This window comes from Bubalus kerabau, chromosome 6, assembly GCF_029407905.1.
Source record: "Bubalus kerabau isolate K-KA32 ecotype Philippines breed swamp buffalo chromosome 6, PCC_UOA_SB_1v2, whole genome shotgun sequence".
Lineage (NCBI taxonomy): Eukaryota > Metazoa > Chordata > Mammalia > Artiodactyla > Bovidae > Bubalus > Bubalus kerabau.
Window position 1 is genome coordinate 48,263,483 of NC_073629.1, and position 144,179 is coordinate 48,407,661.

Here is a 144,179-nt window from a genome sequence, read left to right on the forward strand (position 1 = left end):
AGCCCCTTATATCTTACACCTGTGTCCAAAGATCCAAAGTCAAATCAGCTGTAATTTTTGACTGACACTCCTTTCTTAAGACCTGCAATGTGTGCATGCATGAATGTGTGTGTGTGTGTGCGTGCGTGCGTGTGTGTGTGTAAAAGCACTTGGAAATATGCCATGGCTCACTAGAAAAAGATGAAAATCCTTTTTTTAACCTAAATATTAGTATTATACTCCCTTTTAGTGGGTTCACCATTTATGTTTGTAGTCTTTTTTCATTTTTAATGTTTCTTTTCTAATTGTGAAAATAGTACGTATGTGGAGTGGAAAATCCATAGCCTATAGGAAAAGACAAAGAAGAAAATTAAAATAATTAGCATTCCTACTATTCACTTACTTAGATTTTAAATTTCCCATGAAAAAATCTACAAGATATTTTTTAAATGAAAAAAAAAAACCTTTTGATTCATTTAGAACTCTTCTTTTAAAAATTTAACTTTATATGATAAAGTAAACAAATGTTAATGGTAACAATTCAACAAGCACTGGTGAAATATACGGTGCCACACTTCCAACAATCCTCCTCTGGGCTCATTTGGCCAATATTTCTGTGGCTCAACTGGTAAAGAATCCACATGCAATGTGGGAGACCTGGGTTTGATCCCTGGGTTGGGAAGATACCCTGGAGAAGAAAAAGGCTACCCAGTTTAGTATTCTGGCCTGGAGAATTCCATGGACGTATAGTCCATGGGGTTGCAAAGAGTTGAACACAACTGAGCGACTTTCACTTTCACTTTCTTCTCCTCTGAGTAAGGATTTCACAGGATTAAGGGAGAGTGCCTCCAGACGACTCATGCAATATGCTCTGGGGAGCCAGGGGCACAGATTCTCTGCCCCAGAGGTTCATCTCCAAGGCTTCACCTTTTCCCTGGTTATTCCAAGGGTGAGCTATACTGCAGTTGGGTACACCTTTGTATCTACAGGATATCCCAGGGGCAACTGAATATAGATGACATAAAGATGCAGTTTAACGTTAAGTGAATAGGGTGGGCAGCATGAGGGGGACTAGAGTAGAACTCAGCAGATTCTGAAAAAGATATATTTGAATCTGACCTTATAGGTAATTAAGAAGATATGATCAAAGAAGGAGACTAGAACATGTCTCAATAGCTGTGTTAGCCTGATTTAAAATCCTCAAAGATTTCATATATGGTATATTGGCCTACATGTGTAATTGTGCTCCTAGAGCTGTAAACATTGGGGACAGCCCTGATGGCAATAAAGAACATGTTTAGTAGGGTTTCTTGCAAGAAAGCAGTGGTAGTTTAGTTCTCAGGACTTCCATGTTTCTCCATGGAAAATAAAAGCAACAAGAGACAGTACAAAAATAGCAACAAACTCTATTTTTCACTGAAACTAGAGAACAGAAAAACATTTGTAATCTTCCAAGGGGCAGGTTGCTCTAGAGAACACTGAGACCGAATGGTGAGAAGGTGTGGGCAGGCTGAGGGGCTGAGCGGATATAGATCTTAGAAACATGCAGAACGCATACACTGCTAAAAGGGAAGAGCACCAACCTGAGCAGGAGCTGTTGGGAGCTGGACTGAAGTCTTACGGGAACCAAATGGTGGGAGAGACAAAATGAGAAGTGAAGAAAATGCCTGGTGGGACCCAAAGGTAGATCTTGGAATCTACCAAAAAAAAAAAAAAATAGTATGTAAATAAGTGAACCAATAAAAGTACCCTGAAGGTGTGGAGAAGTGCAGCAGCTGGTGAATGAAAACAGGCAAATGTAAGCTGAATAAATCCTTCTGAATTAAATTAGGTTCTAGAAGAAAGATAGCACATTTTAAGGAAAATACGGTATTTATTTCTGTAGTAACAAAAGTGCTGTTGGCCTATACTGTTTTGAAAGATACATTGCCCCTACTCACTCTTCCAAGTAACTCTTGCTTTTATTAATAACAAGTCCAAAAAAATTCAACTCATTGATTGTGAGTATCAAGAAAAGAATAAGTGCAGCATACATACAAAGACACCACAAAAAATACTACTAAACATAAGCAAAACTATTCTACAAATGAAGAAATTTCAGTGGAAAAATATCTGCAAGGCAGATAAAAATTATAACCTAACATTAAAACAATCCTGAAGCAATTACTCTTATAAAAGAAAACCACAAAACAGAAATGTAAGAAATTATGAAAGTGTTGCTTAGGCCAAAGCTGTCAAAAATAGGAGAAAGTAAACCAGTTACTAGCAGAACTCAGGCAGAAAATGGATAAAATCAAAGTATTTCAGAAATGAAGATTAATTATTAGCACTTAGGAGAACAGACACTACAGAGAGTAAAAGACAGGATAGAAGCTCGAAAAGCAAATGAAGTGAAACAAAAATGAAGAAAGAATTTTTTTTAAATCATAGAGAAAAAAGAGAACTATAGAAGACAAAGAAGATTCAATTTATGCGTTGTTGTATTTCCCTCCAAAGAAAACTATACAATAAAACAAAAAAATTAAATATAATTTAAGAAACCTTTCCTGAAATGGAAGAAGACTTGTGTCGACATGATGAAAGAGCATCAAGAAAACTGACTCCAAATGATCAAAAAATTACACTTATTCTTGTTAAGTAGGGTGTATAATCTTAGTATCCAAGGTGATTTCTGGCTAATAAGCATAACAGAAAAAGAACGAAATTTATAATGTTAAAGAGGACAATGAAATTTTGATGACATATGCTTAAAAATGGCAGCACCTATAACAAAGTAGAGGCTTCCCTGGTGGCTCAGTGGTAAAGAATCCACCTTCAATGCAGGAGATACTGGTTCGATCCTTGGTTGGGGAAGATCCCCTGGAGAAGGAAATGCAACCCACTCCAGTATTCCTGCCTGGGAAATCCCATGGACAGAGAAGCCTGGCAGGTTACAGTCCAAGGGGTTGCAGAAGAGTCAGACACGACAGCAAAGCAAATAACAAAGGAGACTTTGCAGAAATTCATGGAGAAACAGAAAGATACAAGTTGTCAGAAGCTTCAGTTTACCACTTTTGGTCCAAAACAGATCTATTGAACTACCTGTGGTGGATTCATTTTGATATTTGGCAAAACTAATACAATTATGTAAAGTTTAAAAAATAAAATAAAATTAAAAAAAATAAAAATAAAAATAAGTAAGGAGAGAGAGGACCCAAACAACATAATAAACAAGGTAGAAAATTTTTTTTATGTAATTGAGAATTTTATGTTATTACCAGAGCATAATCATTCTATGGGGCTTTCCTGCTGGCTCAGGGTAAAGAATCCACCTGCAATGCAGTAGTCACAGGAGATGCCGGTTCAATCCCTAGGTCAGGAAGATCCCCTGAAAAGGAAAGGGCAACCCACTCCAATATTCTTGCCTGGAGAATCCTATGGATAGAGGAGCCTGCCAGGCTACGGTCCATAGGGTCAAAAAGAGTCTGACATGACCGAAGCGACTGAGCATGCATGCATGCAATCATTCTACCCTTGCTAAAACTCTTCTCTGACATCATTACATACTCCCATTATTGTTAACGGGGGGACCATAGAACCACTTCCATCAAAGTGAAGAACGTGATATGCCTCTCAACCACTCCAACACCCCTATTATTTAATATATGAGAAGTTTTCAGTAGTAAAATTTAAAAATTAGTTATTGAATTTAGTTATAAACATATATATATATATGTATATACAACCACAGGGTGGAAAATATCTTAAAACACTAAACCTTCATTAATAATAGGAAAGATACAAAATAACTATGAAAAATTTAACTAGAAAATGTAGACAATCTATATGAGGAAAACTGTAAAACTCACTTGATAAACACACAATGTAAACTTTTAAGTTTAAACCTCATGAATCCATTGCCAACTTACCATGTATTTATAGTGGTAATTTTCTGTTTCAGTTGACTGGACCACAGGGTCCACACATTATTCTGGGTGTGTCTATGAGACTATTTCTGGGTGAGATTAACCTCTGAATATTAATAGGTATACTTTTCCTTTTCTCCTTTTTCTTTCACTTCTTTTCTTAGCCATTTGTAAGAATAGGAAAAGGAGTACGTCAAGGCTGTATATTGTCATCCTGCTTATTTAACTTATATGCAGAGTACATCATGAGAAATGCTGGGCTGGAAGAAGCACAAGCTGGAATCAAAATTGCCGGGAGAAATATCCATAACCTCAGATATGCAGATGACACCACCCTTATGGCAGGAAGTGAAGAGGAACTAAAAAGCCTCTTGATGAAAGTGAAAGAGGAGAGTGAAAAGTTGGCTTAAAGCTCAACATTCAGAAAACTAAGATCATGGCATCTGGTCCCATCACTCCATGGGAAATAGATGGGGAAACAGTGGAAACAGTGTCAAACTTTATTTTGGGGGGCTCCAAAATCACTGCAGATGGTGATTGCAGCCGTGAAATTAAAGGACGCTTACTCCTTGGAAGGAAAGTTATGACCAACCTAGACAGCATATTCAAAAGCAGAGACATTACTTTGCCAACAAAGGTCCATCTAGTCAAGGCTATGGTTTTTCCAGTAGTCATGTATGGATGTGAGAGTTGGACTGTGAAGAAAGCTGAGTGCCAAAGAACTGATGCTTTTGAACTGTGGTATTGGAGAAGACTCTTGAGAGTCTTGGACTGCAGTCCCTTGGACTGCAAGGAGATACAACCAGTCCATCCTAAAGGAGATCACTCCTGGGTGTTCATTGGAAGGACTGATGCTGAAGCTGAAGCTCCAATACTTTGGCCACCTTATGCGAAGAACTGACTCATTGGAAAAGTCCCTGATGCTAGGAAAGATTGAGGGAGGGAGCAGAAGGAGATGACAGAGGATGAGATGGTTGGATGGCAACACCAACTCAATGGACATGAGTTTGAGCAAGCTCCAGGAGTTGGTGATGGACAGGGAAGTCTGGCATGCTGCACTCCACTGAGTCACAAAGAGTTGGACATGACTGAGAAACTGCCTTTGTACTCAAACTGAAACATTGCTCCTCTTGGTCTCAAGCCTACCATTTTTTGAACTGGAACTTACACCATCAGCTCTCCTGGTTATCAGGCCTTGGGACTTGGACTAAAACTACACATCAGCACTTTTGGGTCTCCAGTTCACCAACTGTTGATTTTGAGACTTCTTATCCTCTATAATCACATGAGCCAATTTCTTATAATAAATTTCTTCACATATATATTTCTTCATATATATATTTGTCATTGGATGCATAGTGTATGTCTGCTCAGTCGTGCCCAACTCTTTGCAACCCCATGGACTGTAGCCCACCAGGCTCCTCTGTCCATAGAATTTTTCAGGCAAGAACACTGGAGTGGGTTGCCATATCCTTCGCTAGGGGATCTTTCTGACTCAGGGATCAAACCCACATCTTCTGTAGCTCCTGCTTTGGCATGCAGGTTCTTTACTACTAAGCCACTGGGGAAAATCTTCATATATATATATATATATCCTGTTAATTCTGTTTCTTTGAAAAACACTAATAAAATAGTCAAAATAAAATAAAGTGCTAAAAATAACCTTTTAGTACAATCAAAGTTTATCAGGGTATTATTTCTTCTGAGGTGTATTTGTAAATGTCAAATTCTAGGTATTCATGGTTTCAAAAACTTTCTATTTTACTATTATGCAAAAGGTCAGTAAGTAGAGACATTAATGTGCCCAAGTAGACTAGAGTGGATAACAGCTTCTTAGTCCCAGGAATGCTACTAACTGTTTCTTGAAGAGTTGCTGAATTTGAAGTGAAAATTTATTCCAAAATGGTACTATCTTCTACACTTCATTCCTTGATCCTACATGTCAGCTTATGAAATCTATTTTCAATCAATTAAAAAAGCACACATATGACTGCAAATATCACTGATTCACCAAATAATTACTTAGTGTTACTAGATAACAAGCACTCTGATAGGGACTAGATATATTTTGGTCAATTATGCATAGTCTTCTATAGAATCTAATGGAAGAAATAGAAAGAAACAAAGAGCAACAAAATAAATAAATAAACATATAATTACACATTAGGGGAACAAGGCAGATCCACAGATAAAGAATGGATGGAAGACTGATAAAGATACAACCACCAAGATGTCTCTGAAAATATGATATTAAGCCAAAAGCTAAAGATACATTAGAACATTAAAACATCAGTGTAAGTGTAGTTTTAGAGTAAAAATATAATAATAATAATAAAAATTTAAATAAAAGACAAAAAAAAATAAGTAGAAGAAACACCACGTGATGGGTTTTGAAATAAGAAAGAAACTAACTTGCTTGAGAAAATGTCAGGAATTAGTGAATCTAGACTATGGAGGTTGAGGGAATACTATGTAAAATAAGCTTGGGGATCTGAGTAAGAGGTTGACTGGCAAAGAAGCCACATTCATGTGCCTGGACTTAAGACAAGGTGCAAAGAGAGATTTTATATTGTCAGAGAGTGTCATGCTAGAACTATGTTTCACAAAATACTATTTCTGTGCCTGTGTACAGAATCATTTAGGAATGGGAATGGCTGTGTGTCATGTGTATGGAGGTATTGTAGTAATTGGGTTTAAAATCTTGATAACTTGGACTAGAGTGTGGCAGTGATGATAGAGAGAAGTCGATCACCTTGATATACATTTAGGATAAACAGATGATTGGACTTAATGATTAGCTAGATGAAGAAGAAGAGAGACAGAGAGGAATTATGAGTATCTTCCAGGTTTCATAAGAAACTGGGTAGATGATGGTACCAAAGGAAAGGAAGTTGGAAGAAGGTTTTTAGAGGAAAATAAAAACTGCCTCTTGGATCTATTTGTGTGAAATGATCCTGAAATATCTATGACAGAGTGGAAAACAAAGGTATATAAGTTAGAAGGTGAGGGGAAGGTTAGGACTAGAAGTACATATGTAGGCATTGTTGACCTGAAAATGGTATTTTAAGCCACAATGATGGAGAAGGTCATTTTATGGAAACATGAGACTTGGGGCTTAGATTAGAATATTGAGGAAATTTAATACTTAGAAATATGATATTCAAAGGAGATGCAAAGGAGACTTGGGAGGAACATGTAGAGAAGCAGGGGGAAACTGAGAAAATATGAAACCGTATAAGCCAAAAACACAATTTTGGGAGAAAAATGGTCAATTATTAACTATTCTAATGTTGATTTTGCAATACATAAGTTGTTAGTGACCAACTAGGTAGTGAGAGTGAATGTCAGTTTCAAGTAATTTGCAAAGTGAACATGAAGTATAAAGGTGAGGGTGCTATAATATATACACACATTTATTTTATGGAGTTTCATAGAGAAATATAAGAATGATATGGTAGCTAGAAGGAGATGTGGATTGATACAGAGCTGTTTAATTTTAGTTTTTAGGATAATAATACTTGATTAGGTGCATATACTGGTGGGAATAATTCAGTAGAGGAATGACAAAAGCATTGAAATTCCTGTGAAGATGAGAAGAAAGACAGGCCTTTGATTAAAAGGGGACACACTCAATTAAAAGAGGGACAGAGACAATAGGAATCATGGACAGAGGAATTCAGATTTTGTAGTAGAAAGCTCCTATTAATCTCAATAAAATGCTAGATGAGCAGAAAGAGAGTAGGAGGTAGTACCCTCAAACACTAGATGCTGGTTGAGAAGAGTCTTCAAAGAGATGTAGGTGGGCACACGGGAGGAAAAATGGGTAGAGTGAAGAGGGCAGACAGAAGGGTGTTCCCAATGAAGAACAGTCTGTTGACCAAATGACCAAGTCACAGAACAAGGTAACAGCCTGGTACATTCTATTGAATATATGCAATAGATTAATGTACCTGGAGCAAAGGATGAAAGGGCTAAGATGGAGGGCCTTGGATGAAATGAAATGCTTATGAGTTTGAACAGTGTTCAATAGGTAACATGGAGCCACTGAAAGCTATAAACAGTCAAAAGAAGAATGTTACTCAGACCACAATGCCGATAATGCATTTGAGAGATGTGAAACCAATGACAAAGAGATGACTGCAGCGGCCCAGGTAAGGGAGGCTGATATCCTGAGCTAAGGCATTAACAGCAGGAATAGAGGGGAAATCACAGATTAGGAAGATATTAGACAGTTTTATTAGACAGGGCCTCATTATCAAATAGTGATGATTATATAGGGAGACAGTGGGAGGAGGTGAAAATTAAGGGCATAATCCCAGTGAGCAGCTACAGTTAAAGTGCAGTAGAAAAGAAACAGCAAGGGATGTGGGAGAAGACACTGTAGAAATAGAGTTGTCACAGAGTCAAAGTAAGTGAGAATTTTAAGGAAGAAAGATTATATCGAAGGCGCACACACACACACACACAGGACCATACGACATGAAACAGAAAACTATCCATTGGAACCATCACTTGCAAAATGAAAACAAATGACGAGAAGCTTTTAAATACTGTGCAAAGAGAGAAACTCTGCAGTTGGTAATAAGGAATTCTAAAGAGTAAATAAAAATCAGTTTTAAGGGATTCATCATTACAAATTTATTTATCAAATAAAGTGAATATAAATGGCATCTGTAATAGTTTATGTTAGGAAATAGACAATTATGATAACTTTCTTCAATTCATTCACTAACTTCCCAAACTCTATTTTCTTCTCAAGGTCATAAATTCTTCAAACATAATTTCTCCATACCACAGGGATTTTCAGGACCATAGCCTTCAAGATTAAGAGGGAAATACTGTATCTGAGAACAGGTTTTGCCATCAGTTAGCCACCAAATTCTCCCTAGGCTTTTGTTTCCTCATCTGTAAAATAAAGTGTTTGTATTCAGTGTCCTACAGGGTCTCTTCTATGGTGAGATATCTATACATTTGTGAATGTGGCCATTATCTCTGAAATATTCCGGCGACTTGTGATGCTTTCGACAAGACTCAACCTGATAGGTTTGCAAACCACAGCCTGTCTGCCCACTGATTGTTTACTTAAAATAAGTTTCCTCTCCCTTTGTGTCCCAGTTTCCATTTTGTGAAAACAGACACGTTTGCAGAATCAAAGCCCAGAACTATAGAAACTGAACAGGCAAGGTGCTGTGTGCAAACTTAACACTTAGTATTTCTTGTATAGATGAATATATAGAGATAAATACTCAGAAGTTATTAGCTCAGTATACCAGAGGCTACTAGAACCCCTTTTATAATACCTGTGACCATCTACCTCTTTTTAAAGATCTCCAGACATGAGAAACTCCTGGTCTTGCAGGGTGCCAATGAGTCCTTATGGCTGACACAGAGTGGTGTTAGTACTTCTGGTAATGAAACAAGTTCCATTTAGCCAGGGCAATGCCAGACAGCAGTGTCAAAGGTACAAACGGCAGGAAGTACCAGCCTATGAAGCTGAAGTTCAGTAGGGCTGAGGTGCTTCGAGGGACACAAACAGAAGGAAGAGTATTCAAACTGATGCTGCCATAATGTAAAGCTTCACTGGGGACTATCTTGGGAATTTTGTAGGAAAAAAGAAATCCTTATTCTTAACACAACATTAACTCTGCTTCCATGGTGGTTTGCTGTTCCTGAAGACCTTAACTCCTTAGCCATATAGGAGAAACTGTTCATTTTTTTACACAACTCTTTAGGGTTTTCCAAAGAATGACCTAAAAATCACCTTTATAATAATAGCTTTGGTCATAGGTCATGGGATACTGCCCACCATTAACATGCCAGACCTTTAATAATCTGAAGATATCAGTTACATAATATTTCAGGCACCAAAATATGCTTTTGAGTATATGAACCCTTACATACTCTCTACTCAGCTTAAGAAACAAACATTACAGATTAAAATAAAAAATTTTGTACCCCTTGAGCTGTCATTTTTTTCTCGCCAATGTAATGAATGGGCTTCCCTAGTGACTCAGTGGTAAAGAAGCTGCATGCCCATGGGTTTGATCCCTGAGTCAGGAGGATTCCCTGGAGAAGGAAATGGCAGCCCACTCCAGTATTTCTTGCCTGGAGAATCCTATGGACAGAGGAAGCTGGCGGGCCACAATCCACGGGGTCACAAGAGTCAAACATGACTTACTGACCAAACAACAACAATGACATAATAAATCTGAAACTTGCCTGTATTATTCTCAAGTATATTTTATATTTTTACTACACACAGATGATTCCATAAAAGGTATGTTTCACATTTTTAGGAGTTGGGATTAAAATGCACACACTATTAAATGTAAAATAGGTAACCAACAAGGTGTATAGCACAGAATTATACTCAATATCTCATAATAGAGAGTGTAAAATCAGAATATATTTATATATAAGTATATACATGTATAACATAATCACTTTGTTGTACACTTGAAACTAAAACATTGTAAATCAATTATATTTCAATAAAAGTTTTAAAAAATTAAAATAAAAATTCTGATACTTCAGAAAAACATTTTTTGTTTTAAATTTTATATACATGATATTATACCATACCTCTAATTCTGAAACTGTACTTTTAACACTTTTCTTTTGACACTCATCCATGTAACTCAAGTGTTTTCTTTGTATAACTGGGGTAGCCCAATGTATAAATGTACAACAATGTATTCATTATTTCCCTAGATACTTAGATTGATGAACTGCTGTCCTTGAAAGTGGAAACCTTCAATTGCCTGAATATTCCTGAACCCCAGTGGATGTTTGTGCCATTAGTAATAGATCTCATCTGCTGCCTCTAAGAAATGTAAAGATTGTTTAGTGAATAGCCTAGTAAGAGGAAGAGGCATTTTGATTTTTCCTTACTTTCCCAGGTGGAAGAATTCAGGGGACGTGGTGAAATGTAATTACAACTCCCTTTAATCTTATTTAAGGGAGCAATGTTTCTCTCTAATTTACACACATAAATTAGAGCAAAGAAGCAAGTACTTCAAAGAAGGAGGGGAAATTTAACTAAGCGTTTGGCAGAAATTGTTTGTTCTACCTCAGGGCTGCTGTGGAAAGGTCAGCTATTGGGATCATTAAGAGCAACAGGCCCAATGCTTTCATCACATTGTCACATGGCATTTCTCATAGATGCCCTATAACAGCCACCCAACTTTGTGCTTTGTAAAACTAACTGTGTAAACATATAGTTTTATACATGTATGCACTTGTTTATGTATGCTTGCACATATGTGATTGGAAAAATAGGTATCAAAAAGTAGACAGAAAAAACTCTAAATGCTAGGAAGGATTGAGGGCAGGAGGAGAAGGGATAAGATAGTTGGATGGCATTATTGACACAATGGGCATGAGTTTGGGCAAACTCCAGGAGATAGTGAAGGACAGGGAAAGCTGGTGTGCTGCAGTCCATGGGGGTCTCAACTTAGCACAACTTAGCGACTGAACAACAATTAGCTCTTGGTATTGAAATTATGGGTGGTCTCCTGGGTGGGATAGTTCACTACGTGCAGTACTGATTCAACATCCTCTCTGCTAGCATTAAACTGGACTCCGGAGACACCCTGGCAGCTAAACACTCATGGACTTGCCCTACCAGAACTTTCTAAATGCTGTACTCTAAACATGAATTAATTTTGAAATAAGACAAGTTAACATTTTTTAAGAATCTATCAGATGTGCTATTGGAATTAAGCTATGAATGGAAAGAGATAATTTGTTTTAATTATAGCTATTTCACTGACAAGATAAAATTGCATTATTTAAGATGCTACTAATATGGTTAAGTAAATTCTTTTCCTGAGATCATGGTAGCCATTTAAAAAGAGAAAATGGAGTGTAGGAAGTGCCAAATAGATTTGTGTCTGCATCTTCTATATGGGAATGGGAGTAGGTTGGAGATGGAGGTAAACTGAGCAGAGCTCATGAAATCAGCCAGTTGGACCCAGGTCACCATAGCCTATCCTGCTTGTACTCTCCATATAGGTGGTCACAGTATCCAAACTCATATCTGTCAGGTCTTTTTTACTCTTACCATCGTTCTCCTTGCTCTGTTTCCTCTGCCCTCCAAGTTCCATTACAACCACCTATGGGAATACCAGACCACCTGACCTGCCTCTTGAGAAACCTATATGCAGGTCAGGAAGCAACAGTTAGAACTGGACATGGAACAACAGACTGGTTCCAAATAGGAAAAGGAGTACGTCAAGGCTCTCTATTATCACCCTGCTTATTTAGCTTCTATGCAGAGTACATCATGAGAAACACTGGACTGGAAGAAGCACAAGCTGGAATCAAGATTGCTGGGAGAAATCTCAGTAACCTCAGATATGCAGATGACACCACCCGTATGGCAGAAAGTGAAGAGGAACTAAAAAGCCTCTTGATGAAAGTGAAAGAGGAGAGTGAAACAGTTGGCTTAAAGCTCAACATTCAGAAAACGAAGATCATGGCATCCGGTCCCATCACTTCATGGGAAATAGATGGGGAAACAGTGAAAACAGTGGCTGACTTTACTTTTGGGGGTCCAAAATCACTGCAGATGGTGATTGCAGCCATGAAATTAAAAGAAGGTTACTCCTTAGAAGAAAAGTTATGACCAACCTAAACAGTATATTAAAAGGAAAGACATTACTTAACCAACAAAGGTCCGTTTAGTGAAGGCTATGGTTTTTCCAGTGGTCCTATATGGATGTGAGAGTTGGACTGTAAAGAAAGCTGAGCACCAAGGAATTGATGCTTTTGAACTGTGGTGTTGGAGAAGACTTTTGAGAGTACCTTGAACTGCATGGAGATCCAACCAGTCCATTCTGAAGGAGATCAGCCCTGGGATTTCTTTGGAAGGAATGATGCTAAAGCTGAAACTCCAGTACTTTGGTCACCTCATTCGAAGAGTTGACTCATTGGAAAAGACTCTGATGCTGGGAGGGATTGGGGTCAGGAGGAGAAGGGGAGGACAGAGGATGAGATGGCTGGATGGCATCACTGACTCGATGGATGTGAGGCTGAGTGAACTCGGGGAGGTGGTGATGGACAGGGAGGCCTGGCGTGCTGCGATTCATGGGGTCACAAAGAGTCGGACACGACTGAGCGACTGATCTGATCTGATCTAAATCTGGGAGAATTTAGTCCTGCTGAGGTAGCACAGAGGTAAAGAATCCTCCTGCCAATACAGGAGACACAAAAGACATGTGTTTGATCCCTGAGTCAGGAACATCCCCCGGAGTAGGAAATGGCAACCTGCTGCAGTGTTCTTGTCTGGAAAATTCCATGGACAGAGGAGCCTGGTGAGCTATGTCCATGGAGTTGCAAAGAGTCCGTCATGACTGAACAACTAAACACACACACACACACACAGTCCCATTGAAATTAGTAAACTTGACTAGGGAATATAGGCCTACAGAAGATTCATATTTAAGGTAATTAGTTTTGAAAAGAAAGATTTACATTATTAGTAAAAAGATATTCTGAATTCATGTCTAAGCCTCAGGTGTCTCATCAGGGGTAATGATTAATAGTTAATAAACAGATCTGTAATAGTTCATGCAGCTACTCTATTCCAAAAAGCATAGAGGAGTACACCCCAAGGTAAAAGCAATACTGCCCCATAAATAACTTCATCACTCACATTCACACTTTGGATATCACTCTAGGTGATGACAATGATAAGGATAATTTGTCACTCATTTGGTAAGTCATGTCCAACTCTTTGTGACCCCATGAAATACACCATGCTAGGCTTCCCTGTTTACCATCTCCTGGAGCTTGCTCAAACCCATGTCCATTGAGTTGGTGATGCCATCCAACCATCTCGTCCTCTGTCATCCTCTTCTCCTCTTGTCCTCAATCCTTCCCAGCATCAAAGTCTTTTCCAGTGAGTTGTCTCTTTGCATCAGGTAGCCAAAGTATTGGAGCTTCATCTTCAACTTCAGTCCTTCCAATGAATATTCATTGGATATATAAAGGATTGGTTTCCTTTAGGATTGACTGGTTTGATCTCCTTGTTGTCCATGGGATTTTCCAGGCAACAATACTGGAGTGGGTTTCCATTTCCTACTCAAGGGGATCCTCCTGACCCAGGGATTGAACCCACGTCTCCTGTGTCTCTTGCATTGCAGGCACATTCTTTACCCACTAAGCCGTCAGGGAAGTCTGAGATAGGATCAATCCTAATCTGAGAGGTCAGATAAGCCAGAGTGGGTTGTTTCTCCCCATGTTCGCTTCCTAGATCATTTTGGTGACAAATATTGGAAGTTGCCAGAGGTGAGCACGGACCATGAAACTCTCATTATGAAGGCATTCACTATGGATGGCAGCCACTACTCTGGAGAAGGGATAACTTTCTTAAAAGGGAACATAGATCCGTTTACATACTACCCTTGGGTAAGCTAAAAGCTTCTGGCTAGCCTCTTTCTTGGTAGACCTCAGAAATTTCAGATAATAAAGGGAAAAAAAAATTCTTGTGCAACATGGTAGTTCAATTCTATAGATAACATTTCATGATATCCAGTTATGACAGACAAGAAGAAAGACCACACTCTGTAGGAAGTGAAAACATCTCCACATGCATACTCTTGAGACTGCTGTTGTTTAGTCATTAAGTTGTGTCTGACTCTTTTGCAACTGCATGCACTATAGCCCTGCCAGGCTCCTCTACCCATGGGATTTTCCAGGCAAGAATACTGTAATGGATTGTCATTTCCTTCTCTTGAGGATCTTTCCGACCCATGGATCAAACCAGTGTTTCCTGCCTTGGCAGGCGGGTTCTTTACCACTGAGCCACTAGGGAAGCCCATCATTGAGACTCTTTTACTACAAATGTTGTTATAAATGTCACAAATGGCATCCATGGGCTTACAGGCTGATCTACACAGCTGAATGAAAGTTCCAACAAAATCATCTATTTTTGCCTAAGTACCTTCGTGGTACCCTTTGGGGTTTTGTTCTAACTGAATCCAAAAGGAGTCTAGCACATGTGCTGATGAGTCATTTTACATAAATATGTCTCCAAGCTTATTGACAGAAGAGGATGAGGCTTGACATAGAGGATCTGACATCCTTGGGAGAGAGTTTCCTGATTTTTTGTTATTGGTATTGATAATCATTTGTGCCTCATTGGCTGCCTCCAGAGGTGACTCACAATTCAAAGGAAATAAGCCAAATGCCAAGAACTGAGAAACAGGGATAGAAACTCGTTTACTCGAATCTTGAGGTGCAGCTTTTGCAATTGAGTCTCCTACAGCAGCCATACGTAGTATGATGGTTTCCACCAAGCACTACTTTTTCCTCGTGCTTGGAGCATGAGGTGGGCAGGATTCTTTATTTCACACATCATGTTTGGCTGCCTCTGTGATTCTGCAAAGACAGATGTCTTTGGAAAGTTAATGAATGAGGAATGTGCTGGTGGGCTGTTTCCTGTAGGGGAAGGTGGTGGAGTTATTGAAAGTTCGACTCCTGTGTCTGAGGCTGGTTACACTGAGCGGCTTCACACATGGTTCCTGCCACTGGTTTCCTTTTCATTGCGTGGTACTGACAGGTTATGATAGCAGAGCCATTTATCTTAAGTTAATAAATCAGAAGGAGCTTTTTTTTTTCCCCCTTAAAGGCTGTCTGTGATGCCTCATGTAGCAGTTTTGGGAAGCTCAAATCAAATCCTGATTTGAGCTTATGAGGAAAATTATTTATTCAAGTTGCTAATTAAGAAAGAAAAGGAATATCCTTAGTTTGACTGTTCTGTTGCAACCAGGGACATCTCATAATAACAAGCTACCTGGGCTGTTCCATCTGCAGCAATTCAGCCTACAAGCCCAGCACTGTCTAACACTTTTCCTTTCCTTGTATTTTTGATACAGCAATATCTCATCTGAATGGGAAGTGCTTTGTGCTAATTGTCTGCCACTGAGGTTAGTCAGAAAACTGACAAATATAGCCAAATAAAGAGATAAAGCCAGGGCTTGCTTTCATTCTTTAAAAAATATATTCTTCTTATTCTCGCTACTATTAGTTTTAAAAGATTACTACAATTTCTAGTTTAGTGAACTGGTATGAAGAGAAATGGACTTCCCAGGTGGTGCTAGTGGTAAAGAACCTGCTTGCCAATGCTTAGGAACCGTGGGTTTGATCCCTGGGTCAGGAAGATCCCCTGGAGGATAGTATGGCAACCCACTCCAGTATTGTTGCCTGGAGAATCCCACCGACAGAGGAGCCTGGCAGGCTGTGATCCATAGGGTCACAAAGAAGCAGACGCAACTGAAACAACTTAGCATGCACACATGCATGAAGAGAAACACCTGATAGAAGGAGTGCACTCTTCCTCCACAAGTTTTGATGCTTTTAAGAGGAATTTCTGTGCATGCATATCACACCTTTCACTTTCTTTACTTGAAGCTCATTCCACAATTATTTTTAACTAAGCACAATGCTGAGATTGTGCACACTTCCAGGAAAGAGGGGCTGCAGAAATCACTGCCATGATAAAAATGAAAGTATTGTAGCAAGTTCCCACAGTGAGGCTGCTATCCTGTGATGCAAATGTCTCTGGCAGAGCTTGGGAAAGACTAAGGACTGGATTGGAGGCAAGAAGTGAAAGAAAATGCTTTAGCCATTGAGAGATATTCCTAAAACTGGCTTCCTTTAGCAACAGAGCAAATCACAGCTGGGCTGTCTACCACTTCTATTTCAGCAACTAACTTCATTGTAATGAGAATAATAGTCTAATTAAAGGGACACAGAGAGTTAGGCCCTTTTCGTGGTCCCAGAGGCCAGTGAGACACTGTCTCAGGGTGTCAGAAAATAGGGCAGGGCAGTTGTACTAAAGGTTATATGTTTTGCAGCTTCTTTCAATCTAGATTGTCTTTTCCTTTCAGTGAAACTTCGTATTTATAAAGAACTCTGGGCTTGCTTCTGGCAGGCACTTGCTGTCAGAGTTTTCCAAAGTAGGTGAGAAGTGATCAAAATGGAAGAGGATCTATTTTGACTGCGGTCCATGTAGACTTCCAAGAGCCCCCAAAACTGATGATTAAGATAATTACAATGTGATGAAATGTCAGGAAAACTTATTACCTAAGCAAAAGTTGGACAAGATTTGTTGTCTCTTGCTCTTCCTTATCCTTTGCCTCCCCCTCTCCCTCCCCCTTTTTTGAATGGTTTTTAATATTAAATTCAAATGACTTTGATTAAGATACTACAAGAAAGGTCTTTATGAATCCTATTTTCAAGTAATTATTACCAAGAAAAGACAAATGTATTGATAAACAATCTTTATAGCTCTTTTGCATTTTAAAGACTTCTGCTTTTGCAAGCTTTCAACAGAAGAGAGTAAAGGCAATGATGAAGGGCCTCCACTAGGTGCTAGGTGCTTTCACAGGCGGTCCTCATGGAACTCATGAGGCGGGTGTTATTATGTTTGATTTTATTAAAAGAGAAAGACACTCTGGGAGACTAATTCGAACCCAGATCTAAATCCTGAATTCCCACTCCTTCTAAAACATGTCTTACTCCATAAGTGTGTGTAAATACTTTTTTCACTAATATTTAAGAAATTACAGTGATGTGAGTAAAAGGTTATGAAGCCCTTTTTACTGGTTGGGGACCACAGCACAGAGACTCAAACTAAAACAAGTTAGGGCAGGCCTCTGAAGGCAGAGGAACTTGAGGGACTCCTGGTCCTCCCTCACTGCAGTCAGTTCCTATGTCAGTAATTACCTTCCCTCCCTCATGCCAGATCTACAAAAACATGTCCTTCAAGAGCCAAGTGGCTGCTCTTCTCGGAAAAAAGTGTTGACCTTTATAAGGTAGAATCTGATGCCCCTTATCTAGACTCTTGAGACTTCGCATGGGGCTTTCCAGGTGGTACTAATGATGAGCCCACCTGCCAATGTAGGAGACATAAGAGACATGGGTTAGATCCCTGGGTTGGGAGAATCATGGGAGAGGGCATGGCAGCCCACTCCAGTATTCTTGCCTGGGAAATCCCATGGACAGAGGAGCCTGGCAGGGTACAATCCATAGGGTCACAAAGAGTTAGACATGACTGAAGTGGGACATAACTGAAGTAGGACGTGACTGAAGTGACTTAGTACACACACGGGGCACTATTACCCACGTGTAATTATTAGTTTTCTTATTTGAACTCTCTGCCAGCAATCTGTGAGTTTGCCCTATGAGGACAGTCATTTGCCATGTCTTGTTTCTTTTCTGTTTCAGGTCATAGGATTCACACATTGAAAGTCTCTCCCAGATGTGTAATGAGAGTTGACATTTACTGATCTCTTACCATGTTCCAGACAATATTTTTGTACTTTGGATGATCCAACTTTTTAAACCTCATGTTAATGAGCAGAGCTTCTATTAAGTCCAGTTTTTAGGTCAGGGTTTGGGCTTCCCTGGTGGCTCAGATGGTAAAAAATCTGTCTGCAATATAGGAGACCGGGGTTCCATCCTTGGGTTGGGATGGAGGAGGGCATGGCAACCCATTCCAGTATTCTTGACTGAAGAATCCCTATGAACAGAGGAGCCTGGCAGGCTCCAGTGCATGGAATTGCAAAGAGTGGAGAAGGCAATGGCACCCCACTCCAGTACTTTTGCCTAGAAAATCCCATGGACAGAGGAGCCTGAGGGGCTGCAGTCCATGGGGTCGCTAGAGTCAGACACGACTGAGCGACTTCACTTTCACTATTCACTTTCATGCATTGGAGGAGGAAATGGCAACCCACTCCAGTGTTCTTGCCTGGAGAGTCCCAGGGACGGGGGAGCCTGGTGGGCTGCCGTCTATGGGGTCGCACAGAGTCGGACACGACTGAAGCAACTTAGCAGCAGCAGTACATGACTGAGTGACTAAGCACAGCATTGAAGTATCGGAAGTATATTGATTGCTCAAGTTCACATATCGAGAAGGGTGGAGGTTTAAACCCATGCATTCTGACACCAGAGTACATGATCTTAACCACTGATCTAGATTAGGATGTTTTTCACAGCAGTTCAAGGAAGTTTGCGAAATGAATAAGAGAAAGGAAACTTAGAATAAACCTTTCAAAAAAATGTAGGCCCTAACAAAGTCAAATGAGAACACTGGGGATATAATATATAAGAACCTTCACTTCATGAGCCTAAATAATATCAAATAAACTCTCACAGCTAATAAGTGTCCCAGTGCAGACCAGAAGCCTCGCCTGCCTACGCCCTCACAGCAAATTATGAAGAACACATCAAAGGGGGCTTACATTGTACATAACTCTTCATTATCTTTTCCTGATTATAGTAAGCCTTCAGTTTTATGCTTCTAACTGGCTATAGATATTTTTGAAAGACAGGTCTGGGAGCTTTCATTGGACATTTCCCTGATCCCAGAAGAGGCTCACTTATTATTAGTTCAGTGACTCAGACTTCACTGATTCCTTTTCTGTCTGGGGATGCTGAAGTTTCATTATTGTCTGTGCTTTCCCAGATGTCAGAACCCAGTTTTTCATAGGCCCAGATGTCTTTGCTGCATGATTCACTCTGCTCACCAGAGCCACCAACAATGAGGCTACAGGCAGAAGAGGAGGTAAAGGTTGGCATGGATTCTTGAAGTGGCCAAATTTAATTCTTCTTTTCTATGTATACAGCATGACAATATACCAGATACCAAAGGATGCAAAAAAAAAGTAAAATAGCACTTCCTTTGCTCTCAGTTTCAGTTCAGTCTCTCAGTTGTGTCCGACTCCCTGCGACCCCATAAACTGCAGCATGCCAGGCCTCTCCGTCCATCAACAACTCCTGGCGTCCACCCAAACCCATGTCCATTGAGTCGGTGATGCCATCCAACCATTTCATCTTCTGTCGTCCCCTTTTCCTCCTGCCCTTAATCTTTTCCCACATCAAGGTCTTTTCAAATGAGTCAGATCTTCGCATCAAGTGGCCAAAGTATTAGAGTTTCAGCTTCAGCATCAGTCCTTCCTTCCAATGAACACCCAGGGTTGATCTCCTTTAGGATGGACTGGTTAGATCTCCTTGCTGTCCAAGGGACTCTCAAGAGTCTTCTCCAACACCACAGTTCAAAAGCATCAATTCTTCGGCACTCAGCTTTCTTCACAGTCCAACTCTCACATCTATACATGACCACTGGAAAAACCATAGCCTTGACTAGACAGACCTTTCTTGAGAAAGTAATGTCTGTGATTTTTAATATGCTGTCTATGTTGGTCATAACTTTCTTTCCAAGGAGTAAGCGTCTCTTAATTTCATGGCTGCAGTCATCATCTGCAGTGATTTTGGAGCCCAGAAAAATAAAGTCTGACACTGTTTCCCATCTATTTGCCATGAAGTGATGGGACTACATGCCATGATCTTAGTTTTCTGAATGTTGAGCTTTAAGCCAACTTCTTCACTCTCCTCTTTCACTTTCATCAAGAGGGTCTTTAGTTCTTCTTCACTTTCTGCCATAAGGGTGGTGTCATCTGCATATCTGAGGTTATTGATATTTCTCCCAGCAATCTTGATTCCAGCTTGTGCTTCATCCAGCCCAGCGTTTCTCATGATGTATTCTGCATAGAAATTAAATAAGCAGGGTGACAATATACAGCCTTGACGTACTCCTTTTCCTATTTTGAACCATTCTGTTGTTCCATGTCCAGTTCTAACTGTTGCTTCCTGACCCGCATACAGGTTTCTCAAGAGGCAGATCAGGTGGTCTGGTATTCCCATCTCTTTCAGAATTTTTCAGTTTATTGTGATCCACACAGTCAAAGGCTTTGGCACAGTCAATAAAACAGAAATAGATGTTTTTCTGGAACTCTTGCTTTTTTGATGATCCAGCAGATGTTGGCAATTTGATCTCTGGTCCCTCTGCCTTTTCTAAAACCAGCTTGAACATCTGGAAGTTCACAGTTCACATATTGCTGAAGCCTGGCTTGGAGAATGTTAAGCATCACTTTACTAGCGTGTGAGATGAGTGCAATAACTTATAATTTAAGGGAGAGGGAAATAGTTGGCTATGATACTCTGCTATTTTACAAGGCTATATCATACTGCTGCTGCTGCTGCTAAGTCGCTTCAGTTGTGTCCGACTCAGTGCGACCCTATAGACAGCAGCCCACCAGGCTCCGCTGTCCCTGGGACTCTCCAGGCAAGAACACTGGAGTGGGTTGCCATCTCCTTCTCCAATGCATGAAAGTGAAAAGGGAAAGTGAAGTCGCTCAGTCATGTCCGACTCAACGATCCCATGAACTGCAGCCTATCAGGCTCCTCCGTCCATGGGATTTTCCAGGCAAGAGTACTGGAGTGGGTTGCCATTGCCTTCTCCGATATCATACACTTTCTCATAAATAATATAAACAAAGTTATTTTGAGGGGAGCTGGATTGGGTGTGTATTACTTTAAGATAATAAAATAGAAGGCAGTTGAAGTAAGAATAAAAGCAATAAAAGAATAAAAATCATTATTAATGTTTGGGCTTTCCTGGTGGCACAGATGATAAAGAATCTTCCTGCAGTACAGGAGATCTGGGTTCTATCTCTGGGTAAGGAAAATCCCCTGGAGAAGGAAATAGCAACCCACTCCAGTATTCTTGCCTGGAAAATCCCATGGATGGAGGAGCCTGGCAGGCTACAGTCCATGGGGTCGCAAAGAGTCGGACATGACTGAGCGACTTCACTTCACTTATTAATGTACGTGGAATACAAATGAATGGCATGTGTCACAGAGGCCTGGAGAACTTCATGTAAAAATCTTTAAATCTGTACATTTTAGAGCTACTTTAACCCTTCATTTTACATTTTGAAGAACTTTAGTAACTAATTACTATGATGGAGCACATTTTAATTGTTTGATTTGATTTATATATCAAGCACTCAGTTCACTGCAATTGAGTATATTAATACGTTCACATACACATCCATTCATTTTACAATATTAAGTGCTGAGTTTGAACCAGGTGCTATTATACACAGTAGGGATTAAATACCATATCTTTGCCTCATGAGGTTGACAGTCAAGTAGGAAACAGATACAACTCATTAAGCAAATGAATAAATAAATTGATTTTAAATTGCAAAATGTGCGATGAAGGAAACAAGGAGGCATGATAGAGAAACAAAGGCAACTACATAAATGAATGAAAAAACAAAAGGACATCTTCCTGATTAGATTTCAAGGGAACTATCAATATATCTTCACACTACTAGTGAACCAAATATACCTTTTGGTCTAACAGAGGTTGGTTGGTTGTTAAAAGTAATAGTCAACTAACAGAGAAGGTCACCATAATAAAGATAACTCGTGGAAGAAAAGAATACATTTAAAATTATATCAAACTTTTAATTAGGACTATAATTTTATTACTAAAACTTTGATAGTCAAATTTTTCAGAATTTGAAATTACCATGCAAGAACAGTCATTTTTAAGAACTATCAGCTGCTAAATTATGTGCATCATCACTACGCTGCCCATATGTGACACGAAAATGTGCTTTTTTCAATTACTAATGCCAGTAGACTTTTTGTGTCCAGTAGAAAGAAATTCAGAAGCATGTTTTTCAGTCATCTCTCTCCTAGAAGAAATTTTGTGCCTTAGATTTTATAGCTTGGGGAACTTTCAAAAATTCTTCTTTTTCAACTACTGAACATGGTTAGCAGTCTAGAGCAGTGGTTCTTATACTCTGGAGCACTCTTGGATCATTAGAGGGCTCCTAATCATACCCTCTGTGGGCTCTGGACCCACAGCTGATCCTGACCTGCTGGTTCAGGGACCACACTTTGAGAACCACTAGACCAGAACACTCTATTTGACAAAATTCAAATCTCATATTTAACTTCCATAGACTCCAAAATTACAAGTAATTTTCTTAAATTTGTCTGGCAATGTCGGTTGATCTGAAGCTTGGTTAGTAAAAATAAAATGTGTGGAATACTTTCTTATTTCCTTCATGTCATTTTCTTTATTTTGTTTGTATCAAATACTTATGCTAGGTACTATTGAAATGATGGGAAATTTTCCTCCTCATGAACATTTTGAGGTAGAAAAATTGACATACTCAAAATCATGAAAAACTCAAAATAGGAATTTTTTTTGAAAGAAATCCTGGCATAAATAGAACTATATAGCTAAATACTAAATATGGTACTCAAGTACAATTTTGTCTAATGCTTTCAATACTACTATGTCAAACAACTTTATAAGGATTAAAATTATGATTTATTCAAATCTTAATTATTCTGTCTTTTATTATTTATATTTTGTAAACATGAATTATCTCAAAAAAAGGATATGTTCCAAAGTTATCTATCCAATACTTAATTACTACTCATGTGCATGCATGCATGCTAAGTCATTTCAGTTGTGCCTAACTCTTTGCAACCCTTTGGACCATAGCCCACTAGGCTCCTCTGCCCATGGGATTCTCTACGCAAGAATACTGGAGTGGGTCGCCATGCCCTCCTCCAGGGGATCTTCCTGACCAAGGGAAGGAACCCAAGTCACTTGCTTCTCCTGCATTGACAGGAGGGCTCTTTACCATTACTGCCACCTGGGAAGCCCATTAGTATTCATAAGAACCATCAATTTCTCTATTTGATTATTTGAAAACACCAAATAATTATTTTTTAATAAAATCAGTTACTTTCACAATAATAATTACTCATAGCAGCACATTGCTTTGGCAAAAATTAATACATTTTTATCCAATACTTGATTCTTAAGAGTGTCATACATGTTATATTAAGAAAACTAAAAGCCTTTGGCACCTAACTTTCATCAGTGTGTGTCATGGATATTATATGACTATTAAGATTTGGGTGAAAGTTTATTCCATGACTGGAATTTTGAATAGATCAGGACCTTGGATTTGCTTAATTTAAGCCAATTAAGTTGCTTGGGAGAAGCAATAGACATTAACAAACCAAGGAAAGAGAATTATATCAAGGAGGCCAAATAGACCATATGAAGATAAAACACAGGTAGAAATACAAATCAAGAAGAAATAAAAGTATAGAACACAATTGCTGTTTCCTGAATCTGAATATTCCTCCCTATATGTGTTTCAAAAGAAGTGGACCAGGACAAACACACCAGGAAAAATTATGTTTCTGAAGAAGTAAGCTTTCAGCACTTAAAATTTACTTCCCATTGTGCCTTCCTGAAGATCTGTGGGCTCCTGGCAATCATCTATTCTAAGTATCAGACATTAAAGTGAAGATACTTTGCAGAAAACCTCAGTTATCAAAAAATTAAGCCTGCTTGAGCAGTGAGTGATATTTTTTTCCCTTCAGTGAAGATTTCCTGGCTCCTTGAGTATACAAGTAGCTTTTAGTTAACAGCCAGGAGAGGGTTAACCAATAATTATACCAACCCATATGGACCAGCAATTTGGCCACCCTCCCTGCACTGATTTCCTGCCTCCTCCAATTATCCAGCCTCCCACACCACACCTGGTAGTCAAGGTCCTGTCTCCGCAGTGCAGGACGCTGGTATGGATGCCCTAAAATACACCTGTTGCCAGCAGATTCCTGCAGGTTAATTTCCACTGCCAGAGAAATTGCTCTAAATTGCATTGACTTTCAATGGGCTCCCACTGGCAAACACCTGGAGGCAATCGTCTGCAGATGACTGCCCAGAGACCCAGGTGTGTTTTGGAGGCTGCCTTGCCCCAGTTCATCCTGAGGAGATGTCTTGGTGCTCAGAGTGCAAAACAACTACCCCAGGTTAATAAGTCGCAAAGATATTAACATCCAAAAAGGCTCACAAAGAAAATGAAGGCTAAAGACAACAACCTCTGTCAGCCAGAGCAGTGAAAACTTGCTCAAGAGAGAAGCAGTAAGTGGGAGGTTTCATTCTAACAACCATCCCTGAGCCTCTTAGCAGCCCCTCCCCTTGATGGAAGCAAGATTTCCAACACCAGCATTCCATATGGTAACTGTCTTTTCTCAATATTACTTGCTAATGAGTTGAGTATCTACTTGTACACGCTTAAAGTTATTTTTCTTTCTTCTTTTTTCCCCATCTGCATACAGTTTCTGAATCATCTGATTTTATGAAGAAAGATTCTAACAAAATGTAGATGAAAGATAAAATCCCTAAATGCATTTGAATACCACTAAACTTTTTAAGAACATATTTATTATTATTAAATTAAAACATGCAATTCTTGTATTTATAATACAGTCCATGGAATTCTCCAGGCCAGAATACTGGAGTGGGTAGCCTTTCCCTTCTCCAGGGGAAATCTTCCTGACCCAGGGATTGAACCCAGGTCTCCCACATTGCAGGCAGATTCTTTACCAGTTGAGCCACAAGGAAAGCCCAAGGATATTGGAGTGGGTAGCCTATCCCTTCTCCACGGGATCTTCCCGACCCAGGAATCAAACTGGTACCTCCTGCATTGCAGGTGGATTCTTTAACAACTGAGCTAGGAGGGAAGCCCCTTCTCTAAATTGGGCACAGAGAATTAGACTGTCTGCTGGAAATGACAACACAAATGAAATTTAGATTCAACTCATTTTAAAGGTTGTCTTGTACACTGGCTATCATATTTTGTGTCCAGTGATGGTCACAATTGGTATTAGGATTTCAGCCAAAAATTGCTTCCTCTGAGTATGTAAGGGAAAAGCTGTCTAAAATTAATAATAGGCCTAATGATAATAACTTGGAGAAGGAAATGGCAACCCACTCCAGTATTCTTGCCTGGAGAATCCCATGGATGGAGGAGCTTGGTGGGCTACAGTCCATAGGTCGCAATGAGTCGGACATGACTGAGCAACTTCACTTTCACCTTCAATGATAATAACTATCTTTCACTGAGTGACATGCACCATTATAAAGCTTTTGCAGATAATCACTTTCAGGTAGGAAGTACTATCTCCAGTGTCAGGGCAAATTTGATGGCAATATAAATTTGGGAAGGAGAAGGGTAAGGAGCTTTTGAACTGCAAGATTGTTAAGCCACTCTGATATTTGCTTTCTGGAAATGAGCTGGAAAGACTACCTGCTGCCTCTTGACAGAGCTGTTTCAACAAAGTCTTCAGCATCCATAAGCTTTGATTTCCATCTAGTCCCAGGTGCTTCTCTGCTAATTTTCTGTTTTAACTGCTTTGATGTGGTTGGGCTTTCTTAAACCACTATCTTTTGCCTTGGTCGTGATGCTGTAGCAAAAAGTTCCAAGATGCTGAGTGGAGATGAATCGCTGACTTCAAATTCAATTATTTGCCTAGTTGATGACAGGCAGCTGTGTAACATCAGGGAATGACTGGAGAAATTCAAGGCCACCAGCCCAAACCAGGAACTGTTATCAGTAGCGTGGTCTCATCTGCCAGTCAGTGTCCTAGCTTGGCCTCTGCTTTATGGGGAGTACGTTATCTCAGCTCTTTTTCACTTCCATTTTCATGTTATAGACCTTTAATTTCACTCTGTCTCTGGGAGCCAAGGGTAGGACAGAGAGAGAAATCAAAAGGCAAAATATGGATCATAACTAGGCAGAACCAATTTAAGACAGTCTTTACATAGTTTAATTTTTCAGAGGAGCTAAATTTATTGGAACCACTGTTATTGTGATATTAGTTAACACAGAGTTTATTCATCTCTATTCCATTTCCCTATGGAACACAATGTTGTGTCTAATAGTTGGGCACATTTTGGTTGTATTTGGAAAGGGGAGAAAAATCCGTAACTTTGAAGAGACACTGGTCCTATCTTTGACCTTTCTTTAGGTATGTTAAACATCTGATCTAAGCCTGGAGATTGAATTGACTGCATCAAGCCAGGTAACAGACGCTACGGAAGCACAAGTACCATTGTTGCTGCATGAGCATTCAAGTATCAACAGTACAAAGCTCACTCTATATTCATATCACATCCATTATCATATGCTTGTTATATGGTGCCAGGACAAAGAAACACGAACTGAACACCTTCTCAAGGACTGAGCACGAGTAAGAATGGTTACTAAGCTTTGTTATTGAAAAATAAAATCAGTGATTGTTTATCCTTTTAATAAAGATTTAATGACTATTTATAATGGCCAGGGTCTGTGCTAGGGGCTTGGGAGTCTGTTGTAAACAGGACAGAACTAGTTCCTAACTTCAGGGAGTTTACCGTGAAAGACACGAATAAAGGGAATGGTTTCCTGTGACTACTAAGTACACCGATGTGGCTGATAAATCAAGTTGCAATTTTTGTTATTTCTGTAATTCAATTATGAAAACAAACCAGCTTTATAAAACTGTTTTTAAATTTTTTAAATTTTTATTTAAAAAAGAAAACTATTTCTATTGCTTGTTAAGGATTTAATAACAAGGGGAATAGACGAAGTTCACTTTGACAAGCTGAATAATTGAAGACTTCTGGGGTACTACAAATGGGTCATGTAAGAATCAAGGAATCATAGGAAGCTATAGTTATTCATGTGGATCCTCACGCAGGAGACCCAAAGTCAGAGGCCAGAGACAAATTTGAGTGTATATTGAGCTTGGAAAAAACTTGAATAATGATATATGAAGATCATTATTACAGGCTAAGTGTAGGATGTAAGCTTTGGAAAGCCTGAGAGAGAAACTAAGTTTCAAGAGGGAAATAGGTACTTTATCTTCTGTTCTACTCTCCCGAAGGTATCTATTTTACTCAGTAATAATTGATACTATGTTTTTAAGTTTAAAAAAATCTTAAAATATATTTATATATTTTAATATATATTATAATTTTTTTTTTACTATATCTTGTTTAATAGTTTAAGTTAGGGTAAAAGGTTAAGCTGCTACCACAAGACCTAAAAAAGAAAGTGACTTAAGAACAAGTCTTAAGTTGCTTGTTGTCTCTCCCCAGTAGGCTGAGGTGAGTGCTCCATATTGGAGGGTAGCTGTGTAGTCATTCATGAACTCTGGCTGACAGCATCGTTGCCATTAAAAAAGTGCATGGCTGCCATGTTTGTTCTTGTCATCACTGTTCCAGCTGGCAGGAAGGGCAAGGGGTCGAAGTTCAGGGCCAGAGAGAGAAATGAGGCAAGAAGCATTTTCACATCAGCTGTGTTCACATCCTGTTGGCAGTTCAGTCCCCTGGCCACCCACATAGGAAAAGGGGTACTGGGAAATGTAATCCCTCTTCAGGCACCCAAGTGCCCGGGCATGATCTGTTTGCTATAGAAGACACAAGGCATAAAATATGGTAGAAAACTAAGAACCTCCACAGTTACAGGGAATCAAATTATGAAGAAGTATTTAATTTCAAGCTTAACTTTATAAATTTTTCCAGCCAAATATAGCACCTATAAGTGAAAAATACAAATTTGGACTCTCACATTTTAGGATGATCAAAGCTTCTACTTTCTCTCTTTTCCCAGATCTTTTAGACTTAGCTTAGAAAGTGGTAAAGAGAAATAAAGATGGATAGAAAGACAACTGGGGGAAACCAAGCTATTTCACTACCCAGTGTTTTGTCAGAGGTTTGGCTGGAAATCCAAGGAGAGAGCCTGGGTTTTTTGCTTCAAGGTCTATTGTTGCTTCCTATATTCTCAGCCTTACCAAACAAGCATGTGGTCCATTTTGTTTTACTCTTCTTTGATCTAAATTCTGTTGCCTGTAATAAAAGTCATCTTTCATTGACTTGCATATAATTAATGGCTAAGAATCAAAACTAGACTTATGGCAAGAACTAAAAAGTAAGAAATTTGAGAATAACAATTATACTTACACTTCCATAGTGCCAATCAGTAACTTGGGTTTACTTGATTTATTGAACAAGAATATATAAGTCTAGAAAATGTATTTTTCTATGATATAATACATTGCCTCCTTTCTACTTTAAAGAAAGTTTGCATGTTTAATCATCTGGGGGAAGTATTGTGGAAAATATTTGCTAAGTAGTCTGTCTTTGCGGAGAAGGCAATGACACCCCACTCCAGTACTCGTGCCTGGAAAATCCCACAGACAGAGGGCCTGGTGGGCTGTAGTCCATGGGGTGGCTAAGAGTCAGACATGACTGAAGCGACTTAGCAGCAGCATAAAATGTATTTTAATTCCTCAAATCTTTTGTGTCCTGGCAGGAATCCAGGGTTAGGCCGTACTTTTTTTCTATGCTTTATCACTAACTGAACCTGCCTTTCTGTCAATCCCTTGTTTGTTTCCAGAGAAGTAAGATGTGATTGGACTTAGAGACAAAGTGCCCTCCTGCTGAAAATTCAGCTTTCTCCTTCCAGATCCTGTTAACTTTCATCCGTACTCAACAAAGAATTTACTTTTAGGTTTCACATAGCTTTGATTTAAAGTGAGAGTAGCATTTTTTCCACTTAATGTTTTAAATGAAAATTAAGAGGTAAGGTGATAAGGGAAATGTGAGTATGTTCAACACTTGATAACAATTACTGTGAATGATGAACAGTCAAAAACTGTGAAAAAAAATAGTATAAAAATGTGCATGTTTAATGTGCGTGGGGGCTCGATTGCTCTGTTGTGTCCAGTTTGGGCCCATGTGGACAGTGGCCTGCTGGGCTCCTCTGTCCATGGGATTCTCCAGGCAGGAATGCTGCAGTGGGTTGATAATGCTGGGGGATCTTCCTGACCCAGGGGTTGAAACCATGTCTCTTGCATTGGCAGGCAGATTCTTTGCCACTGAACCACCTTTTACTTTTCACCTAGGAAACCCTGGTACATACTTAATATAGCCAATTGAAGCAAATATATATTTTTTTTATCATTTTCTTCTTTTTTAAAATTTAAGTAGGCTGAAAAGAGCCAGAAGCCTATTTATTTAACAAAGAATTCTGGAACAATGTGCTTTTCAATGTTTTTTTCTTTCTAATGTTATTAAAACTATTATGCTATAAAAAATAGAGTAATAACTTTTTAAAATCAGAGTTATCTTGTATATTTAGCAACCTCTGATGATAACCTGGAAATGCACACATAACAAAACAAATGGAAAAGATCAAAATTGCATATGTCAAGTATTCACGCTGAGCAAGTAAGCATTCCAAATAAGAGCTTGTGGGAATTACAGAGATTCATTCCTTCCTGTGTCTTTTTGGTGTTCTACTTTATTTCCTTCTTATTCTGACATTTGACTCTCTGAGGCTACTCAGTAAGAATGACTCTGATAATGACTTTTCTGAGTTTCCCCACTGTCCACTTTATCTTGCATTATATGTTCATAAATGATTGAAAAGTTTCCAAAGAGACCTGTTCCTTAAGAAACAACCTGAATTTTAAAAGGACTTTTCAGTTAACCAAAACCAGCTGGACTGTTACTAATTCTCAGGAGAAGAAAAGTCAGTTTGAGGCTCAGCCAGCAGTAGGGCACCAGGCTACAGTACACTCAAAAGCAGAAGATGTACAAATCCTAGAAATGCAATTAGCAATGTAGAATTGAACAAAAATACAGCGTTGGGAACAGCAGGGTTATTCTGCCTCCATGATAGCATTCAGATGTCAGTAGAGGGAGAAGAGCCCTATCTGACTGTCCATCTCTGGAACACTCTGGTGAAAACAAGAAGACGCTGTCTTAGTGGAATTTTCAGGTCTCTGAGCCCTGGAGAAGGAAATGGCAGCCCACTGCAGTATTCTTGCCTTGGGAATCCCATAGACAGAGGAGCCTGATGGGCTACAGCCCTTGGTGTTGCAAAGAGTCCGACGCAACTGAGCAGGCAAGCACACACTGGGCCTTTGAGAGACAGAGCTGGAAATACTTTGGGAATATTGGTCTAGCAAAAGTAGTGATAGGGAGAAATTGAAAAACTAACTGCCCTAATTTTCTTTGATGGGGAAGAGATTGATGGTACCTGTTCTTTGCTACAGGGCACTGGCCTAGGGTGTCTCCCACTTTTCAATGATCAAGTCATAATGTCAATTTTATAAAAACTTTCCACTTTCCATTCCTCATGTTTTCAAGCTGCAGTTAATCATTCATTCTCTGTAGTCCAACTGCACTTTTTTCTTTTTTAAAAAATGCTTAACAGGTTGTTGTTTAGTTGTGTCTGACACTTTTGCTACCCCATGAATTGTATCCTGCCAGGCTCCTCTGTCCATGAGATTTCCCAGGCATGAATACTGAAGTGGGTTGCCATTTCCTTCTCCAGGATATCTTCCCAACCCAGGGATAGAACTTGAGTCGCTGGCATTGGCAGGCAGATTCTTTACCACTGAGCCACCAGGGAAGCTCACTTAACATGTACTGCCTCTACTATAGTTAATTATGTATATATCTATGCCAGCAGTTAGCAAACTTTCCTGTAAAGGGCCAGATAATAAATATTTTAGGTCTTGCAGGTGTATGGTCTTTGTTATAATTACTCAACTCTACTTTGTAACACAAAAGCAGCCATGGAAAATACACAAGCAAGTAATTGAGGCTCTGACTCAATAAAAGTTTATTTATGAAAACAGGTAGTGAGTCAGATTTGGCCCATGAGCGATTGTTGATCACTGGCCTATGCCAATAGTCTGTAAACTCATTGAAGGCTTTATTATTCTTTGTAAATCATATCAGGTTTGATAACAATGATTAAAAACCTGGTATTTTAACAGTTGGGTTAAAATATCAGCTGTTTATCTTTGGGACCCTGGGCAAATAATTTTACTGCTCTGAGCCTCAGTTTCAAATTATGAAAAACTATGATAATAATGAAACCTGCTTCACAGACTTATTAGGGTCAAGTGAAATAATTCTTTTAACACACTGATACATGTTAAATGCTCAGTAAATGTTAGCCATTAATATCTTTTACAGCACCATGCTCAATAGACAGATATTTGTTAAATAAATTCACAGTGAGATATTAAATTCATGTTTCAAGTTTATCTGTAATGGATCAATGTTATTTGAAGATACTGAATGTTAAAAAATACTTATTGAAATATGTTAATAAAAGGCATACTTATAAATATAAATATCTATAGTAATTTAAATTGTCTATTATCATCTTGAATAGCAAAAGCTGTTTTTGAAAAGATGTAGAATACAGATATGAAGGGGGAGATAGGAGGCAGGAAAAGCCAGTGCTTAATTTCATGGGAGTAAACAAAATCAATTCTGGAAATTTATCATTTTTTAAAAAATTGAAATACCAATAAGTTAATCTAATCAGAAGTAATAAATATGATTTTTAAAGAACAAATCAATGCCAGAATTTTTGATTATTTAATAAAGTTAAAAGATTAGTAGATGAGTAGGTCTAACAAATCAATTTCTATATTTATTTTAATAAAAATGTTGATATTTAGTTATAATTGTTATTTATATTCAGCATTACATCTCACCAAATTAATAAAAATTGGTATACACAAAAGCTTGCTACATAAAAGGGAAACAGGATGAGAACATTCAAATCACATTCAGTGAAGAAGATTTGGGATTTTTAAATGAGAATCGTTCCCATTTTCCATTATACACACACACATTCATGTCTGTAAAGTAAGTTAGTAAAATATATATGGCATCCAACCTTAAGAAGTACTGGTGATGATTCATCTCCCTTTTTTTACCTCCCTATACACTCTCCACTCGCTCTGCTCTGCTGTATAACCAGGATGTCAGCCTCTTGTGGATGGCTTCCTCCGGGCTCCCGTGCCTGCTGGCCTCTGGTTTATGGGACCACTGAGAGTGGGGATGCCAGCAGGAAGTCAAAAAGTGCTTGGAAGAAAGAGAGGCTAGAGCATTTCCTTTTCAGTGCATCTCTGGTGGATCTTAGCCACCACCCCCACAGCTACTGGATCCTATGCTAGAGTCCCAAGGCACCCCCTCCAGGCCTCTGCTCTTACTGGGCACCCATCATGCTCTCCCCTACCCCTTTACCCCAGACTTAAGGATGCCATCAGCTTTCTGCTGCTGCCAGTCCCTTGGTACCTCAACATTCCTTGCTTCTTCCCTTACACTGCCCACACCTCTGTAAGTAGTCCTTTTTTTTTTTTTTTTTTTTTTAACCAACATCTCCTAGCTCTGACCAATACAAAAAAGACCTCCTAAGGATACAGGACTTCCCTGGTGCCTCAGATGGTAATGTCTGTCTACAGTGCGAGAGACCTGGGTTTGATCCCTGGGTTGGAAAGATCCCCTGGAGAAGGAAATGGCAATCCACTCCAGGATTATTGCCTGGAAAATCCCATGGACAGAGGAGCCTGGTAGGCTACAGTCCATAGGGTTGCAAAGAGTCAGAAACTACTGAGCAACTTCACTATTGTCTATAAGGATAACAGTATTTTAGCTAAAGCAAAATTTAGAGAAAGGTAAGAAGGTAATAAACATTAATAAATGCATTTCAAGTTAATATGTTGCAAAATGTTCACTTGGGGAAATAATTTAACTGGAAACAAAACAAAAACCCTAGAAAGTAATAGTAACAACTGTTTGAATGTATATCTGGTAAATATGAGGTTGCAGGGTTTGCATAAGGAGAAAGAATCATTATTATGCATGAGCTGATAATACATAAAGGCAATTTCTATCCTTCGCCCTCAGGCATATCCTAATCAGCTCAGTTCAGTTCAGTCGCTCAATCGTGTTCGACTCTTTGCGACTCCATGAATCGCAGCACGCCGGGCCTCCCTGTCCATCACCAACTCCCGGAGTTCACCCAGACTCACGTCCATCAAGTCAGTGATGCCATCCAGCCATCTCATCCTCTGTCGTTCCCTTCTCCTCCTGCCTCCAATCCCTCCCAGCATCAGAGTCTTTTCCAATGAGTCAACTCTTTGCATGAGATGGCCAAAGTACTGGAGTTTCAGCTTTAGCATCATTCCTTCCAAAGACATCCCAGGGCTGATCTCCTTCAGAATGGACTGGTTGGATCTCCTTGCAGTCCAAGGGACTCTCAAGAGTCTTCTCCAGCACCACAGTTCAAAAGCATCAATTCTTCAGTGCTCAGCCTTCTTCACAGTCCAACTCTCACATCCATACATGACCACTGGAAAAACCATAGCCTTGACTAGACGGACCTTTGTTGGCAAAGAAATGTCTCTGCTTTTGAATCAGCTCAAGTGAAAGTGAAAATCGTTCAGTCCTGTCCCACTCTTTGCCACCCCATGGACAATACAGTCCATGGAATTCTTCAGGCCAGAATACTGGAGGGGTAGCCTTTCCCTTCTCCAAGGGATCTTTCCAACCCAGGGATTGAACCAAGGTCTCCCACATTGCTGGCAGATTCTTTACCAGCTGAGCCACTAGGGAAGCCCAAGAATACTGGAGTGGGTAGCCTATCCTGTTTCCAGCGGACCTTCCTGACCCAGGAATTGAACTGGGGTCTCCTGCATTGCAGGCGGATTCTTTACCAGCTGAGCTACCAGGGGAGCCCAAGGATCTTAATTAGCTCAAGGCTCTTAATAAATTTCTTTCTGTCCTTGGACAAGATCCCAACTTTCCACCAAAACCTGGCCCCTCCTGCTGACCAAACCAAGTCTCCTGACTCTGTCACTATCTCTGGCTTTTATTTCCACCATGGGATTACACAACCTGTTTTATTTAGGGTGTCCCTAGTCTCAGACAGTAAAGCGTCTGTCTACAATGTGAGAGACCTGGGTTCGATCCCTGGGTTGGGAAGATTCCCTGGAGAAAGAAATGGCAACCCACTCCAGTACTCTTGCCTTGAAAATCCCATGGACGGAGGAGCTTGGTGCAGGCTACTATCCATGGGGTCGCAAAGAGTCGGGCACGACTGAGCGACTTCACTTTCACTTTCTAGTCTTACCAACACCGTCTATTTTCCTCTGTGCTCTGAAGCTACTGGACTGTCCTGCCCACTGCGCAGCCCCCAGCTCCAGAACTCTAACCTTGCCAGCATGCATGATGTCCCCCATATATACACACAACTGACTCACCCAGAAAGGAATTTCAAATAACTCATTTTAAGACATGTATTCAAAAGTATGAGCACAAATGTTCTTCTTGTTTCTCAGAGGGAGAAGTCATAAATCAAAGGGTTTCAGGGAGCAAACCTAAAATAGAAACCGTATCTTCTCGATGACTTACTTCCCTAGATTACATCTGTTAGAGCTGAAGTTCCTCAAATTCTTTGCCTTGTGTAGTTCTACAATAATTTTGAAAAAACTATGGACCCTCTTGTCCATTTTAAGCCGCCATCTCAAATTTTTCATCATAAGTTTGAAATAAGTTCATTTCTTGTGAATAGTGAGAATTCACTATAACTGGAATAAATGTTTCTTAATATAATTCAATAAAATATATATTAACTATCTCATTAAATAGAGCTCACCAAGTCTGACAGAAATCTCATAAAATTTTATCTGTTTTATTCAATGTATTGTCAAATAAAGACAAATCCAGACTTATGAAAGGACAGAACATTTGAAAACACTATTGCAACAGCAAGAACTTTCAGAATGCAAGATGACAAGCATCTATAGAGTCAGGCAAAAGAGGGCTTTCTTCACAGAAAGGTGTAAACAAGGCTGAAAAGAACTTGAATTAGATAAGTGATCAGGGAATGCTGCTCTTTGTGGTCAGTTTTGGGAGTGGAGGGTCATTAAAAGAAACCATTCCTTATTCTGATATTGGCTCAGGCTGAGGGTGGGTCAATGTTCAAGGTCAAGTGAGAAGGGGAAAAGTTGAACTACAAAGTTGGGACAGGTCAGGTGAACAAGAATTTTGTTCTGATTTTTCAGTGGAGATTAAAAGTTCAGCTAGTCATTTATGAGGCGAAGAATGGAAATTTGAAGGGTCTGTATCTGGCACTTGTTAGGAAAACAAGGAGATTATCCATATTACTTATCTCAGTCGTATTAGAAAGAGTGGTTCTTTGCAGTAAGCCCTTTCCCAGAATACAAAGGAAGGGGGAGGTTTCTTTAACTGCAGCTGATTTCCAGAATTACAGAGCTCAGGTAAAGTTCAACGTTTTCTATAAAACATTCCTATTGTATTAATAAGAGTAAATGTCACTAACCTATACTGTTCCATATATTCTGAATTCAGAGTGTCCCCAAATGGGCCAATACATCCTTAGGAAAATCCAGGCAGTGCTATGTGTTTAAGGTTCTTTGAGTTGTATTGAAGGGGTGTAGCCAGTTTTTCCTATCTGGTGTTTCCATATGTCTCACTGGAGCTCTGGGTGGTTTCATTCTCCATGACAGTTCACCACAGTATGATTTAGAATGGATCCAGCCTCTGCCTTCCTTCTATGAAGTGGGAGAACTACGTAAAGCTCTTCTTGCCCAGAGTAGCCCAGGAGAGTCTTTGCATAACTGTCTGTTAGTGTAATTAACATGATTCTAATCTACCAATGGTTTCTGCCAGGAAAATTTAGCTGATATTTTTGTTAGTATGCATTAAATGTCAAAAGTGTCAGTTAATGCAATAGACAATAATAAATATCTTCCCTATTACTTGGTCTTCTTTCTTCTTATGGGTCACTGGAGCTGTATGTGCCCAATTGCTCAGTCATAATTAACTGAGATTCCTCTGTCCATGGAATTTTCCAGAGAGGAATACTGTAGCAGGTTGCCATTTCCTTCTCCAGGAGATCTTCCCTACCCGGGGCTTGAACCTTCATCCCCTGCATCTCCTTCACTGGCAGGCAGATTCTTTACCACTAGCACCACCTGGGAAATCCGAGTGTAAATGGATATTACAATGAAAAATCCTCTCTGTTAGCCTTAGCAAGACCTTAGAAGACAGCTATGAGTAGTCTTAGGAAATCTAAACCTATATATTCATTGTAGTAGGCAACGGACAAAGGCCCATCTAGTCAAAGCTATGGTTTTTCCAGTAGTCATGTATGGATGTGAGAGTTGAACTATAAAGAAAGCTGCATGCCAAAGAATTGATGCTTTTAAACTGTGGTGTTGAAAAAGACTCTTGAGAGTTCCTTGGACTGCAAGGAGATCCAACCAGTCAATCCTAAAGGAAATCAGTCCTGAATATTCATTGGAAGGACTGATGCTGAAGCTGAAACTCCAATACTTTGGCCACGTGAAGCAAGAATTGACTTATTGGAAAAGACCCTGATGATGGGAAAGATTGAAGACAGGAGGAGAAGGGGACAACAGAGGAGGAGATGGTTGTATGGCATCACCGACTTGATGGACATGAGTTTGAGTAAGCTCCGGGTGTTGGTGATGGACAGGGAAGCGTGGCATGCTGCAGTCCATGGACTCACAAAGAGTCAGACACGACTGAGTGACTGAACTGAACTGAGACAATAGAAACAGGAGAGGAAGGGTTAGTGATGTACATTTCTACCTAGCTAGTTGAATTTTTTATTGGTTATCTTATCTAACAGTCAACATTCCCCTTTGGAAGTACAGAATATTCTGTCCATTTTTGAATGAGAAAATTCAGGGTCAGGTCAATAAAATTATTATTATTTAATAATAAATAAGTTATTCAATTTGCTTATGGTGTAACCAAGCAGTTCCCTACAAGCTTTCACATTGTAGATCGCCACCCATGTCCTTTGTCTGCCTTTTGTCTGCAGAAAAACTTCAGTCAAAGAATAAACTTAATCAGAGAAGTGAGAAAAGGCCAAGAAGAAAAAAGTCAAGCAAGACAAAATAATAATACTTTAGCCATTAAACAAAGGACCTTTGGTTCTTCCTTAAGGTCTATAGATAATATTGAGTTATGTTCTTTGAGCTGTTTTGCAGATACTGAAATCCCCACCAGGTGGAATAAGTTAACTATATGCTACCCACAAGCACATAGCCTGCAGACACATTGGAACCAGAAAGTTGATGATGCTGACTCCCAATTACTTCACCACCTACAAATCAAAAGAATGTCCATGAGCCAATCATACCCTTGGACACTATACGACTCCCTATAGCCTCCTCCAGGGCGGGACACACACTCTTGAGGACATTAGTCCATGGCAGATCCCTTTGCCTGGCAAAGCAATAAAGTTATTTCTTTGTACTTCACCCACAATTCTGTCTCTGAGACTTAATCCTGCACTGGTATACAGAAGCTGAACTTTGGCAACAATGGTTGCAAGAGTCAATGGAAGAACCAAGACTCCGATCTGGTCTCCGATCAGACCCCAAATTACCACAAATTCTGTCCCCAGTCTTTTACATCAGGCTTTCTCTTTTAAAACATTGCTAAATTTAGAAGCAAAAGACCTCAATAGGATCTGGTTCTGCCATTGTCCTATGTATCATTCAGTACAAGTCCATGAGACTCTCTGATATTTGGCTTTCCTTGTCATAAGATGGAAAGAGTATTATACAACTTATATAGGATTGAGAAGGCAAAATGAGATAAAGTATATAAAAATACCTTGAAAACTCTACAAATGTTAGATATTGTAACAAATCATGGGTATTTTCTAAGTTCAACGATGTTAACCACATCTGATTTCCGAAATATTTATGTAAGGAAGATTTCCAAGTGTCTCCTCTATATATACACAAAACAAATTTTATTTGCCTTTGCTTAAAAAAAAAAAGCAGTCAAAAACAGCTGCATTTAAAAAACCATTTAATGTACAACCATCTGATTTATACAATTTACCAGGAAATCATCCAATTTATATAAAGTAAGTACATTATTGAAAGCAAAAATAATTGGTTTTCTCTATATCCAACCTAAGACACAGTGAAATAGTGTTTCATTCCATATGCCCTATTTTTGGAATAAATAGACAGATTGGAAAATGCTCAAAGAATGATGGTGGCCTGAGAGACTGATTCAAGAGGAGAGAATAACAGGGTTAAATGTGCACAGATGGTTTGGGCAAAGACTACCAGAAGGACAAGATAACTGCCTACTGATATCTGATGATGTAAACATCTAAACAGAAGTGAAATTATTAGGCAAGTTACAAGTTAATATGACTATGAGTAATAGGGTGAAATTTTAAAAAGAAAAAAAAAAAAGGAAATTCAAGATAAATTTCATGAAAAAAAAAAAAATCCTGGCAGTGAAATCCATTAGCTTGTGGAAGTATCTCTTTTAACAAAATTTGAAGTACAACCCCTTGAAATATTTAAAACAAGGGAGAAAATAAACTTAGAAACTTATTATAAGAAAAACAGACAAAACTGAGAAGGAAGACTTGATGACTTAAATCATTTTAAGTCCTATCCCTTATGGTCACATTTGGTGCTTTTAATGGTCAAATCCAGAATTTTAAAAGTTTGTATTTTATTAAGGAATGATTTTTTTAATATATCAAGCTGCCTCCAACTGTCACTCTTACTTACAACACTTTGTTCCAATGGTTTTATTGATGTTGGACTAAAGAAATCCTTTATGAATCAAATGCTAACATAATTTCAAAGTGCAGGCATTCCAATGTCCAAGTTACTTTAAAAAGTGTATTCTAAAGAAGAAATATAAAATAGTGGTATTTAAATTTTAGTATATTTTAAACTATTTTTAGGCACAGTCTCTATTTCGCAACAGAAAGAACAAAATAATTTTAAGAACATACTGTTCTGTTACAGTGCAAGAATTTTTTATGTTTGTTTGTTGTGTTCAAACTTTTGTAACTAAAAAAAAAAAAAAAAAAAAACTCTTACAGCTTAGTGAGCTAAATTTGCAGTCAACACAATTAAATTAAATCCGACTTTATCATCCCTCTCTGATCTTTGACTTTTTTTCTCTTATAAATAATGAGTTACATTTAGCTAGCCCTGAAGTAGCTGCAAATAAGAAAAATAATGTTGCCTCTGAGAATGACACTTTAAAACCAGCATACTCTAAGAGCAAAAACCCACATGGCATCTAAAGACTAGCTTATTTAATGCTGAATATTGGGCTTCCCTGGGGACTCAGTGGTAAAAAATCCACCTGCCAATGTAGGAGATACGCGTTCAGTCCCCAGGCTGAGAAGATGCCCTGGAGAAAGGAACAGGTACACACCGCAGTATTCTCGCCTGGGAAATCCAGTGACAGAGGAACCTGTTGGGCTAGAGTCTATGGGGTCACAAAAGAGTCAGACACCAGTTAGAAACTAAACAACAATAACAATTCTGAGTATTTCTAGCAGTAGATATATAAAACTGATTATCAAATACTTAATTATGACAAATTCAGCAAAATAAGGATAGGCTGAAGGGGCTCTTGCATTTTTGCATTGTCACACCTAATTTGATCTCCATCCATAAGTGAGGAGAAAAATATCTTTCAGTGATCACTGGAGAAGTGCCCAGCATCAATCCCACCACTCACTGCCCTTATCTCTAAACCTTAAATTCCAGCATACAGAGGGCCTCTTGACCCTTTCCCTCCCCACTACATGGCTACATACACACTTCAAATCTTCATCATTCCCATTCACTTTTCTCCTAGCCCTTGGAGCTGTTATCGTCTCTTCATCGTAAGCATCAAAATTTGATACATGCACAAGTATTTTCAAATTGATACAATGTTGAGGTATTTCTTTTCTTTCTAATATAGGTATGAATCTTGAAAATAATTCCACTTCAGATTCTCATGTTACATGAGACAGGAAAAGAGAGTAGAAAGAACATTTAAAATCAAGCTATGTAGAAATAAATAAATAAATCTCTTTTTTTTTTTCCAGTTGAAGAAGAAGAAATAGTGAAGCCTGGAACATATGCACCATTGTTTGGAGGAAAATATTTTGAAGTTTTCAGATGTCCCACAGGATACTGAGCTTCAGTTATGAGTAAGTATACCTGTGGCTGATTCATGTTGATATATGCAAAAACCATCACAATATTGTAAAGTAATTACCCTCTAATTAAAATGAATAAGTTAATTTAAAAAATAAAAATTACAGAAGAAAAAGCTCGGCTTCTTGAGCAACCAGGGACAAGATGGATTGAGGAAAGAGAGAGCAACATTGCCAAGAGCTGAAACTCAGATTGGCATAAATGACCACTGAGGGATTTCTTAAGGACAAGAAGACCCCATAATCAATCTAAAGTTGTGTGTGTTGCTGAAATGTAAGTCCTCTCTCTTTCCCAAAATATTCATTATATTTTGCTCTACACAAAACGGCCTTAGAGTGCTTACTTTTGTTTGCATTTATTTTTATTTTTTCTGAGGGGTGGTAATTGTTTAATTATCTTTATCTTGTTAGACTGTAATTATGGATATTTTGTGGATAAAAAGACAAAGGGGTTGAATTCTATGTCAGTTTCAATACAGAACAGTGACAGCTCAGATGAGTGGTGGATAATTACAGACAACCAGTTAAGCAGAGTTTGAAGGACAATGTAAGCTACTCTATCCTCCCTGAAATCTTAATAAAGAATGACAGAAAAATAGGCTTAGAAGAGCCCTATCTTAGTCCATATGTGCTAAATAACACAAGACTGTTTAGCTTATTAACAGCAGAAATTTATTTCTCATAGTTCTGGATCTAGGGAAGTGCAAGACCAGGATGCAAGCCTGGTCATGTGAGGGTCACACATTGTATCCCCATATAATGGAAGGGATTAGATAGTTCTCCAGGGCACCTTTTGTAAGGGCACTAATCCCATCATAAGAGCTCCACCCTCATGCTCTAATCACCTCCCAAAGGCCCCAACTCCTGACACCATCACCTTGGGCATTAGGATTTCAACACACGAATTTGAGAGAGACATAGAGTTAGATCATAGTAAGCCCTATTTTACCATATGTCACCCAAATTGTTCAAGTGGCTTACCTAGGATTTCCTAGCACAGTTAAGGTTTGCTGATTCTCATAACTTTCCTCCATTTAAAAGAAGCTCATTTCAAACTGCAAATGAGTCCATTGCAGCCTCTGGAGTACAGCTACCTGCATAGGGCTCTTGGGTATTTGAAATTTTGGCTTAAAGTGCTGTTGGGGACCCAGAACCAAGACAAAGCCCAAGGATCTTGGAAAACTTCCTTCCTTCCACCCCTGAGCCATGGCAACCACAGATCTACAAACTACAAACAATTTAAATTACCATGGCCTGAGGTGCCTGGTTTACTACCCTTGCTGCTTAACTTCACACTGTTCCCTTTAACGGCAAGCATGTGGTAGGGACCTCTTAAGTGAGAAATGGACACCAAGAGAAGACTGACTCTTCCCTATGCCCTTGCTGCTCTGATCCCAGTCTTGCTTTTCCTTCTAACCCTTGGAAAACATGACCACTTCCATCAAACAATGTGGGTACTATGGCCTTGCACTAGACTCCTGGTGAGGCTTAGATTTAGTTGATGAATGCCAAATTGATTATTTTTTAAAATTAGGGGGATTTTTTTATCTTGGACTTATTTCTCATTTAATGCATAGAGCTGCTCTGAGAAAATATTTATTGTGAAGAACTCGAGTGCTTACTATGTGATATTTTTGGCCTCTCCCAGGGCTAGGAAGGCAAGAGCAGGACTCCTGAAGTTGGAGGTCCATGGTAGGCGACAGTTTTGTCTCTGGGATCAATGAGTTCCAGAACTAAGGACGCGTTTGTTTCCCACATCAAGGGCAAGTGCTGCGGGTGTGCAGGACTAAAATCCTACAAAGGCTGTTACTCTCAGGCACTCCTGCTGCCTGCTCCTGTATATTGAGCCTTAAAGGAATACAGAAACAAGCTAAACACATTTTATTGTGTAGAATTTCCACCAAGCTCCTGAGACTTGAGAAAGAGAGTAAATAACATTTTCCTTCTTTATTATGTTGGCTGCCTCTTATGAACTACCTCGTAGAATATGAGGCAAGTATACAATCAAGTTCCAAGTAAATAACATCATTAATTCAAATGGAATAAAGTGTGAAACATGACCCAATCCAAACTATTATATATATATATATATATATTTAAAAATTAGAATGATCTCATGTGAAAGTGACAGGAATGTGCTATAATTTAGAAATAGATGAATCATCCAGTGTTCCCAGGATAACATTTTTATGTACTGATGAAATCTATGTAATATATCATGTTAAGAAAAATAAACCTCTGCCCATAAAATACTTTTATTAGAGTTTACCGAGTTGAGCAGAAATGGCAGCTAATGTTTGGAGTGCCTATTAAAGTGCAGGTTATTTGTCTGATAGTGATTATCGAGCATATTATTAAAAATGTGCTTTCACAAAATGTTAACAATTCTCACTGTATACAGATCCACACAGAAAATAAAACTTTTAACTTGAGATTAAATACCTGGTAAAATATTTATTGTTGCACAATGTATTGTTAACTGTGTTGACTACTCTTCAGAAAGGTGCTACATAAAACGAAAAATTAACCACTGTAGGATAGAAAATAGTTTAAAGTTCCGAAGCAAGTTCCTGTGCATACAAAACAGCTTTGTCCTGGGCAATGTAATGTGGAAACATTTCAGTGAAGAAGACACCATAGTCAGATACCTGACAGCAAAACAAAACCAAGACTGGTACTGGAATTGCTAAATTAAGGAGCTGCATGCAAACGCAGGCTGGTCTGAATGAACAGTGTCTGAAGGATGCAGGGCTTGTGGAGATAATGAAATTTCACTGCTATTATAACTGTATCTCAGCAATCAGAGCACAAGTTGGCTGCTGTGGAGTTGTGAAATTCAAGAGAGATAATAAACTTCCAGATTAAAATTTCATTTCATATTTTGAGAATTAAAAAAAAAAAATGATTGCCTCCCTCACTCCATGCTTTAGAAACCCTCTGTTGAAATCACCCTAGGGTCTGAAATGCGAGTGTATGGTGGATTACATTTTTAGTGTTAATCAGAGCACTTCACTCAAACAGTAATCTCGGAATTCTTTCTCCTCATTGATTTTGCTTCTTTCTCCCTTTAAAACTCTGTGTTAGCAGACTTCCTTTTAGACTTTTGAGAAATGACAATTTTTCTCTTGTGTGTTCTGGAAATGATTTTCCCCCCAAAAAAACAGCTACCTCACTTTGCTGTCTGCCTGAAGCACTTAAATAGGAGCCAAAAGTACCGAATTTTCATCCCTCTGCTACTGAAGTAGCCTAAGACATTGAAATGAGTTAGAACCCAAGCAGGAAGGAAATCTTCCTGTCCAGAAATTGCCTAGTTTGGCTGTGCTCTCCTGTGAGGGCTTAATTAAGTTGTTAAATCCATTTTCTGAGTTTCTGAAAGAGCACAGTACTTGCTGGCACTAGCCCAGGTAATTTCTTTTCTTGACTTTTAAACCAAGTTTGAAACTAAGGTTTGCAAAAGGTCTTTGTGGTGAACCTCATTCTCATAGATGCCTCTCAGTATGTAAATCCCATCACATGTGAGCCTACTACTAATTAGACACTACTAGTTAGATACTACTACCTGCTGAATTGAGAACATTCCAAAACTGTAGACTGTCCAGTCTCTTAGAGGAACTGAAAGGATGACTACTGTGGATGAAAAACGTCATCTACCATTCAAGTTATTAGCCACTGCAACTGCCCCCAACTTTGCATCGTGAGGGGATTCAGGATGGAGAAAAACAGGATACTTGTCTGAGTTATTTAATGTGCATAGCAAAGGAATGATTCCAATAAGCCCAGAGTCTTCCATCTTCCCATATGTAGCAAAGTGATGCTAAATTCATTCAGTTGAGATGTCTGGTTTTCTTTAATTAGCAGTAATCTTTTGATATTTCAATTACTTGATTATTTCAAAAACTCCTAAGCATCCTGACCCCTCCCTTAGCTCTTCAGAGAAGTCCCTCAGAGCTATCTGAGAGGCTGCTTCCCAGGCTTAAGTCCTCAACAAGTCTACCAAATAAAACATAATTCTCAATTTTTTGGTTGTGCATTTTTTTTCAGTCAACACTACCCTATGTATCTGGAGAAGGAAATGGCAACCCACTCCAGTATTTTTGCCTGAAAAATCCCATAGACAGAGGAGCCTGGCAGGTTACAGTCCATGGGCTCACAAAGAGTTGGACATGACTAAGCAACTAAGAACATGCACGCACACACACACACACACACACACACACACACACACACAACCTATATTATCTTCTTAGTTCAAAAGATATCTTTTTTTTTTTTTTTACTGTAAAGATCATACACAGTCATGATAAAGACTTCTTTTAAAAAGCATTCTCTCAGTGCCTATTTCTTGGAGTCAATTACATATAGACTGGACTTTGAGCTGCTTGAGTGCAGGGAACATATTTTAATTTATTTATACTGAATATGCCTGGTAAATAATAAACACTCAATACATATTTGTTGAAAGAACAAAGAATGAATGGGTGAGTGTACATTGCTACCTTCTTCTACATGCTCTAAATTAGTGTTGTGGTTGAGAATAGTATCTTGGGAGTGTGACATTGTAAGGCAGGGGGATTAGAATAAACAGGAGCTCATATCTCCTTTTGAAGAAAAACTTAAAGAATTTGCATTGTCCTGGAAATGAGATCAAGAGACTTTACTATTAATGCATCTGAACAAGTTTATTTTTGAAACATGAAAGAACTTGTAAAAAGTATGATTCTAAGTGGTGGTCAAATTTCATGTCTTGCCAAATGTGTATCATCTTTAGCCATCAGTGTATTGCCTTCCAGTGGGGACTAATCCTCATCCTTATAAAGATGTCAGCCCAAATGACATGGTTCGACTTAAGTTTATTTGTCAACAGGCAAATTTCCTACAGACTGTATACACACACACACACACACACACACACACACATATATATACACATATATGTATTTTCAACCAACACATAACCAGTAACTTCTTTTCACTCAAAACTACAACAAATAGAATTGAGGCCCTGGAGGGAACTTCCTACATTTTAGACTTTTCAGAATCCTAGAAAGAATATTCTGTTTCTCTTTAAAACAAAAGCAAACATAAAAGAGCCTAGCAGTGGGAAATTATTTCCTCGACTCACTGCTGCCATAGACTTTCCTAAAATGCCAGTAAGGTGGTAGGCGCTGGGAGAGGGCATCAGAGGGCAGACAGACTGAAACCAAAATCACAGAAAACTAACCAATCTAAATACATGGACCACATTTTTGTCTAACTCAATGAAACTAAGCCATGTCGTGTAGGGCCACCCGAGAAGCACAGGTCATGGTAGAGAGTTCTGACAAAATACAGTCCACTGGAGAAGGGAATGGCAAACCACTTCAGTATCCCTGCCTTGAGAACCCCATGAAAAGTATGAAAAGGCAAAAAGATAGAACACTTAAAGATGAACTCCCCAGGTCGGTAGGTACCCATTATGCTACTGGAAGTCAGTGGAGAAATAACTCCAGAAAGAACAAAGAGGTGGAGTCAAATAAAAACAGCACGCAGTTGTGGATGTGACTGGTGATAGTAGCAAGGTCTGATGCTGTAAAGAGCAATATTGCATAGGAACCTGGAATGTTAGGTTCATGAATCAAGGCAAATTGGAAGTGGTCAAACAGGAGATGGTAAGAGTGAACATTGACATTTTCGGAATCAGCTAACTAAAATGGACTAGAATGGGTGAATTTAACTTAGATGACCATTATATATACTACTGTGGGCAGGAATCCCTTAGAAGAAATGGAGTAGCCATCATGGTCAACAAGAGTCCAAAATGCAGTACTTGGATGCAATCACAAACATGACAGAATGATCTCTCTCCCTTTCCAAAGCAAACCATTCAATATCACTGTAATCCAAGTCTATGCCCAAACCAGTAATGCTGAAGAAGCTGAAGATGAATGGTTCAATGAAGACCTACAAGACCTTCTAGAATTAACACCCCAAAAAGATGTCCTTTTCATTATAGGGGACTGGAATGCAAAAGTAGGAAGTCAAGAAACACCTGGAGTAACAGGCAAAATTGGCCTTGGAGTACAGAATGAAGGAGGGCAAAGGCTAACAGAGTTTTGCCAAGAGAATGCACTGGTCATAGCAAACACCCTCTTCCAACAACACAAGAGAAGACTCTACACATGGACGTCACCAGATGGCCAACACCAAAATCAGATTGATTATATTCTTTGCAGCCAAAGATGGAGAAACTCTATAGAGTCAGCAAAAACAGGACTGGGAGCTGACTGTGGCTCAGATCATGAACTCCTTATTGCCAAATTCAGACTTAAATTGATGAAAATAGGGAAAACCACTAGACCATTCAGGTATGACCTAAATCAAATCCCTTACAATTATACAGTGGAAGTGAGTAATAAATTCAAGGGATTAGATCTGATAGACAGAGTGACTAAAGAACTATGGACAGAAGTTCATGACATTGTAGAGGAGGCAGGGATCAAGATAATCCCCCAAGAAAATGAAATGCAAAAAGGGAAAATGGTTGTCTGAGAAGGCCTTACAAATAGCTATGAAAAGAAGAGAAGCCAAAAACAAAGGATAAAAGGAAAGATATACCCATTTGAATGCAGAGTTCCAAAGAATGTCAAGGAGAGATAAGAAACCCTTCCTCAGTGATCAAAGCAAAGAAACAGGGGAAAACAATAGAATGAGAAAGACTAGAGAGGTCTTCAAAAAAAATTAGAGATACCAAGGGAACATTTCATGCAAAGATGGGCTCAACAATGGACAGAAATGGTATGGACCTAACATAAGCAGAAGAGATTAAGAGGTGGCAAGAATACACAGGAAAACCATACAAAAAAAACCTTCATGACCCAGATAATCACTATGGTGATCACTCACCTAGAGCCAGACATCCTGAAATGGGAAGTCACATGGGTCTTAGGAAGCATCACTATGAACAAAGCTAGTGGAGGTGATGGAATTCCAGTTGAGCTCTTTCAAATTCTAAAAGATGATGCAGTGAAAGCGCTGCACTCAATATTCCAGCAAATTTGGAAAACTCAGCATTGGCCACAGGACTGGAAAAGGTCAGTTTTCATTTAAAACCCTAAGAAAAGCAATGCCAAAGAATGTTCAAACTACCACACAATTGCACTCATCTCACACACTAGTAAAGTAATGCTCAAAATTCTCCAAGTCAGGCTTCAGCAATTCATGAACCATGAATTTCCAGATGTTCAAGCTGGTTTTAGAAAAGACAGAGGAATCAGAGATCAAATTGCTGACATCCGTTGGATCATCGTAAAAGCAAAAGAGTTCCAGAAAAACATCAATTTCTGCTTTATTGACTATGCCAAATCCTTTGACTGTGTGGATCACAGTAAACTGTGAAAAATTCTTAAAGAAATGGGAATACCAGACCACCTGACCTGCCTCTTCAGAAATCTGTATGCAGGTTAGGAAGCAACAGTTAGAACTGGACATGGGACAACAGATTGGTTCCAAATAGGAAAAGGAGTATGTCAAGGCTGTATATTGTCACCCTGCTTATTTAACTTATATGCAAAGTACATCATGAGAAACACTGGGCTAGAAGAAGCACAAGCTGGAATCAAGATTGCCGGGAGAAATATCAATAACCTCAGATATGCAGATGACATCACCCTAATGGCAGAAAGTGAAGAAGAACTAAAGAGCCTCTTGATGAAAGTGAAAGAAGAGACTGAAAAAGTTGGCTTAAAGCTCAACATTCAGAAAACTAAGATCATGGCATCTGGTCCCATCACTTCATGGGAAATAGATGGTGAAACATTGGAAACAGTGGCTGATTTTATTTTTGGGTCTCCTAAATCACTGAAGATGATGGCTGCAGCCATGAAGTTAAAAGACATTTACTCTTTGGAAGTGAAGTACTCTTTGGAAGTACTCATTGGAACTGAACTCTTTACTCTTTGGAAGGAAAGTTATGACCAACCTAGACAGCATATTAAAAAACAGAGACATTACTTTGCCAACAAAGGTCCTTCTAGTCAAGGCTATGATTTTTCCAGTGGTCATGTATGGATGTGAGAGCTGGACTCTAAAGAAAGCTGAGCACCAAAGAATTGATGCTTTTGAACTGTTTTGTTGGAGAAGACTCTTGGGAGTTCCTTGTATGCAAGAAGATCCAGCCAGTACATCCTCAAGGAGATCAGTCCTGAGTGTTCATTAGAAGGACTGATGCTGAAGCTGAAACTCCAATACTTTGGCCACCCGATGTGAAGAACTGACTCATTGGAAAAGACTCTGATGCTGGGAAAGATTGAATTAGGAGGAGAAGGGGACAACAGAGGAGGAGATTGTTGGATGACATCACGGATTCAATGGACATGAGTTTGTGTAATCTCCGGGAGTTGGTGATGGATAGGGAGGCCTGGCGTGCTGTGGTCCATGGGGTCACAAAGAGTTAGACATGACTGAGCAACTGAACTGAACTGAACTGAACTGAAGAAAATCTCAATAAATGAAGAAACCAAACTCAAATCTGGCCTCTTAATGAGTCTGTAAAATATGATGACAAGCTTTCTGATATAATACCTTACATCGAGATAGTGTTGCTATTATGTCCCATGAAGCATCTGCTAAATGCTATTATAAGCCACAGATATAGAAACTTAAGCATAAAGTAAAAAAAGAAAAAAATAAGATAAGGAGCTAGGTTACTATTTTGTTGTATGACCAATTAATGTTTTCTACTTATTGAAAAAGGTCACAGAAATTCACTGCTTTCGTTCAATTATAAAAATTTGTTTTATAAAGTCTATAGTACAAAGAAAAATATATTCACATGTTCCCTGTTGTAAAAAAGGGGACTTGTGCGAGATTCACTTTTCATGTCTGATTATTGTCTATGATCTTACAAATTCACTTAAAAATCAACCGTAGTCCCATTCCAAACAAATGAGTTACCTACGATACCAGGGTCCAGTCTTGTCCTCAGAGCAGTGTAAATGTGTAGTATATTTTTGTTGTTGTACTAAATCTACAACAAATTGTTCAAAAATAAAAAGATAAACTATAGTCCCAGCGCTTTAGAATGCACTATTGCTTTTAAGAAGAAAAGTAGTTAGAGACCAATGCACATCTTACACCATCAGATCGCCTTTTTTGCAAATATCATAGTGTAACAAGGAGGATGCAAAATAGCTTGTGGAACTGAGTTTGAAGCTTCTGCTTCTGCAATCGTCTTTAATCATGTAGAAAAATAATGTTAAAAATGTCCTTCTAATATTGAGTAACAGCTGTGCTACACATTCTGCTAGTCCTAGCAATTCATAAATTAAAATAACTGGCAATTTTGCACTAAATTTATGTCAGCCAATGCATGGTCAATGTAGGATAGGATGTTAAATCATAAACATTAGAGAAGTTTTCCTAAACAAAAGACCAGCCCCATTAGTTTTAGTGGTTTCAGTAAATGGTTAAATAAACCATCCAGTATATTCTAAGAGATTGTATTTTTTCTACTTAAAAAAGTCTGAACAGATTAGCCTTAATTCACAATTGAAATTCTCCTTACTGCTGGGTGATAGTCAGAGGGCAACCATATATCTCAAAATTAGACAAGCTCCTGCATATCCCAGATGCAATGCCACAGAGGGACTGCTTTTAAAAGGCTGCTATACATGAAGGCAGCCACTGATTTGTGTGTTTACTTCTAAATTTGTGGTGTTTCCTAAAAGTAATGTGCTCTATTGTGTTCAATCTGCACCTACTCTGCTAGCATATATTCCTACAGGAAGGGCCAGTGCCCTTCCCACTCTGTGTGTGTGCTTATTTAACCATTTATTTAAATCACTAAAATTAATGGGGCTGGTCTTTTGTTTAGGAAAGCTTTTCTGATGTTTATGATTTAACATCCTATCTTACATTGACTAGGCATTGGCTGACATACATTTAGTGCAAAATTAGATTAGAACTGTGAAAGAAGCTATTTCAAAGGTTTATACATACAGATGGTCCAATTTGGTGAAAGGAAAGAAATAAATAAATGAGTGTGTGGAGCATGAAGAGAAAACTGTGGTAGAACACAGAAGAAATGACCTGCTTTGCAAAGACAAATCCTTGACAAAGAACCATCTACCGAACAAATTCTGATTATCCAAAAATCAAATCCCCCCCCCACCAAAAAAAATAAGCAGTAAAGAAAGCAGTCTTTAGTGATTCTGGTTTAAATGACACATTAAATTCAAGCAGGAAAGAGTTTAGGCTGATTTCAGACTTCTTCAAAGCTACATGCACTGTCAGAAGAAAAGGAGCTATTTCTACAAGATTCTCAGGGATCATGTGGCTCAAAACATTCCACCCAGACAAGATACAAGTCAAGAGAAACAGCAACCCGAAATATTCTCAAACATGCTTCTGGATCTCTTCTACAAAGAAAAACAAAATCAGACTCCCATATTCTCTGTACAGATCTGATGAATACTTCATATGAAAACTACTCAAAACTCAAGAGTTAAATCCCTCAAAATGGAGAAGCTACTGCAAAATAACTGGAAAGGAAACTATCTGAATAAAACCAAGATTATTTCCTGCAGTGGCTGTGGTTAAAAACGTAAGGTAAATGTAAGCTGAATAACAAAATCATAATACACAACTTTAATAGATATTAAATCTATATGGCTATTAAAAATTAAGAAGCCATTTAATTTTATACTTTCTATAAAATACAGCAAGTATAAAGTGCTAATATCTTCATCTCTCACAGCAGAGATTGTTACTGATGAAGGCTAAAACATGTTATTAAAATGGCAACTTATATGCAATGTTTTTCACAAGTTTTTAGGATTAGAGGGCTCTCTGTTATGAAACAGTATCTTTGGGGTAAAGAAATATTCTGTTGGAGTTCAAAAATCCTTTTATTTCTTAGAAAATTCTTCTTTGTTAAATGAAATAATTGTTTTATTTTAAAAAATTGTTGTTTAGTTGCTAACTTGTGTCCAACTCTTTGCGGCCCTATGGATTGTAGCCCTCCAGGCTTCTCTGCCCATGGTATTTCTGAGGCAAAAATGCTGGAGTGGGCAGTCATTTCCTTCTCCAACAGATCTTCTTGACCCAGGGACTGAACTCATGTCTCCTGCACTGGCAGATGGATTCTTTACCACTGACCCCCCAGGGAAGCCTGTTTAAAATAGTAGTAATAATGTTGCTTCAAAAAGTTTTTCTCTTTATTTATTTGCCTACCTGACCACTGAACCATCCAACCTTATAGCAATAGCTTATGGAGTTGTTGACTAAGGATAATGCCTGTCATAGAGAAAGATGGAATTAGAAATAGTTTATTCTCTATATTTTTCTAATAGTTTTTTATAATAAATATATATATATATATATAATTTTCATTCAGCAATATAATTATTCCCATGGAAACAAAAGGAAGAAACAAGTAAAAAAAAAAAAAAAGAAGAAGAAGAAGAAAGCCATTCAAGAGCCCCTAAATATCAAAGTCCCTTTCTCTTTACAGCCCAAGATGACTTAACTGGTCATTGTCTACTTAAGCTGCAGGACAGAGATCATCTTAATGTACTTTCTTCATTTGGGTATCATATTTTGAATTTAAATAATTTGCTTTTAAATTTGTAAATTAATATTTTTAAAAGTTTTATTGTAGTAAGACATAAGAATTAAAGCCATGTAATTCTTTGTCTCGCCTCACCTCAAGTTTTAGTCCCTAGAGCGATTCCTCTTAACTTTTGTCATTGGTATTTCCCTTTTTATTCCATATCCCCCCATTCTTACTTTGCAGTTTTAGAAATGTCTGTTTGTTTACCTTAATAATAGATGAGAAATTAGTTCATAGAGACTACTCCCTAATTTTACTAATTTACCAACAACCCAAATAGTTTTTATCATCATTATTAGTTTCACAGCAACATAGAATTTATTTCTACTTCATTTCCCTGGAAGTTTAATCATACAATTAATTTTTAATTTAAGGTTTTATATTTTCTCTTTCTAAAATGTCCATTTTACTTCCTTTTGTAAATTCAGCTTCTCTGTTCAAATTCTGCATCTCTGTCCCTTGTCATGTATTCTTCTATCATATTTGTGATACCTATTCAGTGTTCCTGTCTACTAATTCTAACGTCTGAGTCTATTTCTCTGACCACTTTTTCTATTGATTAGTGTCTACTTTATCTTCTATATCTCTTATTTATTATACTCTAGACATATATTTTAAAGAGGCTTATAAACTGAAGAAAATGTTTGCCAGATGGGAATTTAGTAACTTGGTAACTGGTGTAAGAAAATGATCATTTCAATCTGAAGGTAGCTGACCTAGTTTGGGACTAGATTGCAACTTTAGTTAATTTCAATTTACCTCTTATTTCACATATCTACTGGGTGAGATTTTCCCTGGATATGTTGCAATCTCTTCCTTCTCGCAAGATCTAAGAACTGTGAGACTACAGAGAGCTCTTTTTGCTTTCTAGCCAGAACTCTTGTCTTCCATGCTGTCACTGCCAAACATTCAACAAAAGTCCTGCTGGGGGAGGGAATCAGCAAGCAGAGAGAATGAGCTTTGTATTTAGGAGCTCTGTAGATCTAAAATGTCAGCCAACAATATTATTAAATCTCTTGCATCTCCTTATCCCAGAAAGGTGCTTTTGCCTTTGTCAGGCTTAATTTTCAACTTGCCTATACCTGGACTTTCAGACCATCCAGAGAGGAAAATCACCTGGTCCTTAGAAATGTCTTGTTGTCAAGATACAGTTCCTTTAGACTTCTTTAAGTCTTCTGTTCTCTAAAAGTGTTAAAAGGGAGACAATTTTTTATTTTATTTTAATTATTTCCATTTATTATTTTCTAGGTGATTTTCCTTGACCATATTTTCTTTTTTTCAAACTCGTGTGCTTTCTTGTTTGTTTGTTATTTCTTCCTTTTCCAGTAAGGCTTTTCTCATTTTATTAAGGAAATATTTTCCAAATCTCTCTCGGAACACTAATTAGATTATCTTCTATCCTTCAAAATATGTCTTTTCCTATGGGAAGGATTTTTCTTGCTCCTTTTAAAAAAATATTTGAGCTTTTATCTTTTACAGTGAGAATTTTCCCTGATGTCTAGAGAGGCTTATTCTCCATTTTATTAAGGGACTACAATAAATCTGACTATGAACTCTGTAGAGGACTTGGCAGACTTTAATATGACTGGGTAAAAAGCTGACAGTTGAGTTTTCAGATTCCTAAATAACAGAATATGCATCATTTAACTCTGGGGTGTTATCTCTCCCATTGACTATCTTAGTTCCCCTCCCCCTCCACAAAGATGATTTAGCTTATTTGAAGAGAAGCACTTGATTGCTTTCTACCATTGCACCTTTCTCCATGTGGGCTCAATTCCTTTCTGCCAGGCAATCTGTGGGCAGACATAGGAGAGCAGTAGAGAGGCCAACTATTTCTTCTACAGACATCCATTTCTACTTTTTGTAGACATATCTCCAACTTCCAAGCCCTACTGAGTTTCCGAAGATAAAATTTGTTTAATCCTTGGTTGTAAATTTTCTAAAGTATCCTTGACTTTATTCTTTTCATTTCTGCCTTATTGGTTACCAGTCCCCAATGTTTCCATGTTGTTGTTTGTGTATGTGTGTCTGTTTGCGCATGTGTCTGTGTGTGTGTAAGTGATGTGTTTCCAGAAAGAAAAGTTCTATAGAGCAACTACAATGATACATACTTCCATCATCCCTACTTTGGGAGAATAAATGCCTTTATATGTCCATTTTGTTTTATTTGAAGTCATGTTAGCAGAGAGAAAGAAGAGAAACAGATATTCACTCTGCTGCCTTGAAAGAGATGTGTTTTTTTAATTTCTTTTTATTAAACAATAAAATTAGATTGCATTGGTATAGTTTCATCTTAGCTGTAATCAGATACTTCTCTTCCTAGAAGAGTAAGAAGAAAGGGTCATTCAGAGACTATTTAACTAAAGAAGAACCTACAGAATATAAAAACAATTTCATCCACTTCTTATAGCTTTGGGAAACAAAATCAGATTTGCTTGAATGGTGCCTTGTCTTTCCATTTCTTTTAAAATATTTTAATGCACTGGACATGAAAAATCTTAAATGTACTTTATGAAAAGTTTTCAAGAAACACTTAGATGGAGGAGAATTGTTACCATAAGTCAAGTACATATACATTCCTACAACTAAAATTAAAACTATATCAAAAAGCTAGAGACCATCAGACAGAGGATGGTAAATTATCCAGTGACAAGCTGATTCTGCTGAGATGGAAGCATGGAAGAGAAAAACAAAAATTGTTAGTAAATGGAACCTTCTAATTCCCATCCTGATTGTGCACTTTTACTATGTGATTACCACTCAATCTTTCCAGTTTTATGTGAGAATCTTTCTTACTGGCATTAAAAAACAAAGAATATGCATTATCTCAAAAACCAAGAAGTCCATGAGTAGGAAGTCTTCACACTTGGTGAATCCTCCAGGTCATTAATGGCTTTAAGAACCCAGATTGTTTCCAATCTTTCTCAGAGTATGAGCTTATCTATTCCTAAGGGGACAAGCTCCTGTCATCACATGCAGATAGGACAATGGCAAGTAGAAGGTGAGCTATTTCTTATGTAACACATTTGGTCTTCTAACTGAGATTTTCAACCTTTATGAAGAACTAAAGAGCCTCTTGATGTGGTGTTGGAGAAAACTCTTGAGAGTCCCTTGGACTGCAAGGATATCTAACCAGTCCATCCTAAAGGAAATCAGTCCTGAAGGACTGGATTTGGAAGGACTGATACTGAAGCTGAAACTCCAATATTTTGGTCACCTGATGCAAAAAGCTGACTCATGTGAAAAGACCCTGATGCTGGGAAAGATTGAGGGCAGGAGAAGGGGATGACAGAGGACAATATGGTTGGATGGCATCATCAACTCAGTGGACATGGGTTTGGGTGGACTCCGGGAGTTGGTGATGGACAGGGAGGCCTGGCATGCTGCAGTTCATGGGGTCACAAAGAGTTGGACACGACCAAGCAACTGAGCTGAACTGAACTGAAGAGAAATGGAAAGGATAGTGTATGAGTGAAAAGATAAGACACAAACAACCCTGTTTTCATATGCATATGGGAAGGTACCATCTGGTGGGCTGCTGTCCATGGGGTCGCACAGAGTCGGACACGACTGAAGCGATTTAGCATGCATGCATGCATTGGAGAAGGAAATGGCAACCCACTCCAGTATTCTTGCCTGGAGAATCCCAGGGACAGAGGAGCCTGGTGGGCTGCCATCTATGGGATCGCACAGAATCGGACACGACTGAAGCAACTTAGCAGCAGCAGCAGCATGTACCATCTGATGTGAAGAACTTACTCATTGGAAAAGACCCTGATGCTGGGAAAGATTGAAGGCAGGAGAAGGGGACTCTGTTGAGAGAATGAGATGGTTGGATGCATCACCAACTCCATGGACATGAGTTTGGGCAAGCTCCAGGTGTTGGTGATAGACAGGGGAGCCTGGTGTGCTGCAGTTCATGGTGTCGCAAAGAGTCGGACATGACTGAGTGGCTGAACTGAACTGAACTGAGCAAAAAGAAAAGAATATTCTTTTTTTCTTTAGGCATAAAATAGCCACTGGGGCATTGAGAACTGTAGAGAGGTCTCCACCACTTTGTCTCTTTCATTGCCTAAAACATCAGCAATGGCAGCTTCTAGGGGTAAGGGTAGGGTTAGCAGGGCCAGTGGAAAACACTACATAGCAAATAAAGCTAGTGTGTAAACACTTGAGCAAGAGCGAATAATCTTCACATTATCACTGTAACAGAAGCATTGAAGATGGACAACACTAGAGCTGTTGGGGAAGGGAGGTAAATGGCAGATGTCACAACAAAAGTTGCTGGCTCACTTTTGAGTAGATGTTAAGTCTTGTCTCAAGATTTATTTGTGGGAGCTGACATGTGAATTAAAAATGAAATAGAGGTCACACCCATCTTTGAGATTAGGGTATCTCCTGTGTCTTCTATCTCCTAGGTGAGGCTTTTTTCTTCTCCCTTTTGTGAAGTTTTTTCTATAAACTTTTACATTGACTATGTATCATAATGAATGTTTAATCCAGTTTTCACTTGATTTGTTGTATTATTATGTATTTTGTGGTTTTAGTTTTCAAGTAGGAAGTTTTAAGTAATGAGGGATTAAGGTAGTCGGAGATGAGAACATAAACAATCCCAGGGAAAGTGTTAGTTGCTCTGTCGTGTCTATCTCTTTGCAACCCAACTTGCGGGTAAAACATAAAGCAGATAGAATTCAAAATGAGAGAGAATGAATTTCCAGATTAGGGTAATCTATCTTCTCTGGAAATGCCCTTCATGAGAAGGATAGGGCCTCAATAGCCATGTCCATGATACTTGGCCCTGTAGTCTTTGGTCTGTTGTGTTGGTCATTCAATCATGTCTGGCCCTTTGTGATCCCATGGACTGTAGCCCACCAGCCTCCTCTATACATGGAATTCTCCAGGCAAGGATACTGGAGTGGATTGCAATTCCCTTTTCCAAGGCATCTTCCTGATCCAGTGGTCAAACCCAGGACTCCTGAATTGCAGGCAGATTCTTTACTGTCTGAGCCATCAGGGAGGTATTATAATTAACCAAAGATGAACTATTCAGATCCTCTCTGTGGCCTATTTGAAACATGAATATAGAGACAGGGAATCTGAAAGTCACTGGAGCTGAGTCATATTAATGGCAGTGCCTAGTGACAGACTGGGAGAAGGCAATGCCACCCCACTCCAGTACTCTTGCCTGGAAAATCCCATGGACAGAGGAGCCTGGTAGGCTGCAGTCCGTGGGGTTGCTAGGAGTCGGACACGACTGACCGACTTCACTTTCACTTTTCACTTTCATGCATTGGAGAAGGAAATGGCAACCCACTCCAGTGTTCTTGCCTGGAGAATCCCAGGGATGGGGGAGCCTGCTGGGCTGCCATCTCTGGGGTCGCACAGAGTCAGAGACGACTGAAGCGACTTAGCAGCAGCAGCAGCAGCTAGTGACAGACTAAGCATCTGCTTAGGGTACCAGCAAAGCAGAGGTAGTGAAAAATTGGGGGAAAATGTGATGTTTCACATCAAAGTCAATCAAAACATTAGACATTTAAAATCTTTATATTTTCAAAAATCAAGATAATAGCCAAAAAAACCCTGACAATTTTACTGAGCTTCTTTAACTCTTGCATAGATAGAGCTCTATCTATTACCTATTTTTCAGAGTTTAAGTCCCTACGGTCACCTTGATCCCACCCTTTCCTGATGTGATACTGTCCCCTTTTTCCTTTGGTTCTCTGAGTTCAACTATATCCTTCCTCAAATCCAATTTCTTGACGGTTCTAGAGTGCCGTTATTTAAGCTACAAGATTGAAAGTGAGGAAGCATAAATGTCTTACACTGGTTCAGTGTCCTACAGTTTACAAAATGCTTTCATGTCACTATTTTATTCTTTCAAGAATCCAAGGAGATACAGATATTATTAATTTTGTTATACAGATAAATAAATGAATACTTAAAATAGCAATAATCATGTGCCCAATAAGCTTCAAAACCCATGATAGAAAACTAGTTCCACATTCCCTTTGTCAAGTCAAACCAGCTAGCTTGGAAAATTTATTGAAAGTAAAGAATATATATATCCTGGAGATCAATTCAGATGAAGCTAAAAATCTAGTATTTTAAATCAATTACTGAGTCCATTTCTGTTGTTTGCAACCAAAACAATTTAAGTAAAATTAAGTAAAATAATACCAAATAGATCTAATAACAGTAAACTTTCATCTAAAATTTATTACCATGTTAATAAAATTAATAAAATAATAAAATTAAGTAAAATAATACCAAATAGATCTAATAACGGTAAACTTTCATCTAAAATTTATTACCATGTTTATCAACTACAGATATTATATAAAATGATGCGAATACAATACTTCAGTAATGCTAAATTTACATAAACTGTGGTATTGGAACCAACAAGCCCAGTTTGTGTTTGCTTCTGTCTCAGAAGGTTTTGATAGAGTGATGAAAAATACCCTGAGAGGTATATGTTTATATTTCTGTAAATACTCTTCAGGGGTGTGTATATGTGTGTGTGTGTGTGTATATATATATATATATATATATATATATATATAAAATTGGTGATAAGGATGGGCCTTTGTACTCTCCAATTAATGTAATGCAAAGGCTATTGATCCAAACAGCAGACATAATGCATAAAATATTTGCTGATTTTTATTCATTTTATTTTGACAAATGCTCTACTGTTTTATTTTTGTCCATGTTTACGTCACAAACTATTCAATGTTTCTCCATTCTCTCCCAGTATTGCACTATTACCACAAACTTATGAGCTAAAGTTGAGTATTTTAATTGGAGGATAAGAGTGAAGTAGGCAACTTTGGATGAAAATAAGAAGTATAGAGAATCAATAACACATTTGATCATATCTATTGTATACAAGGAAATATAAGCAGCCCTTCCAAAAGGTAAAAATAATATGTGTGTTGAGCTATTTGCCTTTCTCTGACTCTGGGATGCCTCATTTAATCTTCATAGCCCCATTTGCAAGAATTGAATATCACAGATTTTTTAATATCATCCAAACCACAATAAGGTGGAAACACACCACAAATAATCCTAAATAACTGTTGCCTTTCTCTTTCTTCTTATGAAACATCTTTCTGCTGTTAATAATGCAAACTGCTCCTGATTTATAGTTTCAGATGCTTTACGTAATACCAATAACTTCAGGGTCAGTAGTGCCTGCCAAGCATAGCCTTGTTAATCAGTCAAAATGATTTCATGTGTTTTCTTAGATGCATCAGAAAGAGCAAAGGATTTATAGGGGATATCATTTTATGTGCCACTGTGGTGTACAATATTGTCACCATGTGTTAGAACTAGCAATGGTCTTCATTGATTTTAATCAAAGTCATAACCATATCATTCTCCCTGCCCCCCACACACATAAAGATAAAAGAAATCTGAAGGCATTTTATATGGTGACTTAAAATACTTTTAGTCATTATCAATTTCATAGCCAACCAAGATAAAATGCCACTTCTCACAGATCATATGTCTTTCTCACTAAAATTCGAACCAGAAACACTGACTGCTATTGAAATGAGAACATTTTAAAGGTGGAGGGGTTCTTATAAATAACCACTGCTGAAGAGACTTATTTGCCTCATTTTTCCAGGAGTATTTTGTTTGTGTAATTTTATTCAACAAAGAGTTTACGTTTTACGTGGTGATTCATTCACATATCAGAAATGCAATAAAAATCTCATAGCCAAGAAGATAGACTTATAGCAAAGGAGCAAAGGAAAGATAAGCCGAAATTGAAACATGTCAGAGTAGATCAAAGGCCCCTCCATCACCCTTCCAGTGAATCGGATTCACTCCTCCAATAGGGTTGCTTTAGAAACCCATCTACAACTGTCTCAGTATGAAAAGAAGACATTCATTCATTTATTTAACCAATCAATCATGTGTTTTTTCACTCAACATTTAGCCAGCAAACATACACAGAATCACATCTACATGCCAGGCATGGTTCTATAGGAAGATGCCAGAGGCTTCTATTTTAAGGTTTTCACAACCTACCAAGGAGGATAAATACAAATAATAGCAACAGTAGTATTATATGCAAACTAGTTACCTAGAAGAGAGGTAGTGATCAGACCTGCTGCTGAGGAGTGAGTGGTGATCAGATCCAGTGTCACAGCAAAGTCTTCCCAGGGACATCTTCTTTGCTGCAGTATTCTCAGCACCTAGCCTAGTGATGAATTCATAACAGAGATTTGTCATTGACACAAATGGAAGCTTTCTGTCTCACAGACGTTCTACTAGTAGCTATGTCATGCTTGGGTCCTACCTTGACCACCACTTTCTCCTTCTTCATTAGCTGAATGATCCAAATGTATAAACACTTTACCCCTACTGGGTCATACATAGTACTCTATCCACCTCTTGGTTCAGGAAGAAGCATAAGACTCAAGCTGGAAAAATTAAGCTCCTTCTCTATTGTTGTTGTTTAGTGGCTAATTGTATCCGACTCTTGTGACCCCATGGACTATAGTATGACAAGTTCCTCTGTCCATGGGATTTCCCAGGCAAGAATACTGGAGTGGGTTGCCATTTCCTTCTCCAGGGGATCTTCCCAACCTAGGGATAGAAGCCAAGTCTCCTGCATTGCAGTAGGATTCTTTACCCCTGAGCTACCTAGGAAGCCCCTCTGTTCATATTGCTCATTTATTATTTTTTTTAACTTTAGTTGGAAGAAGGAAGCCTTTCCTTTCAGGTTCCTCACAGCCCATACCTGTACCTAACATAGTAATAAACATTTAATGGGTCCTCAGTATATATTTATTGAAAGAAAGATTGCATGGTTGTGAAGTTGTCAGGGTATAATTCTGGAACTTCTAGGAATATGGTTCTACACATTGTGAAAAAGCACACTCTAGAAAAAGGATGTTAAGAGGCAGAGGGAAAGTATGAACAAGGAAAGAAGGTCTAAAGGCATCTCTAAGTCTGATTCTGCCATCCGTATGCCCACTCAACTTTTGGCCTTCTTCACTAACATGTTTCAATAAACTACTGCACATTGTTGGCACCTGGGAGAGTCTAACACATTATTCAGTAAGTCCTCGTTGAAAGATTTTCTGGCTGATGATTGAATAAATGAATTAATGAGTGAACAGATAAAGCACATTTCTACAGAGGGTACAATAAGCTGATGCACCACAACATGGCTTACTGGATATGATATTTTAGCCCACAGCTCATTTTTATCTTCTTACATGCATTGCAAGAGTTGGAAAGTGATAAGCAACATTTCCCAAAGTTCCTTGAAGCTGGAAGATTATTTACAACCTTGACATAATCCTCTCCCAATTTGGAAGCAGTCTGTTGTTCCATGTGCAGTTCTAACTATTGCTACTTGACCTGCATACAGATTTCTCAGGTCAGGTGGTCTGGTATTCCTACCTCTTGAAGAATTTTCTGCAGTTTGTTGTGATCCACACAGTAAAAGGCTTTGGTGTAGTCAATAAAGCAGAAGTAGATGCTTTTCAGGAACTCTCTTGCTTTTTAAATGATCCAGTGGATGTTGGCAATTTGATCTCTAGTTCTGCTGCCTTTTCTAAATCCAGGTTGAACATCTGGAAGTTTGTGGTTCATGTACTCTTGAAGCCTGGCAACCAGTCCATCCTAAAGGAAATCAGTCCTGAATATTCATTGGAAGGACTGATGCTGAAGCTGCAACTCCAGTACTTTGGCCACCTGATGTGAAGAACTGACATTTGAAAAGACCCTGATGCTGGGAAAGATTGAAGGCAGGAGGAGACGGGGATGAGAGAGGATGAGATAGTTGGATGGCATCACCAACTCGATGGAGATGAGTTTAAGTAAGCTCCAGGAGTTGGTGATGGACAGGGAAGCCTGGTGTACTACATTCCATGGGGTCACAAAGAGTCAGACACGACTGGGTCACTGAACTGAAATGAATGACATACAAGTATGTGAGGTTTGAAAAGATAATGTGTGATTGGGCATATCGTTGCTTCTACTGGTCTTGGTAATTAAGGTGTAAAGAAATATATGCTCTGAATCCTGAGTCTGTTCAGAATTTTCCTGGGTATGAGAGGCAGCTGTGGCAATGCAGGGCTAGTAGCACCTTCCTTGTTCTGAAAGTACACCCTTAAAATTCTACAGCCTAATTCTACACCCTTAAAATCCCCCAGATTCCTCTCCTTGTGTTCTTCCTAGTGTTGCAAACACTGAGTGCTTAAACACACACACACACACACACACACACACACACACCTAAAAAGTACACTGAATTCTGACTTATGAGCATGATATTTACAGGGACTTATATCAATAACCTCAGATATGCAGATGACACCACCCTTATGGCAGAAAGTGAAGAGGAACTCAAAAGCCTCTTGATGAAGGTGAAAGTGGAGAGTGAAAAAGTTGGCTTAAAGCTCAACATTCATAAAACGAAGATCATAGCATCCAGTCCCATCACTTCATGGGAAGTAGATGGGGAAACAGTGGAAACAGTGTCAGACTTTGTTTTTCTGGGCTCCAAAATCACTGCAGATGGTGATTGCAGCCATGAAATTAAAAGACGCTTACTCCTTGGAAGGAAAGTTATGACCAACCTAGATAGCATATTCAAAAGCAGAGCCATTACTTTGCCAACAAAGGTCCATCTAGTCAAGGCTATGGTTTTTCCTGTGGTCATGTATGGATGTGAGATTTCGACTGTGAAGAAGGCTGAGCGCCAAACAACTGATGCTTTTGAACTGTGGTGCTGGAGAAGACTCTTGAGAGTCCCCTGGACTGCAAGGAGATCCAACCAGTCCATTCTGAAGTAGACCAGCCCTGGGATTTCTTTGGAAGGAATGATGCTAAAGCTGAAACTCCAGTACTTTGGCCATCTCATGTGAAGAGTTGACTCATTGGAAAAGACTCTGATGCTGGGAGGGATTAGGGGCAGGAGGAGAAGGGGAAGACAGAGGATGAGATGGCTGGATGGCATCACTGACTCGATGGACGTGAGTCTGAGTGAACTCTGGGAGTTTGTGATGGACACGGAGGCCTGGCGTGATGTGATTCATTCTTTCATGTCGCCAAGAGTCGGACACGACTGAGCGACTGATCTGATCTGATCTGAAGGTTAAATGGGATTGCAATGTACTGGTTCTCCAAGTTGCTTGGATGGGTAGGGAACTTTGTTCCCCACCTCTGCCCGCACCACCCCATACAGGGAACATCCTCCTATGTCTATAGACATTTTTTTTGTCATGATTCAGGAAGATGATGCTACTAGCATCTGGCATCTAATGGGTAGAGGCCAAGGATACTGCTGGATATCCTATGATGCACAAGACATGAGACCACAGAACAAAATGACCTAGCACTAAATATCAGTAAAATAATGCAGAGAAATCCTGGACTAAAGTCAGTTTCAACTGTTATAGCTAGAGAATTAGGCTCTTCATCGTTGAGCAAGACCAGATCATATAGAGTCACATACAGTGTTAAAAGTGTGAACAGATCTCTCTCTCTCTGACACCTCCCTATTTGCCTTCTACCAAGTTTGAAAGTTTAAGTCTCTAAATTCTGGATTTTAATGTGTAGAACTTTAACAGATTATACTACCATGAATTTTCTGTATAGAGACTAGCTCTAAGAATTTCCTGACCTTAAGACAAGCAATAGCCACTGACTTTAGTAAAATTTCCCTTGTAAATTTAAAAATTTAGTAAAAATTCCCTGGGCCTCCCTTTTAGCTCAGCTGGTAAAGAATTCACCTGCCATGTGGGAAACCTGGGTTCAATCCCTGGGCTGGGAGGACTCCCTGGAGAAGGGAAAGGCTACCCACTCTAGTATTCTGGCCTGGAGAATTCCATAGACTGTATAGTCCATGGAGTCACAAAGAGCCAGACACTACTGAATGACTTTCACTTTTACTTTAGTAAAAATTGCTTATAGGAATACTGTAATCATTTTGTTGTCTACAAATGCCTCCAGTCTGGAATACCTTGAGAGATTTCATGCATGCTATCATTTTGAGAGTTGTTTGCAATTTTTATTAAACACTCTATGAAAGGATATTAATTTTAACTCATCACTTGGCTACAATGATCTGAAAACTTAAATGGTTTAAAGTACACAAAAACAAGAAAAGGACAGCATAAAAATACTTCTTATATGTTTATTTCAGCCCCAATATTTTTTAGTGACTACAAATGAACAAGTCTTGAAGGTCTTGAAGGAATTAGAGACTGTCATGATTGTTTACCATAAAAATCATTCAAGGGTTAAAAGATGGCTCTTCTTTGATAATCTATAATCTCTGATCCTACAAAGCAAAATACAGAATGATGCTAGCACAATGAGAGACAGGACAGCTGGGATCAAGAGATTTAAGAAGCCACAAACAAAAACTAAAACAAACAAAAAGCATATCAAAAGTGAATTTCTAAATATTCATTTTGGACGACTGAGTTTGAAGTGCTTTCTGGGCACTGCAGATGGCTCAGGGATTCAGGGCAAACAAAGCAACAATTTCTGCATAGTCACAGCTACTCAGCCATGATAGCCAGAGGCCCAAAACTCCAGGGATTTGAGATGATTCAACTAAGTCCCTTTACCTGCCAAATTCTATGAGATCTTATGGAGAAAAATGAGGGTGAAAGGATTATAGGAAACATGTTGTCTTTACTTTAACATCCACATGGTGTTTATCACTGGGGAATGACCTTTTAAATTCCAATTATAGATTCATTTATGATAAAAAAAAATGTTTTTGAAGGAAAAGAAGGACATACAAAATTTCTGAGATGGTTTGATCCAAAAATTTAAATTAACAAAATTAAGCAAATGGAAAATCGTGCCCATTGTAATCAAGAGGAAATTGATTACAGGGAATGGCCTGAGATGTTTAACTCTAAGAAGCAACCTGTTTCTTTGTTCGAGTCAGGGGTATGACCTCATCACACAGAGCTTATTCTCTGCATAATAGCTTGGAGGAAAGAAAGAGCCAAACTGCATCACTTACTGCCTGTCTTACTGTCAAGGGAGAGCTAATACTCACACAGGATAATAAAAAACAATATTAAACTGCATCTTTGAACAATCAAAAATAACACACAAAATGGAATCCAAATAAAAGGCTAACAGCTCTTTCTATAACAGGAGATAATTTTGCCATTTACAATGTATCAGAATGATAGACCAGACTTTTCATTCCACAGATATTTTATTGAGTGCCTACCATATGCCATGCACTGTTTAGGTGCTCTGGATACATGCACAAGTCAATAAGAGAATGCTTTTTTTCTGAGTTTAGTAGCTAAGATAAAATAAAAAACAATATAATAAAAGTCTGTATATGGCACATATAAAAGAGTTAGAGACTATATCAGCATGAGTTGGAAGATGTCAGGGAGGATTTGATGGAGAGGGTAATAATGAAAAGAATCTTGAAGAACTGGAAACATTTGAACTGACAGAAACAGAAGAGAACCTTTTGTAAAAATAAGTCAGTCATAACAAGGGAATAAAAACCAAGACACAGTTAGACATATGCACAGATCAGTATGTAGTCTGGTTTAGCTGGAACTAATGAAACATGTGTGAAACTCACAAAATAATATATATGGAAGGGTTAAATCTGAGATACATGGACTTCTAGGTCTATAATAGATTTTAGGGACCCTGGAGTTTAACTGGGCTTCCCTTGTGGCTCAGCTGGGAATGAGTTTAACTAATTTTCCCTACAGTTGAGATAACAAAGGCCCAGAAAGATGAAATTTACTTATGCCAGGTGATGATGCAAAGTGATAATCCTAGTAGCCATGGATAAACGTCCGTGTTTTTGCTATGCCATCTTGAAGAGTAATTTCTGGGTGTTCTTAAACACCAGGACAAAAAGGCTGTACTAATTAATTTGGTAATAAATCCTAATGGAACACTAAAGATCTTTGAGAACAAAAATGATAACATTGAGAATGAATCTTGGGAAACAGAGAAAGGAGAGCAGAAGTGTTTTGAAGAGATGTGAAGGACAGATTTTAACAGTAAACAAAACAGAAGATTAACCTCCCCAAGGTCTACTTAGATTACACATAGACATAAAAATCATCCTTCATATATTCTTTAACATAGCTTTGGCCAATCTTTATCATAGCTTTGAGAATGTGCACTGGCAAACCTGTTGCAGAAATCAAAGATGTCTAGACAAAAGCATAGCCCGATTGGTTATGAATTTTTTTTTTTAAATGCTGTTTGGTTCTAGTAATTTCTGATTTAGTCATAAGCATATGAAAACCTTGGGTAAACAAATCACTCAAAGGAATTAGGGGAGAATTCTAGCATTTATTAAAGCAGTCATATTTCATAAACTGTAGGTTTGGGGAATAGAAAACAATATTTTTATTGTAGTTTAAAATAATCTTCACAAAGAATTCATAATATTCTCCAAAGTTTGATAGCACATGTGGCACATATGTAGAGATATATAAAATACGTGCTATTTGTCTCTAATTAGAAAGCAGTGAAAGAAATATATTACCTAATGTAAAACTGGAATAGTCAAAATAATTTCAGTATAGTCAAAATCATGATCAAATATAATTTAATATCTATTTTGATTTTAATCTCAAAAAGTATTACCTAATTTCTCTGGTCTCACACAAAAGCAGATGAATCAGTGTTTCATGTGATGACTTTCCACTTAGAAACCCCTGAAAAAGCTCTCTTCACTCACATACCAGATTCAGTCACTTATATTCATGTCTTGCTTCCCTTTTGAAGATTCAATATCTAAGGAAATATACTAATAAGCTCTTATTTTAGGTAAAACTGAAAGGAACATTAAAAATCTTGAGAAACTTTTAGACTATGATTTCATTAAGGAATCTTGAGATTAGAATAAAAGTAGTCATCATTTGGGGGCTTCCAGGGTGGCTCAGATGGTGAAAATCTGCTTGCAGTGCCAGAGATCTGGGTTCGATCCCTGGGTCGGGAAGATCCTCTGGAGAAGGGAATGGACTACCCACTCCAGTATTCTTGCCTGGAAAATTCCATGGACAGAGAAACCTGGTGGGCTGCAGTCAACGGGGTCACAAAGAGTTGGACACGACTGAATGATTAACATCCTTATTTATCGTTTCAATAACAGATGCCATTTTTAAGCCCTTAGTGTTTTGCTTGCATTCTCAATTATTCCTTAAAACAATCATGTGAAGTAAATATAGTTATTACCTCCTTCAAAATACTAAGTTGCCCCAAGTAACCCATATTGTAACCTGGTTTTTTCATCTGGCTTCAAGCTCATTCACTATTCAACCCATAGCCACAGTGCCTCCCATCATCAGGGATTATTCAGGTTCAAGGAGAAGTACCACACTCAAGACAGCTTGAGTAGAAGGGATTTAACAGGAAGAGATGGGGAGACTTGGTGAAAAGCCTGCTGATGAGAGAGATCATGGAATGTTCAAAAAATGAAAGAGGAATAGTATGGCTGAAAAGGAGGGGGAGCAAACATGGGTGAAGCCTGGAGAATGGACAGCAGCCACATCAAGGAGAGCTTTGTCAGTAATGCATCCAGAGCATGTGTTTGGTGGTGAGTTAGGCACCAGCATAGCAATTATGATCATAGACTCTGCCAACAGCCAGATCTCAATTTGAAACCCAGCATCCCTCTAAACTGGCTGTGCAGTCTTGGAAAGTTACCCTATTGTATAAGCAATACCTCCTTCTGTAAAATGGACACAGAGCATCTTTATAAAATGGGTTTAAGGATTTATCACAAGGTATACATAACCCTCAATGGACTTGAATACTCATGACTCAATGGACATGAATCTGAGCAAACTCCAGGAGATAGTAGAGGACAGAGGAGCCAGGAGTGCTGCAGTCCATGAGGTCACTAAGAGTGGGACACGAAGTAGCGACTGAACAACTACACGTTATAACATGTTACTGATTATTGCTTAGTCTTTCATTACACTTGATCTGATGTCAAACTTCCATGATACATTCAAAAACGTCTTTCACAAATGTATCTTTCAGTATAGAAACTTTCACTGAAAGGAAACTTGTATCACCACCATCAAACATTTCTTCTACTGTAACTCTCCTATGCCATTACTTATTCTAGTTTCCATTTTCTTTCAACAATAATTTACTAACCATGCACTGTTTCAGATACTATGCTAGGCATTATGGATGTACAGATAATTAAAATATGTCTTCTAACCTGGAGGAGCTTTCATGACAAAGGGGTAGAAGAAATGAAATGGTTGCTATGTCTTGTTATTTTGTATCAAAAAAAGGAAAAGCAAAATTTTTATCATATTCCAAGCAAGGTGCTGCAAGCTTCTGTGCATTGTTATCAGATCTTGGTCCTTATTACAACTTTGTAAGTAGATTTTTTTTCCTCTAATAATTGAGAAGGGAAACTAGCTCAAGTAACTTGCTCAAGTTTGTGCATTTACTAGGATAGCAATTTACCACTTAAACTCTCACTCTAAACCCAAGCTCTTTCCACCTACAGTGTTTTTTTTTTTTTTTCCTATTAAATCTCCAAACTGTACTGGTTTCAGTTAAAATAAGGAGCAGAAAGTTATCTTTGGTTTAACAACAAGGAATTTCTTGGTGATCTTGATGAGAATAGTTTAGTAAGATGAAAGAAGATACTAGTGAAGGAGAGAATGGATACAATATTTGGAAAAGGTATAAAGTTGGGGAAGATATTGTTTTAGTCTCTATTTTATTGGCTTTCTCTATCACAATGGACACTCATCTCTTCTTCCTCTTTACACGCATTTGTTTTTCTTTGAACGTTATATTCCAGGCTCTGAGGGCTCCTCTTTTGCTGCTTATCCTTTAAATGTTAGGGCTTTAGGATACCTTTGAATTTTTGATCCAGTAAAATGACTTAACCTCAGCCCTATATGAGATCTTATTTAATCTTCCCCAAAATGTTTTGAGTCAGTTGTCATTGTCCCCATTTTACAGATGGAGAAAAAAAAAGGCCCTGGAGCTCAGAAGTAATTTACTTACCCAAAGTCATACAGGCAAGTAATGGGTGTAGGATTAGGACAAAGATCAGTCTGACAGCAAAGTTCAAAACATACTTTCTACTCAACTATATTTTCAGTTCTTAAGGCATGAGATTAGACATGGATAAGCTACTTGAGATTTTTCGGGTTTAGGCTGGTCCCTGCTGCTGCTGCTGCTGCTGCTGCTGCTAAGTTGCTTCAGTCATGTCCAACTCTGTGCGACCCTATAGACAGCAGCCCACCAGGCTCCCCCATCCCTGGGATTCTCTAGGCAAGAACACTAGAGTGGGTTGCCATTTCCTTCTCCAGTGCATGAAAGTGAAAAGTGAAAGTGAAGTCACTTCAGTTGTGTCCGACTCTGTGCGACCCCATAGACGGCAGCCCACCAGGCTTCCCCGTCCATGGGATTTTCCAGGGAAGAGCACTGGACTCTACATTTTACCTCTCCAAATCAGACAAGGTTAGACCTCCGTTAGCACATTCTATATATATATATATACGAGGGGGTGGAAGAGTCAGTACTTTTTTTGAATTTCTTCTCAAGCTAGCCTGGAAATAGCTAAAGTTAACAGAGATTGAATTAAGAGCCAAATTTAAATAGCCAGCAGTTTATTCCCACATAAGAGCTTAGACCTGGCTTCCAGACAACCACATATCTTTAACTCTTGAAAGGAGAATAAAACAAAAGACATTGATATGCTCGTGCTTGACTGTTGAATCTAAAACTCACATATAGGGACTTCCTTGGTAGTCTGATGGCTAAGACTTCACGTTCCCAATGCAGGGGGCCAGGGTTCAATATCTGGCTAAGGAACTAGATCCTGTGAGTTGCAACTAAGATTGAGTGCAGCCAGATAAACAAATAAAATAAATAAGTATCTTCAAAAAGAAAGAAGATGTGTTGAAAAAAACTCAGTTATAAATCTGCCACATGTTGTAAATCTTACCATAAGCTGTTCAACGTTACTCTTGAAGAGGAAAAAAATGACCAGTTAATCAAAATATTTCATCCACCTTGCCCAATCTCCTCAATGATAATAAATGAACTAAAATCCAAGCTGTTACCTCCTTGGGTCATCATGTGCACCCAGGGTGTTGACAATAATACCTCCTCTATCTCCTGCATTCTTCCCACATATATTAGTTAGATATTACTTTTAAATTTTTTAAAGTAATATATTTTATTTAACCCAATGTATCTAAATGCACATACTACTTTTGATTTGCAAAGGTATGCGGTGTTAAGTAAAATAGTACATGGAGTATAAGTGGGTTTCTACAATAGATTATTTTGGAAGCTCTAATTTTTCTTGCCTTTCTTGGTTTCTGCTGTAATGATTAGAATAAAACAGGGACATTTTTAGTGATAGAATTAAGATCTCTCTTCAGAGTAAATCCTTCTTTACTTTGCCTCCTTTCAAGTACATGAGAAGAGCTGCTAGACAAGTTTATTTAATCACTTGGAATACGTCATGTTAACTCAAGGAAAAAAGCAAAGTGCTTGAAAAGCCAGGATAAACTGTGCATAACTTTTTTCTTCTCTTCACAAAATCTGGTTCCAATAAAAACCATCTTTACTGCCTGCGGCTAATGTGTAAGTTAGTGAGAGATTATGGTCTGGTTTTTATAGCATTTTATGTAGTGTTTGCCAATCCATAGGGACCTTGCCTGTTAGTCCTTTACAAATATAAAATGTAATTTTAAATTTCACTTCATCATGGTAATAGACTATATAAGCTTCCTTTCTAAAGCCTGCAGACCATCCTGTCACCTTAGGGAGCCTCCAACAACCTGACTTAATCATATCTTGGTGACTCATTGCAACCTTCCCACTCTTGTGAAAATATATAAATCCTAATTATTTTTAAAGCTCTTTTCTTGGAAATGAGGTTGATTTCTTGTATACACATAGGCTGAGCATACACAGAAAAAATAAGTAGGAAGAGATTCTTTGTCTCTGAAGGATTGGCTTCTTTTATACCTCCTCTCCTGTGCCCCTCCTCCCCTTTTGCAGTAAATCCTCTGATATAGAGAAACTTGCTGCAGAGAGGCAGCCAATCAGCCATATTCCTAATGGAGAAAAGAAATAGTGGCAATTGCTTATAGCGTGATGCTCATGTATGAACAGGATTCCCTGGTGGCTCAGTGGTAAATAATTTCACCTGCCAATGCAGGAGAAGTGGGTTTGATCCCTGGGCCAGGAAGATGCCCTGGAGAAGGAAATGGCAACCCAATCCAAAATTTTTGCCAGGGAAATCCCACAGACAGAGGAGCCTGGCAGACTATAGTCCATGGGGTCACAAAGAATCGGACACAACTTAGTGTCTAAACAGCAATAATGTATGTCCAGTGGGTCCACCAGGGCACACAACCCTCCCAAATAGAAGGTAATTTGGTTAGTCAGTTGCTAGATAGATTTCTGTTAACATTTTGTAAACAAGGTCAGAGAAACTCAGAGAAACTGACTTATTACTCAAGATCTCAAGGCTGATTCTTGGCAAGAATTGACATTGGGTCTTCCATTATTTAGTTAACATCTCCCCAATATACTTCACTGCTGTTTAAATTGTTAAATAATTTTCTTATCTCGTACACAGGTCATATCTTTTCCCTATTGGAGTTACTTATTTAATCCAATCATGCAGTTAACCAGAACTTGGTCATTGCTACTGAACAGTTCATACTAAGGTGTTTGTTACTTCTTCCTGGGTGATACTCTATGCCAAATACTGTCATCTTCCTTCCAACATAGGAACTTAATTCCCAAAAGAGATGTGCCCTTTGCAACTCACCTTGTTCGTAGACAGTGGTCCTGAATCATGATGGTCTTATGTTATATTCCTCCCAGGAGCCAACAGATTCCACAGCCCCACCCTAGAGCTCAGACAAGCCTTTTGAGAGATGGGTCACCTCGTGCAATCGAGAAACTAAGGTTTACTGGTCCAGCATGTGCTCCGTCACAATATCACAATTTCCTGGATCTTCTACACTAGTTACCATTTTATCAACTTACAGATTACAAAATTAGAATCTCACCCTATCTAGCCAACCTAACTTTCAAAATGTCAATACTTCAGAATCCATCTTGAGCTATATTCCAAAGTTTCTATAACAGAATTCTTATGTACACCTAAGAGGCTGATGAAAGGAACTCTATATTTTTTCTAATTTGCTTTTTAAAATGTGAATGCATTTGTAACTTGCAGCTGAATACTTCCGTAAAGATAATTACATATGACAAGACAGAAAAACTTTTTGAAAAAAAAAAAATTCCCTTGAATATGTGCCTGAATTCATTTACAACTGTTGCTGCTTTAAACACTTCAGGCAGAATAAGTGGATGGCACTAAACAGCTTAGCTGCAATTATTATGGAATGTCTGAGGTATAATTTCCCCTGCGGTTTTGTTAGGCGTACAAAATTCATAATTCTGATTTGTGGCAGGTACTTATTACTTATCACAGGTGGGGATATGCAAATATTATTCTAGTAGGGATGAACAGCCTTTATTTCAGAATTCAGCTATTAACGAGATTTGTGAGTCTGGTACTCTGGGGCCATTTAATTAATTAGATGGTACAGATAAAATATAAATTGTTTTGTAGGCTACACAATTCCTGTCCTAGGAGGTGTAAAACTGAGGCTAAATGAAATTGGTGCAGATTGATTTGTTGTTTTTTATATAGCTCCCAGTAAATGTAAATTCTGCTCATTATTTTACTGTATTAATTCCACTCATAATCCTCATATTCTCTGAGTTTCATTAAAATAGTGTATTTGACTGTTTTGTTAAGGGATTTTATCACTTAATCTTCATGTCCTTGGCAGTAAGCATATAGAAAGAATATCTACAGTTAACTTTTTGAAAATTTTTCATTTTCTAGAGTAATACTTTTTTATTAACTTATACTATTATGTGGAATTAAAAGACGCTTACTCCTTGGAAGAAAAGTTATGACCAACCTAGATAGCATATTCAAAAGCAGAGACATTACTTTGCCAACAAAGGTCCATCTAGTCAAGGCTATGGTTTTTCCAGTGGTCATATATGGATGTGAGAGTTGGACTGTGAAGAAGGCTGAGCACTGAAGAATTGATGCTTTTGAAGTATGGTGTTGGAGAAGACTCTTGAGAGTCCCTTGGACTGCAAGGAGATCCAACCAGTCCATTCTGAAGGAGATCAGCCCTGGGATTTCTTTGGAAGGAATGATGCTAAAGCTGAAACTCCAGTACTTTGGCCACCTCATGTGAAGAGTTGACTCACTGGAAAAGACTCTGATGCTGGGAGGGATTGAGGGCCGGAGGAGAAGGGGACGACAGAGGATGAGATGGCTGGATGGCATCATTGACTCGATGGACGTGAGTCTCAGTGAACTTTGGGAGTTGGTGATGGACAGGGAGGGCTGGCGTGCTGCGATTCACAGGGTCACAAAGAGTTGGACACAACTAAGCGGCTGAACTGAACTGATTATGTGGAAATAATATCTACTAAAATAAATCCTGGGAAATTGCATGATTTTTAATGAGTTTTATTGGAATCAGTCAAAAAGTAATTACACAACTACCTGAATATAAGGAGAATGATTTCCCAGGCATTTGATACCTCAAGGAGGTGAAAAGTTTACATTTATATGGAGAACAACACATGAGTTTAATTGCTACGTTGCCTTTCTATATTTGGCATTGTCTATGGTAAGGATGTGTAATCTTTCCTTGACATAGTGGGATAAGTCACTGTGATTGATTGTGCTGTCTGTCTGGGTGTAGTGGTGCTGTTTGTGCTGTATATTGGCCAATTTTGGTTTATATCTTTGGTGATAACTCAATTAAAAATTCTTAATCATATTGTTGATTACCTTTAATATGGCAAATGGCTTCTCTAGTGGCTCAGTAGTAAAGTATCCACCTGCAATGCAGGAGACATGGGTTTGATTCCTGGATTGGGAGGATCCCCTGGAGAAGGGCATGGCCACCCATTCCAGTATTATTGCCTGGAGAATCTCATGGACAGAGGAGCATGATGGGCTACAGTCCATGGGGTTGCAAAGAGTTGGAGATGACTGAATGACAGTATGAGCTCAAGCATGAGCACTTCAATCTTACTTTGAATCTAGAAATTAGAAATTAATTCTGCACATAAATGACCAAATATTTTTCCTCCATTAAAGTTGAGCTTATCTTAAATTTTGCTTTGGGGCTAAACAGTAATTTATTTCTTCTAACCTTCAAGACTTCATCAAAAGTTGAAACTTGGGCTAACCATCATAGTTTCTCTCTTTTATGAGCACTATTTTCTTTCTTTTGCCAGCCTCTCTGCACTCCTCAACTCTTTTCATTTTTTAATGAAAAGCAAGCATATTTCTCAAAAGAGATGTTATTTAATACCTTGAATAAATAAAAGAAGGGTACATAAGAAAATGCAAGAACTGGAGAATAATTTCCCAAAGGGAATTAATAACCATATTTGAAATAATTGCAAAAGCAGAAGCCCACACATCATGTTGACAACCTTGAATGCAAAGCAAAATACTTAAACATGCAAATCTGAGAGCTCTGTGTTCTAGGTCACCTTTTAGAAAATATATTTTCAAGCATCTTCTGTTAATCTCCATAAAAGGCCAGGAAAAGACAATTTTTGTTAATTTGAAAAGAGATTTATAAGGTGTTACAATCATATATTTTATATCTCCAAGGGAAAATTTAATAAACAGTAATGAATATGTTAGAGAAGGCAAGACAAAATTAGATGATCAGAAACATTATTAGCAGAAAAATAACAAAGGAATTATATACTGAAAAGATTGGTCAAGACAATACTACTGAAATATTTTAGTTGTTTGCACAGATAATAATGAGATGCACTATTAATGGTGTATTTTCTGTAAAATTAAATTCTTTTGAATCTTCAAACTTCAATTTAAATTGTCTGTAATAGTAGAACCTAGATTATCATTATATTAATAAAAACAATTTGAGATCTATTAATAATATTAATTTGATACATATACTTTATGATATTAATAAATAGTAAAATTATATCTAATATTGTGGGCAAGAATCTCTTAGAAGAAATGGAGTACCCATCATAGTCAACAAAAGAGTCTGAAATGCAGTACTTGGATACAATCTCAAAAACAACAGAATGATCTCTGTTCATTTCCAAGGCAAACCATTCTATATCACAGTAATCCAAGTCTATGCCCTGACCAATAATGCTAAAGAAGCTGAAGTTGAATGGTTCTATGAAAACCTACAAGACCTTCTAGAATTAACACCCCCAAAAGATATCCTTTTCATTATAGGGGACTGGAATGCGGAAATAGAAAGTCAAGAGATACCTGGAGTAACAGACAAAATTGGCCTTGGAGTACAGAATGAAGCAGGGAAAAGGCTACTAGAGTTTTGTTGAGAGAATGCACTGGTCATAGCAAACACCCTCTTCCAACAACACAAGAGAAGATTCAACACATGGACGTCACCAGATGGTCAACACCGAAATCAGATTGATTAATACTTTGCAGCCAAGGATGGAGAAGCTCTGTACAGTTAGCAAAAACAAGACCGGGAGCTGACTGTGGCTCAGATCATGAGTTCCTTATTGCCAAATTCAGACTTAAATTGAAGAAAGTAGGAAAAAACATTAGACCATTCAGGTATGACCTAAATCAAAACCCTTACGATTATACAGTGGAAGTAGAAATAGAGTCTAGGGATTAGATCTGATAAGGCAATGGCACCCCACTCCAGTACCCTTGCCTGGAAACTCCCATGGACTGAGGAGCCTGTTAGGCTGCAGTCCATGGGGTCGCTAGGAGTCAGACATGACTGAGCGACTTCACTTTCACTTTTCACTTTCATACATTGGAGAAGGAAATGGCAACCCACTCCAGTGTTCTTGCCTGGAGAATGCCAGGGACAGGGGAGCCTGGTGGGCTGCCGTCTCTGGGGTCGCACAGAGTCAGACACGACTGAAGCGACTTAGCAGACAGAGTGCCTGATGAACTATGGATGGAGGTTCATGACATTGTACAATAGATAGGGAACAAGACCATACCCCAAGAAAAAGAAATGCAAAAAGGCAAAACGGTTGTTTGAGGAGGCTTTATAAATAGCTATGAAAAAAAGAGAAGTGAAAAGCAAAGGAGAAAAGGAAAGATATACCCATTTGAATGCAGAGTTCCAAAGAAAAGCAAGGAGAGTTAAGAAAGCCTTCCTCAGTGATCAATGCAAAGAAATAGAGGAAAACAACAGAATGGGAAAGACTAGAGAGCTTTTCAAAAAAATTAGAGACACCAAGGGAACATTTCATGCAAAGATGGGCACAATAAAGGACAGAAATGGTATGGGCCTAACAGAAGCAGAAGAGATTAAGAAGAGGTGGCAAGAATACACAGAAGAACTATACAAAAAAGATCTTCATGACCTAGATAATCACGATGGTGTGATCACTCACCTAGAGCCAGACATCCTGAAATGTGAAGTTACGTGGGTCTTAGGAAGCATCACTATGAACAAAGCTAGTGGAGGTGATGGAATTCCAGTTGAGCTCTTTCAAATCCTAAAAGATGATGCTATAAAAGTGCTGCAGTCAATACACCAGCAAATTTGGAAAACTCAGCAGTGGCCACAGGACTGGAAAAGGTCAGTTTTCATTCAATCCCAAAGAAAGGCAATGCCAAAGAATGCTCAAACTACCACACAATTACACTCATCTCACACGCTAGTAAAGTAATGCTCAAAATTCTCCAATCCAGCCTTCAACATGTGAGCTGTGAATTTCCAAATGTTCAAGCTGGATTTAGAAAAGGCAGAGGCATCAGAGATCGAATTGCCAACATCCATTGGACCATTGCAAAAGCAAGAGACTTCCAGAAAAACATCTATTTCTGCTTTATTGACTGTGCCAAAGCCTTTAACTGTGTGGATCACCACAAACTGTGGAAAACTGTTCAAGAGATGGGAATAGTAAGACCTCCTGACCTGCCTCTTGAGAAATCTGTATGCAGGTCTGAAAGCAACAGTTAAAACTAGACATGGAACAACAGACTGGTTCCAAATCTGGAAAGGAGTATGTCAAAGTTGTGTATTGTCATCCTGCTTGTTTAACTTGTGTGCAGAGTACATCACAAGAAATCCCAGGCAAGATGAAGCACAAGCTGGAATCAAGATTGCTGGGAAAAATGTCAATAACCTCAGATACGCAGATGACACCACCTTTATGGCAGAAAGCAAAGAAGAACTAAAGAGGCTCTTGATGAAAGTGAAAGAGGAGAGTGAATAAGTTGGCTTAAAACTCAATATTCAGAAAACTAAGATCATGACTCTGGTCTCATCACTTCATGGCAAATAGATGGGGAAACAATGGAAACAGTGGCTGACTTTATTTTGGGGGGCTCCAAAATCACTGCAAATGGTAACTGAAGCCATGAAGTTAAAAGACATTTGCTCCCTAGAAGAAAAGTTATGACTAACTTAAACAGCATATTAAAAAGCAGAGACATTACTTTGTCAACAAAGGTCTATCTACTCAAAGCTATGATTTTTCCAGTGGTCATGTATGGATGTGAGAGCTGGGTTCTAAAGAAAGCTGAGTGCCAAAGAATTGATGCTTTTGAACTGTGGTGTTGGAGAACACTCTTGAGAGTCTCTTGGACTGCAAGGAGATTCAGCCAGTCCATCCTAAAAGAAATTAGTCCTGAATATTCATTTGAAGGACTGATGCTAAAGCTGAAACTCCAATACTTTGGCCACCTGATGCAAAGAACTGACTCATTGGAAAAACCGCTGATGCTGGGAAAGATTGAGGGAGGGAGCAGAAAGGGATGACAGAGGATGAGATGGTGGGATGGCATCACCAACTCAATGGACATGAGTCTGGGTAAACTCCAAGAGTTGTTGATGGACAGGAAGGCTTGGTGTGCTACAGTCCATGGAGTTGCAGAGTCAGCAATGACTGAGTTACTGAACTGACTGAACTGAAACTAGAGAAAATAAAGATGGAAAAAGTGTACACAACATTATATGTTAAGATTAGTTTTTGCTTTTTTTCTTTTATAAGATACAAAAGTATTTCAGACGTATACATAATATTTTATATTACACAGATTTCTCCAAGTTTCAGGTCTTTGGTACATAACCACTCAATATATCTGCAGTTGGAATATTTGAAGGAAATGGCAGAATTGCCTCCATTCTGATTCTTTGGAGAACATTGAGGGAGTAACTTGATAGGCATTGGTTGTGTGAATAGAAAACGATGAGATATGCTCTTATTGCTGAACTTCTGTATGGAGATCAGGACCTGAACTTACCTTTCTGAGTTCAAAAGGAGTTGAGTGAGTTGAATTCATTTAGTCATGTCCGACTCTTTGCAACCCAATGGACTGTAGCCTATCAGGCTCCCCTGTCCATGGGATTTTCCAGGCAAGAATACTGGCGTGGGTTGCCATATCCTTCTTCAGGAGACCTTCCCGACCCAGGGATTGAACTCGGGTCTCCTGCATTGTAGGCAGATGCTTTACCATCTGAGCCACCAGGGAAGAACTGACTGGCAAATACATGTCTCTACACATATGTCAAAAAGAGTAAACTTTAATGGAGGCAAACTAAGGAAAAACATCAATCAGTATGTTGAAGGGCAAATAGATTAAACTTTGTTACAAATGTATAGCTATCTGCACTGAAAGAGATAGGGTAAAATGAAGCTGTTGCTGCTGCTAAGTCGCTTCAGTTGTGTCTGACTCCATGCGACCCCGTAGATGGCAACCCACCAGGCTCCCCCGTCCCTGGAATTCTCCAGGCAAGAACACTGGAGTGGGTTGCCATTTCCTTCTCCAATGCATGAAAGTGAAAAGTGAAAGTGAAGTTGCTCAGTCGTGTCTGACTCTTAGCGACCCCATGGACTTCAGCCTACCAGGCTCCTCCGTCCATGGGATTTTCCAGGCAAGAGTACTGGAGTGGGGTGCCATTGCCTTCTCCTAAAATGAAGCTGACCTATGTAAATTCAAAAAACAATGTTTCAGATCTAAAGCTAAGCTAAAAAAAAAGAAAGAAAGAATTAAACAGACTCTGAAATGCTGAAAACAAAAAGGAACTGTACAAATATACCTTACTCTAGTTGGTGACTTTTTTTTTTCCTCATGGGAGTTCAAGTTAGGAATTCTAAAAAGGTTTTATGTGCATATATTTAGGTTAGATAAATAAGTAAGTTTGGATAGTGGGTGCTAGTTTTCTTGCTGTTGGAGAAAGAAGATACAGATAAGCAAGATGAGAAGGCTAAAATAAACTCCATGGTACTGGATCAGAGTTGGAGACATCAGTGTGAGCTCCTGTTTAGCTTAATACTGATACAGATAGCAAATATAGAAAAAATCATAGAAATGTGTATATACACAAATTAGTATTTATACATGTATTACATCACTCTGTTTCTTGAGAGATCCTAGAAGCAATAACATCCCACCATCAATGAGCACTCATAGCACCCAGATCTTGGTTTCTAAATACCATTTTAATCAAAGTAACATGGGTTCTGAGAGAAATAATTGATTTCAAGTTTGGAGCAGGATAAATATAAGATAAGCCTCAAATATGTAGCAGGGACAGAAGGTAAGAAAAGTGAGCAAAAAAAAAAAAATCATGTAAAAGTGATACATTGTAAAAAAAAAAAAGATCATTTAAAAAGAAGCCAACTGAAAGAGCTCCTAATCACAAAAGCTGGGACAATTTAAACTACAAAATAAATAAAATAAATATTCATGAGGCCATACTGATAAAAAAAATGAAGACTAATATTCCTTAAAATTATAAATAATTACACTTAATTATCCCAAATAATCTTCATGAAAAGCTGGAACATGATACCCTCACTATTGTCTTTCCCCTTAAGAATGGACTAGACTTCCAAAAGTTAGTGTGTCAAGAAGGAAAAATAGTACTGAAAAAAAGCCTGGGCAACATTACCTCAACCAAAGGATGATCATTAAGCAGTGGTGCTGCAGGCACCTCCAGTACCTGTGGATATGTGTGATGAAAAAAGCTTTTTACCACTTTGATATTCTTTCAACAACCCATTGTTTTTCTTTAGCTGCTAAGTTCTGTCTGACTCTCTTGCAACCCCCATGGACTGTAGTGTACCAAATTCCTCTGTTCATGGGATTTCCTAGGCAAGAATACTAGATGGGTTTCCATTTCCTTCTCCAAGGAATCTTCTGGACCCAGGGATCAAGCCCACATCTGCATTAGTAGGCGGATTCTTTACCACTGAGTCACTGACAACACATAACCCTAGTCTAGTAATAAGGAAAACAACAGATGAAATAAAAACGGAGGTATAAGAAATATATGGTTTCTGTCTCTAGTTTCTGGCACTGAAGTCCTAAAATCCCTGGAACTTCCTAAGTGATAGGAATATCTTCTGTCATTCATTAGGAGTTCCTTTTGAGAAACCCAAGTAAGACGGTAGGTGTCGCAAGAGGGCATCAGAGGGCAGACACACTGAAACCATAATCACAGAAAACTAGTCAATCTAATCACACGGACCACAGCCTTGTCTAACTCAATAAAACTAAGCCATGCCCTGTGGGGCCACCCAAAATGGACGGGTCATGGTGGAGAGGTCTGACAGAATGCGGTCCACTGGAGAAGGGAATGGCAAACCACTTCAGTATTCTTGCCTTGAGAACCCCATGAACAGTATTAAAAGGCAAAATGATAGGATACTGAAAGAGGAACTCCCTAGGTCGGTAGGTGCCCAATATGCTACTGGAGATCAGTGGAGAAATAACTCCAGAAAGAAAGAAGGGATGGAGCCAAAGCAAAAAGAATACCCAGTTGTGGATGTGACTGGTGATAGAAGCAAGGTCTGATGCTGTAAAGAGCAATATTGCATAGGAACCTGGAATATTAGATCCATGAATCAAGGCAAATTGGAAGCGGTCAAACAGGAGATGGCAAGAGTGAACGTCGACATTCTAGGAATCAGGAAACTAAAATAGACTAGAATGGGTGAATTTAACTCAGATGACCATTATATCTACTACTGTGGGCAGGAATCCTTTGGAAGAAATGGAGTAGCCATCATGGTCAACAAAAGAGTCCGAAATGCAGTACTTGGAAGCAATCTCAAAAATGACAGAATGATCTCTGTTCATTTCCAAGGCAAACCATTCAATATCACAGTAATCTAGGTCTATGCCCCAACCAGTAATGCTGAAGAAGCTGAAGTTGAACAGTTCTATGAAGACCTACAAGACCTTTTAGAACTAACACCCAAAAAAGATGTCCTTTTCATTACAGGGGACTGGAATGCAAAAGTAGGAAGTCAAGAAACACCTGGAGTAACAGGCAAATTTGGCCTTGGAATATGGAATGAAGCAGGGCAAAGACTAATAGAGTTTTGCCAATAGAACGCACTGGTCATAGCAAACACCCTCTTCCAACAACACAAGAGAAGACTCTACACATGGACATCACCAGATGGTCAACACTGAAATCAGATTGATTATATTCTTTGCAGCCAAAGATGGAGAAGCTCTGTACAGTCAGCAAAAACAAGACCAGGAGCTGACTGTGGCTCAGATCATGAAGTCCTTATTGCCAAATTCAGACTTAAATTGAAGAAAGTAGGAAAAAACATTAGACCATTCAGGTTATGACCTAAATCAAAACCCTTACAATTATCCAATGGAAGTAGAAATAGATTCTAGGGATTAGATCTGATAAACAGAGTGCCTGATGAATTATGGACGGAGGTTCATGACACTGTACAGGAGACAGGGATCAAGACCATCCCCATGGAAAAGAAATGCAAAATGGCTGTCTGGGGAGGCCTTAGAAATAGATGTGAAAAGAAGAGAAGTGAAAAGCAAAGGAGAGGAGGAGGAGCCAAGATGGCGGAGGAGTAGGATGAGGAGAACATTTTCTCCTCCACAAATTCATCAAAAGAACATTTAAATGCTGAGTAAATTCCACAAAACAACTTCTGAATGCCAGCAGAGGACATCAGGCACCCAGAAAAGCAACCCAAGTCTTCAAAAGGAGGTAGGAAAAAATATAAAAGACAAAAAAAGAGACAAAAGAGGGAGGGACGGAGTTCAGTCCCGGGAAGGGAGTCTTAAAAAGAGAGACGTTTCCAAACACCAGGAAACCTTCTCACTGCCGAATCTGTGCCGAGCTTTGGAAGAACAGAGGGCAACATAACAGGGAGAAAAAATAAATAAATAATTAAAACTCGCAGATTGCGAGCCCTACGGTAACTCCCCCAGCGAAGAAGCAGCGCAGACGCCTGCACACGCCATTAGCAAGCGGGGGATGGGCAGGGAGGCGCGGCGCAGGCTGCATCGCTTAGTGTAAGGACCTGGCCTGAATACCCTGAGCGCTATCTGAGTGAAATAATTTGGGCTAGCAAACCAGACTGTGGGATATCTACCACGCGAAAAGCCAGCCCTAACCTAAGACACCGCCAGGCCCGCACATGGAACAAATGACTGAACACAGATAGCCGGCTGCAGACCTTCCCCCTCCGGTAACAGGCAGCCAGAGCCGGAAGAGGGCAATCGCAGCCCCAGGGAGACATTATCTATAAAACTGTAAGCAGGCTTCTTTGCTAACTAAAACTTCTTGGGGGTCTGGACGGTCAAAATCTGCCTGAGAAGGTGCGCGGTTGTACACCTAGATAAACAAGCGGCGGGGAGGCGATAAGTCGCAGCAATCGTGCTCACTAAACACCTCATCACCTGAGCTGCTTGGACCTGGGAAGGGCACAAAACGCAGGCCCAACCGAGTCTGTGCCTCTGAGGACTACCTGAGTGCCTGAACCTGAGCGGCTTGGACCTGGGAGGTGCAGGCAGCCCACGGCCGGCCACGGATGGTTCCCAGCGGAACCCTAGAGCCTGAGCAGTGTCGGCAGGGAGGCTACATGCGCCATGAGCGGGGGCAGACCCAGTGTGGCTGAGGCACTGCAAGCACACGCCAGTGTTATTTGTTTGCAGCATCCCTCCCTCCCTCCCCACAGCACGACTGAACAAGTGAGCCTAAAAAAAAAAAAAAAAAAAACAACAACAAAAGTGTCCTCCACCGCCCCCTTTGTGTCAGGGCGGAAACCAGACACTGAAGAGACCAGCAAACAGAAGAAGCTATAACAGAGGGAACCGCCTTGGAAGCTACAGGCAATAGATTAAAACCCTATGGTTACTACCGACTACATAGGAAGGGGCCTATAGATCTTGAGAAATATAAGTCAGACCAAGGAACTAGCCAAAAATGAACTGAACCCACAATACTCACAACAAAACCAGAGAAAGTTCTCAATATATTTTTACTATTTTTACGATCATTCTTTCTTTCTTTCTTTTTTTTTAAATTAAAAAAAAAAATTAAGTCCTCTATTATTCCTTTAATTTTCACTTTTATAACCTATTAGTTTGCAAAAAAAAAAAAAAGACCCTATTTTTTTTTCTTCAGCAAACTTCATATATATATATTTTATAATTTTTTGACCTTGTGTGTGTTTTTTTTCTTCTTCTTCTTTTCTTTAACATTGTATTTTTGAAATTCCAAACTCTACTCTAGATTTTTAATTTTAGCTTTTTGGTATTTGTTATCAATCTTGTACCTATAGGTTTTTTTATAATTTCTGTGACTTTTTTTTCCCTCTGTTTCTTTCTCTTCTTCTTTTATATAATGTTGTATATCTGAAATTCCAAACTCTACTCTAGATTTTTAATCTATGCTTTTTGGTATTTGATATCAATTTTGTACCTATATTTTCCTTATAATTTTTGTGACATTGTTTGTTTTTGTTTTGTTTTGTTTTTTTCTCTCTTTCTTTTCCTTCTTCTTTTCTTTAACATCGTATATTTGAAATTCCAAACTCTACTCTAGATTTTTAATTTTTGCTTTTATGTATTTTTTACCAATTTTGTCCTTTAAGAACCCAATCTTCAGTACCCATTTTTCACTAGGGAGCGAGATTACTGGCTTAACTGCTCTCTCTCCCTTTGGACTCTCCTTTTTCTCCACCAGGTCGCCTGTGTCTCCTTCCTAACCCCTCTCTACTCTACCCAACTCTGTGAATTTCTGTGTATTCCAGACGGTGCAGAACACTTAGGGAACTGATTACTGGCTGGATCTGTGTCCCTCCTTTTCATTCCCCCCTTTTATCCTTCTGACCACCTCTGTCTCCTTCCTCCTTCTTCTCTTCTCTGTATAACTCCATGAACATCTCTGAGCAGTCCAATTGTGGAGTGCACATAAGGAAGTGATTACTGGCTAGCCCACTCTCTCCACTATGATTCCACCTCATTTCATTCGGGTCACCTCTAACTCCCTCCTCCCTCGTCTCTTCTCCATGTAATGCTGTGAACCTCTCTGGGTGACCCTCATGGTAGAGAAACTTTTCATCTTTAATGTAGATGTTTTATCAATGGTGCTGTATAGAAGGAGAAGCTTTGAAACTACTATAAAAATAAGACTGATAACTGGAAGCAGGAGGCTTAAGTCCAAACCCTGACTCCAGGGAACTCCTGACTCCAAGGAACATTAATTGACAGGAGCTCATCAAACACGTCCATACCAACACTGAAACCAAGCACCACACAAGGGCCAACAAGTTCCAGGGCAAGACATACCAAGCAAATTCTCCAGCAACAAAGGAACACAGCCCTGAGCTTCAAGATACAGGCTGCCCAAAGTCACCCTAAAACCATAGACATCTCATAACTCATTACTGGACACTTCATTGCACTCCAGAGAGAAGAAATACAGCTCCACTCACCAGAACATGGACACAAGCTTCCCTAACCAGGAAACCTTGACAAGCCACCTGTACAAACCCACACACAGCGAGCAAACGCCACAATAAAGAGAACTCCACAAACTGCCAGAATACAGAAAGGACACCCCAAAATCAGCAATTTAAACAAGACGAAGAGACAGAGGAATACCCAGCAGATAAAGGAACAGGATAAATGTCCACCAAGACAAACAAAAGAGGAAGAGATAGGGAATCTACCTGATAAAGAATTCCGAATAATGATAGTGAAATTGATCCAAAATCTTGAAATCAAAATGGAATCACAGATAAATAGCCTGGAGACAAGGATTGAGAAGATGCAATAAAGGTTCAACAATGACCTAGAAGAAATAAAAAAGAGTCAATATATAATGAATAATGCAATAAATGAAGTTAAAAACACTCTGGAGGCAACAAATAGTAGAATAACAGAGACAGAAGATAGGATTAGTGAATTAGAAGATAGAATGGTAGAAATAAATGAATCAGAGAGGATAAAAGAAAAACGAATTAAAAGAAATGAGGACAATCTCAGAGACCTCCAGGACAATATTAAACGCTACAACATTCGAATCATAGGGATCCCAGAAGAAGAAGACAAAAAGAAAGACCATGAGAAAATACTTGAGGAGATAATAGTTGAAAACGTCCCTAAAATGGGGAAGGAAATAATCACCCAAGTCCAAGAAACCCAGAGAGTCCCAAACAGGATAAACCCAAGGCGAAATACCCCAAGACACATATTAATCAAATTAACAAAGATCAAACACAAAGAACAAATATTAAAAGCAGCAAGAGAAAAACAACAAATAACACACAAGGGGATTCCCATAAGGATAACAGCTGATCTTTCAATAGAAACTCTTCAAGCCAGGAGGGAATGGCAAGGCATACTTAAAATGATGAAAGAAAATCACCTATAGCCCAGATTATTGTACCCAGCAAGGATCTCATTCAAATATGAAAGAGAAATCAAAAGCTTTTCAGACAAGCAAAAGCTGAGAGAATTCTGCACCACCAAACCAGCTCTCCAACAAATACTAAAGGATATTCTCTAGACAAGAAACACAAAAACGGTGTATAAATTCGAACCCAAACCAATAAAGTAAATGGCAACGGGATCATACTTATCAGTAATTACCTTAAACGTAAATGGGTTGAATGCCCCAACCAAAAGACAAAGACTGGCTGAATGGATACAAAAACAAGACCCCTACATATGTTGTCTACAAGAGACCCACCTCAAAACAGGGGACACATACAGACTGAAAGTGAAGGGCTGGAAAAAGATTTTCCATGCAAATAGGGACCAAAAGAAAGCAGGAGTAGCAATACTCATATCAGATAAAATAGACTTTAAAACAAAGGCTGTGAAAAGAGACAAAGATGGTCACTACATAATGATCAAAGGATCAATCCAAGAAGAAGATATAACAATTATAAATATATATGCACCCAACATGGGAGCACCGCAGTATGTAAGACAAATGCTAACAAGTATGAAAGGAGAAATTAACAATAACACAATAATAGTGGGAGACTTTAATACCCCACTCACACCTATGGATAGATCAACTAAACAGAAAATTAACAAGGAAACACAAACTTTAAATGATACAATAGACCAGTTAGACCTAATTGATATCTATAGGACATTTCATCCCAAAACAATGAATTTCACCTTTTTCTCAGGCACACATGGAACCTTCTCCAGGATAGATCACATCCTGGGCCATAAAGCTAGCCTATTCAAAAAAATAGAAATCATTCCAAGCATCTTTTCTGACCACAATGCAGTAAGATTAGATCTCAATTACAGGAGAAAAACTATTAAAAATGCCAACATATGGAGGCTGAACAACACGCTGCTGAATAACCAACAAATCACAGAAGAAATCAAAATTTGCATAGAAACGAATGAAAATGAAAACACAACAACCCAAAACCTGTGGGACACTGTAAAAGCAGTCCTAAGGGGAAAGTTCATAGCAATATAGGCATACCTCAAGAAACATGAAAAAAGTCAAATAAATAACCTAACTCTACACCTATAGCAACTAGAAAAGGAAGAAATGAAGAACCCCAGGGTTAGTAGAAGGAAAGAAATCTTAAAAATTAGAGCAGAAATAAATGCAAAAGAAACAAAAGAGACCATAGCAAAAATCAACAAAGCCAAAAGCTGGTTCTTTGAAAGGATAAATAAAATTGACAAACCATTAGCCAGACTCATCAAGAAACAAAGGGAGAAAAATCAAATCAATAAAATTAGAAATGAAAATGGCGAGATCACAGCAGACAACACAGAAATACAAAGGATCATAAGAGACTACTATCAACAATTATATGCCAATAAAATGGACAACGTGGAAGAAATGGACAAATTCTTAGAAAAGTACAACTTTCCAAAACTGGACCAGGAAGAAATAGAAAATCTTAACAGACCCATCACAAGCACGGAAATTGAAACTGTAATCAAAAATCTTCCAGCAAACAAAAGCCCAGGTCCAGACGGCTTCACAGCTGAATTCTACCAAAAATTTAGATAAGGGCTAACACCTATCCTGCTCAAACTCTTCCAGAAAATTGCAGAGGAAGGTAAACTTTCAAACTCATTCTATGAGGCCACCATCACCCTAATACCAAAACCTGACAAAGATCCCACAAAAAAAGAAAACTACAGGCCAATTTCACTGATGAACATAGATGCAAAAATCCTTAACAAAATTCTAGCAATCAGAATCCAACAACACATTAAAAAGATCATATACCATGACCAAGTGGGCTTTATCCCAGGGATGCAAGGATTCTTCAATATCCGCAAATCAATCAATGTAATACACCACATTAACAAATTGAAAAATAAAAACCATATGATTATCTCAATAGATGCAGAGAAAGCCTTTGACAAAATTCAACATCCATTTATGATCAAAACTCTCCAGAAAGCAGGAATAGAAGGAACATACCTCAACATAATAAAAGCTATATATGACAAACCCACAGCAAACATTATCCTCAATGGTGAAAAATTGAAAGCATTTCCTCTAAAGTCTGGAACAAGACAAGGGTGCCCGCTTTCACCATTACTATTCAACATAGTTTTGGAAGTTTTGGCCACAGCAATCAGAGCAGAAAAAGAAATAAAAGGAATCCAAATTGGAAAAGAAGAAGTAAAACTCCCACTATTTGCAGATGACATGATCCTCTACATAGAAAACCCTAAAGACTCCACCAGAAAATTACTAGAACTAATCAATGACTATAGTAAAGTTGCAGGATATAAAATCAACACACAGAAATCGCTTGCATTCCTATACACTAATAATGAGAAAACAGAAAGAGAAATTAAGGAAACAATTCCATTCACCATTGCAACGGAAAGAATAAAATACTTAGGAATATATCTACCTAAAGAAACTAAAGACCTATATATAGAAAACTATAAAACACTAGTGAAAGAAATCAAAGAGGACACTAATAGATGGAGAAATATACCATGTTCATGGATTGGAAGAATCAATATAGTGAAAATGAGTATACTGCCGAAAGCAATTTATAGATTCAATGCAATCCCTATCAAGCTACCAACGGTATTCTTCACAGAGCTAGAACAAATAATTTCACAATTTGTATGGAAATTCAAAAAAACCTTGAATAGCCAAAGCTATCTTGAGAAAGAAGAATGGAACTGGAGGAATCAACCTACCTGACTTCAGGCTCTACTACAAAGCCACAGTTTTCAAGACAGCATGGTACTGGCACAAAGACAGAAATATAGATCAATGGAACAAAATAGAAAGCCCAGAGATAAATCCACGCACATATGGACACCTTATCTTTGACAAAGGAGGCAAGAATATACAATGGATTAAAGACAATCTCTTTAACAAGTGGTGCTGGGAAATCTGGTCAACCACATGTAAAAGAATGAAACTAGAACATTTTCTAACACCATACACAAAAATAAACTCAAAATGGATCAAAGATCTAAACGTAAGACCAGAAACTATAAAACTCCTAGAGGAGAACATAGGCAAAACACTCTCTGACATACATCACAGCAGGATCCTCTATGACCCACCTCCCAGAATATTGGAAATAAAAGCAAAAATAAACAAATGGGACCTAATTAACCTTAAAATCTTCTGCACATCAAAGGAAACTATTAGTAAGGTGAAAAGGCAGCCTTCAGAATGGGAGAAGATAATAGCAAATGAAGCAACTGGCAAACAACTAATCTCAAAAATATACAAGCAACACCTACAGCTCAACTCCAGAAAAACAAATGACCCAATCAAAAAATGGGCCAAAGAACTAAATAGACATTTCTCCAAAGAAGACATACAGATGGCTAACAAACACATGAAAAGATGCTCAACATCACTCATTATCAGAGAAATGCAAATCAAAACCACTATGAGGTACCATTTCACACCAGTCAGAATGGCTGCAATCCAAAAGTCTACAAGCAATAAATGCTGGAGAGGGTGTGGAGAAAAGGGAACCCTCTTACACTGTTGGTGGGAATGCAAACTAGTACAGCCACTATGGAGAACAGTGTGGAGATTCCTTAAAAAACGGAAATAGAACTGCCTTATGATCCAGCAATTCCACTGCTGGGCATACACACTGAGGAAACCAGAAGGGAAAGAGACACGTGTACCCCAATGTTCATCGCAGCACTGTTTATAATAGCCAGGACATGGAAGCAACCTAGATGTCCATCAGCAGATGAATGGATAAGAAAGCTATGGTATATATACACAATGGAGTGTTACTCAGCCATTAAAAAGAATACATTTGAATCAGTTCTAATGAGGTGGGTGAAACTGGAGCCTATTATACAGAGTGAAGTAAGCCAGAAAGAAAAACACCAATACAGTATACTAACGCATATATATGGAATTTAGAAAGATGATAACAATAACCCTGTGTACGAGACAGGAAGAGAGACACTGATGTATAGAACAGTCTTATGGACTCTGTTGCAGAGGGAGAGGGTGGGAAGATTTGGGAGAATGGCATTGAAACATATATAATATAATGTATGAAACGAGTTGCCAGTCCAGGTTCGATGCACGATACTGGATGCTTGGAGCTGGTGCACTGGGATGACCCAGAGGGATGGTATGGGGAGGGAGGAGGGAGGAGGGTTCAGGATGGGGAACACATGTATGCCTGTGGTGGATTCATTTTGATATTTCGCAAAACTAATACAATTTGTAAAGTTTAAAAATAAAATAAAATTAAAAAAGCAAAGGAGAAAAGGAAAGATATAAGCATCTGAATTCAGAGTTCCAAAGAACAGCAAGAAGAGATAAGAAAGCCTTCTTCAGTGATCAATGCAAAGAAATAGAGGAAAACAACAGAATGGGAAAGACTAGAGATCTCTTCAAGAAAATTAGAGATACCAAGGGAACATTTCATGGAAAGATGGGCTTGATAAAGGACAGAAATGCTATGGACTTAACAGAAGCAGAAGATATTAAGACGAGGTGGCAAGAATACACAGAAGAACTGTACAAAAAAAGATCTTTACAACCCAGATAATCATGATGGTGTGATCACTCACCTAGAGCCAGACATCCTGGAATATGAAGTCAAGTGGGCCTTAGAAAGCATCACTATGAACAAAGCCAGTGGAGGTTATGGAATTCCAGTTGAGCTATTTCAAATCCTGAAAGATGATGCTGTGAAAGTGCTGCACTCAATATGCCAACAATTGGGAAAATTCAGCATTGGCTACAGGACTGGAAAAGGTCAGTTTTCATTCCAATCCCAAAGAAAGGCAATGCCAAAGAATGCTCAAACTACTGCACAATTGCACTCATCTCACACGCTAGTAAAGTAATGCTCAGAATTCTCAAGCCAGGCTTCAGCAATATGTGAACCCTGAACTTCCAGATGTTCAAGCTGGTTTTAGAAAAGGCAGAGGAACAAGAGATCAAATTGCAAACATCTGCTGGATCATTGAAAAAGCAAGAGAGTTCCAGAAAAACATCTATTTCTGCTCTATTGACTATGCCAAAGCCTTTGACTGTGTGGATCACAATAAACTGTGGAAAATTCTGAAAAACATGGGAATACCAGACCACCTGACCTGCCTCTTGAGAAATCTATATGCAGGTCAGGAAGCAACAGTTAGAACTGGACATGGAACAACAGACTGGTTCCAAATAGGAAAAGGTGTATGTCAAGGCTGTATGTTGTCACCCTGCTTATTTAACTTATATGCAGAGTACATCATGAGAAACGCTGGACTGGAAGAAACACAAACTTGAATCAAGATTGCTGGGAGAAATATCAATAACCTCAGATATGCAGATGACACCACCCTTATGGCAGAAAGTGAAGAGGAACTGAAAAGCCTCATGAAGAAAGTGAAAGAGGAGAGTGAAGAAGTTGGCCAAATCTCAACATTCAGAAAACTAAGATCATGGCATCTGGTCCCTTCACTTCATGGCAAATAGATAGGGAAACAATGGAAACAGTGTCAGAGTTTATTTTTCTGGGCTCCAAAATCACTACAGATGGTGACTGCAGCCATGAAATTAAAAGACACTTACTCCTTGGAAGGAAAGTTATGACCAAACTAGATAGCATATTCAAAAGCAGAGACATTACTTTGCCAACAAAGTTCTGTCTAGTCATGGACGTCTAGCTATGGTTTTTCCTGTGGTCATGTATGGATGTGAGAGTTGGACTGTGAAGAAAGCTGAGCTCTGAAGAACTGATGCTTTTGAACTGTGGTGTTGGAGAAGACTCTTGAGAGTCCCTTGGACTGCAAGGAGATCCAACCAGTCCATGCCAAAGGAGATCAGTCTTGGGTGTTTTTTGGAAGGAATGATGCTAAAGCTGAAACTCCAGTACTTTGGCCACCTCATGCGAAGAGTTGACTCATTGGAAAAGACTCTGATGCTGGGAGGGATTGGGGGCAGGAGAAGAAGGGGACCACAGAGGATGAGATGGTTGGATGTCATCACCAACTCGATGGACAGGAGTTTGAGTGAACTCCGGGTGTTGGTGATGGACGGGGAGGCTAGTGCTGTATTTCATGAGGTTGCAAAGAGTCCGACAGGACTGAGCAACTGAACTGAACTGAGTTTATGATAATGAGATTAATTAGGGTGGGGCTTCCCTGGAAGCTCAGGTGGTAAAGAATTTGCCTGAAATGCAGGAGACCCAGGTTCCATCCCTGGATTAGGAAGATCCCCTGGAGAAGGGAATGGCAATCCACTCTAGTATGCTTGCCTGGGAAATCCCATGGCAGGCTACCATCCATGGAGTCACAAAGAGTCAGACACTGAGCAAAGAGAAGGACACTGAGCAACTAACACTTCAGTTCAGTTCAGTCGCTCAGTCATGTCTGACTCTTTACGACCCCATGAATCGCAGCACACCAGGCCTCCCTGTCCATCACCAACTCCCGGAGTTCACTCAGACTCACATCCATCGAGTCAGTGATGCCATCCAGCCATCTCATCCTCTGTCATCCCCTTCTTCTCCTGCCCCCAATCCCTCCCAGCATCAGAGTCTTTTCCAATGAGTCAACTCTTTGCATGAGGTGGCCAAAGTACTGGAGTTTCAGCTTTAGCATCATTCCTTCCAAAGGAATCCCAGGGCTGATCTCTTTCAGAATGGACTGGTTGGATCTCCTTGCAGTCCAAGGGACTCTCAAGAGTCTTCTCCAACACCACAGTTCAAAAGCATCAATTCTTTGGTGCTCAGCTTTCTTCACAGTCCAACTCTTACATCCATACATGACCACTGGAAAGACCATAGCCTTGACTAGACGGACGTTTGTTGGCAAAGTAATGTCTCTGCTTTTCAATATGCTATCTAGGTTGGTTATACCTTTTCTTCCAAGGAGTAAGTGCTTTTCTTTTTCTTTTTTTTTTATATTTTATTTTTTTAACTTTACAATATTGTATTGGTTTTGCCATATATCAACATGCATCTGCCACAGGTATACATGTGTTCCCCATCCTGAAGCCTCCTCCCTCCTCACCCCCCATTCTGTCTTTTAATTTCATGGCTGCAGTCACCATCTGCAGTGATTTTGGAGTCCAAAAAAATAAAGTCTGACACTTCTTCCACTGTTCCCCCATCTATTTCCCATGAAAACTTGCTTGCTCCAAAATAGCCTGGTGGTGGGCTGGTTCAAGAAAGACCAAGTCTTAGAGGATTGGAACTTTCAGTCCTATCTCCCTGACTTCTGGGAAGAGGAGAAAGACTGGAGGTTAAATTAATCCCCAAAGGCAATAATGGAATCAAGTATATCTATATAATGAAATCTCCATAAAATCCTAAAAGAATGGGATTCAAGACTTTTCAGGTTGGTGAATATATTCAAATGCAGGAAGAACAACTTGCCCAAAGAGCATAGCATAGAAGCTCTGTGCCCTTTCCCCACATCTTTTCCTAGGCATCCCTTCCATTTGGCTATTTCTGAATTATAACCTTTCTTAATAAGCTGGCAATTGTGAAAGGAAAATAAAAATGGAACCAGTATTGCTAAGAAAGACCTCTAAAATGGATATGGGAGGCCATTAATGAAGCGTGTCTTGTACACACCTCAATCTGAATGGAATCTTACCTTTTGACCTGAGAACTGTATTAAGATACCGAGATTTAAATCTGGACTTAAGAGTAGTGAGGAAATTCTTTAGGCTATAAGCCTAAGCAGCCTGTTTCAACCAGATAGACAATCACTGGCAAATCAATATTGTCCCAGTTAATAATCAAATGGTAATCTTGGCCTCATTTATCTCCTTGTGTATACTGATTTAATGTGTACCTTTCTCTCTGGAACAAAGAGGTAAATGAGGGGACGAAGGAGGGCAAAAAAGTGAAGTTTAGGAAGATCTGGACAGATTACTTGGAAATAATAAAATCTAATACTTATTTTTGAAACACTTATGTAGTACATCTGTGTTCTATTAATATAAAGCAATATTTTCAATGCTTTATAAGTATTATTTCATGTAATCTTCATAACAACTCAATGGGTAAATAATAATTCCCTTTTTAAGATGAGAAAACTGAGGTACAGAATGATTATTAATAACTTGTCCCCTTCACAAAATAAGGCAAAACCAGATTTTTGAAGATTGTAAACCCTACCCTCATCCTGTGAATTTCTTAGAAAGATGGAAGAAAAATGGGGGAATATGAGTGAAATAGAGTAGCAGTTGCAAAGTGATGAGCAGTAAAGAGAACCTGGCACCCTGATTTTGTTTATTAGTCAATAAAATCCTAAGGGAATTGATCACCTTTGGATGTGTCATGAATTTCAATTTGTTGAGTCTTCATAACTCTTTGATGCATTGATCTGTCACTTAACATATTTAGATTGCTTGTCTGGCCTCTGAAAGTGTTTGGGTTTTGTAAAAAGAAAAGAAAATAAAAGGTTGGAATATGAGAGCAATGGAAATAAGAGAAATAAGAGAGTCCAAAAAAATGAGAAAAGAAGAAGGAAGTATGAAAAAGCACATAGATGAGAAGTGGATGATAAAGAAGCAGGCCTGAGCAAAAGGGCCAACCACATATTTCCACTAATAAATTGTTACAGTAAAAAAGAATGAAGTACATTTTCATAGTTTTCATTTTAAAAAAGAATAGAAAAAGTGGAGAAGTAACAAAAAAACTCAACTCTGTACTCTTCTCTACCCACGCAGTTTAGAATAGCTCTACAGCATCACCGACTCGATGGACGTGAGTCTGAGTGAACTCCAGGAGTTGGTGATGGACAGGGAGGCCTGGTGTGCTGCGATTCATGGGGTCGCAAAGAGTCGGACATGACTGAGCTACTGAACTGAACTGAACTGAACAGATACTATAGATGAGTTTCCAGCAATACAAATGACTCCCTCCAACCTTTATCCAACCCTCTCTGGGACTCTTATTCAGACTTTAAACCAATTGAGTCCTTTTGTATTTTGGACCAACCTACAGTCATCTGGAAAGGATTTTCTGAGCCACAATTAGTAATTCATTGATCTGATATAAAATCTTCTTCCAAATGAAATAGAAGATAGTCTTTTCACCTGCTAGAGCACATCTTTTTGTAAGTGGCAAGCAGCTCTACATATAAGGCTCATCAGACCTAAGGAAGAGAAATAAAAATAAGTTAGAAAGAAGATTAAAAATTCCTAGCACTTTAGGCTCCATATCCACATTTAAACATGAAGAAAATCCTAGTCTTGGACATACACATATTTGGCATGAAAACTTGGATTGCTTCTTTTACTGATGTTTGCTCAGTCTTTCAAAATGACAAATATGAGAAAGCCTTGGTAAATGAGTTTATTTTGGAGATTTGTTAAGAGCCTGTTCACTGATGGAACAGCATACAGAAAAAAATCTAAAATCATGAACACTCACACCAAAAATTAACAACTCTCAGCGCTGACACCCTTAGCATACTGCTTAAGAAAAGGCAAGTGTTTTCACCGTTCTCTCAGGCTAGACAAAGCAGGAATCAGCTACAGAAATAAGGAGATAGGCAGCATGCATACAAGTGACCCTTCCTTGGGTTTATTAGGAGAGATGGGCAAAAGGCTCTTTGGAAAGCCCAGCTGTGAAAATTCAAATCTTAGCTAAATCAAGGCTTTTCTGCTGTCTAAACTTTAGCACAATTTTTTGATTTCTTCAATATCTTCTGTAGAATTAGAATGACAGGATATTATAGGGTATTGTGCTAGGTCACTATGAAAATATTATTAACAGAGAAAATAATTGTAACAATCTTACCCCATATGGTTACCTTGAAAATAAACACTGACCATGATGGTTGCAAACAATATTTTAACTCATTGTATTATTCTTTAATAGGGTTGTTTTCTACCTCCTGCATGTGTGTTAAGTTGCAATACTGTGGACTGTAGCTCCCCATTAAAAACCAAAGAAGCTCGATTTTGTATGAAGAGTATATAGATCTCACTCTTTCCTAAAACTTTCCAATTTCACTCTTCCTATTAATATGATGATAATCTTCCCAAGAAACAATTCACTTAAAATTTTTTTTTAATATTTAGAGCAATTTCAGGTTTTTAGCAAAATTAAATATAAAGTACAGTGAGTTTCTATAGCTCCTTCTCTCCACACACACCCGGCCTCCCTCACTATCAATATTTGGAACCAGTGGACAACATTCGTTACAATCAACAAACATACATTGATACATCATTATCACCCAGAGTCCATAGTTTACATTAGAGTTCGCTCTTGGTGCTGTAATTTCTATGATTTTGAGAAACGTATAATGACATGTTGGGCTTCCAAAGTGGGGGATATGTTTATGAGAGCCATTGGTCTATAGTTTCAGCTTCTTATAATATCATTGACTGGTTTTGGTATTAGAGTAATTCTGGCCTCATAGAATGAGTTATGAAATATTCCCTCTGTTTCTATCTTCTAAAAGAATTTTTGAAAATCAATACAATTTCTTTCTTAAATATTTGGTAGAATTCATCAGTGAAGCCATTTGGCCCTGGTGATTTCTGCTTTGAAAGATTATTAATTATTGATTCAATTTCAGTTCAGTTCAGTTCAGTTGCTTAGTCGTGTCCAAGTCTTTGCGACCCCATGAATCACAGCATGCCAGGCCTCTCTGTCCATCACCAACTCCCGGAGTTCACTCAGACTCACATCCCTTGAGTCAGTGATGCCATCCAGACATTTCATCCTCTGTCGTCCCCTTCTCCTCCTGCCCCAATCCCTCCCAGCATCAGAGTCTTTTCCAATGAGTCAACTCTTCACATGAGGTGGCCAAAGTACTGGAGTCTCAGCTTTAGCATCATTCCTTCCAAAGAAATCCCAGGGCTGATCACCTTCAGAATGGACTGGTTGGATCTCCTTGCAGTCCATAGGACTCAGAAGAGTCTTCTCCAGTTCCACAGTTCAAAAGCATCAGTTGTTTGGCGCTCAGCCTTCTTCACAGTCGAACTCTCACATCCATACATGACCACAGGAAAAACCATAGCCTTGACTAGACGAACTTTGTTGGCAAAGTAATGTCTTTGCTTTCCAATATGCTATCTAGGTTGGACATAACTTTCCTTCCAAGAAGTAAGCATTTTTTAATTTCATGGCTGAAGTCACCATCTGCAGTGATTTTGGAGCCCAAAAAAATAAAGTCTGACACTGTTTCTACTGTTTCCCCATCTATTTCCCATGAGGTGATGGGGCCGGATGCCATGATCTTCATTAGATATTTAATTTTAAAATATTTTTTATTTAATTCTTTTGTTTAATTGTTTTTCCCTTACTGTGTAAGATTTGCACATTGTGTCTTTCAAAAAATTGGTCCATTTCCCCCAAGCTATCAAATCTGTGGGCTTAGGTTTGTATTCTTTACCATCTTTTTAATGTTCATTAGATTCATAATGAACATTACAAATGATGTCCTCTGTTTCATTTCTGATGTTAGAAATTTGCGTCTTCTTTTTTTCTCTTCTTAGAAAGCCTGGTTAAAAACTTACCAGTCTTACTATTTTTTTCAAATATCAGCCTTTGATTTGGTAGCTTTTCTCCATTAATTTCCTGTTTTCAATTTCATTGATTTCTAGTCTAATTTTATTTCTTTTCTTCTGTTTACCTTAGATTAAATTTGCTTATTTTTGTAGTTTCCTGAAATGGAAACTTGATTATTGTTTTTAAATTTTTCTTCTTTTCTAATACATTTATTCAATGCTATAAATTTAGATCAAAGCATTACTTTTTATGCATCCCACAAATTTTGATAAGTTGTGTTTTAATTTGCTTCAAAATATTTTTTAAATTTCTCCTGAGATTTCTGCTTTGATTCCTGTGTGATTTAGGAGTGTGTTGTTTTGATGAGTTTCCAATTATCTTTCTGTTATTGATTTCTGCTTTAATTCTATTATAATATGAAGACAGATTGCTCTACTTTTCAGTGTACTATATATTTGCCTTGCCTCTCCATTCTTGAATGCCTAAACATCTTTTTCATCATTTTCACTTCTATTTTCAGTCTTGTGTCATATTCTAGAGGAAGACATTCTTGGTTCCAGGTCTTCCCATTCAGTCACTCCTCTGTTGTCCCATTTTATGCTTCACATTTTTTTTCAGAGTGGCTATTAACAATAACTATGCCTCGAATCATGTGTCCTGAAATATTACAAATCTATATGGGGGAAAAAAACTGCTCTAAGATAATTAGCACTTCAAATGAAGCCAGCCTGTGGAATCCACCCACTGTAGAGAACTCTGACCTAGCCACTTAACAGATAGTACATTTCTGTATATGTGCAAAATTTGGCTAAAAGTCTGAGATTCCATCTCATAGATTAGAAGGGCATAGGATGCTCAGCTGTACCAAGTATCTTTGGGAAACAACTCAAATTTTACAACCTAGGAGATATTCAGATCAGATATAAGAAAGTTATTTTCTTTTGTCAAAGGCCTATTCCTAGAGAAGAGTGAACACAGACGTCATCTCTCAAACTTTATCTCATTTTTTATGGGATGTTTACTTCTCCCTTTCCAAACTGACTGCTTTTTCAGTGTCTTACTCTTTCTAATATTTCCTGAAAATTTTGCAATATAGTTAATATTTCATTAAGTGAGTCAGTAAATAATCCTCTCTATGCTCTCTCCTTTTTTTTTTTTTTCTGTAGTGGTGGTATAGTCGCCAAGTCATGTGCTACTCTTGTGACCCCATGAACAATCGTCTGCCAGGCTCCTTTGTCCATGGGATTTCCCAGGTAAAAATTCTGGAGTGTGTTGCCATTTCCTTCTCCAGGGCATCTTCCCAACCCAGGGATTTAACCCATGTCTCCTGCATTGCAGGTGGTCTCCTGCATTACTGATTCTTTACCGACTGTGCCACCAGGTAATAAGGCCTACATATAACTGTGCTGTGCTTAGTTGCAGTCCTGTCTGACTCTTTGTGACACCATGGACGGTAGTCCTCCAGGCTCCTCTGTTCATGGGGATTCTCCAGGCAAGAGTACTGGAATGGGTTGCCATGCCCCCTCCAGGGGATCTTCCCAACCCAGAGATCGAACGCAGGTCTTTCACATTGCAGGCAGATTCTTTACCATCTGAGCCACCAGGGAAGCCTGGTTTAATATTGAATTTACAGTAAACTCCATTCTGTACTTATTTCTCTGGATCCAAGTTTCTTGGCAAGAATGTCCATGAAGTCCTGATTGAAGATAAATTGTATCGTATATATATAATGTGTACAATATCACAGAAAATTTATTTTAGCTTAATAAAGTCTCCTTTTAATTTTTATTAAAATTCACAAAATTCATTCATAATATTTATTCACCATACTCTCATATGAGGCACATCCTTAATGCTTTAAACTAAAATTATTATCAGAATTTTCACTCACACCCCCTTTTTTTTCCCCTCTCTCTCTTTTCCTTGTGAACCTTTGCATGCTTCTGTCTTTTAGTGATCCTCACATATCAGGCTGTGCACTGACATTTTTTTTCATGTTACCTCCCGAGAGGATCTCATCCACACTCATGGTTTTAACCACAGCCGTATGTTGATGGCACCCCGCATGTTCAGGGTTGACCTTTTTATAATTCAATTCAATCTCACATTCAAAGGACCACTTAACAAAGTTACCTCAGAATAACAGGGAAACTATGTTGTTGTTCATTCGCTAGGAAAGGTTTGTGTGCATGCGCTCAGTCGTGTATGTGCTCAGGTCCTGTTCAACTCTTTGCAACTCCATGGACGGTGGCCTGCCAGGCCCTCTGTGCATGAGATTACCCAGGCAAGAATGGAGTGTGTTGCCATTTCCTCCTCCAGCAGATCTTCCCCAACTAGGTGTGGAAACCACATCTCTTACATCTCCTGCATTGGGAGGCAGGTTCTTTATTACTAGCCCACCTGGGAAGCCTGTTCAGTTGCTAGTTCAGTTCAGTTCAGTCACCCAGTCATCTCTGACTCTTTGCGACCCCATGGACTGCAGCATGCCAGGCTTCCCTGTCCTTCACTGTCTCCTGGAGTTTCCTCAAATTCATGTTCATTGAGTCAGTAAGGCTATCTAACCATCTCATCCTCTGCTTCTCGCTTTTTCTTTTGCCTTCAATCTTTCCCAGCATCAGGATCTTTTCCAATGTGTTAGTTCTTTGCATCAAGAGCCCAAAGTATTGGAGCTTCAGCTTCAGCATCAATCCTTCCGATTAATATTCAGAGTTGATTTCCTTTAGGATTGATTGGTTTAATCTCGTTGCTGTCCAAAGGACTCTCAAGAGTCGTCTCCAGCACCACAGTTCAAAAGCATCAATTCTTTGGTGCTTAGCCTTCTTTATGGTTCAACTCTCATGTCTCTGGGCTTCCCTGGTGGTACAGATGGTAAAGAATCTGCCTGCAATGAGGGAGACCTGGGTTCTACCCCTGGGTTGGGAAGATCCCCTTGAGAAGGGAACAGCTACCCACTCCAGTACTCTGGCCTAGAAAATTCCATGGACAGAGAAGCCTGGTATGCTATAGTCCATGGGATCGTAAAGAGTCGGACATGACTGAGAGACTTTCACTTTCACTTTCTCATATCTGAACATGACTACTGGAAAAACCATAGCTTTGCCTATATTGACCTTTGTCAGCAAAGCGATGTCTGCTTTTTAATATGCTGTTTAGATTTGTCATACCTTTCCTTCCAAGGAGCAAGTGTCTTTTAATTTCATGCCTGCAGTCACTGTCTGCAGTGATTTTGGAGCCTAAGAAAATAAAACCTACTATTTCCACTTTTTCCCCTTCTATTTGTCATGAAGTGATGGAACTGGATGCCATGATCTTTTTTTGAATGTTGAGTTTTCAGCCAGCTTTTTCACTCTCCTTTCACCTTCTTCAAGAGGCTCTTTAGTTACTCTTTGCTTTCTGCCACTATAAGAATTATTTACTCTTTGAAGGATACACACCATCTTGTAGTATAGTTATCTCAGGCGGAATGTGAGTGAAGGGAGACAGAGAGATTAGTTTTGTTTTTCTATTGTCTATATAATTTTCTATTTTACTTCACTTTTATAACAAGTATATTCATATTTTCAATATTACCAAACAGAGATGAAGAAGGAGACGGGAGGGTTTTAATCACTCTAGGCTGCCATTATAGAATACTGTTGACTAGTATGTTACTATAGAATACTGTGGACTGAGTGGCTTAAACAACCAAGCTTTATTTCTCACAGTTCTGGAGTCTGGGAAGTCTTAGGTCAAGGTGTGGGTAGATAGAGCATCTGGTGAGGACTCACTCCTGGTTCCTAGAGGGTCATCTTCTTGTGTCCTCTCAGGTGGAAAAGGAAGGGAGCTCTCTGGGGTCTCTTTCTTAAGGGCACAAATCCCATCTATGAGGGTTTCACCTTCATATCTAATCACCTCTTAAGAGGCTAACCTCCAAATACTATCACATTGGAGATTAGAGTTGCAACTTATAAATTTGGGGAAGAATAAACAGTTTATCATAAGAAGAAATAGCCTCTACACCTGATCTCCCTGCATCCCATTTTGACCTCCTCAAATCTATACTTCACACAAGTGATCTTTCTACAATATAAATCTAAAAATTCCACTCTTATCCTTAACACTTTCTTTTGACCAAAGGAAAAATATCTAGGATCTTTAATGCAGCACCTTTCTCCTTCTTTGATCCAACACTTCCCTACTTGTCTAGTTTTATCTGACACTTCCTTCTTTGCCTTGGTTTTGATACTCACTGCTGCTGCTGCTGTCACTTCAGTTGTGTCTGACTCTATGCGACCCCATAGACGGCAGCCAGCCTGTCAGTGAGTAAAAGTCTCTCAGTTGTGTCCGACTCTTTGCGACCCCATGGACTGTATGGTCCATGGAATTCTCCAGGCCAGAATACTGGGTAACCTTTCCCTTCTCCAAGGGATCTGTAGCATCATCAAATTACTGCAGTTCTTATCCACACCATGCTATGCCTTGCCCCTATACCTTGGCTTGTATTTTCTCCCATCTAAGAAGTGAAGAAGTAGTGAAGTCACTCAGTCATGTTTGATTCTTTGTGACCCCATGGACTGTAGCCTAACAGGCTCCTCCATCCATGGGATTTTCCAGGCAATAGTACTGGAGTGGATTGCCATTTCCTTCTCCAATCTAAATACTCATTAATTATCCTTTAGACCCAGCTCAGGTGTTTTTCTGTAAGAAGTCCTCCCTAATACCCTTTTTTTGGGGAGGTGCAACTTCTATGTGCTCCCATGAAAGTGGTTGTCAAAATGTGATTTACAGATTTTGGGGGTTTACAGAATCTTTTTAGGGGCTCTGTTAGTTCAAAACTATTTTTACAATAATGCTAAGATGACATGTGCCTTGTTGACTATATTAACATTTCAACAAACAGTGCAAAAGCAATTGTGGGTTTAATTGCTACCTCCTTTAGCAAAAACTAAAGCAGGAACACCAAAAGATATAAGAAGTAATTGTATATTCCACAGCAACACATTTGGAAAGGGAAAAAAAAAAAGCCCATTTAAGAATTTTCTCTATAAAACAACAAAAAATTAACTTTACTTTATCTTGACACTTAAGTATATATCTTTTTAACATTTCATGTAATGAAATCAAAAGTACATGTAAAACATTTTTGCTGCAAACTTAGTTCATTCTTTTTAAGTGGAATACTATTTTTACTTGACAGAAAACTGAAAATTATATCTATTTAGTCCTGGCTATTTGGCAGACATTTTTTTCTAAAAATGAATAGAATATCCCTTCAAAAGCAAACAGCTGAAATATTTGTAGTTATAAGAAAATGTACACTTTTAAGTGAAAATTAGAATTCTGGAAAGCATTTATCAGCCATTTTGAATTTGGTATCTCTCCCAATACTCAAAATCTTTTCTTGATGAGATTGATGATAATGTTAACCATTTGGTAGTGATGTTAAAAACATGAAGTTTTTATATTATATAATAAAATGTGTCAATTTTTGTAGAATTGTATAACTTATTGAATCATTATTTTTTCAAATGATCAAAGATGATGTGATAAAGCTATTCCTTGGAGGATATCCACACATATGCAAGATAGATGAATGAGTTTATGTAAAATTGAAAAGTTTATATCATTTCAGATTCCATATTAGTACTAACCTTTAAAAAGCTTCGTGTTGAGTTTTGGTGTAGCATAAAATAATTATCTTAGAAGGCTATTAAGATTCTCTTCCCATTTCTGATTATATATCAATTTGAGGCCATATAGTCTTCAAAAACAGAAACCAAAACAACACATTGCAAGAGATTAAGTACAAAAGCAGATGAAAAGTTTAACACACATAAATGAAATCTGTACAAGGCCTTAGAGATTTTAAGAGTATAAAAGTGTCCTGAGATCAAAATTTTGAGAACTGTTTCCCTAATGCATGGCTCGTTTTTATGGACTACATCACCTTATAAAATACATGCTGATGTGTCTCCACAGTCCTGCATTTTAATCTTTAAAGACTGGTCTGCTTTTTATTTAGCTTCATATTTAATTCTTCAGCATCCAAGGAACTTTTATAGAGAAAAGGAATACACACTTCTTTTTGCAATTTAATGTTCAATATATTAAACTTTCATCTAAAAGATAAAACTATGAAAATTAATTTTCTTAAACATGTAAGCATCAGTAATGATTGTGACTAATTTCCCTCAAATAGCTTACATGGCAGTCACACATTTACAAACATCTTAAACAACAGATAAATATGAACAATTGCAATAATTACAAATTTTGTTATGAAATTTAAATTCACTCACATTTAAATTCTAGTCTAAAAGAATCAACTTTATAGAGGCACTTTAGTTATTCCTTATTTCTGTACCATTTGGTAGACCTTCCTAGGTAATTTCAATACTTCTTTTGATGTTTTCCTGTGGTTTCAGAAGCTACTGCATTAATTCTTTCTGGGAATTTCATTGACCTTTACAGATTCCCCACCTCCCCCCTTAGAACAGCAGATTCTGTAGACTCTAGGTTATCCATCAGTTTCTAGGGACCTTTTCTGACCCTATAATTCATGGGAATTAAATTCTAGTGATATACTATTTGGCTGAGTTCCTTTAATATATTTTATTGTTAAATATTTGGACTCTCTCTCCCTTCCCCCTCCCTCTCTCTGTTACACACTTTGATTTCTGTAAGTTGTTGTCTTTCCAATAAATTAAATTGCAAATGGTCTGCAATATTTAACTCATTGAAATATCTTTGCAGTACAGTAACCTGTTCTGATATCATGAATTTCTCATTAGTATTTCATTTTGACTCAAAAGCCCATCTAGAGTTTTTATCTCCTAGGAGATGAGGGACTGAGGCTGAACTATTAGCACTCCTCTTTCGTTCTTTCGCTAACATCATTTTTAAATGCTGCAGAACCTTTGTTTTCACTTGGCTTTTCTCTGTAGCCACACAGTAAGAATAATTAGAGCTGCTTTCTCTCTGGTTGTTATGAGTGACCATGGGTATTCATCAAAAAGTTCTATACTTGGTATACAGCTATATTTTCCAGGATGACTTGAGTAGGATGTGAAGAAAGTTTATAAATAATGACCTAATTATAAAAAACTCAAAAAAATATATAACCCACAGTTTTATTAGCATCCTTAAAAACTATATACCTCTTATTTGTTTTCACCCTTCATTACTGCAAATCACCTTTGAAACAGTCCTTACTTGAATTCCAGGATAACACTTTCATGGTAATTCCTGACCCTCTTTCTTAATCTCCTCTACTAATTTCTTCTTCTTTTCTGCCTCCTTTCTCAATCTGCATTTTCACATGCATATACACACATACACAGATGACTAACAAATGGGCATCATCAGTTCAGTGCTCCCAGACCTCTGGCCTCATGTTTCCTCTGCCTATTCTGCATCTCTTGAATGCCTAGTAGGCAGCCCAAACTGGTATGCTTCTAGTCTTCCTCCCTAACCTGCTTGTCCTACATGCCTTCCCAATACCATAAAAACCAGCTCCATCCTTTCTGTTCTTCAAACCACAATTAGGTCACTACCTTCAACATCTTTCTCACATACCTCACATCAAATGCTTTAGAAAATCTCATTTGTATTGACTTGGAAATATATTGGAATCTGACCACTTTTCAAGTCAATGTGATCTCTCTCTATGACCGCATAGCCTCCCAGGTGGTACCTCACTGCTGCTCTTGCCCTACCTGTGTCCATTGCCCACACAGCCACAAGTGGCTGCCCATTTGACTCAGGGAAGATTCAAACTCTCCCCATTGGCCTATAAGTCTCTACACGAGTATACTTTCTAGACATCTGACCTCATGTCCAACATTCTTTCCTCTGCCTAGACCACTCCTCTATCTAAACCATAACCTCTTGGTTCATTACTTCTTTTCTTCAGCTTCTTCTCTCTGGCATATTTTAGCCTCTTTCTCTGATTTATTTCTCTTTCTAGTACTCATCACCAATGACATAGAATATTTTGCTTATTTATGTCTTTATCCTAGTTGCTTACCTTTCTATTTCCACCAGAACGCAAGCACTACTGACTGCCCCATACTAGGTACTCAATAAATACAAGTTGGATAAATACAATAAATAAATACAAGAATTATATTTAAAGATACAGCATTTAAATTTGGATATCAATAAGAATTCCTGACCTTTCACAAACTCAATTTGCTCAAATTAACTGTGGTATTACTGTAATTTTCAGCACATACTCAAACTATCAAAATGGTCCATTGGAGTTCCCTTTAACCTTACTCTTCTGTCCTTTTTAACAAAATATCCCAGTGCATTGTACTTTTTCCTGAACTGAGACATGGGAGTAGCTCCCCTCCAAGCAGTGCTGGTGCTTTGCAGTGGAGAGCAGTATTAGAGACCACAGTCTTGGTCCTAGCGGTGCCCTTAAAATTAATCACCCAGTCACGCCCAACTCTTTCTGACCAGATGGACTGTAGCCCACCAGGCTTTTCTGTCCATGGAATTCTCCAGGCAAGAATACTGGTTGCCATTTCCTTCTCCGGGGATCTTCCTGACCCAGGAATCAAACCTGGGTCTCCTGCATTGCAGGAGATTCTTTATCATCTGAACCATCAGGGAAGGTCCCCTAAAATTTGACAATGGATAAATTCTAGTACTGGGACTTCGCTGCTCATTCAGCGGTAAAGAATCCGCCTGCCAATGCAGGAGAGTTCAATTCCTGGGTTGGGAAAATCCCCTGGAGAAGGAAATGGCAACCCACTCCAGTATTCTTGTCTGGAAAATTCCACAGACTGAGGCGTCTGGTGGGCTACAGTCCATGGTTTTGCAAAAGAGTTGTACAACTCAGTGACTAAACAACAACAAATCCTACTACTACTGCTGTTTGTGCTATTGGGAAGCTTTAGTAGTACTAAACTTTTTTAAAAAGATCATTTTAAGGTCAGGACTTCACACTGATATTTCTAATTTAACTGATTTAGATTGCTTACTCTACTTTTCTTCATATGTGATTTATTTCATTGTTCACCAAGACTTTTTCTTACTTTGAACTTTTTAGTATCTGTAGAATCTAGTCTAGCAACAAATAGTAAATGCTTAGTAAATATTTGATAAGTTAATTACTGTTTCTCAATGTGTCCTTGTGACCAAGTGTACACTTAAGTAAGTTTCTTAGGCTAGTTTGGGGGAATGATCAGAAAGCAAGTTTAAAAGACCAAGTACACCCTGACATTTCTTTCTGTCTACTGTGCTACAAGTGCGTTATTTTCCCCAAGCAGCAGAAACAGGACCTCTAACAGAAGAGATTCTATGCAGTATATATTATCCACTTGTATTAAAGTTTTACTCAATATCAAGTCTTTCTCCAAGGAATTCAAAATGCTTTACACAGATTAGGAATGGTGACAAGTCACTTGTGAAGTAAATAAGAATGCTTTGAAATAACACAGCACTCTTCATCAGAGGAGCCCAAAGCACTTCAAATGATTAATCTTATTTATCCTCACCATGTTCCTACAAGAAAAGCAGATATTATTTCCACTTTGCAGATAAAAACCATCACAAATTGGCTATGAAGTATGTCAGAGGCAATGTTAGATGAAGAGTGAAAAAATAGTGCCTGGGTGGGGATTCTCTTCTCTTTGACCAACACACTGTCAATAAGACCATCCTTTACTGCATAAAGAGTTTAGTGGTATTGTCCTTCCAAAGAACTGGAAAAAGCATAGTTATCCAGTTATCATTTACCTGGTGAAGTAACAGTACTCTAATAACCACTCTGAGTAAGGTCCCTGCACAGGTGATTGTATAGGTCTTGCAGATTCCTGGTACAAAACCTAGGAAAGTAGTAAACTAACTTGCAGGTGACAGTGACCAGAAATTTCATCCAGAGTTAATTCCCAACTTTTCTACTCTTTTTCTCCTTTATTATTGAAGATTTTAGGGACTTTGATGCATAGTTGCTTCTGTGTGTATGCTCAGTCACCTCAGTCATGTCCAGCTCTTTGCAACATGCTTTGGACTATAGCCTACCAGGCTACTCTTTCCATGGGATTTCCCAGGCAAGAATACTTGAGTGGGTTGCCATGCCGTCCTCCAGGGGATCTTTCCGACCCAGGGATCAAACCCGCATCTCCTGTGGCTCCTGTTTTAGCAGGCAAATTCTTTAGCACTGAGCCACAGGGAAAGCCCATAGTTGCTTCAAAGTATCTGCAAATGTTTCATCCTGATTTTCACCAAAAGCCACATAACCCTTTCATAAAATGAGAAATTCAGACAACCGTTAAAATGTGTGGGCATATGGAGAATATTTTATTTTCATATTTCCTTTACTTAGACTTCTTTTCACAGCTCTGACAAGTTCTTCTTACCTGCAAACTTCAGATAGTTAGTCACATAGCAATTCTCCAGACAATGGGGAACCTCAGAGGGCAGCAACAAAGGAGCCCTGTCCCAACCAGCAGGGGAAGGGATTTCGTTAGTAGGTACCTCCAAGAACATTACTGACTTTTCAGTCACCTCTGGAATTGAAATATAGTACAATGGGGAGCACTTATTCAACGCCTACTTGAAATGTTTACTTTGTTCTTTAACACTGAATAAGTTGCTTTCTGTTTCCTGATTAACTACCACTAGAAGACTGATAGAATCATTCTGTGAGAAATAAAACAGCTTAATAATGAGGCAGTTAAGCCCAGTTGCTTCCAGAGTATCTTCTCTGGAGGATTCCAAGTGGACTGTGAGTATGTCCATGAATTCCATATGAAGTTCTAGGTGTGTTAGAGTTTTTCAAAGAAATAGAACTAATAGGATGTCAATAGATAGATGATAGAGGAATAAACACACACAGATCTATCTATCTCTCTATCTATGTACTTTAAGGAAGTGGCTCATACAGTCATGGGACCTGGAAAGTCAAAATCCACAGGGCAGTGTGGCAGGCTGGAAATTCCTTCAGGAGTCAGTTTTGCAGCTTTGAATCTGAAGGTAGTCTAGAGGCAGAATTTCTTCCTCTTCAGGGGACTTCTGTCTTTTCAGTTAAGACTTCCAATTTATTGGATGAGGTCCACTGCATTATGAAGAATAAATTTTTTTACTCATAGTCTCCTTATTTAAATATAAGTCACTTCTAAAAAACCTGCTCCAGTATTCTTGCCTGGGAAATCCCAAGGACAGAAGAGCCTATGGACTCTAGTCTCTAGTCATAGGACTACAATCCATAGGGTCACAAAGAGTCAGACACAACTGAGCACACACACACACACACTTTTAAAAAATACCTTCACAACAACATGTAGACAGACCACTCTTTGATGGAACAGGTAGGCACCAGAGTCTAACCAAGTTAGCACATACATTTAACCATTACATTTGATACATTTAGGAAAGTTTATGAAACTGCTGAAAAATGTCAGATTTAGGGTACATGATCTTTTTTGAGAGGTAAGAGTTCAGAGTTTTCATTAGATTGTCATAGAGTATTTTTCCTAAACCATATTAAGAACAGTTGTATTAAAAGCAGTTTACAAAATGAAAGGAACATTGTGATAAAGTGACATTTACTGAATGCCTACTGTATGCTAGGAATTTTAATATCTGATATGTTTATATAATTAATCCTCACAGCAGCAACCACTTATTGAATATCGACAGCTAACAAGTGAGAACTAAATGAGGCAATGAGAACTAAACCTAATACCAAGGTCTTATTCATAATACACATACTACCTCGCTTTTTGCTGCTAGCCAGGACACAATTGATCGTTATTGAGAGCCAGCTCCATTTCCTTTCTATTTTACTTCTCTTTGACATTTATAAAATAAGTGTTCTACATATTCTGACTAAATCTAATGCCAAAGCTTCACTTTCAAAAGCTGAAATTACCATAGTTATTCCCACTGGTGTCCATAAATATTTTATCAAATTGTTCCTAAATTGAAGCAGGGATGACAGGTCAAAGTGCACTGGCCTGAAATATTGTGTGATCATTGTAACCACTATGCTGTTAGTGGCCCTCTTGAGAAAACTGCACCCTCAGTGGCTGCTGGTACCACTTAGAAACTGCACCAAGCAACGGGTATTTGCCTTTGGAGGTTGGATGTAAACCCAATGAGGTGGTGCGGTTGCAGGGGGTGGAAGTACTCTAATCTGCATTTTCCCAAAGAAAACTGTAATTGATGAAAGTCTCAAGGGAATAGGTTTTAGGATGGATAGTGCCTTTCCTCCCACAGGAAATGCAGAATTTTCCTAATAGATGATGTTGAACAAAAATTCTACTTGATTGACATTTTGTCTGTACTCACCTATCTTCCTTAAAATTATTGCCACACATAGAACAATTGGCCTCATTCATCAAATAGGCAAGGCACTACCTATAGAGTTGGTTTGAAAGCAGAGGGAAGACTGCTGATAGATGAATAACTGCATCATTGATGGTTAAAGTTCCAAAATATAACAATATATATTTCTGTGTTCAGACAGTTATCAGTATACACACAGAATACAAACATTCCTAGGAAGAATACTCAGACATTAAATGAAATAGATTTTCACCTTATTTCCTTTGTGAGAGTGATGACCTAGGATAATGAGTTTGAGTATTAGAGAAGGGAAGAAGAATCCAAGAAACAGATTTGTAAGAGGAGAAACATCATAGAAATGGGAGAGAAAGTTAAAATCAGATTTCCTAACGCAAACTAGAATTGCAAGTAAACCTGTCAACGTTGGTGACTAGGTTGAGGACATTTTTTGATAAGCAAGCACAGTGAAGTGTTGGGCAGGTAAAAAGATCTCTCTACCCTTCTAGATTCTCTGACTTATATAATAATAAAATTGACATAAGACAAATTGACAAGAGAAAAACAAACTTAGTTATGTACTAATGAGGGTCCCACAAAGACAATGAGACTCAAGGATAAGTCATGTAGTTGAGACTGCCAACTACAAACTGGCGCTTGTCATCTACCTCTGTACAAAGATTAAATTATGAGCCGCCGCAGCTGCTGACCTTCAACTTCTCCTGGAAAGTGTGCAGAATCAAGATCAAGAATGAAGCATTCTGTGCTCTTGGAAAAACTGGAAGAATAGGTCTTCAGATGGCTAGATATTTTCAGAAGAAGATTTTATGAGCCCAATTCTGGCATCTCCTTGTGTTTAGAAAAGCACTAAAATCCTTCACAGTGACATCTGCTCCTCATGACTGGCAGTAACTTTCATGAAACTAGCAGCAACTTCCTTCAAAAAATATGTGCTTGATTGCATATACTCCTCCTTCACCAAAATCTCATATATACTGACCTTCCCTCCTATCTTTGGAGCAGCTTCTCAGAGCTGTCTGAAATGCTGTCTCCTGGCCCATAGTCTTTATTCTGCCCCAAATAAAACTTAACTCACAACTTCCACATTGTGCAATTTTTTTTTTTCCAGTCAACAAAACTTCTGTGCTATTCTGAACTAAGAAACAGGAATAAGGGCCTGGCAGTTCAAAGGGGAGGAAGGTGATTCATTGAACAATAAGAAGAGCAGGTGTTTAGTAATAAGTTGCTTGTTCTGCCATCCAGATAGTGCATTCAGACAAAATGTTCTCTCTCTTTTTGGGCCAGACCCCTTATCTAAATTCTGTTAGTAATTAGCGGAGGAATAAGTTTTTCTTAAGTCAGTTGGATTTCAATTATCCTCAGCCCAATTAGTCCATATGCCAAAGTGGCACATTTTACAGAGGCTCATTCTGAACCCCTTCAGAAGTTCATCCTATTGCTACTTAATGCCCTGCATTATATTGATATTATACAAACATCTTTCTCTGAGACTCTTCCGTAAGATTTGGCTAATGGAGTATTTTAATCCATTTCTTCATTTAAGCAAATTTCTGTTTGGCTTTAAAACATATTTTAATTGGATACTGTCTAGTTATTATTCATATGTTACATTACTGATTTGTCTTAAGGATTTTTATTAGTGGCCACTATTACCTTTTCGCTAGAAATATGACTGCTCATATCTTCAATTTATGTATTATAATTTTTTGCGTTTGCTGTTGCTAATGGTGGTGGTTCATGTTATACAAAAGATTATTGTCTAAGAGAACCTTTCCTACAAAATGAATTTGTAATAAAATCTTTAGTAATTCTGTACCAAATTGATTCTGACTTGAACAACTTATGCACCCAAAAGCCAGTGGATGAGATGCAAGTCATCTTTATCCTAATTTCATGAGAGCTATATATATATATTTTTTTTTTAATGTACTTTTGAACAAAAAATAAAACATCAGAATTAGTCTAAGTTCTCATTTTTCCTAGAAAAATTTATTTCTACGGGGAAAACAAGACTTTCTAAAACTTGGAAGCCTCAGAAGAGTTTGGTGTTATCAAGCTGAATAGACAAATAGAAATCCTATAAAGACTCACTCTAGAAAATAAAACACATCAGTACAAAGTGTCAGCATTAGAGCGGAACTAAATTTTATGTTTAAAATGTGTGTGTTTCTCTGCATATCACAAAAAAGGCAAAAACAAGCATTCTGCATTGTTTATGGCATCACACTTTCCCCCTATTTTTTATATGCTATTCTGTCTGCCTTTATCCATGGTAGCTTAACTCCCTACTTTATGCAAGCAAAGTCTCTTTGTGAAATCAAAACGCCACAGGAAAAGATCTGATCACACCAATTAATATTTCAATGAGAAAATAATTTAATATATGGCTACCATCTTGTTTTACCTCTAGCTTGCATAATAAAAACAATTTACCAAGAGCAGAAGAAACGCATCCCATGATAACAGTGTGTATATTTTAAAAAAAAATCTATCTCACTTTCTACCCTAGCGAAAAACATAGTTATTTCCCACTTCTGTGTTTTTCTTCATGTTCATCCCTTTACCTGGAATGACTTTGCCTTTATTCATCCTTCAAAATCTGATTCAAGCTTACATCTTCTATGAAGTTTCCTGGCTGCAAATATTCTCTCTCTGGATTCCCATTGCTACTTACTTATCCTTGCTTATAATCCATCACTTTCTAATTTGTCTCAAAATTAATTATGCTCATGTCTTACAACCCTCTAATAAGCTAAATTTCTTGATAGGATTATCATGTATAATTTTAAAACCAGCTCAGTGCCTAGCAGAGGACAAAGCACACAGTAGGGGTTTAATAAATGCTTGTTGAATAAATGAATTAAAATGAATATGAATTTAATTACCTAAGTTAAGTAACAGAGTATAGTTTCAAGGAGTGTTAACTGATTCTTTGTGCTAGTATTTTTTTGATCAATGTGGAAATATGTGTTTCCATCTCTAACAAATTATTTCTAAAACCCAGAGATTAAATTAAAATTACTGATTTTAATTTAAAATAAAATTAAATTTTTATATACTGTCAACATATACAGCAGTGATGTTAGATTCAAATGATATAATTTTAGTAGTTTCTGGATTTCCATGCCTCAAGAAATGTGATGTTATGTTAAATGAAGGGTAAGAAGAGGTTGTGAATAATGTGAAGAAAATTATAACTTAGCACATAACTCATAAAAGTAAAGAACAATAAGAAAAGTTCAGATAGAAACTATTAAGCTTGTCTATGAACCAACAGACTAATCCGTGCCTGTTACCGAAAGTAAATGATGCATTTCCTGAGGTATCAGTGCTTCTGCAGCTAAAACCCAGCATTAGAGAACTGCTGAGATATAAGAAAAGTGATAGGACATAAACCCCTCTCATGATTTAAGCTGTGTCAAAAGATGTAGTTACCTTCCAAAGAAATAAAGCCAACCATCACCAATATTTGCTGAAACCAGTTTATAATTGTAGGGTCCTGGTTGGGGGCAGCTAAAAACTGCCGCTGCCTCCTCAACTATTGCTTTCCAAGATTCATTTTAAAGAAGTTGGTACGCCTTCATGCCACAGGATTTCCAAAGCAGTTCCTGTTTTACTTCCCAGCTCACAGAACCTTGATTTTGGTCCTCAGTTCGTCCTCTACCTCTCGGAAGGAGACTTCCATCGGTTTGCTGTGGATTTTCCTATGTTCCCTTTATTTTCAGGCTTTTCCTTCATCTTACATGGTTGCAACTTTACCCTGAGCAAAACCATAGGACAGATCAAGTTTTGATTCAGCCTAAGTACAATTTGTTTCTAACAGAAGATGTCTGGATAATGCTACCCAGCAGAGAAAGGCTGTGCTCTCACACAGTCACTGATATCATCTGGTTAATGGCATAACCTGGTCTGTGTGCATACTCAGTTGCTCAGCATATCTGACCCTTTGTGACTATGGACTGTAGCCCACCAGGCTCCTCACTGCATGGGATTCTCCAGGCAAGAATATTGGAGTGGGGTGCCATCTCCTCCTGTAGGGATCTTCCTGACCCAGGGATCGAACACATGTCTCCTGCATTGCAGGTGGATTCTTTACTACTGAGTCACCAGGGAAGCCCATAACAAGGTATACTCAACTCTGCTTGTATCACTTGCACAAGCCGGCTACAACCCCTCTCTGGAAGAGGCTCCTGCCTCATCTATGGGGGATGTGCAGTTAGGTCAGAGAGATGATGCAATCACCTCCTTTTCTTCTGATGAAGTATTTAAGATCACCCTGGTACAATCGGCAAATAAAGTTTTTACTTTTCTAGTGGCCAATATTGTCCAGACAAGCTTAAGTAACAATAAATTTCATAAATTATTACAGGCCAGAAAGGGCTCCTGAGTGACTCCAGTCGGTAGCAGACTATGGATAATCCTATAAAACTCTGCTTCCTTCTGTCCAGACAAGCCAGACTGGTTCACATAAAGTTGAGTTATCAAATCCTTCATTCACTCATCTGCTCTTAGAAGCATACAAGTAATAAACTAGTACATATATTCTGCAGAGAAATTGATGGTGGGGCATTTTTCCATTAAAAGGATACAAAATTTTGTACTTTGTTTTTTTCTTACAAAAATGGTTAGCTGACATTCATTTGGTTTTCATTTTCAGAATAAAATACTAATTTATGGTGTGACCTAAATGCACCACAAAATACAGTATTCATACATTGCTAGAGAAAAATATTTGATTCTTTCCAATAAAGAGGGCTGTGTTAAAGAAAAACCTATGGCTTCACAAGATATTATTCTGCTATTGTGCCTTTGCACCTAAGACAGCTTCATATTAAATTTCCTTTCTGGTTGAAGTGTTCACTTTTTGTCAACAACGTTTGCTAATATACCTGGGACAGGAAAAACAGAGAATCAAAACCACTTTGGCCTCTATGCATGACCCTTCTGAATTTTATTTTATGAATCACTTCAATTTCTTTTAGCAAAAGCAAATTTGCCAACTATCACGTATTCTCCAAGCCAGCGCATCATGCAAAACAGAGCTCCTGACGGTTCAATTATCTGATCATTGATACTAGTGAGCCTTTCTGTGTTCCACTCTCATGAGATGGAAAGTTGTTACTAAAGAATAATATATGAAGTTCAAGGTAGCTTAGGATCTACCAGAGAGTGTAATGAACACTTCCCAAGGTCTGAGAGGCAGCTTCTCTACTCTAACTAAAACAAATGCCATCGCAGCAATGACTCTTAGAAAGCCGGGGAGCTTTCAAAGACTCTCTCTTCAAAGGAAAAGAAATCTCCAGTTCCTGGGAAATAGTGAGAGGATAATATGTAGAGAAGTGAATGGCTGTCAGAATCAGTACTTGCCTCAACACTTTCTAGATTGTTAATAGCTACCTTCTGCTATGTTGGCTTGAAATTTGTGTTTTTCCATCATGTACCAACAAATATTGACCAGAGAGTGTGGCCTGCTGCAGTGGGCAACAGTGCTGTGAAATACTGGATGCAGAGAAAAGGAACACTTGAGTCTCTCTCAACCAATAATTGGAAAGGAGGCATTTCCAATTATTCCTTATTTCCAATAAGAAAGTTTCTATCTTAAATGAAGGAGATGAATTAAAATGAAAAGAGGGCTGGGGGAGCAACCTACTTTTATTCATTTTCTTGTTTCCTCCACATGGCACAAAAAATGTCTTCTTAAAAATCATTTTATTCATCTGCTTAATAAAATCCATCCCAGAGTCTTTCAGATGCATCATTATCTGTTCCCTCTTATCTTTCAGCCTCATCTACTGACCCTTTTCTCCCCTTAGTTTTTTCACCCCTTCAACCTCTAACAACTCCCCATCTCTCTTCTCTGCTGCCATGCTTTTTAATGCTCCCATGCCTTTGAACATGCTGCTGTTGCTCTCTTAGGGAATGCTTGTCAATTAAGTTCTACCCCGGAACACCCCTCCTACTCCTTTAAGATCCAGTGCAAATGAACCTTTCCCCTTCTTAATCTCTGGGAAATCTTAGGCACCACTTTTGGTGCCTGGTGTACACAGAGCACTGTATACATTCTTCTTTCATAGTAGTCATTCCATTAAGCTGGAATTATAAGTTTAAAATTTCTTTTGTTGGCCCAGGAATTTCTCAAGGGTAAGATCTTACATTCATAAAGCATAATAAAATTCCTGATACATAGAAAGTGCTCAATTCATGTACAAATATGAACTAAGGAATGACAGTGATGTATTCTAGTTGTCCTCTACTTGGACCACCATTTGTGTGAAAGTTCTGTGCATCAAATTCTCCAGGTAACAGCTTCAAGGAATATCATGGGTGAAAATAACCTAAGGTTTATCAAAGATGAATCATACAGAAATATGCAGTTACTGAAGCCAGGTTATTTCTCTGCCCTTGAAATACTCCGGTTAGATCCCCCAAGTTTTCTTTTCTCCAAAAATGTGTTTGCATTATAAATGTGATTGCAAATTACTTTCCTTTTTAGTTCTTTTCCACAAATTAGCAGTACAAGTTAACTGATACCGCTCTTCTTCAATGTGAAAACAAAGCAAAAAAAAAAAAAAATGCGTGTGCTTGAGCTTAATCACTCAGTCATGTCCAACTCTTTGTGACCCAATGAACAGAAGCCCGTCAGACTCCTCTATCCATGGGATTCTCCAGACAAGAATACTGGAGTGGGTTGTCATTTGTGTGATGATTACCTAACACTTGGTTAATTCTGTCTTTGCAGCCATTGACTATACCTAGGAAGAATCTGGATTCAGATGATTGAAATTCTGCTTGTAATTTGGATTGGTCTTGCAATTCCTTGACATCTTCTCTTATATCCCAATTCTCCATCCTAACTCAACAAGGTTTCCAATCACAGTATAGGTATATATATTAATGATGGCAAATGTAGGCTTTGACCATGAGCTTTGCAGCACCAGTAAGTATACCTGTTCCACGATTTAAAATCTAGCAATTCTAACTGCTCCAACTAACACCTCCTGTGTCTCCAGCTTCACCCCTTCAGATATGTACTCCCACATTCATTGCTCTCACTGGAACTGCCATCATGTACCCTATCTTTTCACTGTTTTTTTTTTTTTTTACCACATTCTTAATCCCCAGTATTTGCTTCTCTCCTTCATACTAATCTACAAAAATAAAAAACTTAGTTAAATAAAGCTCTTTGCCAACTCTGAGTATACACTAGGGTTAGCTGGATATTAGTGGGAAAACCCCCATACAATTATATTGTTACTCTCATTTAAAATTCACGATCATCAACCTCAAGTTAGTTTTTAGCACTACCTCACAGCCTTAGTATTTTAAAGCTTTTTCACTGTCTTCCTAAATAAACAGCAACTCCATTTTCTAGTTATTCAGGCCCAAATCTCACTGTCATTTTTGAATGTCTTTTCTCCCACAGCCTATATTCAATCAATCAGCAAATGTTATAAACCTTACTTTTCATATCCAACATATATCCAATATCCATCCAGTTCTTACTACATCTATTGTTACCACTCTCATCTGGCTTGAGCCACTATCATCTCTTGCCTGGATTATTCCAATAGTCTAACAAGATTCCTTTCATCTACCCTTGACCTCTCTATAAACTGTTCTTAAAATAGCCAGAGAGTGAGCCCATTAGGACAAATGAAATCCCCAGGTAGGATCATTGTGAAACTAAAGAAGTTTTAGCTTCAAGTTCCCTCTCCTGCCATAGGTCCCTTCCAAGACCCTGAGAGGGGTCCAAGTTGCAGCAATGTGGTCACATGGTCGTAAACTTTCATAGCATTCCTAATATAATATTCTTGAGTACTTCTTTGGTAAGAGAGTCCTCAAATATACATATAATCTGAAATTGAGGCCTGAACAAAAACTGAATCAGATAGTATCATTTGTTTTATCAGATCATCTCCCTCTTCTGCTCAAAAACCTCTAGTGGCTTTCTATTTCACTCAAAGTAATATAAAGTAATAACAAAGGCTAAAAAAGCCTGCATACCTCTCCCACTCATTTCCTTTCACTAAATCCAGCTCTGCAGGCCTCCCTGTCAGTACTGAAATCTGTAAGTACACATCGACATTAGAGCCGGTCCATGCGTTGTTCCCTCTTCCTGGAAGGCTCCTCCCTGAGCAAGCCTCATGGGGAGAGCTCCCTTTCTACCCCAGGTCTATCTGCTCAGATGTCATATTTATTAAAAGAGAATTTCACTCACCAAGCTGTATTTTAATCCTCTTCCCCACTCATCTGTGACATTCTCGCTTTCTGTTAACTTTAATTTTTTTTCTTCCTTAGAACACTTAGTACTTTCTGTTTGGTTAGCTTTGTGTTCTCATTATTAGAACATAAGCTCCATGAGGTAAGAAAATATATTGACATATACCACTGTTTCCTCAGTGCTTAGAACACCATTTGGAATACAAATGGAGATCAAATATTTGTTTCAAGATTCTTAAATAAAAGTTGGAAGACTGTTGGAAAACTGACCTTTGGATTCATTTTTTAAACAGATGCACGTTTACTGCTCAGCCACTAAGGAGAAAACAATAAACACAACTGGCAGTGTCCCTCCCTGCGATGCACTCATCCTTATAGATAGAATGCTGCTGTAACTTTTTCATGGTGAATTATGAATGACCCAGATACACCTAAGGTCTTAAATGCTTGTGGATTATTTTGATCATGAAATAATGAATTTTCCCTATTAGATTTGTCTCATTTCCACCAAAACCCAGATAGGATTCTTTATTTGTACTATATTTTGATACTTAAGGGAAAAGATTTTTATACTTATATTAACCAAGCTATAAGAGTGTAAGCATATTTAAAATAATCACATTTACTAAAATGAGAATATTTGTACCCCTCTATGGAGTAATTTTCAAAATTCTCCAAGCCAGGCTTCAGCAACATGTGAACTGTGAACTTCCAGATGTTCAAGCTGGATTTAGAAAAGGCAGAGGAACCAGAGATCAAATTGCTAACATCCACTGGATCATCAAAAAAGCAAGAGAGTTCCAGAAAAACATCTATTCTGCTTTATTGACTATGCCAAAGCCTTTGACTGTGTGGATCACAATAAACTGTAGAAAATTCTGAAAGAAAAATAAATGACCCAATCAAAAAATGGGCCAAAGAACTAAACAGACATTTCTCCAAAAAAGACATACAGATGGCTAACAAACACATGAAAAGATGCTCAACATCACTCATTATCAGAGAAATGCAAATCAAAACCACTATGAGGTACCATTTCACACCAGTCAGAATGGCTGCAATCCAAAAGTCTACAAGCAATAAATGCTGGAGAGGGTGTGGAGAAAAGGGAACCCTCTTGCACTGTTGGTGGGAATGCAAACTAGTACAGCCACTATGGAGAACAGTGTGGAGATTCCTTAAAAAACTGGAAATAGAACTGCCTTATGATCCAGCAATTCCACTGCTGGGCATACACACTGAGGAAACCAGAAGGGAAAGAGACACGTGTACCCCAATGTTCATCGCAGCACTGTTTATAATAGCCAGGACATGGAAGCAACCTAGATGTCCATCAGCAGATGAATGGATAAGAAAGCTATGGTACATATACACAATGGAGTATCACTCAGCCATTAAAAAGAATACATTTGAATCAGTTCTAATGAGGTGGGTGAAACTGGAGCCTATTATACAGAGTGAAGTAAGCCAGAAAGAAAAACACCAATACAGTATACTAATGCATATATATGGAATTTAGGAAGATGGTAACAATAACCCTGTGTACGAGACAGGAAAAGAGACACTGATGTATAGAACAGTCTTATGGACTCTGTTGCAGAGGGAGAGGGTGGGAAGATTTGGGAGAATGGCATTGAAACATGTAAAATATAATGTATGAAACGAGTTGCCAGTCCAGGTTCGATGCACGATACTGGATGCTTGGGGCTGGTGCACTGGGACGACCCAGAGGGATGGAATGGGGAGGGAGGAGGGAGAAGGGTTCAGGATGGGGAACACATGTATACCTGTGGCGGATTCATTTTGATATTTGGCAAAACTAATACAATTATGTAAAGTTTAAAAATAAAATTAAAAAAAAAAGAATAAATATTCTCATGAATTTACCTATACACACACACACACACAAAAAAGAAAATTCTGAAAGAGATGGGAATACCAGACCACCTGATCTTGAGAAACCTATACGCAGGTCAGGAAGCAACAGTTAGAACTGGACATGGAACACCAGACTGGTTCCAAATACGAAAAGGAGTACATCAAGACTGTATATTGTCACCCTGCTTATTTAACTTATATGCAGAGTACATCATGAGAAACACTGGACTGGAAGAAGCACAAGCTGGAATCAAGATTGCTGGGAGAAATATCAATAACCTCAGATATGCAGATGACACCACCCTTATGACAGAAAGTGAAGAGGAACTAAAAAGCCTCTTGATGTAAGTGAAATAGGAGAGTGAAAAAGTTGGCTTAAAGCTCAACATTCAGAAAATGAACATCATGGCATCTGGTCCCATCACTTCATGGGAAATAGATGGGGAAACAGTGGAAATGGTGTCAGACTTTATTTTTCTGGGCTCCAAAATCACTGCAGATGGCGATTGCAGCCATGAAATTAAAAGACGCTTACTCCTTGGAAGGAAAGTTATGACCAACCGGGACAGCATATTAAAAAGCAGAAACATTACTTTGCCAACGAAGGTCCGTCTAGTCAGGCTACGGTTTTTCCAGTGGTCATGTATGGATGTGAGAGTTGGACTACAAAGAAAGCTGAGTGCTGAAGAATTGATGTTTTGAACTGTGGTGTTGGAGAAGACTCTTGAGAGTCCCTTGGACTGCAAGGAAATCCAACCAGTCCATTCTGAAGGAGATCAGCCCTGGGATTTCTTTGGAAGGAATGATGCTAAGGCTGAAACTCTAGTACTTTGGCCACCTCATGCGAAGAGTTGACTCATTGGAAAAGACCCTGATGCTGGGAAAGATTGATGGCAGGAGGAGAAAGTGATGACAGAGGATGAGATGGATGGATTGCATCACTGACTCGATGGACATGAGTTTGAGTAAACTCTGGGAGTTGGTGATGGACAGGGAGGCCTGGTGTGCTGTGATTCATGGGGTCGCAGAGTCAGACACAGCTGAGCGGCTGAACTGAACTGAACTGATGGATCACATATGGGGAACACATGTATACCTGTGGGGGATTCATTTTGATATTTGGCAAAACTAATACAATTTTGTAAAGTTTAAAAATAAAATAAAATTATTAAAAAAAAAGAAGCATGTAATTTCTTGACTAATGGGAAAGTATTTTTTTCAAAACACTTGTGGAAAAAGTGTGTGTATTTTGTATTTATCTTTTATTTTGTAGCAAATATGAAGTCATTATGAGCTTTATAATATCATATACTTTATTTATATATTTTCTATACAGAGACCAGCTAATAGAACTAAAAGGATAAAAAGACAAATCTAAAGTTATAACTATCTTCATAATGAGAAGAACTTGGGAACCACTGTCAACCAACATAACCAACATGATATTTATAGAACGTCTCCACTCAACTATACAAGAATATAGATTCTTTCAAATGTGCATGGAACATTCACCAGTATAAAACAAATTCTGAATCAATGAAAATAAATCTTATTAAAATTAAAAAGACTAAAATAATACAAACTCTGTCCTCTTTACACAAAAATTTAGAAATTAAATCGCACACTTTCAAGTAACCAAAGATTCAAAGAAAAAAAAAAATCACAAGAAAAATTGAAAAATACTTTTAACTGAATGGAAATGAAAGCAACATAACAAAAAATTTAGGATGCAAACAAAACAATGATTAGAGGAAAATATTAGAGTATTAAAATTCTCATATGAGAAAAGAAGAAAGTTCTCAAATCAGTGATCTAACTCTCCACTTTAAGAAGCAACAAAGAGAAAATTAATGCAAAGTGTGCAGAAAGAAAAAAATATTAAATGCAAACATCCAATTGAATACAGAGAAAACACTGAGAAAACTCTACACAACCAAATGATAGCTCGTCAACAAGATAAGTAAAATTGATAAACAACTAGTTGGAATGATCATGAGAAAAAAAGAAGAAAGACAAATAACTAATATCAGGAATAAATAAGAAGGGAGAAATCACTATAAAACTTAAAAATACTGAAAGTTTAATAAGGAAATACTATAAATATTTTACTTTCATAAATTTGATAACAAATACAATAGAACAACTTCTTGAATGACACAAATTGCCAAAGTCCACTTTAAAAAGAAACAGATAACCTAAGTAACCCATATTAATTAACTTAGATTTATAGTTAAAAACTTTCTAAACACAGACATACACATTCAAACTCAAATTCCAAGACAATATGAATTTACTGGTGAGTTCTATTAAATATCTAAGTATAGATCAATATCTCTTTTTTTTTTTTTTTTTAAATTTTATTTTATTTTTAAACTTTACATAACTGTATTAGATTTGCCAAATATCAAAATGAATCCGCCACAGGTTTACATGTGTTCCCCATCCTGAACCCTCCTCCCTCCTCCCTCCCCATTCCATCCCTCTGGGTCGTCCCAGTGCACCAGCCCCAAGCATCCAGTATCGTGCATCGGACCTGGACTGGCAACTCATTTCATACATGATATTTTACATGTTTCAATGCCATTCTCCCAAATCTTCCCACCCTCTCCCTCTCCCACAGAGTCCATAAGACTGTTCTATACATCAGTGTCTCTTTTGCTGTCTCGTACACAGGGTTATTGTTACCATCTTTCTAAATTCCATATATATGCGTTAGTATACTGTATTGGTGTTTTTCTTTCTGGCTTACTTCACTCTGTATAATAGGCTCCAGTTTCATCCACCTCATTAGAACTGATTCAAATGTATTCTTTTTAATGGCTGAATAATACTCCATTGTGTATATGTACCACAGCTTGCTTATCCATTCATCTGCTGATGGACATCTAGGTTGCTTCCATGTCCTGGCTATTATAAACAGTGCTGCGATGAACATTGGGGTACTCGTGTCTCTTTCCCTTCTGGTTTTCTCAGTGTGTATGCCCAGCAGTGGGATTGCTGGATCATAAGGTATGTCTATTTCCAGTTTTTTAAGGAATCTCCACACTGTTCTCCATAGTGGCTGTACTAGTTTGCATTCCCACCAACAGTGTAAGAGGGTTCCCTTTTCTCCACACCCTCTCCAGCATTTATTACTTGCAGACTTTTGGATTGCAGCCATTCTGACTGGTGTGAAATGGTACCTCATAGTGGTTTTGATTTGCATTTCTCTGATAATGAGTGATGTTGAGCATCTTTTCATGTGTTTGTTAGCCATCTGTATGTCTTCTTTGGAGAAATGTCTATTTAGTTCTTTGGCCCATTTTTTGATTGGGTCATTTATTTTTCTGGAGTTGAGCTGTAGGAGTTGCTTGTATATTCTCGAGATTAGTTGTTTGTCAGTTGCTTCATTTGCTATTATCTTCTCCCATTCTGAAGGCTGTCTTTTCACCTTGCTAATAGTTTCCTTTGATGTGCAGAAGCTTTTAAGGTTAATTAGGTCCCATTTGTTTATTTTTGCTTTTATTTCCAATATTCTGGGAGGTGGGTCATAGAGGATCCTGCTGTGATATATGTCAGAGAGTGTTTTGCCTATGTTCTCCTCTAGGAGTTTTATAGTTTCTGGTCTTATGTTTAGATCTTTAATCCATTTTGAGTTTATTTTTGTGTATGGTGTTAGAAAGTGTTCTAGTTTCATTCTTTTACAAGTGGTTGACCAGAGTTCCCAGCACCACTTGTTAAAGAGATTGTCTTTAATCCATTGTATATTCTTGCCTCCTTTGTCGAAGATAAGGTGTCCATATGTGCGTGGATTTATCTCTGGGCTTTCTATTTTGTTCCATTGATCTATATTTCTGTCTTTGTGCCAGTACCATACTGTCTTGATAACTGTGGCTTTGTAGTAGAGCCTGAAGTCAGGTAGGTTGATTCCTCCCGTTCCATTCTTCTTTCTCAAGATCGCTTTGGCTATTCGAGGTTTTTTGTTTTTCCATACAAATTGTGAAATTATTTGTTCTAGCTCTGTGAAGAATGCTGTTGGTAGCTTGATAGGGATTGCATTAAATCTATAGATTGCTTTGGGTAGTATACTCATTTTCACTACATTGATTCTTCCAATCCATGAACATGGTATATTTCTCCATCTGTTAGTGTCCTCTTTGATTTCTTTCACCAGTGTTTTATAGTTTTCTATATATAGGTCTTTAGTTTCTTTAGGTAGATATATTCCTAAGTATTTTATTCTTTCCGTTGCAATGGTGAATGGAATTGTTTCCTTAATTTCTCTTTCTGTTTTCTCATTATTAGTGTATAGGAATGCAAGGGATTTCTGTGTGTTGATTTTATATCCTGCAACTTTACTATAGTCATTGATTAGTTCTAGTAATTTTCTGGTGGAGTCTTTAGGGTTTTCTATGTAGAGGATCATGTCATCTGCAAACAGTGAGAGCTTTACTTCTTCTTTTCCAATTTGGATTCCTTTTATTTCTTTTTCTGCTCTGATTGCTGTGGCCAAAACTTCCAAAACTATGTTGAATAGTAATGGTGAAAGTGGGCACCCTTGTCTTGTTCCTGACTTTAGAGGAAATGCTTTCAATTTTTCACCATTGAGGATAATGTTTGCTGTGGGTTTGTCATATATAGCTTTGATTATGTTGAGGTATGTTCCTTCTATTCCTGCTTTCTGGAGAGTTTTTATCATAAATGGATGTTGAATTTTGTCAAAGGCTTTCTCTGCATCTATTGAGATAATCATATGGTTTTTATTTTTCAATTTGTTAATGTGGTGTATTACATTGATTGATTTGCGGATATTGAAGAATCCTTGCATCCCTGGGATAAAGCCCACTTGGTCATGGTGTATGATCTTTTTAATGTGTTGTTGGATTCTGATTGCTAGAATTTTGTTAAGGATTTTTGCATCTATGTTCATCAGTGATATTGGCCTGTAGTTTTCTTTTTTTGTGGGATCTTTGTCAGGTTTTGGTATTAGGGTGATGGTGGCCTCATAGAATGAGTTTGGAAGTTTACCATCCTCTGCAATTTTCTGGAAGAGTTTGAGCAGGATAGGTGTTAGCTCTTCTCTAAATTTTTGGTAGAATTCAGCTGTGAAGCCGTCTGGACCTGGGCTTTTGTTTGCTGGAAGATTTTTGATTACAGTTTCAATTTCCGTGCTTGTGATGGGTCTGTTAAGATTTTCTATTTCTTCCTGATCGAGTTTTGGAAAGTTGTACTTTTCTAAGAATTTGTCCATTTCTTCCTCGTTGTCCATTTTATTGGCATATAATTGTTGATAGTAGTCTCTTATGATCCTTTGTATTTCTGTGTTGTCTGTTGTGATCTCTCCATTTTCATTTCTAATTTTATTGATTTGATTTTTCTCCCTTTGTTTCTTGATGAGTCTGGCTAATGGTTTGTCAATTTTATTTATCCTTTCAAAGAACCAGCTTTTGGTTTTGTTGATTTTTGCTATGGTCTCTTTTGTTTCTTTTGCATTTATTTCTGCTCTAATTTTTAAGATTTCTTTCCTTCTACTAACCCTGGGGTTCTTCATTTCTTCCTTTTCTAGTTGCTTTAGGTGTAGAGTTAGGTCATTTATTTGACTTTTTTCTTGTTTCTTGAGGTGTGCCTGTATTGCTATGAACTTTCCCCTTAGGACTGCTTTTACCGTGTCCCACAGGTTTTGGGTTGTTGTGTTTTCATTTTCATTCGTTTCTATGCAAATTTTGATTTCTTTTTTGATTTCTTCTGTGATTTGTTGGTTATTCAGCAGCGTGTTGTTCAGCCTCCATATGTTGGATTTTTTAATAGTTTTTCTCCTGTAATTGAGATCTAATCTTACTGCATTGTGGTCAGAAAAGATGCTTGGAATGATTTCTATTTTTTTGAATTTACCAAGGCTAGCTTTATGGCCCAGGATGTGATCTATCCTGGAGAAGGTTCCATGTGCGCTTGAGAAGAAGGTGAAATTCATTGTTTTGGGATGAAATGTCCTATAGATATCAATTAGGTCTAACTGGTCTATTGTATCGTTTAAAGTTTGTGTTTCCTTGTTAATTTTCTGTTTAGTTGATCTATCCATAGGTGTGAGTGGGGTATTAAAGTCTCCCACTATTATTGTGTTATTGTTAATTTCTTCTTTCATACTTGTTAGCATTTGTCTTACATATTGCGGTGCTCCCGTGTTGGGTGCATATATATTTATAATTGTTATATCTTCTTCTTGGATTGATCCTTTGATCATTATGTAGTGACCATCTTTGTCTCTTTTCACAGTCTTTGTTTTAAAGTCTATTTTATCTGATATGAGTATTGCTACTCCTGCTTTCTTTTGGTCCCTATTCGCATGGAAAATCTTTTTCCAGCCCTTCACTTTCAGTCTGTATGTGTCCCCTGTTTTGAGGTGGGTCTCTTGTAGACAACATATGCAGGGGTCTTGTTTTTGTATCCATTCAGCCAGTCTTTGTCTTTTGGTTGGGGCATTCAACCCATTTACATTTAAGGTAATTACTGATAAGTATGATCCCGTTGCCATTTACTTTATTGGTTTGGGTTCGAATTTATACACAATTTTTGTGTTTCCTGTCTAGAGAATATCCTTTAGTATTTGTTGGAGACCTGGTTTGGTGGTGCAGAATTCTCTCAGCTTTTGCTTGTCCGAAAAGCTTTTGATTTCTCCTTCATACTTGAATGAGATCCTTGCTGGGTACAATAATCTGGGCTGTAGGTTATTTTCTTTCATCATTTTAAGTATGTCTTGCCATTCCCTCCTGGCTTGAAGAGTTTCTATTGAAAGATCAGCTGTTATCCTTATGGGAATTCCCTTGTGTGTTATTTGTTGTTTTTCCCTTGCTGCTTTTAATATTTGTTCTTTGTGTTTGATCTTTGTTAATTTGATTACTATGTGTCTTGGGGTGTTTCGCCTTGGGTTTATCCTGTTTGGGACTCTCTGGGTTTCTTGGACTTGGGTGATTATTTCCTTCCCCATTTTAGGGAAGTTTTCAACTATTATCTCCTCAAGTATTTTCTCATGGTCTTTCTTTTTGTCTTCTTCTTCTGGGACCCCTATGATTCGAATGTTGTAGCGTTTAATATTGTCCTGGAGGTCTCTGAGATTGTCCTCATTTCTTTTAATTCGTTTTTCTTTTATCCTCTCTGATTCATTTATTTCTACCATTCTATCTTCTAATTCACTAATCCTATCTTCTGCCTCTGTTATTCTACTATTTGTTGCCTCCAGAGTGTTTTTAATTTCACTTATTGTATTATTCATTATATATTGACTCTTTTTTATTTCTTCTAAGTCCTTGTTAAACCTTTCTTGCATCTTCTCAATCCTTGCCTCCAGGCTATTTATCTGTGATTCCATTTTAATTTCAAGATTTTGGATCAATTTCACTATCATTATTCGGAATTCTTTATCAGGTAGATTCCCTATCTCTTCCTCTTTTGTTTGGTTTGGTGGGCATTTATCCTGTTCCTTTATCTGCTGGCTATTCCTCTGTCTCTTCATCTTGTTTAAATTGCTGAGTTTGGGGTGTCCTTTCTGTATTCTGGCAGTTTGTGGAGTTCTCTTTATTGTGGCGTTTCCTCGCTGTGTGTGGGTTTGTACAGGTGGCTTGTCAAGGTTTCCTGGTTAGGGAAGCTTGTGTTGATGTTCTGGTGGATGGAGCTGTATTTCTTCTCTCTGAAGTGTAATGAAATGTCCATTAATGTGTTATGAGATGTCTATGGTTTTGGGGTGACTTTGGGCAGCCTGTATCTTGAAGCTCAGGGCTGTGTTCCTTTGTTGCTGAAGAATTTGCTTGTTATGTTTTTCCCTGGAACTTGTTGGCCCTTGTGTGGTGCTTGGTTTCAGTGTCGGTATGGAGGCGTTTGATGAGCTCCTGTCAATTAATGTTCCTTGGAGTCAGGAGTTCCCTGGAGTCAGGGATTGGACTTAAGCCTCCTACTTCCAGTTATCGGTCTTAATTTTACAGTAGTTTCAAAACTTCTCCTTCTATACAGCACCACTGATAAAACATCTACGTTAAAGATGAAAAGTTTCTCTACTGTGAGGGTCACTCAGAGAGGTTCACAGCATTACATGGAGAAGAGAAGAGGGAGGAGGGAGTTAGAGGTGACCCAAATGAGATGAGGTGGAGTCAATAGTGGAGAGAGTGGGCTAGCCAGTAGTCACTTCCTTATGTGCACTCCACAACTGGACCACTCAGAGATGTTCACGGAGTTATACAGGGAAGAGAAGAAGGAGGCAGGAGACAGAGGTGGCCAGAAGGATAAAAGGGGGAAATGAAAAGGCAGGAGACAGATCCAGCCAGTAATCAGTTCCTTAAGTGTTCTCCACCGTCTGGAACACACAGAAATTCACAGAGTTGGGTAGAGTAGAGAGGGGTTAGGGAGGAGATACAGGTGACCTGGTGGAGAAAATGGAGAGTCCAAAGGGAGAGAGAGCAGCCAAGCCAGTAATCTCGTACACTAGTGAAAAATGGGTCCTGAAGATTGGGTTCTTAAAGGTACAAAATTGGTAACAAATACATAAAAACAAAAATTAGAAATCTAGAGTAGAGTTTGGAATTTCAAAAATGCGATGTTAATGAAAAGGAGAAGGAAAAGAAAGAGAGAAAAAACGAACAAAGAAAAACAAACAAGGTCGTGAAAGTAATAAAGAAACTACAGGTACAAAATTGATAACTAATACCAAACAGCAAAAATTAAAAATCTAGAGTAGATTTTGGAATTTCAAAAATACAACGTTTAAAAAAAAAAAAAAAAGAAGAAGAAGAAGAAGAAAAATAAAGAGAGAAAACAAACAAACCAACAAAAACAATGTCGCAAAAATTATAAAGAAAATACAGGTACAAAATTGATATCAAATACCAAAAAGCATAAATTAAAAATCTTGAGTAGAGTTTGGAATTGCAGATATACGATGTTATATAAAAGAAGAAGAGAAAGAAACAGAGGAAAAAAAAAGTCACAGCAATTATGAAAAAACTATAGGTACAAAATTGATAACATATATCAAAAGGCTAAAATTAAAAATCTAGAGTAGAGTTTGGAATTTCAAAAATGCAATGTTAAAGAAAAGAAGAAAAAGAAAAAAAAAAAAAAAAAAAAAAAAACCACGGTCAAAAAATTATAAAATATGTATATGAAGTTTGCTGAAGAAGAAAAAAAAAAAAAAAAAATAGGGTCTTTTTTTTTTTTTTTTTTTTTGCAAAGTAATAGTTATAAAAGTGAAAATTAAAGGATAATAGAGGACTTAAAAATTTTTTTTTAATTAAAAAAAAAAGAAAGAAAGAAAGATTGATCGTAAAAATAGTAAAAATATATCTAGGTCTTTCTCTGGTTTTGTTGTGAGTATTGTGGGTTCAGTTCATTTTTGGCAGTTCCTTAGTCCGACTTATATTTCTCAGGATCTATAGGCCCCTTCCTATGTAATCCGTAGTAACCACAGGGTTTTAATCTATGGCCTGTAGCTTCCAAGGCGTTTCCCTCTGTTATAGCTTCTTCTGTTTGCTGGTCTCTTCAGTGTCTGGTTCCCGCCCTGACACAAAGGGGACGGTGGAGGACCCTATTTTTTTTTTTTTTTAATTTAGGCTCACTTGTTCAGCCGCGCTGTGGGGAGGGAGGGAGGGATGCTGCAAACAGATAACACTGGCGTGCGCTCGAAGTGCCTCGGCCACACTGGATCTGCCCCCGCTCACGGCGCGTGTAACCTCCCTGCCCACACTGCTTGGGCTCTAGGTTGTTCCGCCGGGAACAATCAGAGGCCGGCCCTGGACTGAGCTCCCAGGTCCAAGCCGCTCAGGTTCAGGCACTCGGGTAGTCCTCAGAGGCGCAGACTCGGTTGGGCCTGCGTTTTGTGTTCTTCCCAGGTCGAGCAGCTCAGGTGATGAGGTGTTTGGCGGGCGCCAATGCTGCGACTTATCGCCTCCCCGCCACTCGGTTATCTGGGTGTAAAACCGGCGCACCTTCTCAGGCAGATGTTGACTGTCCAGACCCCCAAGAAGTTTTAGTTAGCAAAGAAGCCTGCTTACAGTTTTATAGATAGTGTCTCTCTGGGGCTGCGATTGCCCCCTTCCGGCTCTGGCTGCCTGTCACCGGAGGGGGAAGGTCTGCAGCCGGCTATCTCTGTTCAGTCCTTTGTTCTGTGCGCGGGCCTGGCGGTGTCTTAGGTTAGGGCTGGCTTTTCGCGTGGTAGATATCCCACAGTCTGGTTTGCTAGCCCAAATTATTTCGCTCAGATAGCGCTCAGGACATTCGGCCCGATTCTTACTCTAAGGGACACAGCCCGCGCCGCGCTTCCCTGCCCAGCCCCCACTTGCTAATGCCGTGTGCAGGCGTCTGCGCCGCTTCTCCGCTGGGGGGGTTACCGTAGGGCTCACAATCCGCGATTTTTAATTGTTTATTATCTTTTTTTTTTCCCCTCCCTTTTATGTGGCCCTCTGTGCTTCCAAAGCTCGGCACAGATTCGGCAGTGAGAGGGTTTCCTGGTGTTTGGAAACTTCTCTCTTTTTAAGACTCCCTTCCCGGGACGGAACTCCGTCCCTCCCTCTTTTGTCTCTTTTTTTGTCTTTTATATTTTTTCCTACCTCCTTTCGAAGAGTTGGGCTGCTTTTCTGGGTGCCTGATGTCCTCTGCCGGCATTCAGAAGTTGTTTTGTGGAATTTACTCGACGTTTAAATGCTCTTTTGATGAATTTGTGGGGGAGAAAGTGTTCTCCCCGTCCTACTCCTCCGCCATCTTGGCTCCTCCCTCAATATCTCTTTTAATATCCTTAACACATGCAAAAATCTTGAACAAAATATTAGCAATTTAAATCTAGTAATATGTAAAATGAAAAGTACATCATGACCATGTAAGATTGCTTCATGTATGTAGTGTGTATATTTGTGTCATTCAATAAATTGGTATATTTCATTTATCAAATTTACTGAAATAAGATATTTATAGTATTTCCTCATTAAGCTTTTGATATTTGTAAGTTCTATGCTGATGTCCTTTCCCACTTTCACCATGGTCGGTAATGAATGTTGCCGAGACTTACTGTGATGACCATTTTGCAATATATACAAGTATCAGATTACTATTTGTTGTACACTTGAAATTAACATAATGTTGTACGTCAATTGTATCTCAGTTAAAAAAAACAATGAATGCAATTCACCATATCAATAGACCAAAGCAAAATAAAAAAATGATCATTTCAATAAATGCTGAAAAGCAATTGATAATTTTAGCATATACTCATAAATTGAAAAAGCAAATCCTCAGCAAACCTGAAGGGAACTTCTCAACTCCATAACGGACACTAGTGCAAAACCTACATCTCATACTATGCTTCCTGGGAAAGAATTGAGGATATAGCAAAATAGTTTGTTCTTACCACTCCCATTAAAGTGGAAGCAGCCATGTAAAGAGCCAAGAAAAATAAATATAAAGCATACATATTTACAAAAGAAGGAGTAAAACCGCTTCTATTTGCAAGTAACTGGTTATGTACAAAGTCACAGGGAGAAGCTAGTAGAATTATAAAGGGAATTAAGCTAGGTCACAGGACACAGAGCCATATGCAGAAGTCCATTGTATTTGATCTATATATTGACAAAAAAGTGGAAATTTAAAAATCTTTAAATGTTATTTACAGAAACTGCAAAAGCCAAGAACTACTTAGGGATAAATTTAAAGTATATTCAATATCTGTATAATGAGAACTATAGAACAATGCTTAGATAAATTAAAGATAATATAAAGGAATAGATGGATTTTCATTGATGGATCAGAAGACAGTAAGACATTAAGATGGCAATTTTCCCCTAAATGATCTATATATTCAATACAGTCTCAATCAAAATCATATCACGATATTTTATAGAAATTGATGAGTTAATTCTAAAGTTTATTATTGGTAAAAAAACTAGAACAGCCAAAACAATTTTGAGAAGTAAAAATAAAGCTGCAGGACAATTGGATTTTAACACTTATTATAAAGCTAAAGCAATCAAGACATTTTAGTATTGACATAAACAATGAAATTGGACCTCCCAGGTGACTCAGTACTAAAGAATCCACAGGCCAAGCAGGAGATGTAGGTGCAATCCCTGGGCCAGGAAGATTGCCTGGAGAAGGAAATAGCATCCCACTCCAGTATTCTTGCATGGGAAATTCTATGGAGAGAGGAGCATGGTGGGCTACAATTCATGGAGTCACAGAAAGTCAGATACAACTTAGTGACTAAACAACAGCAGCAGACAATGGAACAGTATTGAGAATAATAAACTCACACATACAGTGTCAATTGATTTTTTTTTAACTTAGATCACAAGATAATCCAATAAGTAATAGGTTTTTTTTGCCACAAGTAGCACCGGAACAATTGGGCATCTAAACACCAAAGAAGAAAGAGGAGGAGAAGGAGAAAGAGGCACGGGAGGAAGAGGAAGAAGGAGTAAGCAGAATCGGCCTCCGCTAAATGAACCAAAACAAAGCAAAACACAGAGAAATGTCTCCTCTTACCTCACAGCACACACAAAATTAAATCAGAACATTGACAGTGATATTAAAAAAAGTACCACAATAAAAACTCTACAAGAGAACGTGGAATAAAACACTTGCAATCTTAAGGAAATTAAACACTCCCTGCTGCTGCTGCTAAGTCGCTTCAGTCGTGTCCGACTCTGTGCGACCCCATAGACGGCAGCCCGCCAGGCTCCCCCGTCCCTGGGATTATCCAGGCAAGAGCACTGGAGTGGGTTGACATTTCCTCCTCCAATGCGTGAAAGTGAAGTTGTTCAGTTGTGTCCAGCCCTCAGCTACCCCATGGACGCAGCCCACCAGGCTCCTCTGTCCATGGGATTTTCCAGGCACGAGTACCGGATAAATGCAAAAAGTCAAGCATTTAGAAATCTTATGAAATCTATTTCATCAAATGAAAACTTCTTGCTTTTTAATGAGTGCTTATTCGTGTCTGACTCTTTGCGGCCCGTGGACTGTAGCTCACCAAACTCCACTGTCCAGGAAATTTCCCAGCAAGAATACTGGAGTGAGTTGCCATTTCCTACACCAGGGGATCTTCCAGATCCTATAATCAAACCTGGATCTCTTGTGTCTCCTGCATTGGCAGGTGGATTCTTTACTACCTGTTACCTGGGAAGCTCTTTGAATGCCAGTATTTAAAAAGATGAAATGGCAAGCCATAGATAGGGATAAAATATTCATAATATATAGATATGAAAAAGGATTTGACTTTTTCCAGAATAAAAAGAGGATTCTTACAATTCAATAACAAGAAGAGCAATAATCTAATGGAAAATGGATAAAATATTTGAACAGATAATTCACAAAAGAAGATATACAAAGACCCAATAAGTACATCATAAGATGCTCAACATTATCTGTGCTTCAGTTCAGTTCAGTTCAGTTGCTCAGTCGTGTCTGACCCTTTGTGACCCCATGAATTGCAGCATGCCAGGCCTCCCTGTCCATCACCAACTCCCAGAGTTCACTCATACTCACGTCCATCGAGTCAGTGATGCCATCCAGCCATCTCATCCTCTGTCGTCCCCTTCTCCTCCTGCCCTCAATCCCTCCCAGCATCAGAGTCTTTTCCAGTGAGTCAACTCTTCGCATGAGGTGGCCAAAGTACTGGAGTTTCAGCTTTAGCATCATTCCTTCCAAAGAACACCCAGGACCAATCTTCAGAGACTGGTTGGATCTCCTTGCAGTCCAAGGGACTTAAATGCAAATTTAAACTACACCTATTGGAATGGCTGCAAATAAAAAGATGGATAATACCAAGTGTTAATGAGGATGTGGGACAATTGTAACTTTTATATACTGCTGGTGGGTGTTAATGGTACTAGATATTTTTGAAAACCAGTTGGCATTTTGGCATTTTCTTATAAAGTTAAATGCATGCTTGCTGATAATCTAGCAATCCTGCCCTAAGTTATTAACCCAAGATAAATGAAAGAGTGTTCATACAAGGACTTGTGCATGAACGTTCATAGAAGCTTTTTTCACAATAGTATTAACACTGGAAACAACTTTTGTGTGCATCAATTGGTAAATGTATCAACATGTTGTGGTATGTCTATACAATGGGATGCTACTTAGCACTGAAAGAAAGAAATTATTAATAAATGCAACAGCATGTATGAATCTCAAAACATTATGCTGAGCAAAAGAATCTAGACACACAAAAATTATACACTGTCTCACTCTATTTATAACAAAGTCTAAGAAAGGCAAATGAAGTTCTTAATTGGAACTGGCTGCCTGCATCAGGGTAGGGAGAAGGGACTGATTGGGTAGATAGAGGCAAAAGTGAATTTTAGGGAGTGATGAGAAAGTTGTTTTTTTTATTTGATTGTGGTGGTAAATGCATGAGAATGTCTATTTGTCAAAACTCAGCAAACAGTACACATACAATGGGCCTAATTTTTTTTTAACTATATCTCAATGAAATTGATTAAAAGGAAATGGAACATGAACAGGCTAAGTGGGCATCTTCCTTAGTTACTGGAAGAAATTTCTTAGTCTGCAGAATGGATAAGAATGCATATGAGGTTTATGAATTTTTTGCTTAATGCTACTGACATGTTCCTCATTAATTGCTTGGAAAATAGCCAACTTCCCAGTACTTTCTGCTTCCTCTTTCCTTTTCCAATGAAAATTGGCAATATTTTACAATTTATAATTTTCCACATCTAAAAGATACATAGTAATCTATGTCCTAGTTATCTAGATTTGTGAAGTTTCATTATGAAAAAAGTGAAGGTAAATATGTGAATACAACAAAACAGATGTGATTGTGCTATAAAACAAAAAATGATGTAAATGTAAGGTGTAGGGTCAGGTTCACAGAAAGAGCTCAGGACAGTCTCCTTTAATTGAATCCAATAGTTAATATGAGATGCATATTTGGATCAGTCACAAAACCAAAATTAAACTTAGTCCCTGGGAAGCAGTTAATATTTGGTACAAAATCCAACCCTCTGCCTTTGGAAAGAAGTGAAGAAGGATTTGGCAGTAGGGATAAAAATCTGGCAGGAGAAATTTGGAGTGGTCAACATTTGATATATGATGCTTTAGAGAATATTATATTATCTGGAAGTTAAGTTGATATAATTGATGACATGTAAAAAGATAGCAAAGCTGATTGAGATGATTTTGCTATATTTTTAGGTCAGGTGAGATGAGGAATACTCTTTGAATTGTATTATTTTAAAATTCAAAACAATATTTCCACATATCTGACCCAATTCTCTTATTTCAGATGATAAAATGAAGAACATCCGTTGAATCAAATTGCCAACATCTGTTGGCTCATAGAAAAAGCAAGATAGCTCCAGAAAAACACCCTTCTCCAGGGAATCTTCCCAACCAAGGGACTGAACCCATGTCTCCTGCATTGCTGGAGAAGGAAATGGCAACCCACTCCAGTACTCTTGCCTGGAAAATCCTATGGATGGAGGAGCCTGGTAGGCTACAGTCCCTAGGGTCACAAAGAGTCGGATGCGACTGAGCGACTCCACTTTCACTTTTCATTTTCATGCATTGGAGAAGGAACAGGCAACCCACTCATGTTCTTGCCTGGAGAACCCCAGGGATGGGGGAGCCTGGTGGGCTGCCATCTATGGGGTTGCACACAGCTGGACACGACTGAAGCAACTTAGCAGCAGCAGCAGCAAAGCCTTTGACTGTGTGGATCACAACAAACTGTGGAAGATTCTTCAAGAGATGGAAATACCAGACCACCTTACCTGCCTCCTGAGAAATCTGTATGCAGGTCAAGAAGCAATGCTTAGAATTGGACATGGAAAATGGACTGGTCCAAATTGGGAAAGGAGTATATCAAGGCTGTATATTGTCACCCTGCTTATTTAACTTATATGCAGAGTACATCATGCAAAATCCCAGGATGGATGAAGCACAAACTGGAATCAAGATTGCAGAAAGAAATATTAATAACCTCAGACAAGCAGATAACAACACCCTTCGGGCAGAAAGCAAAGAGGAAGGAAAGAGCCTACTGATAAAAGTGAAAGAGGAGAGTGAAAAAGCTGGCTTAAAACTCAGCACTCAAAAAATGAAGATCATGGCATCTGGTCCCATCAGTTCATGGCAAATAGATGGGGAAACAATGGAAACTGACAGACTTTATTTTCTTGGGCTCCAAAATCACTGCAGATGGTGACTGCAGCCATGAAATTAAAAGACGCTTACTCCTTGGAAGAAAAGCTATAACAAACCTGGACAGCATATTAAAAAGCAGAGACATTACTTTGCAACAAAGGTCCATCTGGTCAAAGCTATGGTTTTTCCAGTAGTCATGTATGGATGTGAGAGTTGGACTATAAAGAAAGCTGAGCGCTGAAGAAATGATGGTTTTGAATGTGGTGTTGGAGAAGACTTGAGAGTCCCTTGGACTGCAAGGAGATCCAACCAGTCCATCCTAAAGGGATTCAGTCCTGAATATTCATTGGAAGGACTGATGCTGAAGCTGAAGCTGAAACTCCAATATTTTGGCCACCTGATGCAAAGAACTGACTCACTGGAAAAGACCCTGATGCTGGGAAATATTGAAGGAAGGAGAAGGGGTTGACAGAGTATGAGATGCCTGAATGGCATCAATGATTTGATGGACATGAGTTTGAGCAAGCCTGGAAGTTGGTGATGGACAGGGAAGCCTGGTGTGCTGCAGTCAATGGGGTTGCAAAGAGTCAGACATGCCTGAGCTACTGAACTGAACTGAACTGAAAATGAAGAAAGAAACATGTTAAACAACTTGATTTTGGTTTATCAAATGAATAAGAGAATCTAGAATAAAACTCTGGCTTTATGAGGAGGATTCAATGATTTTTCTATATTGCAATTTTGCCTCAAGCATATCATTGACAGTCATAAAGGTCATTATCTAACCTAGAATAAGGGCATAAATAGCTATTTTGAAAGCCATGTACTTGGCAATGATAACACAAATTTCTTGGTGAAAGTTTTTCATCGGCAATAAAGAAATTTAGTTTTATTATTATAAAGTAAGAAATCACTAAAGAAATTTCTCCACTCAACCTAATATTTAAAAACAGTATGAATCCACCTCAAAGGCTAGAAAACAACAGTTTATGTCACAATATGATACATAGAGATACAACTGAAAGCATCAAAAATTAATACTTTTATACCTGAGCTGTATTCCCCTAAAAGCAGATAATGTGAATTATTTAAGGGTAATTTCGATCTGAGAAAAATTCCTCTGTATCATTTGCCTTTGGGAATTCAGAAAGCTTATCTTGTAATTCACTTCACAGGTCTATAGGTTTGTTTTCTGTCTTACACTCTAATACTCTTGTCAATCTGTTTTTTACAATTGCACAATTTAGAAATGTAGCATCGTGCTCGCTTCAGCAGTACATATACTAAAATTGGAATGTAACATCAAAACTAACTGCTGAAGGAATGTTCTTCTTAGTGTTGAAATTTTTTTTTTTCCAATCAATACATGCTAAAAATCAATAAAAGCAAAATAAAAAGGAGGGACACAACTAATACTCAAATGGGACATATATTGATGCACGTCATATGGAAAAAACCATAAGAATGCAAGTATATTCTGTTATTTTAAACCCAGTGGACCAGATAAATTTTATGTCACTTTTTCTTCTTAAAAATAATAATACTGTAACCACGGTCTAGAGGGGTCACTGACAAGTGCTCCTTGGCTGCATTTTATTCTGAGAAGAAAAAGAAATTTGTGATGGATGGAAAAAGATTTTGCTGAAGCTCAGTGAAAGAAGATTAATATTTGAATCCTTCTCAGTGCCAGTACTTATCTGAGAGGGGGAAAAAAGTTCAGTTTAAGGTAAGAAGACACTAAGGAGGAAACAGGAGAAAAGTTTGTGCCAGAAGTAAATAGGAATGAGATTTAAAGGGCTTGAGGGTAAAACTCACAAGTATATGTTTACAAGAAGATCTGAGACCTCAAACAGCAGGATATGAAACAGAAAGGAGGGCTTGGGTTCTTAAGAGGTATATATTCAGTATATAATGTTTGGCTTTTTAAAAAACAATGTCTGCACTTTTGCCCAGTTAGAATTTTTTTAGAATTAGTTTCCTTTCCAAATATTAATAAAGTACTGAAATTTAGAGACTGTTTCTAAATGGTAATATTCTGGCTCTGCTTTTATATTTTTTCTCTTCAAAAATAAATGAAAATACATAATTGAGACAAGCTCTGCTTTTATCCTCAGAAATAAATAAAAATACTTGATTGAGACAAAAACAAAGTATTTAAAATTTTTATGAACACTCTATTTCCTTTCCATATAATTTGATAGGGCCCAAGTCACTGACAGAATGTTCACAAAAGGAGATGACTCATCAAGACCTTTGCCAAAGCAAATGGGGTGTGTGGGGTCAGGCCCACAAAAGTCCATAACAAGATTTTATAAAAATTGACTTTAATTACTGAAAGGGCTAAGCAGTCATGTGAAGCTTGCAGAAATTTCAAACTGAGTATTAAAATTCTCACATAAGGACTCAATTAGAGTAGGTATTCAGCATTTGCGGAGAAGGCAATGGCACGCCTCTCCAGTACTCTTGCTTGGAAAATCCCATGGACAGAGGAGCCTGTTAGGCTGCAATCCATGGGGTCACTAAGAGTCTGACATGACTGAGCGACTTCACTTTCACTTTTCACTTTCATGCATTGGAGAAGGAAATGGCAGCCCACTCCAGTGTTCTTGCCTGGAGAATCCCAGGGACGAGGGAGCCTGGTGGGCTACCGTCTATGGGGTCACACAGAGTCGGACATGACTGAAGTGACTTAGCATAGCATAGCATTCAGCATTTGGGGAGGAAAGAAGCCAGATACAATGGCTATTGTGTATGGATATTACATTCTTTGTTTGGGCTTCCCTGGTAGTTCAGTGGTAAAGAATCCCTGCCAATGCAGGAGATGCAGGTTCCATCCCTGGGTAGAAAAGATCCCCTGGAAAAGGAAATGTCAACCCACTCCAGTATTCTTGGCTGGGAAACCCCATAGAACCTGGCGGGCTACAGTCCATGGTGTCACAAAAGAGTTGGACATGACTTAATGACTAAACAACAACAACAATATCATGTTCTTTAGCTAAGTTAGGACCCTTGTGCACTATTTGGATATTTGAACAATTTTTTTGTTCTAGTTACTGTTGCAAGATAGCATCAAAACTATTGGTAGTGTTGGTAAAATTATTTCCTATTTTTTGCATAAACTGTGTCAACAAATAAGAACCATAATAGTCACAAAGCCCTTTTTATTTACAATTACTTTCTAGGGGATAGAAGGGGACATCTTAATTCAGGACCTTCAGGGCACTCAGGCAAGACTTACATGTGGAAATCCCTGATTCCAAATGCCATGTTTCTCTCAGAGGATAATTTCAGTACCATGTAGAGCATTTGGCATGACTGAAATTTTTGTGACAAGAAATCAAAAACAGAAACCAAAGAAAGTAACAGTTCCAATATCTCTTTGGAGACACTAAAGTGATACCAAAGTCCTATCCTGGGGTTTAAACTTGACCTTAAATGAGTCTCATCCTCTTCTTCTTTGAGTTTGGAGCAAACCTTTTTGGAAGGAAAAACATCTAATTGAATTGGGTAAGTAGAGAATTTAGGGAGAGAAGCAAGACAATGTTGAAGACAAAAGGTAAATTTAATTACAAGGTTAGAGGCTGCAGGAACAGAGAAGTGTCACGCAGTGTCTCCAGATAATTTGTTAAAAAATATTGTTGGGGTCATTTAAATGAAGTCATATGGCTAAAAGAAACATAAGAACAGGCTCGTGGAAAATTTATGGACAATAAAATAGACATTACCAAGAGTTCTATGTTTACAGACATGTTTATAGCTTAAATATTATTCACAATAACATGGTATAAGACTGAACATGAAAGACTTTATAAGGAGGATCTTTCAGTGTATTTTGGCAAAGCAGATAGTAATAAATTAAAATATATATGGGGGTTGTTCTAAATAAATCTCAGTCTATTATGTTTTAAAGTAAATTAATGAGTGTTAAATTAGAATGTTGGCTGGAAAAAGATAAAAAACATGTAGCAGAAAGCATCTTGTACTTAAAGGTGGCTGCTAAATTTAACATGTGATAATTCAAAGGACAGCATTTTACATGAAAATAATTTTGGAATTATATTCCCATGTGAAATTTTAAAACCAAGCATCATAATCTATAAGAATATTATCAGAGACATATCTGATCACTCTGAAATCGAATATGCCCTCTAGAAATGAAAGGACAAAATAATCAAAGAAGAGCAAATGTTCTTAGAACATAGATGATGTGGTACGGAAGATTATTTTTCTAAAAGTAGAAAGAAACAGAAACAAAGAGATGAATCTGTAAGATGATAAATGAAAGCACTCTAGAGCAACAGAGCTGTTTCCTCACTCATTTTCTTATAAACCCAGGTGAATGCAGCATATATGTAAATGCATTAATTGTCAAATACCATACCTTGCATCATGTAGTCATCAAAACTTGGAGAGCATTCATGAATAAAATACCATTTCCAGTTTGGAGTATTCAATACAAGTATTTGGTTTCAGCTTTTAGCTCATATATATATATATTTCCAGGTAACTTTAGCAACACCTATATTTCCTGTCTTTGAATTTTAGAGGTAAGCACTGTACAATGGATTAAAAAGTAATGAATTCTAATTCAGAATTTACCTCCAATAAGGTGTGAATGCGGGAAGGTCCTACCAGCTCATGGAAGTTTAGTTTCTTCTTCCATAATTCAAGGAAATGGAGGAGAATAGAAAATTTCTAAATTCTAGAAAATCCATGATTTTTATGTCACTCATCAATTACTTGGTTATATACCATTTTGAATTATTCAGTAGTCTTCTTAGTTAGATTTTACGTGCCCTAGATATACTTCCTGTCACCTAGCACAGTGCTGGGTGTTAACTCGATGTTTTAAAAAGCACTTCTTGATGGGATGACTGTTCACTGAAAGAATATTGGAGGACAAGAAAAGGCTTATCACTGTGCACTTGGATATTCTCTACTCTGAGCTGCCCTCTTTCAGCAGTGTAAAACTGGGTGGTTGAAGAGTTTGTTTGAAAAGAAAGACTTTCATTATCAGTTAAAAATACACTATCTTTCAATTGTTATGTTATATTATCTATAACCTAGAAGACTAGTTCATGCATAATTCTTTTACACAGCTGAAAGTAAAATGAGTTAATGTGTGACCTACCTACAGAAATAGCAGAAAATCATTTTAAGACAGCCTAGGGAAGATGGGGAACTTTCAAACCACATTCTTATTTAGCTAGCATTTGTATAACTTTTTTTGTCCATTCTGATGGTAAATGTATGTATTAGGAGAAAAATTCTACTCCACAGTTAGCTCCTTTCTTGGCCCTGATAAGACAATTACATAATCAGTTTTTTTTTCATAAGGTTCCTCATTGAGGATGAACTGTGATTTTGTGACTGTGAATAGACACTGGAAGCATGAGCTAGGTAGCATATCAGTGAATTTCAAATGTTGCAGCAATAGTTACAAGGAAGATATGCTAAAAGTACTAAGGAATCCAGCAGGGTTATCAGAAACATATGTTATTTTCTAAAGTTTTCTTGAATGCAGCAGGGGCTCTGGGGATTCATTAAGGAAAGAAAAATGATGAAGGGAAAATGTGAGTGAGAAGTAATGCTTTAACCTGTGAGCCTTTTTCCTCTCATCATAACTGCCTCCACCAAATCACACTACAAAAGTCACATTTATTTTTGAAATTTAGTAAACAAGTTTATATCTCTTGAAAATATTTGCAGTAGATGCTTACTCCTTGGAAGGAAAGTTATGACCAACCTAGAGAGCATATTCAAAAGCAGAGACATTACTTTGCCAACAAAGGTCCATCTAGTCAAGGCTATGGTTTTTCCAGTGGTCATGTATGGATGTGAGAGTTGGACTGTGAAGAAAGCTGAATGCCGAAGAACTGATGCTTTTGAACCGTGGTGTTGGAGAAGACTCTTGAGAGCTCATTGGACTGCAAGGAGATCCAACCAGTCCATTCTGAAGGAGATCAGTCCTGGGTGTTCATTGGAAGGACTGATGCTGAAGCTGAAACTCCAATACTTTGGCCACCTCATGTGAAGAGTTGACTGATTGGAAAAGACCCTGATGCTGGGAGGGATTGAGGGCAGGAGGAGAAGGGGACGACAGAGGATGAGATGGTTGGATGGCATCACCGGCTCGATGGACATGAGTTTGAGTGAACTCTGGGAGTTGGTGATGGACAGGGAGGCCTGGTGTGCTGTGATTCATGGGGTCGCAAAGAGTCGGACATGACTGAGCGACTGAACTGAACTGAGACTACCCTAACGCTAAAGAGTGAAATAGAAGAGTCACCTATTGTACAGGTTTTTTGGTAAGACAATACATATGAGAAGCATGGATTGTAAATACAATTGTTTTGCTGTCAGATTGGCAATGTCTTTAAAGTTATAAGAGAATATGAATGATAAAGGAATGAGTGGGTATATGCTTAGTTGCTCAGTCATGTCAGATTCTTTGTGACCCCATGGACTGTAGCCCATCAGGCTCCTCTGTCCATGGAATTTTCCAGACAAGAATACTGGAATGGACTGCCATTTCTGACTTCAAAAGGGATGAGTACTTTTCATATGTTAGAAAGTCATACATTTGCATTGTGTTTTCAGGGAGCAAGAGACAGTTTTCATTTGAGAAAAAAATGCATGCTCTTTGCAGCACACTTTCTTCTCAGAAGAAAACATGCCTTCCTTTTCTGCAAGGTGGCATGTAGATCCAGGTGCTTTTCAGTTTTGGAGCTCTTTTGCTCCTATATTAATATTCTTCTCCAGTACTTCCTTACTGTTTTCCCTCTGCTTCCAAAATGCTCATTTCCAGTCTCATGAAAGCCTGTACCTAATTCCTAACTCTGAAAAACTTCTTGGTCATTTGTTTCCTGTCAAAAGATCTTGAAGGAATGATCAACCTCTACACAGCTCATGCCCACAACTCACGTTTTGGAAAGCAACTGGCTTCTTTCTGCCTCATACTGCTGAAGCTGTATTCACACCTTTCATGTGTTGGTACTTTGTATTCCCATCTAACATGAAAGTTTTTTTGTAGGAAAAAACTGTATCATGTACTTTTTTGGTTTCCTTACACTGATGGGACTCAGACACTCAAATTACTTTTGAGCTGAAGCAGTCAAGGCCCAAAAGACTCGGGAGGAACCTTTGTCCTCTCTTACTACCTACAAGAATTTAAGATAGAAGCCCTGTCCCAGGAAGGAGCTGTGACCATAGATTACCTCAGTGAAATAGTAGGTATGATAGACAGTAAGGAACCCAGCAAAGCCCATTTGATCAAAGTCCTCTCTGTGTCTCATTGTCTTTGAGTGACCTAGTAAACATTTGTTTACTAAGCATTGACTCATTTCATCTTCCTGTGAATTACTTCACCTCCCTTTAAAGCCTCAGACCTCTGCCTCCTCCTTGGTGCTGTTGTGCAAGTCTCTTGAGCCATGTCCAACTCTTTATAATTCTATAGAACATAGCCTGTCAGACTCCTCTGTTCATGGGATTCTCCAAGCAAGAATGATGTAGTGGGTTGCCATACCCTCCTCCAGAGGATCTTCCTGACCTAGGGATCAAATCCAAGTCTCTTAAGTCTCAGGCATTGAGAGGCAGCTTCTTTACCACTAGTGCTACTATATACCTCCTTTTGCCTTGATGTTTTTGAAATTCTTCACACTGATGTGGATTCTTTATGCACAAGTAGTAAATTTGATTCCCTCCTGTCCATCTGCCTTATGTGATTTTAATTACTAGCCAAAAGAACCAGGAAGAAGGCAATGGCACCCCACTCCAGTACTCTTGCCTAGAATATCCCATGGACGGAGGAGCCTGATGGGCTGCAGTCCATGGGGTTGCTAAGAGTCGGACACGACTGAGCGACTTCACTTTCACTTTTCACTTTCATGCATTGGAGAAGGAAATGGCAACCCACTCCAGCGTTCTTGCCTGGAGAATCCCAGGGATTGGGGAGCCTGGTGGGCTGCCGTCTATGGGGTCACACAGAGTCAGACATGACTGAAGTGACTTAGCAGCAGCAGCAGCAAAAGAACCAGGAGGGGAGAGAAAGAAAACCCCATCCCCACCATACCACTATACACTGAAAAATAAAAGAAGAAATTAGTGAATTAAATTCTTAATGACCTTTAAGAGCCCAACTGAATCTACACACCTACTAAAATAAGCAAATCACCTTTCATTTCCATGAATTCCTCTTTGACGTGGGACATCTGGCCTGTTGCAGACTCCCAGTTGGCCCTTTCTTGGGTAGAAAAAGTCACTATTCTTTCTTCTTTATATATTTGCCATTGAGTACTCAGAGTTCAAGCCAGGAAATTACAAAATAACAAGTATGGAATAGTGAGTTTTTAATAT

At 38.4% G+C, this 144,179-nt stretch overlaps 1 long non-coding RNA gene across 5 annotated transcripts; it reads left to right on the forward strand.

Moving 5' to 3' along the window:
* The first annotated feature begins 23,595 nt into the window (after positions 1 to 23,595).
* Positions 23,596 to 99,671, forward strand: LOC129655092 (uncharacterized). 5 transcript variants are annotated; one of them, XR_008715759.1, is made up of 5 exons: positions 24,299 to 24,795; positions 26,589 to 26,810; positions 40,340 to 40,444; positions 98,483 to 98,569; positions 98,655 to 99,671. It is a non-coding gene; the product is annotated as an uncharacterized LOC129655092 (long non-coding RNA). The 5 variants fall into 5 exon arrangements; XR_008715758.1 differs by lacking the exons at positions 98,483 to 98,569; positions 98,655 to 99,671 and adding an exon at positions 40,559 to 41,139 and having other exon boundaries at positions 24,367 to 24,795; XR_008715761.1 differs by lacking the exons at positions 40,340 to 40,444; positions 98,483 to 98,569; positions 98,655 to 99,671 and adding an exon at positions 29,000 to 29,607 and having other exon boundaries at positions 24,437 to 24,795.
* Positions 99,672 to 144,179: the final 44,508 nt, after the last annotated feature.